This window comes from Lutjanus erythropterus, chromosome 6 (assembly GCF_056507025.1).
Source record: "Lutjanus erythropterus isolate fLutEry1 chromosome 6, fLutEry1.hap2, whole genome shotgun sequence".
Lineage (NCBI taxonomy): Eukaryota > Metazoa > Chordata > Actinopteri > Lutjaniformes > Lutjanidae > Lutjanus > Lutjanus erythropterus.
Genome location: NC_139322.1, coordinates 31,846,737 through 31,975,499, shown reverse-complemented (window position 1 = coordinate 31,975,499; position 128,763 = coordinate 31,846,737). Strand labels below are relative to the sequence as shown.

The window sequence follows — 128,763 nt, the reverse complement described above, 5'->3', positions numbered from 1 at the left end:
TGGGAAAAGTAATTTAATTAATTCTAACTACATCTATATACATATTATATTTTGTTCCTTAATTTAGACTAACTACATAGCATGATGCACCAGGGAAGCATAGAGCTAGAGTTTTAACACCAGTGCCTTTTCAATAGGTAGAAATACTGTGTGCTGTGTGGATAATAAAAAAAATCACAGTCCACTGCAAAAAAGCTTTGCATTCATCAACTACAACCAGATATGGCACTGTTTTCTCCAGTCCACACAACTGCACATTAATGCAACATTTCACATCTCAATCGATTTACAGTTTCAACTGAGATTTAACATAGACTTCTCAAAGGTTTTAATACTGATTATAGGTGAATGTGATAAAAGAAATACTGTGTGGCAAATAAATTCTAAAATAATACAAACACTAAACTGTTAACAAAAGTAATAACTGTCTCATAAATGATATAAATTCTAAAGATTTACACATGAAATTTCTCTTTCAAAATAAACACATTTGCTGCTGACCTCCCCACCCAGATATTTTTTTTGTTTTTGTTGTTTTTGCAGTTTAGGAATAAATATACAAACAATCACTTATGATTCTCTAGAAAATCATGACAACTTTGTAACCTGGCTGAACCTCTGACACCACCCTCAGGCCAAACTTGTTTTTTCATCCCTTCAATATTTGGGGGTAATGATCATTACATCCTCATGGCTGGAGACCTCTACTTTTGTTGTATGTGTGGATGAAGCATCATTGTTATCATGTTAATGCTTAATTTCTTAAATAGTTGTATTGTACAAAACTGTGAGGAGCAGAACAGACCTTTAAAGCCTGATATCAGACTGAACTGTCAGCTTGTTACACAGAGAAACAGCCAAACTGCGGGTGGATTTGAAGGTCTGGACGCAGGCTAAATTTTAAATGTATCATAAATCATATCATGCGTACATTTACTTTCTAAATTTCCTGCAACCCTTGATCAGTGGTGGAATTCAATGGTGCAAAATTGTTCAGTTGTTTTCTTGATTAATCAATAAAGAGTTGTTGGCCTATAAAATCTAAGAACATGGTGTTAAAAATGTGGATCAATATTTCCCACAGCTCAAGGTGACTTTCTCAAAGATATTCAGTTACAGTCACAGGAGTAAAGAAACAAGAACATTTTTAGTTTCATTTGAGAGACTGAAATCAGAGAATTTTGACTTTTTTCCATAAAAAATTACTCAAACTGATTTATTGATTATTAAATTAGTTGTTGATTGATAATTTATTAAGCAATTAATTGTTGCAGCTCTATTTAAGTCAGAAGTTCATACTTTCTTAGCCCACAGTGAACAGCAGCAGCAGCTTGTGTGATTGAGGAAGATAAAAGTATGATAAATAATGGTTTGTGGGATAAACTTTAAATTATTGATTAAGTGTGTTAATGATTAAATGATGTTTTACATACCTTTTATAAGTCATTTTGTTTACAAGTTAGAAGCTCGTACTTTCTTCACCCACAGTGAACACCAGCAGCTCGGGTGGTGGAGTAAAACAAAAGAGATATGAGGAGAGAAAAAAATAATGGTGAGTGACATGAAAAATACAAAACAATAATGATGCAATTGCAAAACAATTAACATCATACAGTTAAATATCAGGCCCCACACTATGTAAATAGCTGTAGTAGACATTTAACATGTACTTTAGTGGTGCTGAAGTATGCAACGTATTCTTATATAGAATAAAGTCCTGCACTGTCCTGTGCTCTTGGATCATTTTCATTTTGGAGTGGGAAAGAAAGAGGTGACTATACTGTACAGCCCTGTTTAATTAACACAATATGACCGGATCAGACACAGACAGGTGTTGCATAATAATCACTTACAAAGGAGCACTAACAATGTCCAGTGCTCTCCCTTTTTCCTGCCCAGAGGCTTTAAGAGTAGCTGAATCATCTGTATGCTGTTAAAACACTTTGGACTGAATACTGGCTACTGGTTAAATTGCCTCAGAGAAGTACCTTCAGCCTCAGAAGCACGGATGATTCCATCTTCATTTAATTTTCTCCAACTCTAATGTTTCCTCTGCACCTCCCGAAGGGACTCAAAGCACACTATTTGACATCTCATCCATCTTATCCATCTGACAAGTGTTTCTTTTCTTGACTTGATATTCCTGCCCCTTGCTGAGTCATTCTGTGATTACATTTTGCATTGAGGATGCACTACATGTTGTGTCTTCGTTTTTTGTAGGCACTGCAACACAGATAAAAATTTCTAGCTTGATCTTGGGGTCTAAATAAACCTCAAACTATCTTTTAAGTCTTTAGTCTAGGCATCCTCCTGTCTCCTGTAGGGGTTTGATGTGCCTTTTCCTCTCTTCCTCTGTAAACTCATGTCAACCATCAGCCATTATTGCAGCGCTCCTTGAAGTCAGGCAACACTTTTCTATAATCCTCTTTGATCTGGTTCTGTATTGTCATGTGCAGAGAAAACAATAAAGAGAGGAGGAAGATTTAATCGCTCATTGAAACCATGGTAACAGCAAAGTACACCCAAGGTGACATTACTATGCTGCTAAAATAATAAAAATATATCTGAACAAGACAAGTGGTAACTTGTTGCCCTAGCAACCACAAAAAGATAATCGATAACACCAAGAGCTGTGAACATAAACCGCTCTGTGCCGTGTCAGTTGCTGTCTTGTCTTTTTTTTTCACTATGGACTCCTTATGGCTCGTACCAAACATCTTTAGGCGTAATAACCATTAAGATGGCTCAGCTCTCTTTAAGTGGATCTATAATCTTAATGTTTTTGAAAAGATCACATGATTTGTTAGAAACTGTGGTTTCTACCTCTGTAGTATTTGTAAAGTACCCCAAAATCAAATCTGTATGATCATACTGAAATAAGACAGCTGATGAGACAAATTTGTAAGCATGCAGGATAAATATAAGGCAAATACATATAAACTTGTTGATAATGAGAACTGCATATTAATAATCATTATTCTGATAATGAAATTATATCCAATAAATATCAGCTAGATTATGTCAAAACACTTAATTTGACTTCTTATGCAAAATCCTCTATAAACACCAAAGCATATTTGTTAGGTTTCTTTTATGGGGAAGGAAAAATAAACGAACCTTTGAGGAGTCACAACTGCTCCTTGTTTTTGTTGTCATAGTGATGTCAGGTTTAGTTTGGTCAGATCTGAAAAATATTGAATGATCCATCATTGCTTACTACATCTTAGTCTTTCTTTCCCACACGCACTGCATAAACTACAGGTTATACAAACTTATTTCTAAAATACCAAATATGAAATGGTCTGTTAACTTAGTGGTACTGGTTATGAGAAGCAGGTAATTAACGGTTATAAGCTGAAGAAAAAAATCTGTAACGTCCATTCTTTCATATTTGAGTTTGCTTCACCACAATTACAAAAAAAGACCATAAAATGGGAATCATTGGGTTTAAAATCTCAAAATCCCTCATGAACGAGCCCTTAAGCAAGGCACTTACCACCTGTGCTGTGGTGGAGCTTCTCACTCAACAGCTGTAGAAGGCAGTGTTTGTGTTGACCAGCTGCAACTTGGAATATCAGTAATATAAAGACACATGGTGCTTAGCAATTGTCCCTATGATAAATACACTACGTTACTGAAAGTATGTGGCCACTTGAGCATTACACTGATATATGAACAGCTCATGCCAAAACGATGTATATTAATATGCTACCATCAGCCCCCTGAGAACACTTCCTACAAAACCAGGCTATAGTTTATTGGAACAAGAACAGCCTCCCAAAACTATTGCCAAAAGGTTGCAGGCACACTGGTGCCTGAAATATGATTGTATGCTGCAGCATTAAGATTTTCCTTAACTGGAACTAGGTAGATTTAGAAACCATGAAAAACAGCCACTGAATCATGTATGCCCTCTACTGGTGACTGGGAGGACCTGCAACACTTACAAAACATCTCAAACACCATCTCTGAAAGTGCACTGTATACATCAATGGAAAGCACTAATGTGTCATTGGCTTTTTTGGTTAGAAAATGAGGCTTTCCTTTTTCCTTTTTTCTGTTTTTGGATTTGACACCAATAGCTAGCTGCAGGAGACTCAAGACTACTCACTGGAAATATTTAGAAGAAAAAGCTGAGTTGTAAATGTAGGTTATAATACACATTTTAGTTGGCAAAATATATGTAGGGTGCACATTTTTGCAATTGGAGAATGTAAAAATTAGTTGGTTTAGAATTAGTTTAAACCAAGAAAAACAATAAATGAAAATTAGAATGTTAAAAAAAATATCCATTATTCATTTCCATATAATTTTTAGGAGCCACTGGAGACGGGGGAATTATTTAATGGTTTAAGTGTACACTATATTTAGAATATTTTAACAACTTTACATTGTTGTCAGACAGCCTTTTGTAAGGAGAAACTGCCATTAGATAGGCCAAATATCACTTTCTTTAAAACTACCAGACTCTTTTGGCAAAAACAGTAATTTTACTTTGCAGAACACAAGACATGCTCGTCTACTTTGGTGAAAGGTAATTTCGGATTCACCAAAGTCAAACAAGTTTTGTGCAGCGGCAGACAAGCAACTCCCACGTTCTGAGAGGTAAAATGGCTGTTTTGCCAGCTGAATGTTGTTGAGTGAGAGAGAAGGCAATATTTGGTGTATATAACAGCAGATTCCTTTTGAAAAAGGCTGTCTGACTATGGAAGTGCCTTATACAACCCCCTTTAAATAATCTGAAATCTTCCATCAGAGGCAGAGTGTGGGGAGTTAATTCAAATCAAATGATGTAGGCTAGACAGTGAGCTTTAAACGTTAAAGATAATTCATGGGCACTAATGAGTCATGGGCACTTATCAACCACAAATCAACACCCACAGACGTATTACAGCCGGTATGTTGTTTTTGTGCTGACAACCATGCTTTGACATGCTACTGTGTACACTGGGGATTTATAGCATAGTATGAAGTGAAGACTGCATTCTTTGTTCAGCTGTTTAAAAGAAGACCCTTTACCTAACACAAAACTGCTTTCGTACCTGTGAATCTTCTGTCCCTGCTCTAACATGACTGTCCTTATGTCTTCAACACTGCATTTCACTGCTTTGACCTGGAACAGAAATGTACATGTTAGAACCAGAGACACTGTACATAAAGCACATGTATCATGACAGGAGTCGAGGTTTTCATTTCTGTTTATTCAGTTACGCTGTCCAAACACAAAGGTTTATTTGTACATTCATTACCATTATGAACAGTATAAAACCTTCTGGACATGCACATCTGTATGAGTGAGTGTACATTATGTTATACTTGATTAGTGCTCTATTTACAATTCAATAAAACTGCTAAACATAGTACAAATATTACATGCAGTATACATTATGAACAAAACCAAACAGCGCTTCTTCACAATGCGTCACTTAAAAGATGTCATCCATCATTGGCCAGCAATGTCTTACATTCAAAACACTGCTCAAAAAGACTAACTGATAATCCAACAAACATTTCAAGTAAGTCCATCTATTGCAACAGTACTCTCCCTGGTCAAAAAGTCCAAAAGTAATCCATTGGGGGAAAGGATTCACACTCCACAACCATCCGATCCTATTTTAGAATCCACTGAATTATTAAAGGACTTTTACATAAAACCTTTTCCAACATTTAATATCACTCTTTGCAGTCTTCTGTGTGCGCAAAATAACGTCATTATGCATGTCATAACAGTGCATGGAACATGATGGGAGGAACCAAAATAGAAAAAATAGATTAAAAAATATTGAATTAGACAAAACAGCAGCAATGAAAAAACAACAACAACAACAGATGGTGAGTCTTAAGGTTTTGGATGTGATGTACCTTTTTCACCTGAGATTAGAGTTCTTTGTAAAAGAGCAGATGAGTGAGAGCAAGTGGCACTTGAGGCGGGTTCAGACTACACAGTATCACCCTGATTATAGCCTCATCACGGGTTCCACTTTAATGGGCGGGGAAGATTTGTCGTAGAGAGTGGCTTTTCAGAATCCCTTGTTTACTAGCCAGGAAATAAAAATACCAATTGCTTTGCTTCTCTATCACATTAATTTACTGGTGTCTTCTGAGACGACAGAAACAGCTTGCTGGAGCATTGGTTTTGGTTAATTACTGTGACCTGCTAAAGGATGTTGTAGGCGCTGTAAGAACACAGCTAGGACAATCAAAGCAAAGTTCTGCACTTTTCATGGGGATGTCCAGTCCGTGTTGATGGTAAAATGTAGTCAACTGATGCAATAAATTACTCTGTGGAACAGGCCATGTAGTCAGGTAGTTCTTCTTTTTTTTTTAATTGTTATTGAGCTTATATTTCTCTTTTAGACTGCTCGAAAAACAGTCTCTCTCTCACTCAGTTGTGGGATGGAGTACGGAGGCAAGCATTATAGATTGCTACACTATCACTGCAGTCTGGCAGGGTTCTCTTTTTTAAATGTGATGTGGCAGCTGGTGCAGGTGGTGAGAAATTAATGTGACATAGAAGTGAAGTAATCTTAATCTTTTCTTTCCTGGTTAGTCGACAAGGGGGTCCTTCAAAGCAACGCCTACGCCACCAGTTAATTCAAGCCATCATTTAAACTGGAACACAGATGTAGGGTGTCAGGTTCGGTCAGGGACGACATCAGCAGGTGTCAGGGTCAACAATTAATGGTTTTATTTCATGTAGTATCTCATAGTGGATGACCAACGCCACATCTCAGCAGCCTCACAATGTCCCCACAAAAAGACTAGCTTGTTAGGATTTTTTTGCCTTCCACAACAAATTCCATGACGTTTCAAACACTGATTAATAGGAGCACAGGATGCCCTTTTCATGCACAAATGTAAACATGGCGAAACAAAAGAGTAATGTTGGTGGTGGAAGGGTCACAGTCACCTTTTCTTTTTAGGCTTTTATTGGTCATTGTTTGTTTACACTGTTGTTCCTGGAAGTCTGCCATTTATCTTTATGCCTTTAATTTTTTGATAGGACTGCTGATGTGAGGACAGTAAAGTGAGAGATCTGAACCTATGGCTGCTGCTGAGGACTCACAACTTCAGCAAATGGGACGCATGCTCCCCCAACCACGGCAAGAATTGCCTAACCTGACACAGTGACCATCTTGACGGACAGAAATATCGTGTAGTCTTCACCCAGCTTTAGAAAGGCTTAAAGCACTGTGATTAATACTACCAGAATTCCATACAAACATATGTAAGTGACATATGTACAGAGCTGGGTACCATTTGAAGGTTTTTCATACTGGTGCCTATTCAATATCTGACTTTTGGTTAAAAAAAATTCCCAATACAGTATTTTTTTTACCTCACTTGGCTGAATATAATCACAATTTCCTGACAAAAATGCCTGATTTTTAGCAGAAAAAAATATATGCCAACATTCAATACAGACACCATTATGTCTGAACTCAGAGAGTATTGAGGTTTGATACCCAGCACTACAGTACATACAGCACATATTTTGACTTGTCCATCAAAATAAACCCGAACATAAACAAAGTTGATTGTTTTAAGTGTTGCAATGCGTTCAGCCAAATTGTACAGTGAAAGGCAACTACAAAAAGGAAAGATAGTGCTTCATTTAGTTTAAGCGAATTGGCCATTTCATCCAGTTCAGTCAAAAAGGCGACACCGTCATTGCAATGAAAGCAATTACACACTATCATTGACAGAGCAGCAGGACTCTAATCAGTATTAATGTTAAGGGTAGATTGTAACGCATGCACTACATCTAATGACTGAAATTTGTAGGGAAACTAAAAAGAGTTTGGTTTAGGGTCTAATGCTTATTTCTTCCCCAAGTAAAGCCAAGTAAAGCATCAATAATGGATGATATTACAGGCTATTTAAAAGCATTAATCTGCTAAAACAGATGCTACACTTGCTCAAAGTTGAAAGGCTATTTCAGGATTTTATATACCTCAAACACAGTCTTACATGTCTAAACAATGATTAGTGCAGAAAGCGATGCTTTCATTTAGTGGAGAGGCCAGATCGTACTGTACAGTGCAGTATGATGCCACCAACCACTGGTGCAAAAAACAAACAAAAAAACAAACAAAAAAACAATAAGCCACAACAAGGACTCTTCACACAGACTAATTCTTACCCACACTGAAGGGGAAGTACACTTCCACTAATGCAGACACAAAAGTCAATACCATTAAAAATGTCACCACTCAACTGAATAATTTAGTAACAATTGTTCCCACTTTCTCTAAAATGGAAAATAACACGGCACATGTTATTATGATATTAACACCAAACCTCAACTGGTACCATTCAAAAAAAGACTAACAATGTGCAAGTCTGCATGGAAGCCTCCACTCATTTCTACAGAGTGGAGAAAAGGCAAGTCTGTTGCATTTCCTGATAGGTTTTTTTTTTTTAATCTGAGTGACAACATTTAAAATAGGTGAAGCAAGATATCAGACAGACGAAACAGGCATGAGCATGTCATGTAACAGTGCAAGTGGTAAATATTCAGATATTCTTCATTCTCTCAAGCTAATGTACAACATGACAGTTCAGTGTAGAGGCATGTCCCCTTAAATGAACCAAAACTGAAATTCAGACGCACAGATAACAACCGCCAGTGATTATGCGTTGATACTGTACAAGCGCTGTACATTTGCACCACAGTTAGGGTTCAGCAGAATATCTTGAAACTGTTAGTAAGCAAGGAGTGGCTTTTATCTTCACACAGCTGTGTGAGTTGTGCGAGCAGAAGAGCATTACTGATTTATTTTGTATGCAAGGCAAGGAGTGTGAACTTTTCCATATCACAAGTAAGCAGCAACTGCTCCTTCATATATGGCTTTTTTGATGTATATCACTGGAGGCTGCTGGTCATGGATCCTTGTCCTGTTCAGCTTCTTCCAATGTACTAGATGTATTTGTTTTATCATTATACAGTCAAACAGTCTCCATCTGTTCACTGTAAGGTGAGTTTTAGGGCTGGGCTTTGTTTGAGTACTGATAGCTGGACTTTGATACTGGTTCTTAAAAAAATGCTTTTTTTCAAATACCAATTTCATAAAGTCCATTTAAAAGGGGCTGTTCACACCAAACTCAAAATTTTTTTCTCAGACCTGTAGTGCTATTTATCCATCTAGATTTTTTTGGTGTGAGCTGCAGATTTTTGTAGATCTCGGCCATAAAAATGTCTGGCTTCTCTCAAATATTATGAAAATAAATGGCACTCGGCTTGTGGTGCTCAATGCACCAAAAATGACATTTGAAAGTCCACAGCAATGTCTTTTTCCAAAAATAATGACCTGGTTACTCAAGATAATCCACAGACCCTGTTGTGAGTAGTTTCATGTAAAATCCATTTTCTTTATAGTAGAACAGAAAATAGTTCTGGCAGACTCTAAAGTAGTTGGGGTAGATTCTACTGCAGAAAGCAGAAACGCTGCATCTTACACCAAAAAATCTAGGTGGCTAATCAGCACTACAGGCCAGGTAAAAATATGTATTTTTGACTTTGGGGTGAACTGTCCCTTTAACAATAAGAAAATTACATTAGACATAACAGCAGAAAACGCTCTCGGCTTTGGCTCAAGGTTATCCATCTCACAGTGGCAAGGAGAGGATGCAACAGGGATTCCATACCCGTAGATGATGAGGTGAATGGACTCACCGACAAGCTAACAGGTTAGCTGGGTTGGCAAGCAGACAAGCAGCACAAAGCTCACTTAGTTACATGTGCAAATAAGTAGCTGGCGGTGAAAAAGAACAATGTTTACCTGCATTCCTCTACGCTGTGAAACATTAGACAGCCAATCAGCAGAATTATTAGATCTTGGTACAAGCATGCTCACTGACGCTGATGAGATTTACTTCTTAGGTATCAAATTTCTTTACCAGATTATAAGACAATTCTCCATACTCGATAGGATCAAAGCAATTCAGTCAGTACCCAGCCCTAGTGGATTCTCCTCTGAAGAAAACAATTTGACATTTACTTTGTTGAGACAAAATTCAGCAGGATATATTTAAAAGCATGACACATTTAAGACTGGTTTCAGTCTTCCCATAACACAACTACTGTTTTGTGCGTTGTACACATATCCACCATCATTTCCCACAGAGCCTTTCCCCCCTAGATGGAGAGAACAACATATCTCATCATGTGACACTAAACCTTTACTTGATTCAGCAAATTTGTTCTGCATTGCTGTTCAGAACAGCTAATAAAGGAATAATGAAGTATAATGTATCACCGGGACCAAATCAAATATGTTGTAGTGTTCTGTTGGGTCATTCATTTCATTTCATTTCAACTGAGAATGTCTTACTGTTGCATTACTGCTATGTGATGTGCCATATGCACTGCTACTTCTGCAGGACGTTTCTCTTGTTTCATCAGTATGCTGTAATACAACCACCAATGACCACATCTGATTGGTTCACCTCAGTCTTTCAGCTCTGAACAGTTTGTAGTGACTGTAATGCCAGAGTTAAAATCCATCTATCCTGGAGCTTTATCAGACTGTTTAACTGTCAGGCGGTCTCAGTTGCTACCCGCAGGTTAAGTGTTTGTATGCATGTATGTGTGTGTGTGCATGTGTGTGTCCGTCAGCACCAGGGTTCACGCTGGGCTCTGCCACGAGCCAGACTGTCAGCCCTCTGCCAGGCACTGTTCATCAGGGCGAGGGCCTCACTGCACCGCTTCTGCACAGACGGATCCAACATGTCTCTGTGGGGGAGGTCAACCTGTGTGTAGTGAGGACATACATGAGAGTTCAAATAAATGGACAGCCAGCGGATCTTAAATACTGGTACTTTGGGACAAACGCTATAATATTAATTATTTACAATATCCTCCCACCTGGAAAATGGCCTTCCATGTGATGTCTAACGCCTCCAGCAGTCGATCTCTCTCTTCACAGCCGCTGAAATACAAGATCCATGGAGGAAGGAACTGGGCTCGATCTGCTGCAAACTCCTACAGAAGGACAAAGTGGGTACTGTCTCATTCATCATTTACACCTACAGGCACAAAATAAAACTAATTTCCTTTAGTGCTGTGTATGTGTCACAGAGGGATGTAGGCAAAATTGAAGGTTAAATCATCATGTTAGTTTTTATATCTTTGTTTTGTATTTGTTATGTTTTTAGTGCAGTCTCAGAAAATATACTTGACTGTATCTTTTTTGTCCTTTTGCTGTTTGTCTGTTTTGGTTAGTTGTGTGTATGGCGGTGGAGAGAATGGATGGGGGATATGAGGAAACCCAGTGTAGTGCTGGTTATTATGCACTACTTGGAAAAAAGATGTTGAAAAAATGGAAACCTGATTTCTGAAGGTGCTGCTGATGATGATGTTCTGTTCAGTAATGTCATATCGGTCTCATCTGAGATTGTTCATTAAAGGGCTCCCATACATTTTCAAATATGTTGTAGTGACATTTCAAGAACCCATAAATAAACCATACACATATAATATATACATACATTCTGTTGTGACATCTGTAATTATTTTTTGGTTTATACCCAAACTTTATATTGTTCTTTTTAGTCATGTAATATTAAATGCACACTTATCTAATATTATTCAAACATATCGAATAGCCTGGAGATGAAACACGGGGAAAAAATGGAAACTTACATGATAGTAAACAAAACATTACACATCGATACATATTAGAGCTACCTTTACACACAACAAAATTCTATGACTTTTCCAAAACTCTGAAGCATTTTATTAATTCCATGTCTTTTCCTGTTCTGGAAAACAATATTTTGAAATTCTATGACTCTCCAGGTTTTCCATGACTGTGGGAACCCTGTCATTAATAGAAATTATTCAACTAAACCATCAGGTCTCAAAAATGAGGAGACACCTGACCCCATTTAGCTAAATGCTACTGATTCCCAATTACATCTATACAGCTTGTCTGGTATAAACTGAAGCATAATCTTGTATGTCTCATATGCTAATGATGGCTGGGCCCCTTTTTAGACTGGAAATACTGTATTTACATTAGAATATCATAGAGAAACCTGTGCTTTCTTACATTTTAAAATAAATAAATAATCTGCAAAATATCAAAACATTATAATTATATTTTTAATATAAAACGACATATTAGACTGACATGGACAGAAGTGAAATAATGGCCACTCACAATGACACAGTACTCCTTGTTAGCCTCCACGCTGACAGCAGTGACATCACAGATATCAACACTGCCGAGTGAACGAAAGAAGCTGGTCTGACAGTCCTGATGGCAGGTTAGCAGCTTCCTGTCCGTCACCACCAGGCAACATGGGATACATGGCGTTGGGGCCACACCCTGAGGGATGACCTGAAGGTAAGATGGTTATAGTTTAATTACACCTCTATAAACAGGGCTCATATGAATCCATGTTGACATTAAATATTATTTAAAACATTGAGATACAAGCACTATTAGAAATGTAAAACAAATGTTGGCTAAAAAACATGATGTATACAGTAGATATCTCCTTACCCCTTTTGAGACAGACTGGCAGAGCAGCTGCATCCAGTCGGCCATGTCCTGCTCATTGTTGGCGCTGAGCTCCAGCGGAGGACGCTCGGTCAGGATAACTTGGAAAGCGTGAGGTCGCTCAGTGCTATTTGAGCGCCGGCAGCCACCACAGTGCTCTCCCCTGATGAGAAATGAGTTTTCAGCTTTTTTTTTAAGTTTACTGCTATTGAACATTAAAGGCCTCCCACATTAACCATCTCCAGTATAATGGACCTTTGCACAGAAGACATTTTGACACCACGCAGCAAGAAAAGCACAGGAGTATATTATAAAATGAATAATGGCTGAATTCCATTTAGCTCAGATTCAGGGTCCTGGTATTTTGCATGTTGGCTCCTTGTCATAGCTTTATGGGATACTTAAGTGAAGGACACCATAGTTAATGTTAATATTAACACCTGTGCTTTTCCAACTATGGTGAGTCAGAATGTCTGGGAAAAAGGATTTTCAGCCAGTTAAAACTTACCCCATAGTGACTGACAGCAGAGGTGTCACATCTGTTCTTTCTGCATACAGGTACAGAACCCCATTGCTGCAAGAAAAGAGGACAAATATTTATAAATAATCAGAAGCAAAATGTGCACTTAGATCAGCCAACATGATGCCACAGATGTCACAAGTGTGCAGCTGGCATGCTAACTACAGGAATGTCCACTGTGCTTGAGAACTAAATGTTCAATTCACTGCCATCTGCCTTCTCCAGTGTTGTTTCCAAGAATTTGGCAGCACTTCCAACTGGGCTTACAACTGCAGACCACCTGTAACCCTGCCAGAGCAGGACCTTCACATCTGGTTTCTTAACCTGCAAGATTATCTGCAATCAACCACTCAGACAACTGATGCAACAGTTGGTTTAAACAACCAACTGTCACAAACTGTCTCAGGGAAGATCATCTGAGTGCTCACCGTCCTGAAGCATGCATTGATCTGTCATGAAACCAATGCCAATTACTCAATTATTTTAAACCAATTTGTCCTTAGTTTTTTAGGTTCTTAACCTTGCTTCTAAAAAAAGTGCAAAACCCCCCAGAACATTAACACATTAATTAAGGGTATTGCTGTTAGTACTTTTATTGTGAATTGCAAAAACCAGTCAGCCAATACTCTGTGTTTTATGTTAAAAATGATGTGCGTCTAGAGACATAGCAAGAAACCTGCTGGACAGAGTTCAGGTTTTCAATATGTCTGGTAACGACAGATGGTGAAAAGAGTGAAAAATCAAAGGAAATATAAGTCTGAATTTATGCCACAATTCCATTATTCAGTAGAGGTATGAAGAGTGAAGTAGTGAAGTAGGTACTGGGGTTTGTGTTAAATATGCAATTTACATATCTGGCACTCAACACTCAAAACAGTTTTGCAGGATTACAGTATGTTAGATGTCAGTCGTAAAAGTAATAAATTTTATAATGGGAAGTGACATAATTGGGTTAGGGTTAGTGAATCAGTGTGAATTATCAGTGAAATTGTGACAAAAAGAGACCTCCACCTTGTTAACAGACAGTGTGGGAATGTTAATGTCAGATGTACCGTGTGTTTAATGGAACACAGCCATTGTACTGTATATCTAAAGGAACATATTGACACAAGCTGAAAGGAATACTGACGTGTATGACATGTCCATACCTGAGGACAAGGTAGCAGCTTTTCCACAGCTCTTTGCCCAGGTATGTGGTTCCAGCCCGATACTGCAGAGTCCCTTCCTTGGTGCTGGAAGGTGCTCCAGACCTTGGTGTGCCACCCTGAGTCGACACTGTCATGTCCATGGGATCCTCCCAGTGGACCAGTGAATATAGGTGGATAGAAACTTCAGACACCTGGAGAAACAGTAGAACATTAGTTTACCATTGCTTTGAGAATCAGTCAAAGAGCAGTAAAATTGTTCTGCAATTACAGAAAAACCAAGATGTTACTGCTGCTTTGTAGTTCATGTAAACACAGAGGCTGCAAATGATACATTGACTTCTCATCCACCAGGAAGGTGAGACATTACTGAAATGACCGTAACAGTGTTTGTTTAGATTTGAACCATTTTCTGACACATACTTTAGCACAAATTGTGTTCTTCTCTACCTTTCAGGTAGCCATTTTTCTATCCAGATATAATATGAAAACTATCTTACAGAGACTTGAATTTGGTATTTAATCACAGTGAACATCATGTTTGATATTTTCTGGTCAATAATATGTTACCGTTGCATTGTTACACAGTTCAAAAAAGTCTGCACTGCATTACTATGTAATTTTAATATGTATACATAAACAGTTAAACATATTTTTGTGTAATTTTTAGAAAAGTAAAATGCTGTGCAGTTGTGATGTGATCTAAATTCTTGTGTTACAGATTTTCCCAAAAGGTTTTACAGGAACTTCTAGCACAGTTGAAGGCTGGAATATTCTGTGAAAAAACCCTTAAAGACCTGGCTAGAACAAGAGTTTGTACTTTAGTCTTATTACAAACTAATGATTAATGGTAATTACTTACAAGTGTGGTCAGACCTGTAATTGAGCGCTAATACAATGTGTTTAACATGCCTTTACCTCACACTGAGATTCCTGTGAGACAAACTTTGTGAGAGCCAGTTTTTCCATGGTAGCATCAGTCAGAACAGAGGGGTATGGAGGCTCACGGCAACCCTTCACCATGGCTGACTTGAGGACAGACAAGAACCACCTGTAAGAGAAGGATAGATTGAATAACGTCAAAGGAGAGACTCCGTTTTGTGTTCTGTATGGTATAAGTCAATATTCCTGGCACTTAAGACTGCAGATATACACATGAATTTTTCTTTGTCTTTGGAGGTGTGCATGCAGGCTCTTTGTACAGACAGAGAGAGAGAAAATTAATGCTGCATGTTTTGAGTAGCAATTCAGTCTTTGCATATGTGTACAGTCAGAGTATCAAGAAACCACTAAATATGGACACACTCACAAAGTCAGAGAGGCATCAGCTGTGTCCAGCAGAAATTTTCTTCGTCTGTTGGTGCAAACCACTGTCACTGTCTGCTGGTCAAGGCCCACCTGAAGAAAAACAGTATTAAAACTAAAATGTCAGACAAAAAATTAACTTTGATAGTTTTTACATCATGCTTGAGCTACATGGCTCAGAAACATCATGTCATTAACTCTACATGGATCACACTGAGGACCATGTAGACTGCAGCTCAATCCATGATGTGATACAGAGCTGCAATGATTAACTGATTATTAATCAGCAACAACGATTAATAGGTTAACTGAGAAAATAATCATTAGTTAAAGCCCTAATATGATAGTTGGGGCAATGGAGCATTGCACAACAAAAACAACTAACTGACAGATGTTTTGTAACATCAAGGAACTTTAGGAATTCATTAAACATGAAAGCGTTTAAAGAAACAAATGTATATATTACAACAGCAGCCCAAGCCACAATCGAATGAGAGTGTGTGTCAAACCCTTGCTGTGCAGTACACTTACTGAAAGATAGTCCAACTCATTGTAAGAAACAGCATCTTCTACTGTGTAGGGCTTCTCTGCTGCCCCTTTTGAAGAAAACAAAAGCACATGTTAATGTAATGTCTTATCTGCCCACAGAACAACTTTATTTAATTCTTCCCCACATCCCAGAAGGTTTGTGGGTCTAATGGGATATTACAATGGTAGAAATGCTTTTCTCTCCTTGCAAGGAATTCAAGAGATCAATGCTTATTTCCCCTGTATACAAAATATATTTTGACATCTAATGATAATATCAGTATGCCTCAACCAACAGTTCGTACTGTTCCACCCATTATAACCAAATAAAGCTGATGCATGCCTGTTTTTTTTGCCACTCACCCTTCCTAAGCAGGTAGATGTAACAGTCAGTCAGCAGCAGGTAAAGAGGCTGCAGATCTCCTTCCATGTGGCCTGTGCTCATTCTCAGCATCTACAGAGAAAAAGATAAATACTGTTAAGTGCCAGGAATCACCATATGCATCTTTCTCAAACTGTTCTGTTTGTTAGTGATGGGTTCTGGATAGCAGACTGGCAGACTGTAGCGCAGCATAGCTACAAATACAGCAGACAGAATATATAGGCAGTTATTATGTATATACAGTTTTAGCTTCATATCAATCAAGTGAATAAAGTGTTTGATGCAAATCGTGAACAGTTTTGTTTTAAACAAAAACAAGACACAAATTACTAAAGCCTGAGAAAAAAACATTTAGAAAGCAACTGGCAAACTGAGCCTTGCAACACTTCCACCAAGCAACTGTCTCTTAACCACTTCTGTGATGAGTCGAACAATACAAAGCTGGTTTACAAACATTTGAAAGAGAATGGAAGACAGTTAAATGAATTTCTGTTTCTGCCTTTTAAAATGCCATGACATCACTGTACTGCCTTACTTGTCTTACTTTTATCATTCAACCATCCTCTTCCTTGTCCTGCAAAGTTTATCTAAAACGTCTATCATGGCATACACAAAGTAAATTGAAAAAGGCTATTTGGAGACCACCAAAACCCCTGCTTATGAGTAAATGAAGCATAAACATATTATAGTCCTTTTTCCTCTTTCTGAAATTATTATTTGTGCATATTACACCATCAAAACTCTGCTATGGTGAAAAGGCAGTTTACATAAGTAGCTCACAGCAAACTATTTAAATTTACACAATTTCCATGTTCTAGCTTTACATGACATATAAAAACTGTATATCACCATTTTACTGGATTGTATCGACCAGATCTTTAGCAATGTAAGACAATTTTTGTCAGAGTTTTATTGATCAGAGTCAAAGTGAGGCCTCAAAAGGGAGATGCTTGAATTTTCTAACGGTTTGTATGTGGCATTGAATGCACCTGCTGCTGTGACTATGTCTTCAAATGGTTTGCATCAACTGAAATACAAGGATCTTACCTTTCCAAAGACATGTTGCATGAATACCTACTGTTGGCAGTTATGTGCTTAACAGTCTGTGGACCATGGTACTACTTTAACTGTCTAGGGGAGTTATTAATGCTACAGCTGAGCCATTAAACAAACACTTAGCACGTACAGTCACACTTTCTATAAAGACTAACCTCTCAAGATAAACAAAGTCTAATAAGTCCATCTGTCTTTACCTTGAAGAGCTGCTCCTCATTCTCTCTGAATACGTGAATCATGAGAAGCAGTAAGTGATTGTTGTCCACCCTGAAATATGAATAAACAACATTAGTAACTTTAAACAACAGTACAACGACAAACAATTTTTAAGAAACTCCTTACTTGAATTCTGCTGGATGAGAAATTTCAGATGGACTGAGCTTCTCCTCTTGCAGCTCTTCTGCTTCCTCAGCCGATGCATTCTTGTCTATTCCCTCTCCTCCTTCTGTGTCTTTCTCCCCGGTCTTCACGTCTGGTTCCTGTCCTGTAGCCGCTTTTGCCTCTCCTTCACCTTCAAGGCCACCTGAAAGAGTCTGCGACTGGCTATGCTCTGTAGAGTCATCGTGGCCACCACCCGAGGGAGAAGAGTCTGGACTGAAGGGGGTAAAGCAGCAAAGGTCTGCAGGCGCAGGAGAGGCCTGCAGGAAGTTGGGACTTGTGGCCAGAGGGGAGACAGACGTCTCTCCTGGAGCTCGGTCAGGTGGCTCGCCGCCTGAGTCCTCTCGAAAGGGCTGCTGTGACGGGGGCTCAGGGCCCTGGTTGCAGCCTTTGTTATTTTTCTCCTCCCCTTCCTCCAGGTGCTCCCACGGCTCTTCAGTATCCAGAGCACCATTGAGCCGGTCCATGACATCGCTGAGGGGTTGGCCCACAGAGTCCATGGAGGTGTCTGTCATCTCTGGGAGCCGTAGGAGGCCTTCTACTGCATCCTCATCTCCTTCCTCCACAGCCTCAGATCCCACCCTGCTCCTCCTCAACTCTGCTTCACCATCCAGCTCAATCACAGTGCAGTTTAACGAATCCACATCCTCCGAGGCCACGAGGCTGCTGTCCATTTCCATGTGCTCGGAGGAGAGAGAGTTATGGATGCTGCTGCTGGAATCTGTGGAGCCCTTCCCTCGTCGCTTCTTGGCTGGTTTCCTGCGTCTGGCCATCCTGGAGGACCAGAGTGGTTAGCTGTAGTTCCACCGTGCTAACACAATTTAATTGACACTTTCTCAGTCCTGCCTCTTTTCACTCTTTGCTCCAATAACAGTTGAGCAAGCTTGGTATGCAGCAGAATGTTGGTTAACTTTCTCCTGTCTGGTTTCCTGTACATATACTATGTTAGGTTAAAAGCTGTTGTTGAAGGCCCTGTAATAGTAACATATATACAGACACATGTTAAGTCAGCTAATGTTGGCAAAATGCTAGCTACTGGCTAACTAGTGATATAGATTAGCTAGCTAGTTAGTTAGCATTTTGCTAACATTAGCTATCAAACGTAACTAGGTAGCCAACTATTGCTTTAGATTAGCTAGCTAGTTAGCTCGCATTTTTCTTATATTAGCTACCAGATGTAACTATAAATTGCTTTTAAAGCCATACCACTACATCAGTCATCTGATATTATCAGCCCAATGTTGGCCTATCAAAGCCATATCAGTCTAGATCAATATGGGTGTATATGTTGTACAACATTCACCACTTTGAAAACTTTTTTTAATGTTGACCTAACATAATGCAGGTAGTTAGTAGTTAGGATTACCACATTTAAAACCACAGTTTTGCTGGGTACCAAGCTTCACCCACTTATTGGAGCCCAGAGTAAAAAGGGGGCAATGAACAGAGAGTGACTCTATAAACCAGAAACAGAAGCTGTAGCTACTGTACCTGATGACTTCCAACTCATTGCTGGCATTCTCCATGTCATCACCAATGATGATGCTATTGTGGCGGCTGGCCACATGAACCGGCGTGACATCAGCCGAGGTGTTGGTGGTGTTGGTATCCGAGTCCTCGTTGAAAGGGTTGTGTCTGGACTGTGTGGGGCTGTGTGGAGAAAGATGAGTCGCCACCTTCACCTTAACAGCACCGGCAGAAACTACCACTGTGTCGCTGATGACTGTCTGGGGATCAGAGCCACTGGACCGTGGGCAGCTGGCCTGGTCGGTCAGGTCACCCTCTGATGTGAAAATCAAACGCCACGAGTTAACGTAAAAAGTAGCAGTCATCCACATTTAGTTTTATATAAGAAAGACACTAAAGTTTTGGTAATGTCTCATCGGCACATAATCAGTGATTACAGAAATCAAAAATTTTGCAATAGAAAGTAATTTAGAATAGAGTTGTTTCTATTTTATGCAACTTCTGTTTGTTTTCATTGCCAACAGACAGTTGACCAATGAGACAATTTTACAAAAACTTAATGTATTTCTTCATGAGCTTTGCATACAAATAAGTGTTAGCGGCTGCAGTGCTGTTTGTAGTTCTTTGGCAGGGTCAGAGAGGCACAAAATGCGATGCAGGAGACATCAAGTAGGTACACAGGCAGCAGCTTTCTTTGCAGTGGCACAGGCCCAAGTCAAGCATTACGTCTGCAGATAGAGATGGGTCATATTGAACAAATATGTAAATTATATTTGCAGGAATCAGTGTTTTTGTAGGTACTGGGATTCAACATTAAATGACCAAACATAATTTCTTTTGCCAATTAAAATTTAGACCATGAAATGTCAACAATACGATGACAGCCATCTGCATATTCCACATGCACACAGGAGCTTACTACAAATTGTATACTTGTAGTAATACATAGCAATTTGCGCTCACACTGCAGTTGAGCTGAACCTAGACCAGTGCCACATACATGAAGAGAAGACATTACAAAATAAACACTAGACAAACAGATAACACAATGTAATGGAAACTGACTAGACAAAGTGAGTACCAGTTACATCAGGCATTTATCTTGCTGTGGTAAATAATAAGGCAGAGTGAGCATTAGGATCATTGCCCAGATGAGTAACACATGCAGAACATGGCAGATGACAGTTCCATGTACCCACCCTCCAACACTGAATTATCCAGTGAACCAAAGTGCTGTACTTCTTCCCAAACTTACCTGTCAATTTATTTTGTACCATGACACCTTGATCATTCACTTGTAAGATTAATTCATAAAATTATCATCACCAAAAAGCTTTGATATAAACGTGTGTGAACTGCCGCATTTTAGAGGAAATGAAAATACTAGCGTGTGGCAAAATAAGGTTATCAGTTCTATCAACTCTCATGTTTTACTGGTGGGTTTCGAGCGGGTAAATATGACGGATAATGGTCACCTTTGGATTTGTTCAGACTGCAGAGCTGTTAAGACAGACTGTTTGCACTGTTATTTGCAAGTCATTAGATTGGATTTGTGTGTCCAGACATCACCAGCCTATCTGCATTGATGGCTACAGTCACAACGTCGGCGTCAGTAACTACATACATTGGTGGAATGGCTTTCCAAGGTGAAAGCATGAGATACGTAGAGTGCCTGGACAGAAACCTCCTCCCAAAATGCCAGCAGACAACTTATTTTAGTATTTAGTATATTCTGCTCAGCATGTTGTTCTCAGTGCCCTCAATACTGCTTGGCTAGTGGTGGCTGCTCAGTCACTCTGTTGGGCAGTTCTTACAGTAACTTTAAAAACATGTTTTATTTTTACATTTCCATGCATAGTATTTAAGTTTCTTCTCCATGTCCCTCTAGTCTAAGAGACAATTAGTTCCTACCTGCCAGTGTTTAGGGGGGACAGGTATGAGTGTGGAGTCATGTGCAACAGTTTTGTTTACCCTGCTGTGAACCCCAAAGAGTGAAGTTGGGTATACCATGCTGCCGTTGTGGTGAAGATTAACAGGAGCATAAAGAAGAGTATACATATTACCAAGAAAAGAGGGTTACAGACTGGTGGCAGCGCTGTTTTTTTTCGTCTCTGGATTAATCGATTGATTAGTCGAGGTATTCAACTAGTTTATGCCTGCTCAGACTTATTGGACAACGGCTGGCTGCAGTCTACAGGTGCACTCTGGGAGGCTGCTTCAGTTTTACATGGATTTACATGGAACTTCACAGATGGTTGCCAAACTTCCTGCGGTCATTAGTGGATGAGGACAAGGAGTCCCTTGCTGATAATGACAACGCAACCAAGAAAAGCATCACCAAAGTTCTTGAACTTGTGTCGTGTTGAATCTTTAGATGTTCGCTTGTGTTGAACGGCTATTTTTCGTGATGTGGTATCAGGTGTGGGGTATCAGAGTAGTTTTAGCAGTACAAGCACAAGTACCTGAGGACAGTATCAGACCAATACCCGATACTGGTATCGGCACTGGTGGATCCCTAGTTCGAATATACCAAAAATCAAAGACCCGAAAACTGATTTGAGCTAGCAGTCTGAACAATGTCATAGATGTTTGTTTGTACACTAATAAAGTTATTGAAGTTATTGGCTTCCCTTTAATGTTCATCAAATCCAGTTATGCAGTAACATAGTTGTCATGTGCCACACAACTTTAGATCAAAACCCAGAACTCTACCAACTAAATCAATTCCCAAAAGCGAAAGCACCTTTATCTATGTCCCTTTGATTAGTGGTCTGTTGCACCAGGTAACTGTATTTCACATATCAACATGTCTAATTACTGGCTAGAGTATCCAGCATGCATTATAAAGCACAAACTGCAGGATGACCATGCCAGATAGGAGGGAGGGAGGGAAAGGCAGGAAGGGGAGGGGTTGACCAATGTCCCACCTTCCCAGTCTGCACTTGGCAATGACTGCAACACGGGGAAGATGTCACCGAAATCATAATCTAAAAAAAGGAGGGATAACATTCAATATTAGAAAGATGGAGAGGAGAGATTGAGACAATGGCACTAAAACAGAAAAATAACATGACATGGTAAATACAAAATAACAGAAGCAATGGGGAAAAAATAGAAAAAAGTGGGAACTAAAACAGGGAAATTGACACAGTATTTTGTGGAGAGCGATGGGGAAAGCATTCACTGAGTGCTGCAATTACCACAGTGAGAACATTCTGCAATCATGAGCATCCGCACGCCAAGTCATCCATTTGATAAAATGCACTTCGGCATTTGTGAGTCACGAGCGTCAGCAAGGATCAATCCAACTTCTGCTTCAACATGCCATTAGCTTGACTTCACTGTATGAATTTGTGCCAAAGCATATGACAGTGTACTTGGCACTCCAACGATCAAGTCATAAACCCAAAAATAAAAGCTGCCATTCAGCAAGAAAGTCACATCACAATTAGTCCATAACAACAATAATAATGTGTCCACATTAGAGACTTTCCAAGACACAGCAGCACAAAGAACTGAAAATAGATATTTGATGAGGAGTGAAACTGACTGGCCGAAGATGATTCAGACTTATAAGTCAGTACGGGTCAAAAGGACTGTAAAACCAGTTAGTCTGAAGAGCCAGCCACACCAAAAACAACTACTATAACAATAACTAAAAATCCACTGTTTTAAGAAAACATCACAACTACACTGACAGTGGAGATTGATACTGTTTGGATCACTTTCAGAACAATCTGATGCATGATAAAAACACTGGCAGCCAATCAAAATCCATAAAATAAATGATTATATAACATACTGTAATATTAGGCTGCAAATTACACATAAAAAAACATTTTTATTGAGACATATTGTCAAACGGTCTTAGGCGCTGATGGGGTGGTCAATGATGGATGAGTGTCATGATACCATCAATTTGTCCTCTCTAGACGCTAACACAGCTGGAGGACACAGCGCATGCTTGGCGTCACTCCTTACAGAACATCATTGTTCATTGTGGATGTCCACATCATTATCATTACAGTTACTGTTAGTTATCATTCTTGGTGTGAAGAATGGTGGTAAAGTGAAGCAAAGGATCAAATAAAACTGGAATTGGAGAAAACCAGTGCTGCTTCCAAGAGCTATCAAGGCTGATCTAGGTATATTTTACTGGATTGGTATCTGCTAAAATAAAGGCAATCAAAATCCCTGCATCAGTGAACTCTACTGTCCTTGTCCGCCTCGTCCTGCTAATGTTGCCGCACACTGCTCTCTTTAATGACAGCCAGCCCCAACACTGTAAGCATTTTACTCCATATGTGAGTTAAGTGTGCAAATGTGAAAAATGATTTGGTCACAAATGATTGTGTCTGACACCCATGTTGGCAAAACACACCTTTCTTAAGCTCTGACAGTAACAAATCTGTTCTCTCTCCTCTTTTAGCAAAGAGCAGCATACAGAACATTCAGCTTGCAGCTTCTCATTTTGAGCCGTCACTTTTGTCAGTCCAAAATTAAACTTGGCTGTTGTCACGTTTGTGATTGCACTCAGCCAAAGATTGAAAAAAAAAAAAAAAAAAACATCACTCTGTAACACCGCTGTACAACCAACAAGTGTCTCTGTAGTTCCAATAACTCTCACAGAGTGATGGGTCTTCTCTCGGGCTGATCATGTTGCATCAATTTTAATGTCCCCAGTTTCACCTTTATTGAAAAATTATATTAATAATTTAACACATCAATACATATTTAATCGATGTTTAGGGAAACAGAGGTATCGGATCTGACTCTGTATCAGCAGATACCCAATTTTTAAGGATGGGGATCAGGACATCCCTACTGCTGACCTTCACTGGAGGGGGCGATGGCGCTGTCATCCCACTCCAGATTGGTGGAGGTGAGTGATGTGAAGGAGTGCAGGGACAAGCTGTCTGAGCTGGGAAGCCTTTCCTCAAAGTCCAATAAGTTCTGAGGTTTGTAGTATTCTGGCATGTAGGGGGCCACGTCCAGATAGGGCACATCCTGAAAAAGCAGGACCCAACAGAAATGTTATGAACATGCTGTTAATATTCATGAGCTAAATTTCTTTTGATTTTGTAATGAAATTTCTACTAACCAGCTCCAGATCAAAGCGAATAAACTCAAGGCCAGAGACCAACGTGAGGAAGAGTGTGAGGTGGTCATGACTGCAAACCAGTGCGTTCCTAGAAAATCAGATGCCAGTCACACCACAAACACACTTGAGCAAATCAATTTGTTCTCCAGCATAAGAACAGACAGTATTCCTAAAATGCAACGTAACTTGTACTTGTTACATAGCAACTATTTAATCATTCTGATAAGATAACTTACTTGAAATAATACTTTTGCAGTAGTGGTTGGTTCTCCTGGAAGAGGCGTAGATAGCTCTCTAAAGAGCTCTCACTCAGTGCCAGATACAACCATGCTCGACCTACACAGAGAAGAGAGGAGTTATTTTCTATGCATATAACCCATTCAATGATGATCTTACACTTTCAATTCTTACAGAATGCCTTTATATCTACAGCATCAGATGTATATTGTCACTCTGCTTATTTTACCAGCTTTTCATATTAACTTTCATTCATATGTTTTGATCATGAGGACCTACCTAGCTATAAATGACATATATGATAACGAGATTGTTTTATTTTAAATATTAAAAGCTTTTAAGTTAAAATGAGTAATTGTGTAGAAGAAACAGCAGATTATGTTGAAAATCAAGTACTTTTCAAGTATAATCAAATTGAAGCACAGTCCTAATCTTGAGAAAATAACTTGCAAGACTTTGCACAACCCCTGTATTTTACCCCCAGAATACTATACGTGTGAATATGTTTGACTGCGTGACGTAGATGTCTTACTTCGACCAAGGTTAGTTGCTATGTGCTGAAGCTCATCTATCTGACGGACAGCCTCTCTCCTAGTGAAGTGAAGAACCAGGACCCAGTAGCCCAAAGAGATGTCCTGCAGCCTGCAAAGCAAAAAAAAAAAAAAAAAAGTCGATAATATCACATGCATGAGGCCAAAAGCAGGAAAGGGGATTAGAGCAATGGCACAAGACCTAAATTTTCACAGACATTTATACTGGGAAGTACCCTCGCCTCAATAATTCAACCTGATGCAAACTCAAAAAATGCACTACAGGCTGCATATGTGTTTATTTATATATGTAAATAAAAGTATATATTGCTTTATTATATATTGTTTTTATCCTGTTCAATTCTGAATTTAATGAATTATCTGTAATGTATGTGTATGTAGCATTCAGGAACTACAACCCTGATAGCTTGATTACAGCTCAAACCCATAACAGGATTCAAAGGGGATAAAAACATTCCTGTACAAAGACTGTTTAAATAATTTGCTTATGGTAATCAAGTAGTCCACTTACAGTGTTTATTTTTACATGAAAACATATGGAAACACTTTTTTAAAAATGTCTTTCCTCCCTTGCCTCTCAGCAGCCCATCTAATTATGATGCTTAATGCACATTGAAACAATGACATCAATGAAAAATATATGCTCCTCGAAGCTTATGACAAACTGTGAAAAATGAGCCAATGAGACGCAGCAAAACTTGGTGTTCCTCTGACTACCTTGTGTAGTACTCAAACAACGAGAAACAGCCCACTAGTGATGGAAACTAGAGCTGCATGATTTATTGTAAAAAAAAAAAAAAAAAAAAAAAAAAAAAAGGTGACGCAAGATGAATGTATAAGAGTGGAATAAATGTTTTTGATGAAATAAGAAAATAAGAATCTTGTGGGAGAATTGTAATCTCAATTCTTAGGGAGAAAAATTGTGATTTGCAGCACTAATGAAGACAGTAGCCAAAACACACGGGGAACGCTCATGTGGTTGAAGCTGCCCTCATCAAGTGGATTAATAATGCGAAATGAGGGGGAGGGCAGGAGAACTGGCAGTGTGCCTGGGGAGAACAATTTCAACATTTCCATAGGCTGGACTGACTGATTTAAAAAGAGAGAGAATATAGTTTTTAATTATTCTCACATAGCCAAACCTCCACAGCACTGTGTCAGAGAGGCTGCTGATGTAGCGTTAGAAACAGCTGTACCGTATTTTGAAAAAGTCTAACAGTAAAGCAGTGGACAGAGGAGATGACTATAAGATGTTTCCACTGTAGTTTGAGTCTAAAAGCTGCCAAACTGCCACACTGTGTGCTGTTACAGTTGACAAGGAGGGACGTGAGGCTTGTACATTTGCTGAAAATGCAAGAATAATAGGATTAAAAGGAATGTTTGCATAATGAATATAAAGAAATCAGATGACTATTTGCACTATGCACTTTTTCTCTTCCCAATGTGCAATTTTCTGAAGCCTCTTACCCATACAGCAGAGCGTGGTCAAGGTGCTCACAGAGGCGCTGCAGGACCCGGTCGTGATTGCGGATGGCTGGAGTCTCATCTTCACAGGCCGCAAAGTAACTCTGCAACTGTAGAGAGAGGGACATGGTTTCTCCACTGTTTAATTTGCTAGGGAAAAGGACATTTTTATTCCAATTCCAATTCCAAAGTTGCTGATACTATTTCTTTTGATGGTAAAATATGTTGGTGACTCTTAGATTTGCTCCACTTCAAAGCCAAAAAATTATATAATAATAATATAAGATGGTAACATTCACTAGCCATTTGGTCAGTGGGTAAAAACTATTACAACCTGAGTGACTGCATTTAAATGATCATGAAGGACCTTTTAATAAGGAAGTTTAGAACTGACTATCAGGAATTGTTTGATTGTCTGCACAAACATTTTCACCCAAAATGCAAAGGAATTGCATGTATTTTGGATAACAAAACACACATGGGCAGTTGAATCTTACGGAAAACAAGTGAGTAACTTAAATCAAATTACTCTCACATGTCCATCTGTAAGAAATGGGGATCAATAAAGTTCTCAGTTATGAACTAAAGAGCAAGATAAATTGCTCTTACCAGAAATACTGCTATGTGTCTTTAAATAGGGAGTGGTCAGGAAAATGAGGTATGAAAAAGGGTGAAAACAAGAGTCGATTTATGATGAGGAAAGGAAGTGAGGTAGGTGAGGAAAGAAAGCAGAAAAATAGAGATCTTTACTAAACAAACCTTTAAAATGATACCTAAGATGATATTTTTTAACAGTTGGGTTGGATTATTTAGGACCGGCTGGATACATTTGTCTGAATGATAATGTTTTATTATTTATATTGCACATAACTGACACCAGCCATGGTTTACAATTTGGTTGCATGTGCTATTTGTGCAAACATGTGGGGTACACAGTTGCCTCAACTCAGACATGCATCACATACATAACCAAGGATCCCTTAGTCAACAATCAACAATGCACTTCTACGCATTTTCGAACTATAATTTTGACAAGTTTGTATTAATCCATGTCAAGTTTAACAAACATTTGTTTTACAGAAATGTCAAATAATTATTTTGTGATCTTGCCTGAACACAATGGTTTGCAAAAGAGACAACAGCCTGACCCTGCTATACTGTAATGTTGTCTTATGACTGAACTCCAGCAGCCTCCCACTCAAGCTAATGTAAACTCTCCATCAGTGGTGACTATCACCTGCATCTTTCAGCTATTTACCACACAGTGATTCATGTATCTGCCTCAAATCTCAGTGTGAAAGACTTGGTTAATAACACAGTTGTTTCTAGTTTCTTACACTGCAGAAAAATTGATTTTATTGTCAGCAAAAAGAAATTCACACCACTGTCAAAATAAAGAATTACTGTTTGCTTGTGCATTCCTACTGCTCTATTACGGGGATTTCCTTTCCAGGAAGTTAGGGGAACCAGAGATTCCCTAAATGTGAAGGATTTGTAAGTTTATTTATTTTATAACCTGCTTTATGGCATTTTCTTAACTCTCCCATTATATGAAACAGTGGTCTTTCCCCTAGAAGGGGACGTGGCCTTGGCAACTGGGGCTTGATGACATATTGCCAGTCTGATGTATTATTGACCACGACTGTTCAGCCAATCTGACATGTTGAATCACTCTTGAGACGTTGGTGAAAGAGTTTCAAAAAGCATAAAAAACTGACCATTAAGAAACTTCCTTAATGCAAACAAGACAAGCGGTTGAGTTCTTCTGTGGCTGTAACAAATTTCTAGCCTGATGGTTAAGTCATTTCCTATTTTGGCTCTGTACTCCAGTACATTGGAAAGACACTCTGCCTTAAGGGTACTTATTGTGTTCACACCAATATGGAGTGAACACTAATGATCCCCAAAGTTTAACACAGTACAGCAGGACAATGATTCTCCAGTGCAACATACAGTTGAGAAGCAAGGAATTTAGTGCAAAGCAGTGGAATGTTCCTGACCTAAATCCTACTAAGAATGTGTTCTACTGCTGTGACTCCAGTGTGTGGTTACTCCTCGCTTGGTGAAAAATTAACATTTCTGTCCACCGAACAAATGGCTCGAGAATTCTAAAAATTTTTTACAAGCCACTCAATAGATTTCCATTGTATTTTGGCTGGTGAGTGAAGCAAATCTACCAGCCACTTGCATATATTACCAGCATTTGGCTGGGGGCTGGTGCTAATTTTGGCCCCTCACTCTTGTATAGCATTTTTACTGCAAGGCAAGAATCCCATGAAAAAAGCAGTAAGTGAAGCTGACTGCTGCACATGTCTGTTGGAGCATGACCAGGGAAGATACGAAGTGCGTTTTAATGCCTGTGGTTTGGAGACTTGAGCGAGGCATAAAATATGGTTGTACAAGACATGCAACCAAGTATTCTTGGTCTGTTGATATCTGAGGACTATGTATTAAAAGGGCTATGATTCTACATTGTTTATGCGATGCATTTATTTAATGAAGAAAGGTGCCACTGTTATCATCAAAGTCAAATTAAATGCACTGGTGTACAGAGCAAAAGCAACATAAACATCTGAATTAACTGCTAGGTATCTTATTGGATTGGAATAATTGGAAAAAAAAATCAATTTATCTACTTACATACACACAACTCAATGTAAGAGGCAGGTAGCTTTACTGAAATGTGCCAATTATTCATGCAGATCAGGGCTTGACATTAAAAATGGCCCAATGACCAAGAACCACAAAAAGACTTTGTGGTCACCAAACATTCTATGTAGGTGGCCTTATGTGGGTGCCAAGTGTTATCCCCATACTGTGAGCCTCGACCAACACGTTACAGTTCCACAAACATCTTGATTTCTTCGTCCCTTTCAGTTAAACATTCTACAAAAACAGTGAACAGTCCTCAGTTGGGCGATGGCTGACAGTCATCAACCACTGAGCCCTCTAACATTGTAACATTATGATTTAAAAGCCTTATTTATTTGAAGTAATGTGTCCTCTCAGAGTTGTCATAGATTCATTGCCTAAAATCTGTTTTAGAAATATGAGAGAAAATAAAAAAGAAGCTGTTGCTGCTGTTCATTGCACTACATCCCCACGTCCAGAAACGAAGACCCTTTTAAACAGAGCAGTGATATCATCGTCCATTGCGATGTTTCACTGTGGATATTGTCAAATGCCAATTCTGTAGACACCAGCCAGCCCTATTACAGATATGTCAGATGTTTAGTTTTGTTAAATTGTCTTTTCTGTGTTGTTTTTATTAAGTTTACTTTTTTTTGGCCACCAAAAATCTACTCTGGTAACCAGATTTAGGGGCTTGATGGCTCATGGGCTGCTACTTTAAAATATTAGCAGACAATGCTACTTATGTTTCATTACGTGGCCCACCAGCCTCTAATGACATGCAGTACCCTCTTGAACTTAATCCCAATAGTACTGAAACCACGAGGTGTGACCAGATCAAATGTAGGTCAAAGTAACTTTGAGTATTTTGACCTAAAGAAAAAGAATTCATATCCTGTGACTATTTCCACATGACTAAGCAATGTTTGTCAGAGGTAAACACTGAACACTGTCTTGTAAGCTGAAGGCATATCATTTCATAATCATTTTAACAGTCTTACAATAAAGAGATAAAAGGGTAATTAGACTAAAAACTTAGATACATGAGGATTAAGGAAGTAAGGCACAGTACTGGGCTCGCTGCATTAAAAACACCAAGATGGGGCTTTCTAATGCAATCATCTGATTATGGAGTTGAACTAGTAATTGGAAACAGAGACAGATGAGAGAGCGCAAGCTGAATAAAAACTCAAGTGTTTATGGAAAGTGAATGTACAAACATACAAGGAGAGGAGGAAGAAGATGCAATGTTGTCTATCAGGTTATGAGAAAGGCAGTTTCACAATACCAGGCAAACTTAGACCAAAAAATCATTAATGTTTCATAACTTAAATGGAAATTAGGAGCAAAGATCTATTAGGAAACCCTTATCTTGGAAATATGTGTCAGCGATATGGTTGCAGGTGTGTTTACAACACATGCTGCAGTGAGCAAACACAGAGGGGCTTGGTGCCACTATTGTTCACAATGGTCAAATACAGAAATTAGATCATGACAACCAAAAGCTAGAGGTGTGTAACATAAAGCTGAATTGAGAAATTGTGGGGAACAGTTCATATGTTGTTTGCTCACATCAGTAAGGGCAAGGCCCTTCACTGAAAGCGTGCTGGTGATGTCCCCCGACTTGAAAGTTACCCTCTTCGGCAGACAAAAGATGACCTAATGTTAATTCAAGCATGTTAAGACACAAAACAATTCAGTGACGATATTTAAGTGTGCTGACCAACCGGACAGGGCTTACCTTCTTCACAGACAGGGAGATGTTTTCCAATATGCGATCCTTCACTTTCAGTTGATCCATCACTGGTCTGTTGGCAGCTTACAGCAGACTGTCAGCTGACTCCTGAAGCAGCACAGCTCTTGTTTTGCTAAAGCTAACCGCCGCAGCTAGCTAGCTAACTAACATTATCTTTCCCTACAATGTAACTGGCTGCCAAACTAACGATACAGCTTTGTCTGTCAGTTGTATACATTGAATACGAGAGCACCGGTAGTCCACGGCTATCACATTAAAGCCTGGCAAGCAGCAAAACAAGGCAACCTCTGTCAACGGATCCAGGTACCCAAGTAATGTTAGCCTAGCTTCCCGTTAGCTGTAGCTGTTAGCCACTTGACTTTTTTCCAGCGGCTGGGGGTGGCTAGCAAGTTTTAGAGTCCAGCCATGGATAACTCTTAACTTAGTAGCAATTTTATTTATCATACTCTCTGTTTAATTACTCTGGCGAACTCCTAGCTATTAATTAACTTTCGCGTATTTGCCTATCTAGCTAATTACAACAAAGTTACGGGTGCTCAAGTTACTTTGTGTGCTAATAAACTAACTGTTCTAACGTTACTCCGACAGTCAGTGGATTACGTCACCATTAGCTTCAGTACGCCTTCTTAAGGCGTAGGAGGAGCCGAAGGGCGTTCAAAAGTTTGGCATTTAAGCGTTTTCTTGTCCGCCTTTCCATATAAACACAATAAATTGTAAAATACTACTGTATTTTGAACAATAGAATTAATTCTTGAATTCGGCGTGCATATTTTAACTTAACTCATAAATAAATAATATATAATAATAATAATTTTAATTGGTTCACACTGTCCATCTCATTCAGTGTATGCTTGCATGCACCAAGGAGAATATTGTATAAGAGGCTGGTCTTTCATTAAAGGAGCAGTTCATCCCAAAATCAAGAATACATATTTCACTCCTGGCCTGTAGTGCTTTAAATGCATCTAGATTCTTTTCGTGTGAGTTGACAGTTTGAGATATCAATGATAGTGTGTGTATATATATATATTGTGCATTCCTACACACACACACATACTGAGGCTTATGTAAATGGGCAGCTAGTTTATCAAAATTATTTGCCAAGTAATTTTGCATGATGCATGATCAGCTGCAAATCAGCTGCAGATATAAATGACTGTATTTGATGCAAATACTCTCCATACCAACAATGTCATTTTCAGGACAGTTCACCACTACAACCAAAAACACAGCATGAATAATTATTAAACTATTAAACACCATCTATTAGATATTAGGTCTATTAGGACCTAGCACAATTATGTTACAGGAAGGAGAGGAAGTTCTAGAGTGGAATGTCAATATTTTATTCAGATGATTCCAACTTTTTTTGGAAACACAAAGTCTTATCAAATACATATGAACAGTTGGCATATTCAGTGCATGTAGTTACCACAATAACCTTTCCTGACTGAGAAAAAAGGGGTCAAATTTGAATATGGTTTTCTTTCGTGTTCCAAGGTAAGTGCTCTACTTAGGAGATACTTTTATCAAATGTAAAGCAACTTTATACAAACGCTGACTGACTTCAGAACATTTACAGGCCTTTGAGTGATTTCAGAGTACAAAAACAAAAGAACAGAAAAACCCGACCACTGCATTACAGTCAACACGCCTTCTGGCCTCCACACCCCAATAACCAAAGAGAAACTGTATTTTTTCGACTTTTAGGACTGCAGTCCAAGTCCCTGTGTGAAGATTCAAGACATTCGTTTTCATCTCTTCACACCACCAGTTCAATTCTTTAATCTTGTTATCGGTTCCCTGTTGTTTCTCTGAATTAGTCTGACTTCTCCTTCTCTTTCATGTGCAGGAAGACGACGCTGAAGACAAAGAGTCCTGCCATCATGGAGAAGACACTGGCATAGTATGGGTAGGCAGAGGGGATGAAGCGCTCGTACTGAGTGTGCTGCAGGGGACGCACGGACACCTGTGATGAAGAAACAAGATAATGCAAGTTAGCACACCACACATTAGAAAAGTGGTCCTCAGATTTGTTTTCTTTCAAATTTGTAGCCTCTTAGAAGTTTTTCTTAACTGAAGCACCCCCCCCCCCCCCCCCCCCAAGCATGTAAATCCCATTAAAACATATTCTCTCTTTTTTCTCTCTGTTTTCAGATGCATTACTGTTACGTTTCAACCACAAATCCATTTTCTTTTCTTTTAATCTGTCATTCGATACAGCAACTGGCTTCCGCTCACGGTGAACATGATTCTGTTTGTTGCTTTCTAATGTGAAATTTTACAGCAATTCAGTTTTCAGCAGTTAAGGATTGCAATGAAAAGAGGAATACTGAATATAAAATGTAGCTTAACATTTACATTTTTTAAAAGTGAACTATTTTACTGTAATTAAGAATTATGCATGACTGGTATATTATATATAATTCTGTCTCTCTGTTGTTGTTTAATCCATTATAATTAAGGCGAACCATGTCCAAGTCACATTACTCAGAAAGTAAATACCCAGGTACTCCCTGGAAACAATGAATTTCACATATATTTCCATTAATAAATAAGAGTAAAGACTGTTTCCATGCATTGATATCTCTGTATAGCAACCATACCAGTTGCTTAAAATGAATTAAACATGATTAACTTGCCTGAGTGGAGGAGTAGAGATGTGTGTATCCCAGACGGTTGTAGTCCACCTTGAACTGGAAGACTCCATACACATCAGGCAACTTGAACTGGACGCTATATTTTCCTCCTAGAAGAATGACAATATTTATAGTGGATGCATTTAGATTATAACCATTAAAATGAATGAATTAGTATTGCATATGCTTTATAACCATAGCAACGTACCATTTTTCTTGAGATAAGTCCTGACAAAGGGGTCGATCCTCACAAATTCCAGCTGAATATCATCTCCGTCGAAGGGAACCCAGCGGCCCTCGGACAGCATCTCGATGACGATGCTGTACTCCTGCGGGGGGGAAATTTTAAACTCATTGGGATGTTGTAGATATACACAGCCCCTCACTCAAACTAAAACAAACGTCTTCAGTGCGATGACTGATCACACAAGTCACTGAAGCTTTAAACTCACCACAAGGTCGGTGATGGTGTATGCAGCAGGGGGAGTGGTCTCTCCAACAGGATGATGGGTAACAGCTCCCACCCTGAGGACTCCGGCCTCCTTGAACACCCAGCGAGACAGAGCCTCGGCCAGCTCCATGTTGCCCGTCTGCTCGTGCCTAACAAAGACCATGTAGAGCGCGTCAACCACAGGAGACTGATACTGAAGTTGTATGAAAATTAGAAAATAAATGTAGCCTGAAGAGAGTCGTCCAACTCTGATGGGATGCAGTTTGATTACAGATTTTACAGAACTGATTTGTCTTTAGGAGGATGAGAGTAAATTTACAGCCAATTAACAAGAAATATCAGCGATCAGCAGCCAACTAAAAAAAAAAAAAATAAATAAATAAAAAGTCATACAACATTTTGGCCAAATCTTCTATACCAACCATGACTGCACTAATAAATGCTTAATGGTCATTATAGTCCAATACATTACATGTTAACACACACATTAAATACCTTGATACTTCAAACACAATCTAAGACTACTTTCCTTTTATAATTTATTAATTAAATTGAGTTCAGCAGGCACAGAATATTTATTATAGTATTTAAGATGGTTGAGAAGTAACAGAACAGTTGTTCAAATGGCAAAAATAAATAATGAAAGTAACCAGTGTCACTCATGACAAGTCTGATTTTAGTAATTGGAAGCTGTAACGGGATCCATGAGACAGAAACAGGAGGGATGTGATGAACAGTGAGGATTACCTCTGGGAGCCGGGCGTGGCCTTCTGCACAGCAGAGTTGAAGAAAGCGTCGCTGAAGAAGTCCAGAGAGCCGCTGAAAACCACTCTGGCGTTGTTTCTGGCCTGAAGTCCGGCGATCAGCAGGGTGTTCTTGCCAACAGCATGGGGGTACTGGAGAGATAAACATATTTATGTTAAGCAGTGACAAAGCAAAATGTATTAAATCTAGAGATGCTTCCATCCGATACTCAGATGCCAGGAAAAAAAATATATAATCTGATACAATCGATTAGTGTCGTCAAAAATAGATACATATTGATTCTGTATATTCAAAACACAAACACCCCTGCCGCACCCACATAGCTCCACCTGCTCTCACTTATTCACAGTGTCGTCCTCTTCTAATCACTCATCTCATTTGCTTCAGTTGAATAATCATTTATCTTTTCAGAAAAAAATCATATTTTGTGCCTTCATTTTTTGTGTTTGACTATCACAGCTGCAGGCCTAAAGCGATTCTTCAATTTCCAACTGTAAAAAATATGTAGCGTACAGGCTGACTGAAAAACATGTTTTAATATGTCATCAACTAAAATGTGCGTCACAGCCTTCCTCCTGGGCCCTTTTGCTCTAAAGGTTGCTGATAGCTCGTCTTGAGTCTCAGAGGGCTCGCTATGAAAGCTAAATCCAAAAGAAGAGAAGTCTCTGAGGAAAATGGAGAGATCAAGGCAGATTTGTTTTTCCTTTTAGGGCCAAAAACAGCTCAAAAGGTTGCTCACACCTATCACATAAATGCTAAACAAAACTTTGAGCAACACGCCGTAAAGAGAGACGTGTCACAAGTAACATGTCACATGAACAATTTAAGTTAATCTTTTCTGTATAGTGGCAGTTCATAATTATCTCAGCAGGTCTAGACCCTTCTCTTTAATACAATTCTCATGAAGAACAACGACAGTAGCTAAAACCTGAGTGAGACCTGTAAGTAACACTGATCACGCCAGCTATGTGAAATTATTTTAAGATGGAGGTGCAATTTATGCAAATTTAGTTTTGAATGTTTGAATGGTGCTGACCAACGAAAAAATGACGCTAAAACTTGCATGTGGAAAAGTTAAAAATGAAGCATGTTGTGGGTTGTATATGTCTTCCTTAATGTGGGTACAATATTTGTTTCACAGTTTGAGCACGACGTTTTCAGTTGGCTAGGTTAAACAAAATGCATCCATACAGGTGTACCATTAACAGTTTAGTTTTTTAATAGAGAGAAAAAGGTGGTATTGGATTGTATCGGTACCAGCAGATACTAAAGGTCACAGTATCAGACATGGAGAGGTGGTATTGCGCATCCCTAATTAAATCTTGTGTATTTAATTTCTAATCCATAGAATATTAGTGACATCAATCAAGCTCAGAACAAAGGAGGATCATTATACGATGTGAAGATATTTTTCTGAATCAGCTTCTTTTTAATCAATAATCTCACGCAACTGTTATGTTCAATGATCTTACCTGAGAGATGGGTCTGTCAGGGAAAAAGGAGTAGGAAGTTGAAGAGCCGGTAAGGATGTCCAGGACAAGAGGGTTGTCTGGGTCTGCCACCATGCTGGCAGGGAGGAGGGAGGGGGGCATGTCAATTTAAATTCTGAATGCGTTGCATTTGCAGTGAGCAATGTAGATAATATCTAAACATTACTAAACAGGTGAGACATTAAGCATCAGCTGCTTACCCAACACCCTTGAACAGAACGGGTTTATTGGTGGGTTTGCCAACAATAGTTGGAGCTTTCAGCAGGTTCTCTGGATCAGCAACAATCAGGGTGTGCTGGAGACAAGAAAATCATGTGTTAACAACATACAGTGTCTTCCAATGACTGGACTGGTGACACAAACTGGATGTGTCTGTTGTCTGAACAGAACTCTAGTTTACCTCTCCGGGGTCAGACACGTCATAGTTGTGATGGTCAATAACAGCAGTCTTTTCCTCATCAAACTCGATGCCACACTCACTGCCCAGCTCCCTCAGAGGGTCCCCTGTGTAACAGTAGAAGAGCTGTAAGACAGGACAATATTGTGGTATTTTCTACAATACTGCAGCAAAAGCTGTTGGAAATCAACTGACCGATATCTGAACTGGCAGCAACCAGGACGTTGCCTCCACCATCGATGAAGGATGTAATGGTCTCCACATTGATGTTTCCTCCAAAGTCTGCAGATGACCAAGAAGAGATGAAGTTTTAAAGATTGTTTCAATAAGACAAACACAAGGCATGCAATTATTAACTTGATTTAAACTTTAGTGTGTGAAACTTACCCTCAACCGACGGTGAGAAGATGATTAAATGGTCATACAGGAACTGGCCATACTTGATCAGAGACAGAGAGGAATCATCAGCTGTCTTGAATGTGATGTCAAACCCACGATCTGGAAAGGACAGACACATTATCAGTGGCACTGAAATGCTGACACACTTTTCTTGAACAAGGTGGCAGCACTGCATTACACAATTCCCTATGTACAGTATTCATTCCTCTCATCGGGATGTTTCTCCTCCAAATATTATATTCAACAGCCCAAATTGGAACATGGGTTTCTTGCATTATATTATGTAACTGCAAGCAAATATTTGAACACAATAGCTGGAGAGGCATTGGCAAGCCAATTTACAGTATGTTAGCAAGTGTATTGTTAATTCAGGACGTGCAGGACTGAATGCTTGTTGAATATCACTGTTAAGTTCATTGTTAAATGTAAAGATTGTTTTAAATGATTAACTATTTGGTATGGCAGAAGTATGCCGAATTGAAGAGAGGAACCGTATCGATTCAATGCAGAATAAGTTAATGGTATTCTCCTTGCCTCGTAACGTTATTTATTCAGAAATACATTAAACTGCAAAAGACTTGCATTAAGTTTGGTGACAGACGGCGAACTTGCAGCCAAGCTAAAGAAATACAGTACTAATTAACTATTTGTAAGCGTATGCCGAAATGAGCGGCCTGATTTAACTAAACTAAACGCAGTGTACGTTAACATTGCGAAGCACTGACATTATAATTTAGACATACAATAGGCTGTTTGGCGAGACACAGTAAATATAATGCAGCTAAGATAACGTTAGCATTCTCGCTGTGCTGCACGAAACGCAAGTCTACAAGATCAAGTCCTACAGTTTCTATTTTTCATGTCAGAGAACTGCTTGTAATACAAATGAGTCTATAACAGTAAAAAACAGTGTATTTACGAATGTAAAAAAGCATGAATCTCGTAATGTTACTGACCTGCCAGACTGCGGAAGAAGATTGAATGGGTGTCTCTGATGTTGAGGTTGTCCAGCAGCACCAACGTTTTACCGTCAGCCAGAGCACAGTGCAACATGGACACTAAAGACAGGAAAAAAAGGACGTTGTTGTCCAAAAGTCTAAATCTCCTTTGGGTCATCGTCCCGCTCCGTTTTGTACACGATGATGAAGAACTGGACCGGTTCGTCTGCATGACTGATGTCGACGACGCCATTTTGCTGCAGAAGTCGACGTCAGCGTTAGCAGTCGACTTAACTTTGACCCCGAGATTCAGCCAATCAGAGAGAGGAACGCGTCGCACTGACTGCCTCTCAGCCAATAAGATGAGCGCTTTATTATAAGACTGACAACCACGGAAGAATGGATGCACATAAAAATATATTATAATTCATAAGTGATCTAGAGATTAAAACGGAAATCTCAGCCACATTTATTGAATAATCATAACTTAGAGCAGAACTGCAAACAATGTATTTTTTTCTGTGCATTATGACTTACTGCAATATTACACTTTCAATATCATGTGCACTATTACTGTTCAATGAAATGCACAAAATTACGCCCATTATCATGTGTACCATTACTTTTCATTTTATTTTTTCATGTGCAATGATTCAGTGGTTCCCAAACTGTGGCATGTCCCCCTTCAGAAGCCAAATAAAGTTCTAAGTCCCTCCACCCCACAATTGTTATCGATCATTAACAATAACAACATCACAACACTGGGCTTGTCAGACTGTGTGATGATTCTTTATTGATCGGTTGATTATTACCAACTGAGTCACAAAAATGTTGCTGCTATTTAATAAGACATTTAATAGAAATTTAATAATGAAACCATTGGTGACAGGGAACTGTCTACAAACCAACGTGACCAGTTTAATGCAGCTGTCTTGGTATGAATGTGAAACTCAGAATGGTTGACCAGTTTGTCATCACCACACGTATTCCTTTTTATCTTTTATCAGAGGTATTAAGACTTTTCAGAGGACACTAAGCAAATATACAAATATGATACATGCACAGCATTTACAATGTTTGCCAGTAGATGAATTCTTGACATCCCATTTCTGGAAAAAGGAGATCATAATTACCCCCTAATTTTATCTTTAGTACCGCCACACATTCAGGTAGATAATCTCTATATAATGTGCTTTTCAAGAAAATACTTCAACTAAGTACAATAAAATATTGTTGACTGTTTAAGTAAAATGTACATATCTCATCTGAGTGAAATGGAAAAATAACAGAGGTTTTTCTGTAAGTTATATTAGGTAAGACAGAGTTGTGATCTAAATGATTTATACAAAAGACAATGCATAGTCCTGCATTTCAGTCTAAAAATAAACAGCCTATACAATGTAGTATATCCATCTCTGAAAGAATTCTAAACAATATTTACCAAATCACCTAATTTCCTGCAATTATAACAGCCAAAACATGATTCATGACCACAAATTGTTAGATAAAGCTGTTTAAAAAGTGTTGTGTCTTATGAGTCTAGTTCATTTTTAACATCATGGCATGTTGAAACTCAGCAACTCACATAATTTCTGTCATTTCCTTCTCCTTCTGTTATATGTTTCATCCTCTCTTCACTATGCCTGACTCTCACATTCCATCTCTTCTTCTTTTTCCTCTTCTGCCTCTGCTGCAGCTTCATCTTTCCCGTCTGTGTGGAGCTCCGTGTGGCTTTCCACTTCTCCACCCTCCCTCCCCTCCTCTTGAACCACCCCTCCTGACTCTTCCTCTTGTTCTTGTGTCTCCCCCACCATCTCTCCCTCTCCCTCTGCCTCCCCCTCTCCGTCCTGGGCACGGAAGATCAGCTCTCCTTCCTGGATGACCTGCTCAGCGGTGGGTTGCCATGTTGTGGCGGAATCCCCCTCGGCGGCGGTGGCTGTGGTGTACTGGTAGAAGTCGGAATCTGCCTGAAACATGACCAGGGCCTGAGCTGTGTGGATGCGTACGTGCTGGGCGAGGGAGCTGGCGTCTAAGAATTTATCGCCACAGGAGTCACAGGCGTACAAGATCTGGGTGTTGGGATCTGGCAACAGAAGACAAACAAAGCTGACATTTCTCATACCATGTTCCCTTTAACATGACAGCATCTGTGTCTTTTATTCATCAGGTTTAGAATGAAATTAAACACTACAGTACAAAATATCATCCTTACATTTGACAACATTAAGGAAGTTATGATGGCAACTGTGCAATTCAAAACAAAGTGCACTTGTTGATTTTTATTTATTATATTTATTTTTTTTTATATTTTTTTTCACAGAGTCTAGCCAGTGAGCAGTTTTGGACAGGGTCAGTGACAAAAGGTATTTCAGCCAGCTAAAAAAAAGGTCCATCTACACACACACACAAAAAAAAAACAAAAAACAGTTTCAATCTAAATGTACGCTATATAAAATATTTTTCCAGCTTTCAGATAGTCTTTTCTGGCTGGAAACCACTGTTACATAAGCCATTCTCATTCTCTCCAAACCAACCAAACTCAATAGGCGAAATCAGTCATTTTACCTCGCCGAACACCACCACTGCCCCGATTGGTTAGTTAGTTTGTGTTATCGTGTGCCTTGGGGGAATCATAACTATCCTTTTAAAACAGTGAAGTCACACAATAACACACAAACAAACTAACAGATTTGAGGCAGCAGTAGATCAGTAACTCCCATGTTCTGTCATGTAAAATGACTGATTTTGCCAGTGGTTGGTTTGGAGAATGCAGTATTTGGCTTATGTAACAGTGGTTTTTCATCAGAAAAGGTTGTCTGATGGCAAAGTAAAGCAATTAAAATATAATAGGGTACACATAGACTGAAACTGATTTTTTAGGTGGACCCTGGCTAAAATACATTTTGCTGATGACCCTGTCCACAGCAGTACATTGCTTAACTTCTGAGCTAATACTCCTACCTCTTCTCCAAACTCGGGGAGTGCCGACCAGTACCTACTCTCGGTAATACATTGAGTGTGGATAAGTACCTCATATAACCATAAATCAAACAATCCAAACTATCCCTTTAAGTCAAGCACCACACCAATTTCTGCTCAGTGTGGAATAATGCTGTTGCACCAGACTCAGCTCTGAATTCAATTCCAATAAGGAATCCTTAATCCTCAACACAGCTTTGCTTTTAAAAGTAGTATTTTATATTCAACTCACAATCATGCAGTACAGAGATTCCTCACATAAGTTTTGATTTTTTTTTTTTTTATTTCTCTTAGCCCATATCTGATATCCCGTACTGCTCTGAGTGCCATTCTTGGGCCAGACCCTGTTTCTAGTTTCTTTTTTTTTTTTTACTAGTGCTATAATACTATTAGGATACGGATGTAATCTATACTGTATAGTGAGTTCCTTCCACTCTCACCTGCTTCTTGCACTTTCTCTACTGCCTTGGTGATTTCAGCTTTCAAAGCCTCCGTCTCATCTGCAGACACTGAAGCAGCCACTGGAACCACTGCAAACACACACGACACGAGTTAAAAAAAAAAACAAGCACCCATCACTAACTGTGAGCTCTTTCATCCTTAATGTGTCTTTTATTATCTGCAGAGGTTCAGGCTGCTATCTGCAGAATTGGATATTGACATTTCCCCTACAAGTCACTGAACTCGGCTTTGATGATGCTGTCTGACCTGTCAGCTGAGCTACAGCACTGGCTGCCAGGGCCTCGGTTGCCAGGGTGACGATGTCATCTGTGGTGACAGTGACTATGTTGATCTCATCAGGCGTGGACGCCCCCATGCACCCATCGCCCCCCTCGTCCGCGCTGCCCCCGGATACCACGAGCCGCTTCATGCCGGCCTTGCCGTGGTGGACGGTCTTGACGTGGGAGCGCAGATTGTCCACCCGGTTGAACCCTCGGCCGCATTTGTCACACAAGAAAGGCTTCTCCCCTGAGAGAGCAGGACGGAGAGGAGAAAATGAATCAACTGAAGATTAAAGACTAAAAGCAGTGAGCTCAGCTAGATGTAGTGAAATAGCATCAAAGACTTTAAGGTCATCTCTTTATTTATTTCATTACTGCAAAGCCTCATAATCATCTGACAGTAATTCTGTCCTCACCTGTGTGAATGATAATGTGCTTTGACAGGTCTCCCACATTAACAAATGCCTTGTCGCACATGTGGCACTTGTGCGGCCGGACATTATCGTGATGTCGAATGTGATTGGCCAGTTGACTGGACTGCACAAACCTGTCCAGAGAGATATAAGATAAATCCTTCAGCTGGATTCCTACATTCAGCCTTGTGTTTCTGTAAATGGAGTCTGGTGGCTTTGGCAAGATTGATAACTTGTCTGTTTCTGGCTAAAGAAAAAGAATTAATCTTCAGTCTTTAAAGAGATAGTTTGGATTTTCTGAAGTGTGGTTGTTTGAGGTACAACAGCAAGTGTATTACCTACAGTAGATGGCTGTCAGCATGTCCCCAGTTTAGAGATGCAGAGAGGAGCACCAGCGCGGAAGCTAAGCAATATACTGCTGTGAACAGGGTCAGCAACAGCAAAAGGTCCACCAAAAAAAGAAAAAAAACTGTTTACAGTATCCATTTAAGTCTATGTTATATTTATAATATTTTCACTGGTTTACTAAGCTGTCGAAGCTGATGTCATGTAAGCCAAACATCGCTCTCTCCAATCCAACCAAAATGTCAAAATCAGTCATTTTACGTTCACAGAACACAGGAGTTGCTGGTCTACTGCTACCTTACTCTGTAATATTTTTTGTGTTACTGTGTGACTTCTATGTTTTAAAATGAGAGTTTGGATTAACCAAAGTCTCACAATAACACAGACAAACTAACAAATCAAGGTAGCCATACACCTGCAACTCTTGTGTTCCGTACAGTAAAATTATTGATTTCGCTTGTGGAGTTCGGTTGATTTGGAGAAAGCAATATTTGGCTTGTATAACGTCAGTTTTACGTCAGAAATCGCTGTCTAACAGCTACGTGAAAACATTAGAAATGCAACATAGACTTAAACTGAAACCGATTTTTAAGGAGGACCTTTTATAAGTGGCTAAACTATGTTTTCTTACTGTATACTGCTTAGTTTCTGTGCTGCTACTCCTGTCTGTCGCTCCAAACTAACCACTCTTAAAATAATCCAAACCATCTCTTTTAAGAGTCAGCTCACAAAAATTACAGAAGACAAAACTACATATTTTTTTTTACTTAATGAAAAAAGTGCTTTCTGTTACAGCACTGACTTATCTGCTTGCTGACCTTTTGCCACAGCGATCACACACGTAGGGCTTCTCTCCAGTGTGCTGGCGGACATGAGCGATGAGTGAGCTGGCCTGGGTGAAGGCCTTGCCACAGATAAGACAGACACAGGGCTTCTCTCCTGTAAAACATTAAGTATGATCTCAACATGGTGGGATGTAGATGATATCTGTGTGAGGTTTCAGACAGAAAAAATCGGAATACGCTGCCTTCACATTCCACTGTGCGTCTGAATGTCATGGACTACCTGTGTGGATGCGCTCATGCCGCTGCAGAGCTCCAGGGTCACTGAAAGCTCTTTGACAGTGTGCACAGATGTACGGTTTCTCCCCACTGTGAACCCGCAGGTGTCTCTTCAAATTTCCTAAACAGCAGATACCATCACACAAAGGTTAGGCCACGTGACTCAAAGCAAAGACACAACTACACAACCTCCTTTAGAGAGTGTGTTCTAGGTGACTGTATGCAATATGTAGATTAACACAAAATCATAAAAATATCACTGGCAAAACACGTAAAGAAAACTTCTGGTCCTCTATACTATCTTCTCACCTGAAGTGGTGAACTGTTTGCCACATTCTTTGCACTTGAGAGGCCCGTCTGTGATGTGGATTTTTAAGTGAGCCTTCAGATTTCCCACCTAAACAAAACATCAAGTGACGAGTTAACACACTTAATATAATAATTATATATAAGGTTTTTGAGGTTTTCTACAATCAAAGATAACATTTTTATGAAACACTTTTTTTCACACATCAAGTATTGTTTTACTAACTGGACACTTACAGGTATAATAACACTTAAACCAACAGAATCAATTTTTAATAAAGGTTTTTGATTAAAAAGACACTCATTTCATTATTGTAACATTCTGGCAATATATTATTTGTTGAGGTTGGAGAATTACAGAAACTTCAAATATGCTTGTTTTATCTATAAGGCTTTGCATCACCTTGCTGCCCCTTCTATTTGGTTTTTAAAATTTTTTTTTTTAGTTTTTTTATTTTAACTTAAAGCAATATAACAACACAGGTCCAATTCACATATGCATCATTTGATATGTCCCCACCCTTCCCAGCACCTCTTTCCCACCTTTATCTATCCGACTGTGTTGAGAATTAACAGGTTACATTGGTAGTTTATGTGAAAAATATGAAAGTAGGAAAGGAAGAGCAAAATCAGTTAATATAAAAAAAATCAACAATAAAAAAACATAAACTAAAAAAGGAACAGAACAAAAACCAACCAAACAAACAAAAAAGAAAAAAACAAAACAAAGCCCACATACAACATGTTTATCTATTTTAACTCTCAATTCCTCTCTTCTTACAGTCCTTCTGTCTATCCCATCTCTCTTCTACCACAACAAATTCATCTCTTAAATAACCATTTCAATAAAGTTCATAAATGCGGCACCTCCTTTAAATGTATTTCTTAAATTGAGTGCAATGGCACCGGACCCACCACTAGAGGGGGCTGTGCCACATAGGTGCACCACATTTGGATCACATCTCAAACAATGGCTTAAAGGAAATGTGAGCTACAATCACTCGTAACTTCACTTCACAATGTATCTCGTCTTTTTCACCTGTTTATTGTTTAGTTGTATTTGTACATTGTCACTTGTAATGTCTTGTTCTTGTTACCTGCCTAGAGACTAATGATGTAAATCGGCATTCTTGCTAAAATCTGGCATGTTTGCATCTCCTATTTTTATAATGATGTTCATTTACATGTTAAAGAAACACATTTTCAAAAAGTTATGGTATATTTTAATATTTCAATGTTACAATATGTTTTATAAAGAAAAAAGAAAAGAAACGCTAAACCTCGGCAAACATGTTGTTACCTGGTTGAAGCGTTTGTCGCAGTGTGGGCACTTGTTGCCCTTCTCTGTGTCGTGTGTCTCCAAATGTCGCATCTTGGCGGTGGGGTCAGAGAAGGCCTTCTCGCAGTAGTCGCAGTGGTACGGCTTCTCACCGCTGTGCACCAGCTGGTGGCGCTTCAGGTTGCCAGAAGTGGTGAAGAGCTTGCCGCACACTTCGCAGCTGTACCGTGCCTCGCCCGTGTGGCGTTTGCGGTGCAGGTTGAGCAGGCTGATCTGGCGGTAGCTCTTTCCACAGGTGGAGCAGCAGTATGGCTTCAACGGGCTAGGAGGCAAGGAGATGATCAAATTAAAAGGACAGTGCAGATTATCTGATGTAAGGGTTATGTGAGGTATTCGTTGATGGTCAGTGTATTAGCTACAGTAGATGGCCGTCAGCATGTCCCTGGTTTAGAGAAACAGAGAGGAGTACCAGCTCGAAACCAAGCAATGTACTGCTGTGAACAAGGTCAGCAACAAATGGTATTTTAGCAATTTAAAAAAGGCCTACTGAAATAATCAATATCAGTCTAAGTGTGCAATATATTTAGAATATTTCCACTACTTTAATTTGTTGTCAAACAGCCTTTTCTGACACACACACAAATAAACTAACAGACTGAGGCAGCAGCAAACCAGCAACCCCCAGGTTCTGTTAGGTAAAAATACTGATTTTGCTTATGGAGTTTAGTCGGTTAAGGGGGAGTGATATTTGGTTTGTATACCAGCGGTTTCCTGTCAGAAAAGTCTGTCTGACGGCAAGGTAAAGCTGTAAAAATATTCTCAACATAGACTGAAATTGATTTTTTCAGAAGGACCTTTTTAAGTGGCTTTGCTGATGACCCTGTGCACAGTAGTACATGGCTTATCTTCCGTCATCATACTCTTCTCTACCTCTCCACACTGAGGGAATACTGTAGATAATACAGACTATAGATAAGTATGTCATTCCACTTCAAATAATCCAAATAATCCCTTTAAGACACAAGACTACCAGAGCTCAGTAGGCAGTTGTACGTAAAATGGAGAGTAGGGAAACTAAATGTGTGTATTTCACCTGTGTGTTTTCTCGTGGGCTTTACAGGCTGCAGGGTCAGAGAAGGCCTTGTTGCAGTCCCGACAGCTAAACGGCTTCTCTCCTGTGTGAATACGCATGTGCCTTTTGAAGTTACCGGTGTGGGTGAATTTCTTCCCACAGTCCTGGAGAGAAGAAAATTCAGCATGAAGAGTGGGCAGACAAAACCTTTTAAAGCAGTGATTTGTTTGCAACTGTAACCAACAATCACACAAAACTCCCTGCATCACGGAGATTTGCATAAAAGACTCCAGCAACACCAACATTACCACATTTGATGCAGATGTGAGCTTTAATGCCTCTGCAGAATGTATCAGCCGAACAGCTCGGTGTGCCGGAGGCTGTCTGTTACTACTGTGACAGTGACGAGCAGAGCTATTCCACAGCTTGGAGCAAGAAGTTGATGATATTCACTTTCATGCACGAGCTATAAACAGCATTACTTCTGACAAAATGTGAAGATGAAAGTAAAGAAGTGACTTTATTCTTCCCTCCTGCAGCCTGGCTGATATTTCTCACCTCACATTTGTGTGTCACCGAGCTGTAAGGCTTCGACTCGGATCGGCTGCTCATTGACGTCGATGCTGTTTGTCTGCCCTCTCCTTCGCTGCACGAATCGACTCCTCCCACCTGCTGGATTACCTCGCCGTCTTCCTCCCCAGCCCCCTCTTCAAAATCGTCGGCTTCCCCATCATCGGCCTCCACTAAGATGTCCTCCTCCTGCCCTCCGGTCACTTCTGCCGGCTCCGTCGCCTTCTTCCCAGCTTTAGTCTTTGATGTTCCTTCATCCTCTGAGTCATTGTCTGCGAGGGCGACAGCAAAGCTCTTTAAACTGACACACTGTCTGGAGTCTTGACTGAAAATGGCAATTGATAAAAGTGTCTGTAGGCTTCAGAAAGCCACTTTTAAAACTGTTAAGCTGAGCTGCACCAACAAGGGCTCATTTTTAAACCCAATTAAACCATAGCCCCTTTTTACACAGAGATCCTAGAATATCGACACAATGAAGGCTCGGCTCTACAGCACCTTTGTATTTTCACGCTGCACCAACCAGCGCCGGCATAAAGCTGCCCAAGTGTGTTATTTTATACAGAGCTGTCGTTGTGGAATCAAAACAGCTCACACAACAGCTCACCAGTCAACAGGTGATTCTGCTCATCTGCTCTTTTCTAATCACACACAGAGCTGATAATCTCATGAATTTATTACAGAAAGCTTTCTATGTGTTGAACTAGAAAGATCCCCTGTGTAATGATCTGTAGGGAGGGATTTCTCTCCTCCTGCCTGTGTGTGTGTGTCTGCTTAGTGCACACAGTGCTGGATGGAGTGTCCTCTTGTCTCTCTCTCTCTCTCTCTCTGCTTAAACACAGCTGACAAATATGTGGAATAATTCGGCAATTTGAAGAATGCAGTCACAAATGGCAGTGAACACATAACTCTGCAGCATTGTGTCCCACACTGACAGCTCTCCCTTTTACACAGTTACCACCTGTGCTGATGGGTAAGAGGCAGAAGGAAAATGACCCCCCATTACGCCTCGGTAACTTTTACATGGTGAGGTGGAGTAAAGTCACAACATTCCCACTTTGAACAGGCTGGGAAAGGGGGACTAATGGTTTAACTTCAAATTATGTTGCACCAAACTTTTTAACTAGCTGACAAATAAGAAATATTAAATTTAAACCTTTAAAGTTTAATATTTTTTTTCACCAAACCTAGATTAAATTTAATTCTGTTGCACCAAAACTTTAAACTCCAGTTTATATCCAGTGGTGATTTTAAAACTTACAGGTTTAACTTTTAAAATCGCTGCCTTTTTGAGACAAGTTCCTTGAAGGTAGTTCAGGGACAGACTCACCCAACTGAGTTTTATGATGGAGGAGAAATTGGAGCTTCTTTGCAGAGTCATCAAGAGTAGGCTAACTAAGCCAACAAACTTTGTAGCTAGCTAGCAACAATGTAAGCTTTTAACTCTTAAGCCATCTAGCAAATAATATAACATTTTGTTAAATTTAAACTAGCAATATAACATTTCATTAAGAAATACAGAACACCGGCGCGGTGGTGCAGTGGTTAGCACTGCCGCCTCACAGCAAGAAGGTCCTGAGTTCGATCCCACACCTTGCTGGGGCAGGGCCTTTCTGTGTTCTCTCCACAGTGCAAAGACATGCATGCTAGGTTAATTAGTGACTCTAATTTGCCCGTAAGTGTGAATGTGAGTGTGAGTGGTTGCCTGTCTATGTGTCAGCCCTGCAATGAACTGGCAACCTGTCCAGGGTGAACCCCGCCTCTCGCCCAATGTCAGCTGGGATAGACTCCAGCAGCCCACGACCCTTACGGAATAAGGAGTTACAGAAAATGAATGAATACAGAACACCAGAAAGGATTTTCCCTCCAATTTTTTACTTACTGAGTCCCGATGGCACACAAAATTATTTTCTATTTGTTTATTTTTATTTTAGTAAGCAAGCACCTCAATTGCATTGCAATTACATTTACATTACATCAATAAATTTGGATTCACCAAACTAAAATTTGTGTTTGAGCTCTAGATTTACTCATTTTAAACCTTATTTCTAACTAATCTTACCAGATTACACTAATCTTAGTTGGTGCAACCCTGTCTAAGCCTGTCACTGAGACCTGGAATTCAAAGAAAGACTAAAAGAGGAACTTTTTTTTTTTTTTTAAATATGTCACATTCTTGACTGGAATATGTTCCTTTAAGAAGATATTCAACAAATTCCACAACCAGTGCAAAGCTTAAAATAGAAGGCTGCTCACCAGGTGGGAAGTTTCGTCGAGGAGGTTTTCTGATTCTTCTCCCTCGAGAGCTCATGTAGGACGAGCTGCCAGCAGATTTCAACTGTGATTCTGTACACAAAAACAGGGAATGTTTCTTTTTATTTAATTTTATATTATTATTTACTTAACTTTAATGCATCATGTGGATCATAAACACTTTTGGTTCCTAAATGTTTGGACACATGCCATGTGGACAGACTATAAGACATTCTATAAATATGTACTCACTGGGCGTGTAGTCAGTGTCAGAGGGGTCGTCCTGAAATCCAGGCACATCTTGTGCAGCACTTTCTTCCTCCTTCTTTACAGCCATCTTCTGTTGAGCAGAAAGAGAGGTGGTTTTGGGGGGTCGTCCTCGCCCTGAGTGGGTTTTGGCAGGGCTGGGCTCAGCAACAGTCTGTTGTGTTTCAGCAGAGACGTCTTCCTTTAAATTTTCCTGATTTTGTGTGGGCTCCTTATCTTCTGTGGGGGTGTTAGCAGGGCTCTCCTCTGCTTGTGATGCTGCTTCTGCCAGGTCGCTTTCCAGTTCCTCCCTCTGCTCTCCGTTATCTGTTTTTTCCTCTGTTTTGTTTCAGAAAAAAATGGAAAAGTTTATATCTTTTGATAAAATGTGGTTTCAATTTTATGCTACTTTATACTTCTACTCCACTACAGTAATCTGACAGCTGTAGTTACTGTTTACTTTTCAGGTGAAGATTTTATATAAAAGTTAAAAAGGTTAAATCCGTGGTTACCAACCTTTTTGACCTATAATCCTTTACAAAAAAAACACCATAACTAGTTGTGAGTCCTCGTCACATATCTGAGTTAGTTGCTGATACTTTCCCACTAAAAGTGTCACATTATTTTATTTAAAGAAGTAACATTAATATTAACTTATGTATAATCAGATTCATCTTGTGACCCTTTGGATGGCCCTGACTCCTCAGGTTGAGAACCACTGGACTAAACCACATAACCCGACTGTAAATAAAGAAGGTAAGCTTCTTCTCAAGTGGCTACAACCGTAAAAAACACAGCTTACACAGTGATGCATTAATATTAACATGTTAATATACAGGGTGTCCATAAAGTCTCTTTACAATTTAACAAATTTATTACAAAAGCAAATGAATAGACAAATCTGTGGAAATTATTACAAAATGAAAAGTAGGTATTAAAGTTTTTTTGCCTCATTTAATACACCTCTATATGGACACCATTAGTTGCACAAAGCACATTAAGACAGTACTCGATTTCTTACCATGTTCACTGTAGCACAGCCTCATCAATAGAGGCGAAGGCATCAGTGATCTTTTGCTTCATGTGTGAAGCATGAATGTGATTAAAAACTTTGATAACCACTGAGCACATAGAACAAATCTGATTAACATATCTCATCAACTGATTTTGTAATAATTTTTTTAAATTGTAAAGAGACTTTGTGGACACCCTGTATAATTATACGCCAGTCAATGACCTGCAGAATCTGATTTTCTGTAGAAACAGCAAATTCAGTTTTGATCTTTATAACTTTTATCTAGTAATATAATACGGATGCAGAACATCACTACAACATTTTTATAGTGTGGTATTGGTACCTTAGGATCTGATATTGAATGAGATATAACAACAGTCTATTGATATAAATGCCTGAACATGCATGTGAGGTATGTTATTTGTAATCACTGCTACCAACTATGAACAGAGTCTAAATATTTAATCATGACCAGTGCACATGTATAAAACTTTGTGCCATGGAAAGTGATCATTTAGGTTAAACTTAATTCAAGATAAAGTGATGTTGTTGACTTCAGCCCTCTACAAAAGCAACAAGGGGTTGATCTGGTAGAGCATTTGTAAAACTGAGGACACAAATTATTACATTTGTGACTTAATAACATAATTTAAAAGGTACAGACATGAAAATGTAAACTGGATTGATTCATTAATTACACAAAACAACAATATTGAGTATTTACTGCAGCCATACATTGAAAAATCCAACAGAGCTATGTAAAGACCAGACTCACCGACAGCAAAATCCAGAGTTATGAGGGACGGAGCTGGATTTGCCATTGACTGGTACGCAGAGCAGGCGTTTACAATTTCTTGCATCTTAAGAAAGTTAGCAACAGACAGCACGTCTTCGACATTCTGAGGACTTAAACTCAGCTTGGCTGTGTACATAAACTCCAGGACCTGCCCCAAACCTACAACGATAATCAACAACACAACAGGTCTGGTTATAGAGCAATGACGCTAACCTGGTGGGATACATTTAATATTATTTAAAATGTCAGGTTAGAACACTGGAAGATGTAAATGACAAAAATTAATTCAATACATGAAGTGAAATTCTGCATAAATATATGTCCACAGGCTGAAGGGAACCCACCTGCTGCATTACTGATGTCCAGATGCACCACATCTTTCTGATCCAAGAAGAGGGTGCGGAAGTAGACGCTGCAGGCCGCCAGCACAGCTTTGTGGGCCTTGAAGTCCACCCCGTCCACAACAAAGGTGCAGTCACACAGCAGGCCCTGCTTGCGCTGGCGGTTAAGCTGCTCCAGAACCTTCCCACTGTGCCACGGGAACTCCATCGTCCTGAAGGCTCGAGGATGGTGGAAGAGGCAGGTGGGCAGAGGGTCTGTGGATGGACGGCAAGCAAGAAGCCACATGTGACATATGAGGACAGGCTGATAGTCGGCTTGACCCACAAATCTGTTTGTCTGCTATTCACTGGCCTTTTATGACACACTACCAATCAGTTGGTGTTGTTCAGCTCTGATGTGACCGTGTCTGGTTGTTGAGCACAGTAAATCGTATTAATTATTTAGTTAATTACAAGTACCACTGGTGTTATACAGATCTCCACAAAAATCACACCATAATCATTTTTATGTTTTTCACCGAAAATAAGAATAACAATGCAAAAAAAAAAAAAAAAAAAAAAAAAATCCTTCAAATATAGAAAATCATTTCCCAATTACAGTCGGTCAATCAGTAAATATAAGTGCAATTGGATATATATATACATTTTAAATTGTTCATTCCTAATCTGCAGTGTTTTTTTTAATCCATCTTGATTCTTTTGTTGTAAATTGCAGAGTTTTGGAGGTATCAGCCATAGAGATGTCTGCTCTCCCTGGAATATAATGATACTAGATGGCACTCAGCTTGTGGTGCTCAAAGCACAACAGTCACATGTATTTGATTACCACATTTGAGGGACTGTTGCAAAAATAGTGCCTACATATTCTTTAATCTGTGCAAAGAACATTAGCCAAGCTCTAGACAAAAAATAAACAAACAAGCTAAGTTACATAATTTGACAGAATATGTCTGGTTTGTCTTGTATTATTAGTGACTGGCAGTGGCGTCTGCATTCATGGGTGTTGATATCAGGCTTTTTTGACGACATGATACCGTTACAAAATACCCGAGACAGATTTCAACCCAAACCTGAGTTATAACTATGAATCAGGCAGTCATTCAAAATAAAGCGAGCTAATATAACGCTAACTCAACCACGACAGGCGAAACAAACCAGAATGGCAGTATATTTTCGCTTAAGCTGATGTCCTGTTAGTAACTAGATACAAAACACCAGAATTTTAAACGCCATGAAAGATATTCTGTGATAGAAAAATTTGCTTCTCCAAAAGTTTTGACAGCGTGGTTTGACAGTGCAGCACATCGATTACAATTCCTCCATCCTTGCAGCTTTGTTATCAGGGATTAATTTAGCGTGCCTTGACATGTATGTAGTGAAGGGACAAGATGGCGGACCAACGAGTCAGGCCCGTCTTCATCCCCTGTTGTTGTTACAGCTCGCTCGCTAATTTCGCTTTCTGAAAGCGCCATTTTAACACTAACTTACTCCTGAATTACCTCCTCGTTGTCGCTTCCTCACTCCGGGTTCAAACCGCGGGACCGGTCGGTGTTTCGTAGTGTTTAACTCAGTTAAGAAAAACAAACCCAATCGAGTTTTTCGGTGATCGATCTTGCCCCGCTAACTTCATCCACCACCATCTTCCTCTCTCTGATCGATTGATAGGGACCGGCCGGATGTATCGTGGGAGCATGCGCAGTGTGGACACGTGCTGTGCCGGTGAAGAGCGCGTGGTGGCGCAATAGGCTCGAGCTCAGATGAATACTCATGCTTTATGGTAGTAATATTTAATTTCAATCTTGAAAGAAGAGTCAGTATTAATGGAATATGTGTGTTTTGCAATAAAGAAACTGACAGTATCTGTCATTTATTTTCTTAATGCACATGTCTAAAATTATTTAGGTTAGATATAGAATATTTTTTGAGAGGTTCAGTTATTCATTTTGGAAAAAGAGACATAAGATTTTTTTTATGAAAATAATTATATTGATTGGAAATAACTGTTTATTTTGAACCTTTTTATTTTATATGGAAAATGTTACATTCACAAATGCAAACAGGCTAAAAAAAAGAAACCGTACATACAACAGCAGATGTTTTTTTCCCCCAGCAGCTACATAAACAGGAGGGAAAACACAGCACAATAGCAGCACCCTGATCCTGTTTTAGTATCACTGGTAACACCTGCATTAACACCACTATTTCATTTCAAAATGGCTGATCTGAAGAAGCCCTGTTCAAATTAGAGCAGATACTACAGTCTGTTGAAACATTACATAGATTGAAGAATAATAAAGATAACAAATTTGTGACGCCTTTAATTTTTTTTAATGTCTCTATTGCTTGCTACATGCTACTCCTATGTATATAAAAATTTTTATTAAACCAGTTTACATATAGCTGATAGTATAGTCATTGATAAACCCACTCAAAGTGCATTAATCCCTTTTGGCTGTCTGAAATTGTAATTTCTTTAGTGCACTATACAGTACTAAGTCATATACAACTAATGTGAATTATGTATGTTTGAAGAAGAGTGATGCACTATCACCTTCAAAGCTCCCTCTAAGGGAGCATTCATATCAAGGCTACATACAATGCAACACTATATATCATGCTGTAGGCTGAATGTGGTTTTAATCATGTGGCCTTTCTCAAAGGGAAGCACACCAACAAGCAAAGGCCACAGTCTGTGGCGAACATATAGCCACATAACAAGGGCTGCTAAATTATTTTTGCTTGAATAGTGCCTTTGAAATTCTTTTCTTCTGAAAGCAGGACAGACATCTCATAAATACCACCACTGACAAAAGAGTGAACAGAAGCACCTTCTGTCCTCTGTACAGAAACTGAATGCCACTGTGATTTGTATTGATTTTGAGGGTGGGTTTTTTTCCTGCGGCGTTCACTGTTTACCTGCCTTGGTGTCTATTTATTATATATAATGTGGATATATTGTGAAGAAAACAACCTTTAACAGCTTTCAAAATGGATTAATTTGTTAGCATGTTAAATAAAGACAGTAACAGACAATTCTGGCTCTGCTCTAAAAAGAATACATGGTGGACATGGCCAGGATTTAATATGGAGGTTATGTCCTACAAAGAAGAGGACAGCTACTAAAACCAGCTCTCTTCCCAAACTCCCGGCCCACACGGTTAATAAATACATTTGTCAATATGTCAATCAAAAGACTTACACATTGCCAGATGTTTATTGTCAAAGCAGGATAATTTTATTCACACAAATAATAATATACAATAAATTATTATTAACGTGGCAATTATCAATTCCAGAGGCAATTCTTCATTTTTAGACCTGTGTTAGAGGACAGGAGTGAACCTGATTGTGTGTGTGTGTGTGTGTGTGTGTGTGTGTGTGTGTGTGTGTGTGTGTGTGTGTGTGTGTCTTTGTCCAAATTCTGGACATGTCCGTGCGTCTGTATCTCAATATATTATGTGCAGGTATGACCTATTGCTGTGGTGTATAGTGAACTAACTCAGAATATAAATGAGCAGCAACAGGCACTGTTGCAGTCATGGAGCGAGGACGCGGCATGTTTTATAGAGCACAGTGCCAGCTCTCTGAGAGTGTAAGGTAGAATGGTTTCAGTGAAAACAGGAAATAGAGGAAGTAGCGTAAAAACAAAAAGGTGGTTTGTGATGACAAAGTGGGTCCCTCTCTAGATCTTGATCTCGGTGCGGAAGGTCTGTACAAGCTCGTGTTTGGCTGGGTGTCGCCGTGCCTTGACTGTTAGGGTCCCCTCAGCGCCCAGTGATGATGTCACCGAGGTGGGGTCAACATCCTCAGGTAGTTGACACTTGTGTGTGAAAGTGTTCATCACCGAACCATCCTGAGCCAGCTGTCAAAGACAGAAAGGAAGTGGTGACTTGATGTATTGTGACTAAAAAATACATGCTCTTATTCATCTACTGCTATTTAGACAGCTATTGAGAGGTATGTGACAAGGTTATTGTGGGAAGACTGACATTGTTTTAACAACTCTAAGCAGCAGGAAATTTGTTGATTTGTAACAGGGGAGATGGACCCGGTTCATTTAATTCACCCAGGAATAGCAAACTGACTCATGAACAGCTCTCTCAGTTCTGTATATTTAAATATTTCCTCATAGTTATATAGTTTAGAGAATATTATAGATCCTAGATGAAACTGACAGAAGGGCAGGAGAAAAAGTCCTGTAAGCTGTCCTTAGATATGCTGTGTGCTAGGTTTGTCTATGTTGACAAGAGAACCGCATTTTGAGGTTAAAAGATTTTGCTGGGGGAACCGTAAAAGTGACACATATATATAAACCTATGTACACCTTAAGTTGTGACTGTATAGTTAAGTCTTGATGTGCATTAGCTGGCTAGTTAGCAAGCTCATCATGTCACTGGGTTGTGAAATGGGCCTTTATTTACATTTTCCCAGGCAAAGCTAAGGTGAGTAGCCAGTTAAAAAGAAGCAGGGGGAGATTTGTATTTATATTATTTTATTTTTGAGATATTATTTTGTGGTTATTATGGTGGGGCCTTTAAAGTCAACAAAATACAGAAGTTCTTTGTAGTAGCTTTATGTCACCATAGCAGCATCATTGAATCATTTTCAAAATGGGGTTTTCTTTTCAACATAGATGACCATAAATGCATGAAATATCTAAATACAGAAAAGAAGAAAGTTGACTGAGGCTCTACTGGATACCACAGTTGCTCAACTGTTATTGGAGCAGAGAGCGAAAAGGGGCAGGACCTAGGGAGGGTCAATTACAAATCTGTCTGCAATTTCAGCACCACTGATGGCACTATGGATTTATCACTACACAGCCCAGTCAGACTACTGATTTTTCAGAGCCATGGTCGAGGCCATAGATTCTCAGGTCTAACCTCAGTAAGATGGAAGATCAGTGAGTCAGACTAACATATTCAACTAAACAACCCCTCTGCCCCTGCACTCTCTCTGCTAAAGGATGGCAGATTTGCAAGGTAAACAATTCCAAATCAAAAAGAAGTCTGCCCACCTTTTCTGCATGAACTTCAATCTGGTTGTTGGATGTAGTGACGATGACGTCCTCAGGGGAGAAGTCTCGCACATCAACTGTAAACTGGTATGAATCCCCAAGAGCCTTGATATTTCCAGCTCCACCTAAACCCACAACGAGGTGAGAAAATGTGTTAGACCACAGGAGAAAACATGTATATCTATATTTCTCTGTGCCAGTTCATTTTCACTGAATTTTCATTCATGGTACTTGCTAAAGAGGGCAAAGTCTGATAACTGTATGCTGGTGATAATTACAATACGTGCAGGTGGTGTTTCATTTGGCATTGGGTGCACACATGTTTTAGTCTCTCTTTGAAAGATTTTCAGTTATTTTCATTTTGCTGTTCTATTACTTTACCATTCTGCTGTGTGATATAGAATCCATGCTAAATTCAGGTTAATTATTTTCTGTTTCACTGAGTCTTTCCATAAAATGGTCATTAACATACAAGTTGACTACTCCTCATTCTTTGTCTTCTCAAAAGCAGCAGAGATTTTTAGGTTCCTCAAGAGGCTAAGCTGGAACAGACTCTGTGTATTTTCAATTTTGAAACACAAATCAGTGACTTTTTTGTGAAAATCTGTTTAAAAACTTTTAAAACATTTAGTTTAGGCTAAATAGGCTAAAGACACTGAAAAACACTGAAGATATTTTGACATGTCATATGAGGAAAATCACAGATTTAAAAAGTTAAATTCATTATGGCTTAGTTCCTTTTCACTCCCTCAGTTTCAGGGTCCACATGTTCATGCCGGCTCGTCGTCACATTGTCATCACTTAGTGGGACATTTGAATACAACAGTGCCACAGTGTTATTACCAACACCCATGCTTTTGATGAGTCAAATGTTTGTTGTTAAAAAGACATTTGACAATGTGAAAGTGGCTTTTAATATCAGACTAGTAATGTAAATAGAAACCAGTAATCATGTGCAGGTCAAACAGAGTCAGGATCCTGCTGTTGTGTATGCTAACTGCCTGAAAAGGCTCTGCTACAACAGAACAGAACCTAAATTAGTATAATTGTGTTTACCCTACTATTTTATATCAATCCAGCTGCTGTGAAAAAGGTCTATTGCACAGCAAAAATGTCATAAAACATGCTGTGTTACTCACAGTTTTTATTTATTCTCATCAGTGAAAACACTATGATGTTGCTCTTACATTCATATTCCATATGTCTTTCTCTGGTCTATTGAACAGAAAAGTGACTTTTTAAGCTATGACAGATTTGGACTTTGACAAAATGTGGACAAACACCCTTTAAAATGAAAAGAGTATGAAAGCAATAACCAACATTAACAACAACCCGTTTTTAACTTTCCTCAAATGACCAGTTTTAATTAGACTTAAGTATTAAAATGAATGGCATACTGTTGACTGTGGCACTACTGTTTTTTTTTTATTCTGGATTTTTTTGAGTTTGTGTTGGTAAATATCTGTAAGAAATATGAACGTAAGGCTTATACCCACAGTCTACATCGCGAGTCAGACCAGCAATGATGTGATTTCAGCATTTGTTACCACCAAGAATTTCTTTTTCTTCTTTTTGTACCTTTTGTTTATAAAAACTTCATGCCATTATTTTTGGGCTTTGTGCACTTTTAGAGCTGCATTCATAGATTTCCATATTTTTTTTGTTGGCCACTTGAGGCATAAAGTTGTAAATGTGTAATGGGGAAAAGGCGTCCAATACTCACTATTATTTTAGCTCTCATTTTTTATCTGCATTAACTTCTGAGAATGATATTGGGGTCACTAGCTTAGTAGATGATGACGTTCTTCCCCATTTTGTTGAGTACTTTACTTGCTCTTTAGTGTTGGGCAGGTACGAATACATTTATTGTCATTTCACTATAAAGAGCTACCTGCTACAGCTGAAAAATAAAAGTGATGAGAGCAGAGTTTGGAGGGTGTAAAACCAAAACAGTTGAGTAAAAGAAGCCAGAAAACACAAACTGAGGGGAACTGTCATTATGAGCAACACTTTATATTACACACTGTCTTTTGATACTTTGCAAATATAAGAAATATTTGTTTTAAAGCTTTACAGCTGGGGTAGGCAGCATTTTTTTTTTGCTGGCATTGAGCAAAAGTTTCACAATAACCTTTATGCATAATTCAAGTCTGACAGAAAACTAGACTTCTGCTCCTACTTTTGGTTCTGTTTTTCAGGCTTTAGAAAATCTAGCCTGTGATGGGAGATTTTGGCCAATCACAGGTCAGTGAATGAGACAAAAACAATCAGCCATCTTAGAGCCACCAATCCAAAATGACGGTAATTTGATGACCGGAGAATGAGACTCAACTATCTTTCTCCGGAATTGCCTACCATAGTTTTAATGATCTGTTTGGGGAAACGAGTTGATGGCAGCAGCAAACAGCAACAGGATAGAGAAGAGAAACGTGATAATCCTGCAGTCTGAGGCATTGTCCTGTGTGTCCCCAGTGAGTCCGGTAACACATGACCTCAGACACATGTCACTGGACTGGAAATGAGAGTGATATTAGCTCTGACTTCACATATACAGCTTCGTTTGATGGTGTGACATCATTCCAACTGTGTGTGTTGGTGTGTACACTGGTCACCGGGTAACCATCTGGTCATTCCTTATGCAGCCGTCATTCCAGATACTCAGTGTGTGAAGTCACACTGCTGGCAGTCTGTCCAGCATTCCCCGGCTTGCTTGCGTGCATGTATGTGTGTGTACGTGTGTGTGTGTCTTGCTTTCTCATTAGCTGCACCCAGTCGTATCCTGTGCTGCACCTATGGGATACCAAGCATGGATCCAGAACAATTCTGCTCTGCCCCTGACAGATGGACCAAATGGACTCAGTGGAGTCCATTTAAAGTTCAGATGTCACACGTTCATGGTCTGCGTTCGCCAGCAGTGAACTGACAGAACAGTTCATACTGGCTGCACACGTTACTGAGCTGGAAGTTGAAGCAGACGCTGTAAAGGGAAATGTCTCCTGACCTTAAAGGGAAAGTTCAGATTATTTGCAGTGGGGTTGTATGTGGTCCTTATCAGTAGTCAGTGTATTATCTACAGTAGATGGCGGTCAGCATGCCCTTCAGTTTGGGGAAACAGAGGAATACCAGCACAGAAGCTAAGCACTATTCTGCTGTGGACAGGGTCAGCAACAAAACATATTTCAGCCACTTAAAAAAAGGTCCACCCAAAAAGAAACAATATCAGTTTAAGAGTATGCTATATTAAGAATATTTTCACAGCTTTGCCTTACCGTCAGTCAACTTTTTCAGACTGGAAACCACCTTTATGTAAGGCTAATAGTGCTCTCTCCAGAGCAACCAGACTCCATAAGGACAAACAGCAATTTTACCACACAGAACACAGGAGTTGTTGGTCTACCACTGCCTTGATCTGTTAGTTTGTTTAACAAGTTCAGTCTGAACTAACATTACACCCTAACACTGAAGTAACACAATAATGCAAACAAACTAACTGATCAAAGCTGCAGGAGACCAGTTCTGTGTGGTAAAATTATAGTTTTTCTTAATGGAATCTGGTTGCTTTGGAAAGAGTGACATTTCAAATCAAATCAGTGGTCTGCTGTCATTAAAAACAGTCTGACGACGAGGTAAAGCAGTTAACATATTCTAATTACAGCGTACATTTAAGCTGATACTGACTTTTTAGGAAGGACTTTTTTAATGTGGCCAAAATAGGCTATGTTTAATTGTTGAACCTGTCTACAGCAGTACATTGCTTAGCTTCCATACTCTGTGCCTACCACCATCTACTATAGGCAATACACTCACTATGTAAAAGAACCTCCTACAACCCCACTTCAAATAATCCAAACTATCCCTTTCATGTGTATTTCAAACACACAATGTGTGAAACTTGGGTAGAGAAAGCCAAAATAGTGCCTCAGTTTCTACAAAAATGCAGCTCTAACTTATTTTTCACTTCATTTAGTCCAAAAAAACAACACCATGGTTATGATCTTGCTTAGAGACACATTTGTCCACACATCAACCACACCAAAGTCCTTTTGCCTTTTGAACTCAGTCCTGTCTGTTGTCTTCCTCCTCTGAACTGTCACCTCGGACATGTTTTATGGAGAAAAACACCACACGAACAAATCCTTTCCAAGTACAGACATAAATCTACTTTACAGTCAAACCTGTTACTTCAACTTGCTGCTGCTATCACTTTTAAATCACTTTTGTATACAAAATGAGTTACAGAGACTTGAAACCGCTTCCAACTTACTGGAAAAGCCCAAGGCGTCGCTCCCGGGCCTCATGAAGGAGCCAAAGTCTTCAGCGAACAGTCCCCGGCTCTTCTCCATGTATGGGTTACCAGAGGACGAAGATGAGGAGGAAGAGGTCTGGTGGAAACTACGCTCCGATCGATAGGCAGAGGAGTTGGTCACACTCATGGATGGCTGAGAGTGCTGGGTAAGGCAGAGGAGGAGAGTGAAGGGAGGGAAGAGGGAGGCGGAGAGAGTTGATTCTGCTTCTTGTAGCTGCTCTGGGAATCTTCCAGAGGCTTAAAAATGCAAGAAATAATACACACAACTCTTTTGTCTCCCTTTTTTCCTTTTCTTTCTATTAGTTTTTTCTTGTCAGGTAAGATTATTTTCCCCTCACCCTTGCCCCTTATATACTGTATGGTCCCATGTGTGGTTGGACGGCATGCACGTGTGTCACAGCTCATTGGAAAAGGGTAATAGTGTTCTATATTTATCATGAGACGCACCGAGCGATGGAGTGAAGGGACTGTGGTTGGAAAAGTTCTGGGCATTGAAGGCCCCGAGGTTAAGAGCATGAGAGAGAGTGGGATTTGACAGAGAGAGAACAGGGGGTGAGGGGGGCAACAGTTGTCATTACAGACACACTATCCCTGAAATAGTTTGCCTCCACTCTCTTTAATGCTCCCTGCTCTCTATTGCTCCATCTGTCTCACTGTCAAAATGAAAATTATTATTATTACTATTTCAAAAGACTTTTGAGTTTGAGTTGAACTCAAACTATTAAAGGAACAATATGTGGCATTTTCCTTTAAAACAACAACAACAACAACAACAAAACAATGTATACACTCAAACACATAGTCCTTCTCAATCATCACCTGTGAGAAGTGTGTGATGGTGGCTGTAGAGACCCTGCCCTCTGCCTGTATTTCTCATTATCTTGCTGTGCTCGGGATGCTTTACCAACCCAAAATTTCAGTTGTATGTCATGGGAATGAGACACAACAAGACAAAATAAATCTAAACAACAAAGCTATGTCTACAAAAAGCTCAGACTAATCCTGCTGATTTTACCTTGGGAAAAAGCTTTACTGACTAACAATGTTTTGTTGAGATAATTTACTTCTCTTATTTGGATACATTTGAATCTTTTAGTTTTTGAAACCCCCAAAATTTGTATTGCAAAAATTGTTGAGTAACCATGAGTACCATGAATGAGCAACCATTTAATTTTCAAGCAACTAATAATGACAAATCAGGCTCACAGCTGTGAACAATATTTAATTTTTCTGGGACGTTTCTAAAATTAAAGTTTATCAAAAGAAGAAAAGCTTTGTTATCTCAACTAAAAACAACAGGTTGGAAAAACTAAAAATTAGTTTATTTCAAAACTTTGGAGTTTGATTTAAAACTCAAAACTCCATGCACTTGCCTTGAAATTCTGAGTTTTTTCAACTAATCAAAAGAAGAAAAGTGAATTATCTTAACAAAAGATTATAGGTCAGCAAAATTTTTGTTTCTTTCATAACTTAAAAGTTTAAGTTGATTCAAAACTACAAAATCTGGTAAATGCAGTTGCCTTACAATATGACTCAAAGTAGATTTTTGAGTTTTGAGTCCAAATCAAACTCTTAAGTTATGAAACATTTTATCAATTAATAATGTGTTGTGGAGATAAATTACTTTTGTTCTCCAGTTAAGCTTGAATCCTTGATTTTTAGAAATACCCAACATTTGTATCTCAGAGAATGTCGATTAAAGTCACTGAAGTGGAAGTGAATAATAGTTAATAATTTAATATTTTCATTTGCAACCATTTAATTTTCCAGCACCTAAATCAAATTCACAGTTCACTGTGAGCAGTATTTGAAATATTTGTTTTGTTTGGTTTCTAAAACTCAAAGATTCAAGTTTATGCAAAGAGATAAAGTAAATTCTCAGCAAAAACATTATAGGTCAGCAAAACTCTTTTTTGTTTATTTTATACCACTAAAATTTAGCAAAAGCAGTCGCCTTGAAATCATGAGTTGTCTCAGCTTTTCTTTTTCTTGAGCTTTTTGCTTTCCTCTGTCCTGAAACTGGATCCTCACATGGTTCTGCCATTAAATGACACAGTGTTCGATGTTTTCACAGCGTGGTTTCATCTCATTAGAGAGATTTTTGGCCCCATTTTCAACGTTTAGTCATCTGTTTATAAAATGAATATGTTAAACATCGGAACACACAGCATTAACACTAAATGATTCACTGGTGTTCTCTCCCGCTGGGCTGGATGGAGAGAATAAAATGTAGTGAAAAGTGAAAAAGGGGCCCAGCCTCTTATCTCAGAGGATAAGTTGAGAGCAAAACAAAGATGGAAAGAATGTGCTTGAAAACAAAGCCGTCAGCGGGAGCAGGGGACTTAGTAGCGACATTGCTTTGTGGCTATTAATATCTGCATGGAGAGCACAGCCCATCATGATTAGAAAACACTCACTGCTCTCCTCTCCAGTCACTGCTGCTGACAGCTAATCCATTAAAATCCATTTATGGGCTCATTGACATTACGTATTTGACTTCTGCCTCGCCTGTTCAGTAATGACCTGAATATGACACATCAGCACATCACTGCTTTGTTGGCTGACACCACAGCCTCAATCCCGAACATCAAATATCTGCCATCAGACATCCTGAGACTGAAATTCAAGGCAGTCCCCTGCTGAAATGAATCTTAAAGGTTGCCATCTTTTGTTTTGAAGCTGTGTTTCAAAGGTTACCCAGCACTACAGATGACACCACACGGTGATATGTGCTTCCAGTCTTATCAGTACAGAGCTCAGAGCCCCCTGCTGAAGGTCTAAATCCAGCCCAGCAATTCACCACCTCCCTGCCAGGAAGCCCAGAGGGCCTCCTACCCTTCCCAGTAACAGCAGTAATACTGTTAGTTTGTTCTGGACTTCGTTCAAATTGACCAGACATTGCTCATTGCTCCTCTAAAGAAGCTGTCATCGAGACAAAAGCTGGAGGTGGTCTGCAAAACGTGCTATATGTCAGTGATGTTGATCATTTTGTTTATTAATTTCTCGATCATGTTTTTTGGTTTTGTTTTGACACAAGAAAAGCCAAAGTGATCAATTTTTTAAAATCTTGGTTTTCAAAGTTTTCTTTTTATTGTGCAAGGAAATGAAAGGTTCTTGTAAAATCCAAATCATTGGTTCCCAACCTGAGGGTCGTGACCCCAGAAGGGTCGCACGATACGTTCAATGGCTCACAGGATGGAAGTTTCCATGAAACAGCTACCGGAGTGCGTATTGCTTACACATATTGCGTGTTTCTTATAAAAATAGGCAGCTAGTAAGGGACTTGTCACAGACATTGATTGATGTGCAGCTAAAGCGGTCAAACACGGCCGGACTGGGACCAAAACAGCCTTCGAGACCAATGGAGGACAGTTTGACGATAGTTAATAGGCTACAGTACCAAGGTGGGTTTCTTGATGGCTTTGGATCCTGGAACCCTGGTGTTGAGTCATCGCTAACTGAGCTACCGGCAGTTAGCTATCTTTCCATCCGGAGACTCCATAGACAACCTTGTTACCATAATCTCTGAGGCTGAGTTCGTCCTGGTGTCCAGTATACAGTCAAAAGCAAAACATACTTCCTATAGTGGTGGGGGCAGTATAGCAGTGAAACCAATAGTTAAAGTGACAAATAAGTTCTGCAAATCAAAAGAACTGGAAATTACATTTGTTGTTAATTATGCAGTGAATAGAATGTCACAACATATTTAAGGGCCACATTGACCACCATCAACAGTGTTCCTGCCACTTTTGCCTCTTTCTCTTAACACTTCCTCTAAACTTTTGACTCTTCTTCTCCTTCTTTGTGGTAACTAATGACTCCAAGCAGCGCCCTATAGTGGAAATATTGTTTAACATTAATGCCAGTACAAAGGACATACTTTTTCCAGCTTCATTTCATCGGCACTGGTGTTGGTATCAAACCCTGATGAGAATAACAGAGGGGTGTGTGTGCAGGGAAGCTTTGAGTGAGGGAAGAATGGGATGAACACCAATGGATGAGAATACAAGAGCTGGACAAAGATGAAAGGGTGTCAAGTGGAGGCGTGATAGGAGAGACACACTGAGATAATGGAGATGGAAAAGGATGAGACACTTTGAAACTGGGACATTTATGTGTCTCAGCCTAAATAATCAGCAAAGACAGAACAACACTGTCACAGTCTGAAATTAAGGAGATTAAAAGTTCAAGTTTGGGTTATGAATCAAGGTGGGTCACTAATGAACTGGTTCAGTTAAATGCATTTAAATGGACAGATGATGGATTTTTTTTCTTTTCTGAAATGCACTTACACAAGTCTAGAATCGCTAATTCATTAAACTCATGAATAAATGGATGCAGAAGTTTATATAAGTGATAATTTAAAAGGTGCCTTTGTTGCAGCTGCCATGTGAATGGTTGAATAATTACACATAAAAATAGAATAATTTCTCACCCATAATAACAAAAAGATGTGTTTCTGATATATGCAATTATATCATAAATAAATATTGTAGAGACAGCAGGCTTGTTCATGTCCTCACACTTTATAATCTCTTAATTTCTGTTTGGTTGTTGGAATGTGAAGATGAAGCTCTTATAATAATGGATGATAACACCTTCATAACTTCAAAGAAATGAATGGTCTTATTTCCAGTACAATCACCACCTTGAGACGTTCAAATAGGTCAAGGTGAAGGGAGATTCACGTAAACACTGTCATCTTGTGAGGTTAGAAACCAGTTCTGCAAAAAAGTTCAGCACCAACAATGGAGTCAAAATTTTAAAAAAGAGAGAGAAACATGTGAATCATCAATAAATAAATGAGATGAAATATTACTTAATAATATCAAGAAGAAAGCCTGAGACACAGGAATTATACAAATCACAAGAGAGTGGGAAAAACAATCTGATCCAATAATCTCACCAGTCTCACCAGTGACATTGAGTCACCTCTACATGTACTGTATGTGTTTGTGTGTGCATTCCTATCTGCCTACACAGACCAACACTGACGCACACACACACACACACACACATACACACACAGAGTCTCAGCTGTTACATAATGTTGCAGACAGAGGGACCAATCCCTCAGTGACAGACTGCGGCTGAGCTGGAAGGTCGCCTCACAGCTGCTAACTTATTTTCATCACTTCAGCTTGTAAGCCAATGCAGTTAAACAGGTATTCATGAACAACAAACACTGGGGGTCGCATTTAATTTGAATACAAATATTAACATTTAGTATACTTGTTTTCAAGTGCTTTGCTTTGAAAAATATGTTGCTGTCAGATGATAGTTTTATGTCATGTTTGTCTCTAAACTAATCATTTAGCCACTATTTGGAGAAAAATATTAGGTAAAAGTTTTTCTTTAAAGGTGCATTCATGCTTAATGGCCACATGGGGGCAGCAGAACAAGCTGAACGCTATACAACTTTCATATTATTACCTCATAAAGCTGCCAAGCTACACATCCAGCAGATATAAAGCAACATTAGCGCTCATTTGGAGTTTTTGCTGTCCATGTGATGAATGCTGTTTTCTAGTCTCTAACTAAGCTGTTTTGTATTGGGCTCGTAGCAGACAGTGGGTTTGATGAAAATTGAGTTAGTGGTCAGAAAACCAAAGTAATTGATGATGTCCTTGGAGACTGCTGAGCCCAGTTCTGATTCTCTTGCTCACTCACCCGACTGCGGTGCCCTTTTGCGGCCCACTGGGTCAGTACTGCAGCAGGCCTGAAAGACTCCTCCCCCTGACGGTCAAAAGTTCCTGTGATAGCGGTGACACACTGACACTCACCCAGAAGACTCAGCTAGCTGACTGGACTGAGCTAACTAGCTACAGTAGTTGGCATTTAGCGGCTGTTCATCAGAACACTCTGTAAATCAGAAGGCAAACCAGAAAACATTTTCTCCATATTAAATCAATATGATCCACTTTTACTCAACTCAGTGACATAGTTGGTAAACAGGCATTCAAGGAACAGGTACAAGTCAGTGTACCATCAAAATTATTTTGATGCTGTTTTTAAGATGAAAATAATGTTGCTTTGAAGAGGCTAGTCATTTCAGCCTTTGCCACATTAAAAAGTATTAGTGCAGCTTTAAGATATCCATAAATTTCTATGCTTGTAATGTCAAGTAAAATTTTGAGTCTGGCACAGTTTTTATATAAATCTTTGCTGATATAATTATGACTAATGACTGTGGCCTATAGTTCTATCAAAACAGAAAATGATTTTCTACCTCAGCTATTAGTCTTGCTGGTTCACATATTACAAGACTAAATGTACAAATTAAGTATAGCAACATCTTCAACTCATTGGGATGACATAGCACTTAATTTTTTCTAAAAAGCAAATCAATATTTTAGAGCTCGGTTAAATGTATAATGTAAAGTCTATTGCCCTCGTCTCCCTCTAAGATCAATAAAATATTTTTCTGAGAACACTTCAGATGAACATCTCATCTAATATTAGTTTAATACACATTTCATATGGATCTTGCCCTGCTCTGAAGGAAACTTACAGATTCTTTTGAATACAAAAAGATATGTTTGATAAAATATTGTATTTATTTGCAAACATATTCATATTCAGTTTGGGGATTTGGAAACTGCGTTGCATAATTTGATTTTCCCATTATTTGCCTGACGGAGAAACTTCTCAAGCAACGATGATTGTTTATGAGAGTAAAATAACCTCTCTGGCTCTCTGGTCGCCTCAGTGTGCTGTTCCCATAGCAACACGTTTTTATACTCAGAAAATCAGTCAGTATGTGTGTACATTTCCATGATGTGTATGTGTGTGTGTGTGTGTGTGTGTGTGTGTGTGTGTGTGTGTGTGTGTGTGTGTGTGTGTGTGTGTGTGTGACTCACAGCATGCAGATTTCAAATCCCTATAATAACACAAGTGCTAATTAAAAGGCTTGAGGGGAGGTGGAACTTAGAAAAATAAACATTAACTAAGGGCCAATTTTAAGTCTGTGTATGTCTGTGTGTGTGTGTGTGTGTGTGTGTGTGTTCCATGATCTGACCAATGATTTCCCTGACCTTGAGAAGGTCACTTGATTTCCTACAAACTGTCAGACATTTAGGATTCAGATGAGGGTCTTTGAAGCCAATCATAGACATAAAGAAGGTCATCACAATGACATGTGTTCATATTTGTCTGAGCTGTAAAGTGGTAATCCCACTAAAGAGTGTTCTCATGGTAATGATAGAGGACAGACAAGCAGAAATAAAACTTTTACAGGACCAGTCTGTAGGATTTAGGAGCTTCAAGCGGTGAGCTTGCAGTCATCTCACTCTCCCTTTCCAAGCATGCAGGACAGGGGTGTCACACTCAATTTCATCCCAGGACACATCAGCATTACGGTTGTAAATGTAATACTGTATAAATGTATCTATTTGTTATCATATTATAAAATTGCCTCTGTATTCAACTGTTCCTGGTTTTAGTAATAACTTAATCATTAATAAGTAGCTCCGAAAGCAAAAGTCAAGGAAAAATCATGGCAAGCTGACATTTAAGTGCACAACGACTATCTTAAAAAATAAAAAAAACAAAGTAATATAACTAATAAAGTACAATCTGATATGTAAATTTGCTTAAAAATGAAATGACAGCAATTACTGCTACTACAATTGGCATTACTAGCTACAACCACTTGTCTAGAGTGCCACTGTTGGAAACGACTATATGAAATTGAGATGGTATCAAGCGTATACTGGCATCTAGTGGTTAGACAAATACATTGTGTGGATAACCAAATTGGGATTCATTTTTGGACATGTAGAATAGCACAGAATTGTATAGTCTGAATTATATTATTTACAAGCTCTTGCAGGCCGTATAAAATGAGACAGGTGGTGTGGGAGAACCTACGATGGCTGTGAAAGTCATAGATTACTGTAAAAAACATGGCGGTGCAACATGGTGGTCTCCAAGAAAGAGGACCCACTCCCTCTGCAGATACTGAAAATACAATAATTCTTATTTTCAGGTGATTATATACCAAAGACAACAAACTTGTGAATATTATATTCCATTTCTGCCATATTCTACCAATAAGTCTCTGTAAATTTTACACATTGGACCTTTAATTCATCGCCTTGTTTCTAAAAATTGTTGAATTATTCTACAAATGTGTAACTTTGCCCCAAAGTTCCATTAAAATATCAAAATTTAAGGCATTCTGCTCACACTACAAAGACAGTACTTATAGATGCATGGTCTGCAAAATCTATAAACCACAATCCACACTTTGCAGCTGGAGGCTCTGACTGTTTCAAGGTTCAGCTAGGCAGGAGCTTCTCATCTGTTTTCATTTCAGTGACTTTCCTGTCCTCAGTCTCTTTAAAGTTTTTTATATCTTTCTGCAAGAAAGAACCTTGTAATAATTAAAAAATGGTGATAAACACCAAAATATCATTCAGCATTCAAGTTCCTTCTTGACCTTGGAAATTGCTTGACAATATGTATCTACAATATATCTGCCAGATCTATCAGATAAATTATTATAATCACCAGTAGTGCCTGTTGTTATAGCTCATGTTTACATTTATGGGATTATATGTGGCTGGAACAGGTATTATGAGATTAATTATTTTCTGCAGTACGGTTGATAATATCACCAAAAACCTATTAAAAAGCTGAGTAGCGTGAAAACATCTCTGCCTCTCACACTGCATTCCTGCAATCAAAGAGACAGATGAAGGGCACCTACCAATGTTCCCCCAAAGAGTTAATATTAGCTACCCTGTGAACCATGACTGCCTCCATTACTTCTGTGCTAATACCTTAACAGAGGTCAGTGGTGGTAACAACACACCTGTACACACACACACACATAACCATAAGGACAGATGCACCCAGGAGGTAAGTCTACCTGTCTTCTATTTGTATTTTGCAGTGTATAGCATTAACAGCCTGCATCAGTGCATTCATATTATCATTGTTTAGTCTCAGGCTGGGTTCCACCAACAAGGATTCATTTTTAAGCCTAATTAAATCATGGTTTAACTTTAAATTATGTTGCACCAAACTTTAAAACAAGCTTTTAATTATAACAATCAAATTACTACCTCTATTTACACCTCAGGTTAGATGTTTAGATTCAATTTTTAATTCTGCTGCATCAAAGTTTTAAATTCAAATTTAAAATGTGATCTGTTATTAGACTTTAATCTTAGACTTGAGGAGGTTCATCTTCTTAAAGCCTTTTAAAGATAGATTGAGCAAAAATAATTCATGTTGAGTCTCAGTCAGAGGCTCCTCAAAGAAAGTTAAGACACCCAGCTGAGTTTTATGATCCATCTCTTCTTTGATTCAAGTTGATTCATGAAAACAGTCTGCCTGTGCTGTTGTCTGTTTTTTTTTTTTTTATCTTTCTATTATTTGCCAAATTGCTCCATTAATTCACTCCATTCAGCCAACAAGTTTTTCTCAAAGAGGTAGAAAGTTTATCTGCTGAAACATCATGATTAGGCTAACAAAGCTAACTATTTTTTTTTTAGCTAGCAGTGTAACATTATGTTAACTTTTTTAGGTAGCTAGCACACAATGTAATGTAAAGAATAGGACACCACCCTTTATAAACCCTTTTACAGTCAACGTCATCAAAAAGCTGCACATGCATTTTGGCAACAGAAGTAGTGGTCTCCTCCTGTCATCCAGATGAGTTGTCAAGCTGAGAAGACTGAATTAAACATTTTACCAGCACCAAAATTACAAAAATGTTTGTTTGTTAAGTATATGATACTTCAGATTTGATACTCTTTGATACTACAACCGGTGGCGTCTACGGCTACAAGCTATTAAATGTATTGACTGGACTGAGGACGAGATCAAAACTGCTTGTGTGTGCAGCGGTCCACTGACAAGCTGTTGTGGTCCGCCATGTTTCCGTTGCCAAGATGCGCACACAGCTTTATCATTGTTTACAAACTGTAAAAACTAACTTGGTCCTGACAGCACTTAATTTTACATCTGGATTTACTTATAAACCTTTAAACCTAGATTTGCAAAACTCTGAACAGAACTAATCATAGATTAAATTCTTGGTGCAATCCTGTGTCAGTGTTTGTTTCAGACTGTATTAATTACACAATAACACAAACATTTCAAGACAAAATGAAGAGCCTGGACGAGACTACTGGGAGTCACGCCATCAGACAGAACAACAACTGGGAGCGAGAAAATCAGTCTGACACATCCCATAATAAGAGCCTGCTCCTTGCTGATCCGGTGAAACCATGCCGACAGACCCGTGCAGTTGTCAAAGGTCAGACTGAAGGGGGAAATCATTAGCGTGTGATCAATACTGTTCAAGACATCATAGATGTCAGAATCTGCAACATGCATGTAATGTCTTGCATGAACTTGTTTGACCTTAAGAAGTCAGAGATTATAGTTAAATTCAAGGACAATGCAATCAATGTGCTACAATATTTGATGCCATTAAAATATATTTTCTGTAATAAGAATAACTGAGAGACAGATTGTGACTGTTTTCTTCAATACTGATAGACTGTTAGAGATTTATCAATTATAATTATCCATTCCTACATAAGTATGATCTCTTTCATACTCAGCGCATATGCTATAATTTCATATTTCATATACTTATCAGTTTTTCTGTATCCTATTATTACTTGCATCTGACCCCATTTTAAATGGAGATTGTTGAATTCTTACTGTCCTTTTCCACCACATGAATTTAAACAACCTGTAGCCTGGGGGTTAGCATAACTGAAACCTTTGAAGAACCTTGTGAGGCAACAAATTCCATGTAATGTTTTTAAAGAAGGCAATATTAGAACCAGCTATTTCATTTTTTGGTGAGTGAAGTAAGCAGCTGTGGGATAGACACCAACGGAGGAAGTATGGTTCTGCTGATATTGCTTAGAAATTGTATTGTCCACTATTTCGCTTCTAACTTTTGACTCCTGCTCCCTCTAAATGACCTCCTCTCCCCAAATATGCATTGTTACACATATGAGAATGTGTGATCATTTAAATTAGGTCTCATGGAAAACATGAACTCAATAAATAGTTCCATCTGTTAAAACTGCACAGGCACAGTTCCTGTGGACAGCAATACTTTGGAAGTTTCTTTTTAAAAAAAAGCACAAATAAAAAAAGAAACAGAAAACAATGATATGAATGCATGAAAAACAAATTGACTGACAAAGTTGTGAAAAACTGGAATGATGGAATAAAGCACCTGTGAGATTAATTTTACTTTTGGGGTCTGTGGTGCCGGTACGATTAACGTTAAAGTACAGACTGACCTAAGTGTGGTTACTGGTTTTGTGTCTGTTGTAGTCGTCCTTGTTGGATCTCATCCCAAAACAGAGAATAGTGGAAACTAAAGCAGAATTTGTGAGAATGGCTGCATGTTTTCTTATCTGTTGTTAAATTCTTGCAGTGGAAAATTTCTATTAGAAGGGATGGGTCAGCAGCTGCAGGCTCTGTATTTTAATATCAGCTCTAACCCAAAAAATGTGTCTCTGTTAAAAAAAAAAAATTGTCTATGTTCAGACAATCTCTAAATTGTATTTCATTTCACATTTTCTGGCCTCACAGAAGACACAAATTAAATTTCAGGAAGGCTAACCCACATGTTTGTGTCCACAGAGTGGCTGTTGAAGCTGAGGTGTTGTTTGGGAGCAGTGTGTGGGATGGAGTGGTATGGCTACGCTGCTCTGGGCATTTTGACTGCCATTCTCAGCTTCCTCATGGACCTCAGTGTAACAAAGCTGCTGAGAGGTACAAACACGCGTGTGCGCACACACACACACACACACACAGACACACATATTTACAGGACACAATCTAAGTGAGGACATGGATGATGAATGTTTGTGTCTCGCTCCACTTGTAGCTCACCAGTGGCTTTATATGAAGCTGGAGGGCAACAGTCTGCTGCAGTTCTTCTGCTGGACTCTTTACCCAGCATGCCTCTGTGCTGTCGCATCATTGTTCTCCCACAACATCTGTCCCTTCTCCACAGGTCTGTCTGGTAACATTTATAATAGGCTATACCAGAAAAAGTTTTAGTTTTGACTAGTTTTGACATAGTCATTTTTTAATGGTCCAGCTATTCAGAAGGCGAAAGTAAAGTTACTGTAATGATTTAAAGATCTCGTCCTCTGTAAATCTGTTTTTTTTTTTTTTTTTGTTTATATCCCCTTAACTGTCTGACCTCGACTAAACTGACTTTTAATTTATTTTTCAACTTTTCACATGGCAAAAAAAAAAAAAAGTTACAAGCTAGCAGCTAAATAGTCAGATACTTCCCTCAAGAACTGGTGGAGACCAAAACAGAGCTAAAGGAAGAGTGAATGTTGGACTCACCTTTGTCAAGTGGACACAAACTCGACTCCAAATTAACACTATACTGCTGCTGAGTGTGTAGATCGACTACTAAAACGTTTGCTAAAACTTAAAGATGATAATGTGTCAGTGGTGCGCCCCCAAGTGGCTACAAAATCAGTTATTGCAGAGTTAAGTATTAGGTTATTGCTGCTGAATGTAGACTTAATATTTACCTCATGGTTTTTAGATTTAAAGCTATAATATGTAATATTTCTGCATTAAAATGTCTAATAATGCTATACATATTTTTAGATATTTAATTGAATTGTGTGCTTACATTATCCAAAATGTTACAAACGATTTTCAAACCCAGAAAAATCTGTAATTTGTTCCAGGTAACAATGCAGTTGCTAGTTACTTTGACTTCTGGGAAAACATGGGGTACATTAAATCCATCAGCGAGTGAGGGAGGACGTAGGCAAATGCAACTAAATGTGAATAAAAATTTCATATACCTCATCCATTAACGTTATTTTTGCCTGAGTCATGTCAGATATATTTTCATCAGCTATGGTGATGATCTAATGCCACTTTGACTTCATTAAACGACATCTTTTGTTATTGTTTTAATGTGAGACAGACACTTAGCAGCAGAATTGACATATGTTGCATTTAAAATCGTGCAAGTAGCAACAAGTGCTAGCCAGCTGGTTTAAATGGAACAGCTGAAGTGAAAATATAAATGACATGGTTTCATTCACTTTCATGGTTATTCATTTTTGTGGAATTTATAGGCTACAGCTATAAGCTAGATCTTGAACAAACAAGATCAGATAGGCTTTCTATCTCACATGACTAGACTGTAATTTGATAGCACATCACAGTATCCTCCAGTGGGTTTCCATCTTCAGTGCTGCACAAGTATACTTGATAAAGAACAGAGCCTGCTGTACTTGGTATATCTTGACTTTTCCTTGGTTTCTTTTGGTTTCTTAAGAAACATATTTCTTTCTTATCTAAAGTAAATGGCATTGAGAAAAAGTCATGTGTGATTATATCTTTGAAATTCAGTGAGTGTGTAAGGGAGACGTACAGCATGAAAAGTCAACTATGATTTTATCTGTCTCAGAAAATCTTTCAAGTCCAGGAGGCAGGTACCTCTATGCTGTTTTCTTGAATGTTGCTGCTGGTGTTGAAGGCTGAGCAGGAGGCAGCTTGGTGATGCGATGTGATATGAATGAAAAAAGCGTAGGTCTGGCTCATTCACCCTTACCCTTCCTGCTCCAAGCACCCTGTCTTTAACAGGACATTACCTCCCTGCCCCGAGTCAGCTTCACGGTCATGTTTATGGCCTCCTAAAAGTATTTGCACACACCACTGCTTAGCATCCTGCTGACACTCCTCTCTTACCACCAAAGAAAAAAGCTCAGATGAAACTTTAAAGGGGAAATGTGTTTGATTTATGTGACCAAGTTCCCAAAAAAACCCATCCTCAAATCTAGCAACACAGAGTGTAGTTATGATGACATAACTCTACTAATCAGAAATTAAGTAATGCTTCATTTCCAACTTGTCTGTTTTGTGCCACCAGTCCTTAAAATCCCATAGTCCTTGTCATCACCTTCTATTTGTTCATTCTGAAATCATGTTCACTGAGAACAGTTTTTTAGGTAACTTCTTGTTTGCTTTATTAATTTCAAATGACTTGTCTGGTTGCTTCACTTCTCTTCAGGCTCGGGGATACCAGAGGTGAGAACGATGCTGGCTGGTATTGAAATGTCTCATTACTTGTCTCTCACCAATATGTTTACCAAGTTCCTGGGCCTTATCTGTACTCTGGCAGCCGGCAGCACTGTTTTCTTGGGCAAAGTGGTGAGAGATGTCTCAGTATACCTGTTTGTCATTCCAAATGTGCAGCTACTCTGTAAAAAAGCTTGGTGTCTGCTTCATTAGGAGTAATGTGAACAATTCTCTATATTTGTCAAAGGGTCCGTTTGTGCATCTGTCCACCATGGCTGCAGCCTACCTGAGCAAGCTCTGCACTCTTATACAACCAAATAAGAAGGTAAAGCCACAGGTAAGAGTTTACCCACTTTACCCACATTTCTAGATGTACAGTTATTTAAAACCTTTTACCTAAAGGTAAAAACTAAATCCAGTAGCTGTGCCAGTCAATATTTTATATTAACAGCAGATCAAATGACTGTGTCAGGTGTTGTTCATGGTGACAAACCCAGAGTATCATCAGCAGACTCTGAAGCCTTTTAGCCTCTTTTAGTTCATTGTTTTGGTTTTTCAGCCCATAAACTCTGCTCCCGTCAACCTTGTTTTCAGCTGTCAAAGCCCACCATACACAATCTGTCCAGCGCCAGTCTGCAGACAGACAAAGTTACCAACTAGCTGGTGAACAGAGTGGAGCATTTAGCAGTTAAAGAGCCAGATATTTCCTCCAGGACATGGTGTGTAGACCAAAACAGAGCTAAAAGAGAATTAATATTGAACACGGTGACATACAACATGCAAGTATAACCAAGTTATTGTTTTATAAGTCACAACTAAAGGCTCATTAATGCTCCCTATATGGACAAAAAGACCCATATATTTTAAACAATGTAACCATCACTGCCACATACTTGCATGTGTCATTTACGTTGGCATTGATGTTAAGCAATACTTCCTCTTAGAGGACGCCACTCAGAGTCAACTCCGAAGAAGAGTCAAAAGATTCTGACAACAGCAAAGATGGTGATGCCGGAGGAGGCTGTAATAATGTACCTCTAGAGAAAGAGGGAAGGTGAAGTGGAGGCAGTGTTGTAAGTGGAGGTTTTTTCTCTTCCTTTTTGACGACTGTCATTTACATTACTGTTAGATTTTTATAACTTCTCCATCATGTCCTGTGGTCGTGTCTCACTCTAACTGTTGGCTACACAGCTACACTGCCCCCACAACTACCAGAGGTACTGCTCCATTCAGTTTGTATCCATAAGCTGCAGAAAACATGTAGACCATGTCCATATAGCATAAATGAGACTTAAGTCTGAAATTTTTGCACTCAAGTGCCAAGTCAAGACTGACAACTTCCAAGTCAAGTCTCAAGTCCTACATTTGAGTTTAAGTGCTAAAGCCATAATGCCATTTTAACAACAGAGCCCAGACTTATCATTCTTTGTGCAACTTCAAATACTGAACAGAGTTGGAAGTTGTTTGACTGTAAATACTGCAATTTGTTTTTTGTTGACCAACTTATATTGTTCTACATTCATTGTATGTAAATTAAATTACCTTTGGTATATTTCTTTCCATCTGAAGCTTGACAGGAGCTTAGCGATGTTCTTTATGGTTCTCTAATGTATCTTTATTGGATGCTGTCAGAGTGGTTCAAAGAAATTTCTGGCGAAACAAGTGTCAACTTACTGGAATGAATAGCATGAATGTTAGTTGATTCAGGAAATTAAGGGAAATGAATTGATTTGTCCAAGTCAAGTCATGAGTAAGTCCAAGTCACATTGCAAATCTATTTCTTTTTTTTATTTTTTCAAGTCTAAAAGCATCAAATTTATGACTTGGGTATCACTTGAGTCCAAGTCATGTGACTTGAGTCCACACCTCTGATAACTTGACTCCAAATTAATGCTAATGTGGAAATAGCAGTTTGACCAAATAACTTGGCAATCAGCATTATGCGGTTGAAAAGCCAGTAGGCCTTGACTCAAGATTACTGTCGTTTCTTCACTCAGTTATATTTTGTTCACTGTTGCTGTGCAACAATTCAGTCAGTCATGGAGAAAGAGCCAAGAACAATGTGCAGATTATACTACTCATTGTTGAGATTTCTTTCGTCAAAATGTTAATGTTGCTTCATGTTTGCCGGATGTGTAAATAGGGAACTGTCATAAAACCTTCACTATAACAACTTTATAAGGGGATAATGTCAGATGACTCCAAGTGGCCAAATGGGAATGAATGAACAAATGAATGAAGCTGTAAGGACAAGCAAATGTTTCTGGATTTTACAAAATGCACTTATTTATATACTTAATATAGGAAGGTGTAGCCTGCCAGAATATTGCTAAATGTCGCCGTGAAACTGCCAGTTAAATATTGTTTTATATCTTCATAACGAATTCTAGTCAGAATATTAGTTCAGACACTGGAGAAACAGACTTGTGTAAAAAAGGAAGTTACGGCCCTAGGTGGAACGATATCAATTAAAAAAATCATTATCCATGTTTTTGTTACTTGCTGTAGAATATGAAAAGACATGATACAGCACTTTAGAGGATATTTCTCTTTCAGGAGAAAGCTGCTGGAGGAATGATGGTTGTAGCCGCTGCAGTCGGGGTGGCCAGCTGCTTCGGAGCTCCCGTCAGCGGTGAGAGGGCCAGTAAAGATTCAGCGTTAGGAATCCATGATTTTTATTCAGCAGCTTGCTGCTATATCTGTCCTCCTCTCAGTTGTCTGGTTAATGCCACCTTTGATTTCTCTTATACATGCTTCATATATTTGCTCTTCCCTTTTATCTGCCCTCACTCCTCTGCTCCTCCATCACGTTTATGTTCATCCTTTTCTCTGACCTTCTTCCTTCTTTGATCATTTCTCCAGCTCATGTTTTCATCCTCACCGCGCTGTTTATTTTATTTTTGTAGTCTTTTTAGGCGTCTCAGGTGTAATCTCTACACACTCACACTGTAAGATAAATTAAAAATGTCATTATTATGATTCTACATAAAACATGAAACTTACAATTACGACTTGAAATAGATGGATATTTGTACATTTGCTTTAGCCACGTGTGCAGGCAAAATAATTATTTTTGCAGTTTTCTGAGAGTTATGCTTTTTATAGTCGAGAACACCTTTTGCTGTTTTTTTTGCTGTGTGTCCAAAGTCAACTCGTCACGCTGATCTGCATGTTTTTCTGTTGTTCCTTTGTCCCCTGCCCCTCCTCTGCTCCTGTAGGTGTGTTGTTCAGTGTGGAGGTGATGTCATCTCACTTTGCCTTGAGGCATTATTTCCCATGTTTCTTCTCAGCCGCCTGCGGGGCGTTGACCTTCGGCCTGTTCTCAGTGTGGAGTGGAGACAGAGGTAATGGAGGCCCTGAGCCGCACTCGCCCCCTCATGGTCAAGAGGGGAAAGGATCACATTACAGTCACGGACACCTTGACCTGAGAAAAAGAGCCTACGAACCCAATAACATGATAAGAGCTAAGATTTTATTGGAGAAGTATGGCTTCATGCTCCATCTCTGGTCAAAAGTGAAACCCCCTTTATGCATTCTTTTGGTTTTATACTACAGCAAACTGTAAAAAAAATAAAATAAAATAAAATAGCAATTTAAATAAATATAACAAGTTTTATTTTTTGAAGTTACTTAAACTCAAATTTTCTAGTATTCATTTTCAGAGTACTTCAGAACTTATCAACGTGAGTTCTTCTAATTGACATGAAATGAGTTGAATGAATGTTCAATCAATCAACTCATTAAAATAGGTTTCTAAAGAATGATTATCTGCATGTTAACAGACATCCCAGCAGGCATTGTTTCAGTGTTTAAACTCACCTGAGGCCTTTTTAAATATATTTTAAAGAAAACATATATCATGAGTATTAAATACTGTATATAAGTATACATCTGTGTATTCAGTCTCTACCTTGTTACACTTTGGTTTGTTCAACAGTTTGACTGAAGAGTTGCTGGTTCAGCTAAATATCTTAAGCTTATTGAACACGTTTTCATACGTACAACTGAATTCGTATCAGGTTTATTTGACTAAACAAGTTTATTTGCTTTGAATCATTACAAAATTACCTCAACTTTTTAAATGCAATCAACTCAATGTTTTCAGGCTTTTAACTTAACTTTTTTAAGTTAAGACAAACTGTTTTTTTTCAGTGTATACAGTTACACCTATATTTTAGAAATTGTGTGCTTCCAAATTTGTAACCAGGTGACAAACTATAGTGAAAAGCCCCCCAAGTAAACTGGGAGCTGCTACTGTATGTTAACATTACAGGCAACACAGCTACAAAATGGCCAAACTTCACCAGCTACATTGTTACTTAGTACTGACAAAAGTTGCCTGATGCTTTGTCGCTGGTAGTCTGAACAAACCATTATAGCAGCATATGAGTGCATTTGGAATTAAATATTCACACACCACCACATATAATGTTTGGGTGTCCACATACTTTTGGCCATATAGTGTATGTGCTGAAATGAACAAACAACCATAACAATTTGTAAAAGGTCTGATGTGATGTTTTATTTAGTAAATGTGTTTTCCAATAAGCATGGTCATATTAAAATGCTATTTTTTTTAATTGAGTTTGGTTTAAGCATTTCTCTCTGTCTCTCTGTTGAGGCAGACTGACACAATTCATTAAAAAAAAAAAAAAGTAAATGTAATACTTGAGGTTTAACTACCTGTCATGACAGTGACTGGGAACATTGGTTAAATTAGCAGGAACATTTAACCTGACAGACTGTAAGTTTCAATAAAAACCCAATGCAATAAAGAGAGAGCAGATTAGATTTTGAAAGGCTGTGGGAGAAATTGGAGGGATGACTCCAATTTGTTTTGTGTCCACAGAGACTCTTCAGGCTTTGTTCAAAACTAATTTCCCCACTGCTTTACCTTTCTACCCACTGGAGATTGTGCTGTTTGCTTTTCTGGGGTAAGTTTTGACAGCATCTGCATAGTCAAACATGTCCTCAAACATGTCTGTGTCAGACAAATCAAAGCTGAGATTTGGTATTCATATTCATGTCAGTCACAAAGAAAAGTCTTTGACCAGTTCTGTTGTGTTTTCCTTCTATTCTTATTAGCATACAGCAATTTTCTGTTATACTAGTCATTTCCTGGCCTCCAACGCTTCATTAGACGTCATTAGACTTCACCCCAAGTCAAGTCTAATGACGTCTGATAGTCCATCACTGTGTGGGTTCAAATGAACCCCTTGTTTTTCTTGTCTGAGTCAGCTCTCTGTCCTGAAACAGACTGCTGTGTGGAGCGGTGAGCTGCTGTTATCTCTTCTGCCATCGCTGGATCCTGCAATTCACCAAAACACACCCGATGTTCAGCAAGATGCTGACGACAGAGTGAGAGTCTTTACAATGTGAAAGCCAGATTGTGATGCAGCGATGAGTCATCTGCTGTGTAGACAGATTTACGTAGATCTTGGGTGGAGCATTATTTCAAACAGATGGGCCAATATCCTGAAACATAGTGTGTTTCTCTAAGGATAATCCATTTTACCATACTGTTATGCAACTACGAACAACTTTAATAATAGATTACGTGTGACACAAAATATGATAAATGACTATGCAGCGTCTCTGAAGTCACATTTATTGGTACAGACCCTATTAATCGTCTTTATTCTCCTGAAATTATTAGAAAATCGGTTTCTAATTTAACAAATGTCTTTGTAAGCAGAAGCAGATCTAAGTATTATAAAATGTGTAAACCTTATCTGAAAAAGAGCAGAGCAGGTCGACTGCTCATGTTTATTCTGATGAGGTCACAGAGAACAGCAGTCAGCCTGTTAAAACTTATTTAAATTTCAGCTGCAAAGTTAAAATGAGCCATATTACAACAATACTGTCTGTCTGTGTATGTGTATATATCTCTTTACAGGAAGGGTCTGTACTCAGGCATGGTAGCCTTCCTCCTGGCATCTCTGACGTTTCCCCACTCTGCTGGTCAATATATGGCTTCTAAGGTGGGAATAAACAAAACCTAAAGGCTCAGTCCATATTTTTTTGTGGATTTAAATACATAATGAATAAGTTGGAGCTATATTACATATAGGATATTTTATGTGTTCTTATTGATAACAAATCCCACAGAAAGTTGAAAACAAACAATGCAATGTATTTTGAAGTATCACGTGAGAAAAGGTTGATGGAGAATTTCACAAAGAGAGTTTTTACGCTTCCTTGATTTGCCTTTTTTGAAAAATAGGTAATACGCTTGATGTGAGATGGAAGCACTTTTTCCAGATAACATTCAACTCATGTGACTGATCAGCTGTTTCTGCTCAATGATCCCATGGCTTTCCAAATACATTATTTGGAAATTTTATTATAATATTATTGCATTTCTATGCAAAACAGATGGTTTGACATATCTTTTTTTTCTGTTTTTTCAATAACCCCGGTTAAATGCACAGGGAGGACAGTATTTTGTAAAGTGATATTCATAGACAGACAGCTTGTCGATGAATATTAGACCAGAAAATACAACATTTGCCAGATTGAATGTGACCTGGTGGTCTGAACCACGCCCACTTCTGGCCTTCTATCGAAATACAAATACAGACAGTGACACTTTTCTTGGTTGAACAGATACAGATACAAATAATGACATCTCTGTGCACCTCTATTACCTTCTAAACAATGGCATTGTCATTGTGAGCATGTGCATAATATCAGTCTTGTCGTATGTTTCTATATTTGTCATATGAAGCCTCTTCATATGACAAATACAGAGAAATGTCAGCCTTGTCCTTCAGTGTCCACGCTTTGTTCTGTTCTACTTCTTGATGTGATCAGACAGCAGTCTGAATGGCAGCACTCTCTTTCACAGTACACCATGAAGCAGCTCCTCACCTCTTTACTGGACAGCAGGCAGTGGAGCTCTCAGTCCCACAATGCCTCTGTCGAGCCTTTGCTGGAGTGGAGCTCATCAGGTCCTGCCTACCTCTCTTTGTCCATCTTCCTGCTCATGAAGGTACAAAAACGAACAGGCCAATTATAAGGAGTCTTTTATCTCCACACCGATAACCATCAGGAATTATAACAAGGGACCAGGTTCAGCCACCCACTCGTCTTATTCCCCTGGGTCACAGTGACTCATAATGATCATACAGTAATTGACATTTTCATAGCAGAGTAAGTGAGCTAAAGACTGACACGGGGCTACGCTGAAACATCTTGTTATGCTGGATGACTCGTAGCAACGCTGCAGGTGGAAGGACAGATTTTTAGCAGTTATAGAGATCTCAGCAGCTGGCCGAGTAATAGGCGGGTCACTGGTATCGATCAAAAATCCCATCAGCCGCCCACATATCTATTATTTGTACTCCAAGCAGAGAGAAAACCCCACTCGCTGTTGCACAAAAAATAACATCATATGTGGACATTTTTTTCTTGAGAACAGTTTCTTATACCAGTCAAAGTAAAGCAATGCATGAATCTCTGAGAAATTCACTTCTCTAGGACCCACTCAATGAGATCTACTTAGGACGACAGTTTTTCTCACAATACCACATGCAAATGTGACATGTAAATGGGCATGATTCAGTATTTATTTGTGTAAAATTGGTTTGAGAGCACTGCACACAGATTGACAGTGACTCATCTGGCGTGCTGCATGTGCTGGTAGAGCTGTTGTGGCTCTTCAGATGCAGAGATTTGACAGTCTGTGTGTCTGTTGTTGGTTCTGAGATGTGGATGTTGGTCCTCGCCTGCACGCTGCCTCTGCCAGCTGGATACTTCATGCCAGTGTTTGTCTACGGTGAGTGACGGGGCAGGACTTATGCAAGTTTGTTTTGCAGAATACAAGTTTGGATTTGAGTATGAGTAATTTGTCTTGCTGCATCCTCTCAACAGAATGTGAAAACACTGGAGTAAACCAAAATATACATTTCTGTTTTCTAGGAGCAGCTTTGGGCCGTTTGCTTGGAGAAGGAGTAGCTTTAGTGTCGTTCACTGGACTGACTTCAAGCCTGCAGTGGGCTTCTGTAAATCCTGGGGGCTACGCACTTGCTGGTAGAAAAAAATAGATCAATAGCTCATTGGAGCTAATATGTTGTTGCCTGTACTTGCTGTGTTTTTATCTTTTTTTCATATACTTGAAGTTATATTAAAGGGATAGTTTGGATTATTGGATGTAGGGTTGTATGAGGTATTTATTGACACTCAGTGTATTAGTTACAGTACCAGCACAGAAGCTAAGCAATGTACTGCTGTGGACATGGTCAGCAACAAACAGTATTTCAGCAACTTCAAAAAGGGTACACTATGTTTAGAATATTTTCACAATTTACCTTGCCATCTGACAGCCTTTTCTGACAGAAAACTACTGTTTTAAGAGTCAAATATCACTCTCTTCAAAACAAACCAAACTCCATAGGCAAAATCAGTCATTTTACCTTGCAGGACACAAGAGCTGCTGTTCCACTGCTGCCTCAGTCTGTTATCTTGGTTGTGTTATTGGTGAATCCAAACTCTTTTTAAAACCCCAAAGTCACACAGTAGCACAAACAAACTAATGGAACAAGGCAGTCATAGATCAGCGGCTCCTGTGATCTGTGCGTTAAAATTACTGATTTCACCTATAGAGTTTGGTTGGTTTGGAGAGAGTGCTATTTGACTTCTATAATGGTGTTTTTCCGTCAGAAAAGGCTGTCTGATGGTAAAGTTAAGCCGTGAAAATGTTCTAAATATAGCATACACTTAAAGTAATATTGTTGTTTTTTAGATGGACGTTTTATAAGTGCCTAAAATACATTTTGCTGCTGACCCTGTCCACAGTAGTATATTGCTTAGCTTTCATGCCGGTGCCCCTATCTGCTTCTCCAAACCTGGGATGCACTGGCCACCATACTGTCAGTAATACACTGACTATTGACAGTTACGTCATACAACCACACTTGAAATACTCTGAACTATCCCTTTAAGTTTTTGTAGGCTACTTCCTTTTTTTTAACTCCAAATCTGCAATAAGCTAATTTTTATATTAATGTACATCTGTAAGTTTGATCATTTTTATGTAAAATTATCCAGGAAAATTGTTCAATGTTTCATATCAGGATGTAAAAACTCTATGAAACAGAATCATGTGTGATGTTACTTTGGGCTCCCTCTTCTAAATTGTTGCAATAGACTGAACTTGGGTTCAGAGTTGACAGTGCTGATCAACAATAATGATATAGATCAAACTGCATCATGTCAGGGGTGGACATAAGTTACTGGCTTGTACTACATGTTTGATAAAATACTGATAGACTGATATAGTTCAAAACAACCTGAGTTCTAACTATAGTCTTGCTCAATATGGCCTCTGCCTTGTAGGTGCAGCAGCCTTCTCCGGGGCCGTGACACACACCTTATCTCCGGCTCTCCTGGCTGTAGAGTTAACTGGTCAGTTCAGCCATGCTGTACCCATCCTCCTCGCCACTCTGCTGGCCAATGCTGTGGCTCGCTCTGGACGCCGCCCATCTTTCTATGATGCTCTCTCAATCAGCAAGAGGCTCCCACACCTGCCCTCACTGATGAAGGCGTGCCCCGGGTAAGTAAAGGCACATACAAGTGTCAGACTGATCAAAGGAGTACATCAGCTTTTGTGATGATTGTCTCTGTGGTCAGCTCTTAAATAATGTGAACACAGACATCAAAATTTTCCAATGTAAACTCTGACTAACTGCTCCATACTGCTGTAACACTTTGTAACAGTAATGAGCTCTGTGGAGCATATATGCTAATAAGACTTTAGCATACACTGTTTGAAGTGATTAAAGGTTATTAACATTTTTTTGAAGTATGAAGCCAGCTTTTTGTTCAGACTGTTTCAAAAAATGTTGTGTGGATGCTATTAAATCTGTTAGATATTGTCTCCAGAGCTTTCTAAAGACACAGATTATTCCCTGACATTTAATTTAGTTCCAGCAATCTGTCAGAAGGACCAGATGTCCGGTTTATATCAGGATAAATATGATCAAATTCCTGTTACCATCTGAGATGGATGTTAACTTGCCATACCTGTACACATGTTAAGATGCTAACATCCCAAAGATTACAGACCTGTAGAAAACACTGGTACATAACATGCTTGGTATAACATTGGGATAACATGCTAACTGCATGTTAAAATATTATCAGAAGCATTTGATTTATGCTGAGACCTCTGTAAAATGAGCCACATCTGAGAGCACAGAGCGTGCAAAAGATTACAGCATTTGGATTGAAAGACATCTGAATTAAAATGTCAAAAATGTAAACATGTTATATATTGTAGTGAACTGTGTGCTTACATTATCCCAAATGTAGAGAAATTCGGAATTTATTTAAGGTAGCGCATCGTCTCCTGTTAGCAGTTTCTAGTTAATTGCTAGTTAATACAGGACTCATCCAGTTACGTTGGACTCCTGTCACATAGATTTCCATCAGCATGAGACATGGAACACATAGAGCTGCAATAATCTATTGTTAATCGTTAATTTTAATTGTTAATTAATCTTCATTTATTGTGATTTTTTCTTAATTGTTTTGAGTCATTTGAGTCATTTTTTACTTTTAAAAAAGGCTAAATTAACATATTTCTGGTTCTTAAATGTTAATATTTATTTATTTATTTATTATTATTTTTTTTATACTCGTCATTGACAATAAACTAAATATCTTTGAGTTGTGGACAAAACAACATTTGACATTTGAGGAAGCAGTGATCAACATTTTTCAATATTTTATGGACATTTTATGGACCAAATAAGTAATTGATTAATAGAAAAATGGTTGACAGACTGAAAAAATGGAAATGATCAAGACTGTGATAGGATTAATGAATCGATTCATTGTTTTGAGACACTTTTTAAGTAAAAAAAAAAAAGTAAAAACTCTTTGATTCCAGCTTCTTAAATGTGAATATTTTCTGGTTTCTTTACTCCTCTCTGACAGTAAACTGTTTTGAACATGTCATCTTGAGCTTTGATCAACACTTTTCACCTTTTTCTGACATTTCATGGACCAAACAACTAATCAATTAATTGAGAGAATAATGGACCAACTGATCATTGATGAAAATAGTAATTTGTTGCAGCCCTAAAAACACTATATTAGGGTAAATATCATTATATTTTATATTGAGATTATCAAAAAGTATTGGAAAGTAATTAAATTACACTTTAATATTATGATGCTTTGATTACATTACTGACAACATTTTTAACAGATAATTATTGACTTTATCGGTATAAAATTTAATTCTACTTAACAGTGTCATCAAACTACATCTTGTTATTGTTTTCCTATTGTTTTTTCTTATTGTTATTGTTCTCCCCAGCAACAGAATTACATATTGTGTGTTTAAGTAACATTTAATTTCTTCCAGCAAATCCCAGCGTAAACTTTACATTTTTTGATCCATTAGGACATTAGAAGGTTACTCTGCACGCCTTCTTCTGTTATACTATTCCCTTAACTGGCTGTCAGTGACCCATGACTCACACACTGCAGGCCCAATTGAAATTTTCACAATGGAATAACCGATATAAAGACTGTTTAACCTTGTGGGCTGAAATGTCTTGTGCTACTTGATGCTCACTCACAGAACACAGCAGGTAGAAAGATGGATTCTGTGATTGCTATCAGCCGGAAATCTCAGCAGCCTGCCAACTAATGGCTGAGTCACCGGTATTGATCAAGAACCCCATGGACCGCCCACGTATCTGTTATTCTCAATTCCTGCTCTGAGGGAGCAAAACCTTACTTAGCGATGCAGAAGAAAATAGCATTATATGTGGCAGATTCTGGTACCTGTTAGAGTAAATCATCCTTAATGCATTAAGCTCTGGGAGAAATGTACTTTTTGCGGAGAGTACATCTGCTGAAAGACTGACTCACATGGACCATGTTTTTTTTTTTTCCATTGCCACATGTGAATGTGAAAATGTAAATGAACAAGGCCACGTACTCACTCACAACATTTTATCTACCCAAGAATGCTGTTTATCGGTGTGGTCTTTGTCATGTAGGCCACAATTTCACAATTTATAATGAAAACATCTTCCACCATCTCTCAACACAACCACACAGGTTAATAATCTGTTGGTGTCACTGATGAGGTATCAAAGAGAGGCGGTGGCATTTTGAATTGTGATCATTTTTCTCACCAGGCGTTCAGCTATGTGTAAACAGTTCTTGAAAGCACTGATTAAAGATATAAATAGCTGACTCGTTCATTTTGTAGCTGCAGGTCTAAATGTAGAGAGTAGTGAGAAAGCTGAAAAATACAATCTAGATGTAAAATGTCAAGGAAAATATTTGTCCATACTGCCTTGATGCTAGCAGTCAGCAGCCCCACTGAGGTTTTTTTCCTCCCCCATCTGTCTCCCGCCCAGACTGGATTTCAACCCCTAATAATATGTTTGGATAGAAATCAAGCCGCCATCACTGACAGCTCCTTGTCGACAGCATTCAGGCTGAGACGGCTTCATCTGTTCCTCTGACAAACTCACTCAATGCATTGTTCACCAAGACACCTAAAAATGTTTTTCCATGGTCTCATTGGACAAACAAAAAGTTTCAGCGCTGCTTTCAATGTCAACACAGTGGATGTGTTGACAGCAGGAGCTCCTGATGTCTGCTAATGGAGGCAAACAGTTACGGTTAGGTACTTTAGCAACAAGTAAGCTATCTGTACATCAGGAAACTCTGTAATCAAATCACTGAAAGTTGAAGCTGAGCACCTGGAGGACATCAGAGGGTAAACCAGAAAATATTTCCTCCCAAAACATGATCCAGTTTCACCCAAATCAATGAATAAAGTTATAAACTTGTGTTTTTGTACATTGAGGCCCCCAGTAATACTCCAGTCTCTTCTGGTGAACGGACGTCTTGTCCTTCCAGCCTCTGCTGCATCATAAGCAAGAAATGGTTTCACTGGACACAAATTCTGAATGTTCCAGGAAAACACAAACTCTAAAACAGAGTTAAAAAGAAATACAGTAACCAACAAAATGTCTTTTTCTGTCATTATTGGGCCAGATACTAGCATATAGGTGATGTATAGCGCAAAGCATATTTGATGAAAAACACTTAAACAACATTTCTGGCTTCACGGGAACTTTAATGACAGTTTCTTTTTTTCCAAGTGTGAAATGTTTCATCTCTGTTGCAGGCTTCCCTCCACATCAATCGGACAGGTTCTGGGAGCGAAATCAGTGCAGCTTCAGAAAGCAGCAGGGCCGACGGAGGTTCAGCAGGCTGTCAGCACCAGCAGTGAAGCACAAATCCCTGTGGTGGACTCGCATGGTGAGCGGACAATCATATTTGAAAGTGTTTTTACCCCAGGCTTCTGGCTAAGGAGTCATATTTTGTCTAAATCTTCTTAGAAAAATTAAAATATATTTTAGGATCCAGAATATTGGCTGAAAGCAGCTGGATCCTTAAGAAATCGTCAGATTCATGCTGGTCAAACATATATTTATGACTCTGCATGGAACCCCTGAAAGGAACAGATGAAAATAATGAGAGAAATGATGAAAAATTGTAACTGTTCTGAGAGCTGTGGCAATTCAGTGGTGTGAAAGTGCCCCAATAAGGAGCTGACAAGTGTGAGAAAATAGTCAAACGGCCAGCTGAGCCTTTCAGTAGCAATCACATGGATGAAATTTCATGTTTGCAAACGACTAACAGCCCACTTGAGAGCTGCACCAACTCTGAACTGTACTGTAGCACCGACTGTGGCAAAGAAAATTGATTTCCTCTCCTGTGTTCTGTTGAAGAGTCGCAGGTTTTACTGGGGTTTGTTCTCCGGTCCGAGCTGCTGATGTTCCTGCGTCGCAGTAAGACTGAGGTAAACGGCTGGATGGAGTCAGACAGGCAGCTGCAGGGTTCAGCAGAAAGTAGAGGAGTGAACTGATGCTGTTTAAAAGGCAGGTCGTGTCTTTACAATCCGTTCGACATTGACTGAATGTAAAACAGTTTCAAAAAGGAGGATGGGAGCAGGATGTACGGACAAGACAGGCTGCTGACGTAAAAGCTCATGTTATGACAACTCATCCCTTTTAAAGCAGTATCTAGTAATAGAAAAACACTCGATAAGAGTAGAGCTGCTTATCAAAAATTGTTTTAGAAAACAGATTTCTGGGCAAATGTAAAGTCCAAGGATGTACTAGAGAAAGTATCAAAGCTGTTTTCAATTTCTCAATAATACTTAATGCTAAACAACATGACAAGCAAACACACGACAGAAAATACAATGTGAATATGTTTGTTCTGTGCAGACTCTGGATAAACATCTGGAAGAGGTCTGCTGCATTTACCCGACCTCGGTCCTGTTATCACCTCATAACACCGTTCAAGAGGTAGACAGTATAGCTGAATTTAAAGGAATAGTTCAATACTCTTATCCACTTTCTTTTCCCTAAGACTTAGATGAGAAAATTGTTAATCCTGTCATGTGTGTTAGGATGTTTAATCAGTTACTTTAATACTTTAATTTCCAGTAAATGTACTATTTTGTGAAACCTTCCTCAAGCTTTAAATGTTCAGTGTGTGAGAATATGTAAATATGATCATTGTGTTTTCATTACTTTAGAATGAGGTATTTATATCTACAGAGGCTGCGGGTCCTCTTCATGTAGGTTACCATGTTGCACTGTCATGTTTCTACAGGAGCCCAGAACGGACAAACCAAACGCTGGCTCTAGATATGGCCTTTCTTGTTATGTGTAAGTTTCATAGCCACCATAGGGTCTCCTAAATGCTTGGGAGGGAAAGGTGAGGTGAGGTGTGTGCAATCTCCAAGCTCACTGCTAGATACCCCTAAATCCTACACACTGATCTTTAAACTACAGAGGTAAAGCTGGGCGGTGATTAGCCTAGCTTAGCATAAACACCGGAAGTAGGGGGAAACAACTCCCCTGGCTCTCTCTGAAAAACATTTAAATACTCTTAACATAATATGTAAATCGCACGAAGGGGAGAGTGAGGGGAAAGTGTTTGCAATCTGAAAGGTCACTGCTAGATGGCACTAAATCCTACGCACTGGTCCTTTAAAGTGTCTATAGATGATATTTGTTTGATAACCATTTATCAGTGTGGGAGGTATCACTCGTAGTGATGACTCTTGAGCACAGTCTAGCCAAGCCGTACTATTCTTTGGTGTTTAAGCTCACAAATTTACTCATTTGGTTCACTCTCATTGCTCTTATAGCATCGTTTCCAGGCCGCAGCAGGCAGCAATTTTCAGCATAAAAGCTCTAAAAACCCTACTGTTCACTACCTACTCAGCACCAAACAGCAGTTAGCAACCAGCTGGTGAACATAGTGGGGCATTTAGCAGATGACGAGCTACCAGATATTCCCCTCAGGAGTTGGTAGAGACCAAAAACTGAGCTAAAAGAGAGTGAACACTAGACACAAACAACACTAAATGAAAGACAATGTTGCTCCATAACTCCATACTGGACGTGTAAATAAGCAGGTTTAATGACATGTGACTTGTATCAATCTTCTCATCTAACTCTTAGAAATAAATTGAATAAATATATTTACCAAAGTGATGAGAAATTGTTAAAAAAAAAGAAAAGAAAATGTGTTACTCCCCACAGGCTCACAGTCTCCTGAGTCTGGTTGGAGGTCAGACCTTGTTTGTGGCAGACAGGGGCAGGCTGGTCGGACTCATCTCGTGGTCAGAGGTAATAAGTGTTTGCATTATAAAATGTGTGTTTACACTACGCAGCCCTCACAGATATAATTGTTAATATTTTCTTAATGACGCACACTGCTTGATTCTGTTACATTCCTCTGTGGGGGTTTGTCTCTGTCTGTATCCACTTTGCAAACAAGACCGTGTCCCTGTCTGGATCTGTTAACATTATGCAGGAAGTAGGAGGCAAAATGGCTACTTATGTATTCAAAGCAGTCTCTTTCTCTCCTTCCCTCCCTATTTCTTTCTTTCTCCTCCAGATGAAGAGAATACTAGAAGACTTGGCCAAAGAAATCTAACCAACATGAAACAAGCACATCCTCTGACCTGTTTGTTAAGCAAACGTGAATCCATCTCTGTCTGATTAACTGTACACAAACCTGCTTCATTTCCCAAGTGTGACAATATTTGCACACCAACAAAACTGCCATTAGCCGGAGGCTTTTATGATAAACATTTATCAGAGCTTATTGTCTTGCCTTTTATTGTAATTAGCAAGATCTCGTCCACTGAGGGGATTACAAACTATCTCATTCACTGATCTGCACTTTGTGTCACAGCATTATTAAAAATGTGTCTTCCCAGAATCATACCCAATGGGGACGGAAACAAAAGCCTGTAAAACAGTTTGTACACCAATTAACACAATGTAACCCTGCTGCTGTGTTTCTCCCACTAAACCACACTTCTCCATGAGTATCCAATTAGTACGTATTGCTTCAAAGCAAACTACAAACATTGACTTTTGACCCTTTTTTGGCTTCCTTTAGATTTATTTCAGTGCGCTATGAAAATCATGTTGCAGACAACTGAGACGTCCTTGAGTTAAGTTGTTTGGCTCACTTAGCTTCAGTATTTCACACTATAATTTCCCTTAGGAATTGTATTTAAAGGTGCTGCAGCGTCTCAAATGGAGCAGTTAAAGCTGTTATGTGTTGGATTTTGTCATTTCTGGCTTTTTGGCCCCCCCAGTGGTAACATCAAAAAAGACACTGTGACAGCAATGCTTGCCTCTCCATCCTCCTGAGAACAACACATAAACATGCCATCAGAATTATATGCACTAAAATTCTACTCAGAGTGGCTTTAAACTGGCAAAAGACAAGTTTGTTTGCTTTAACAAGCTCAGTGAGTCCTGTTGATTGCTCAGTGTAATGGCTATAGAATAATGACACCATTGGTATTTAGATTGTTTCCCTGTAAGTCTGATTTCCACTATGCAAGCGAACACAGTGACATCACTATGTTGAAAGGTTGAAAAGTTGTCTGTTTCCACTTTAATGAAGTATGTTAAGTGATTTCTCTGGGGCTGACCTCTGATAGTCGACGACTCGAATCACGAGTCAGAGCCCTCGAAGTCATCTGAGATTCTTCCAGTTTTTGTTTTTCCTTTGTTAGTTGGTGCAATTATTAAAAAATAAGCTCAGGACGGCATGCACTGTTGGTTGACTGATGAGAGAGGGTGAAAGCAGTAGTTGGTAAACAAGTTTCAGTTCTTGACAGAGCAATGTAACAGCATGACAGACTGTAAACTTTACAAATCAAGTCTTAAAATCACCACGCGGACCGTGCAGCGCAGGTGATCCTGGACAGCAGCTGCAGCCTCGTGTCAGAAGCTCTGCAGGCCCACTGATTTCATAACTGAACTATGACACGCACTTTTGATTTACCTGACATCAGATATTTTCACATCACAGATGATGAAGAAAGGCTTTAACATGCAAGAGTTGCCTTGGTAACGGGGTTCCTGCTCAGCTTAATCAACTCTTGATTGCAGTCCAAATTATTGTAAGAGCTTTTCTGGTGTGATTGTTAACTCAGAAAAACTGAAGCACAAAATAAACATTATAAATCAAAATAAAATGTTAGAATAACTTGTGTTGTTACATGAACCAGCCAACATAAAACATACAAAAGGAAAGTCTGAAGTACAAATATGGCAAAATGACAGATGAAATTAACTATCCACATGATTGTCTTTGTCTGAAAAAAAAAATCTTATTTTCTTTGGTTTGGCCATCAATTATATTGTTTATTATAACATTATACTCTTTAGATCTTGGAACGCCATGACATCACTATGCTAGACTTAACAAAAAGCCATGTATTAAAGAAGTGGAATTCTCTTTTGAGGAATTCTTTGATAAATCATATTTAAGTATAACGAGATGATAACTTTGTGCAACTTATTCTCCATGGAATTTCAAAGTCATTAAAAAAAAAAAAAAAAAGATTTTGTGTTGATTCAGCCATTCTGGAAAATGTGTGTTATTCCACCAGGAGCGCCGCAACATGTTTCAGGAGCGTCCCAGAAGAGGCTCCGCCCACAGCAGGAAGTCAGACAGGAACAGAATAGAGCATCTGGTCAATTTTCACAATTAAACTCTCTATGTAGACTCCTGATCATAAAAACAGACGAAAGAAAGAAACCATTTTACTACATAGCCTACTTAACCGTGGTGAAGGCACAAAAATAGAAACAAATGAAACAAAATCTGAGCAAGTCAGCAAAATCAGGCAGGCGAAACCCTCCACTACTGAAACTCTCACGGTGGATTATGATGTTGTGTGGAGGATGAAATAAAGCCACGTCACAGATGCAGCATCAGTCATGTCTGTTAGAATCAAGACGCACCAGGACACTGTAGGACTCTAATCCTGTCTCACTGCTGAAGTGCAGCTCCAGTCCCTGATTAGCTGCTGATTTCCTGTTGTCCTCAGACTGTATTGATTTTTAGAAATCAATCATTCTGCCTTTATACACCTACTGTATTTCTGGCATCGAAAGCTTTTAGACCAAGAAGACACAACACTATAATAACTTGCAGCTTTTCAGAGTGTAAGTGTCCAGTTTGACACTGTCATGTGTCACTTGTCCACTCAGTCACATTTTCTTCGCAGAGCAAAGCTGCTACAGCTGCTGTCAATCTCTACACCTCGAATCAGCTGACTGTTCTGCTCAAGGGTTTTGTTTCATGATAGATGTGAACAAACTCGCTGTGCACAGTCTTTTGTTCTGTTTTCTTTTTCACATTGATTGAATACCAGAGTTACGCTGAGGTAACAAAAGGGGAAACAGGCACAGCGCAGCTTGTTAAAAAAAACACCATGACAACACCTCCATTCTCCAACCATCTCTCACTCTCAAACACACAGCTGACATACATGTGAAATACACAACACACGCACAGCGACAGGTTCCACCCTTCTTTCTGTCTGTTTCTCTAGGCTCCCCTGCACCCGTCGCTCTCAGGCAGAAAAGTGTGAATAAAAGCTAATCATAGATGAGACTCAGACAGATAATTGGTTCTTCACAACAGACCTCTTCTTTTCTCTAGATTCAGATGATAAATCTCAAAGAGGACACATTTTCAATTTCTCTCAAGACGTTTCCTCTACTCAGGCTGTCTTCACATAACCAAATTCATGCGCTCAGTTCATCAGTGTGAAAGAAAGCAGGATCAAAAACAGAACTGGACAAACTTATTCAGCACATACAGTATATTAAAACGGATGTTTTATAACAAGATATTTACACTAGCATCATTTGACTCTTCACAGTTCGGTTCTACATCAATATCAAAGAGTTTAATGTACAGTGAATAAAAAAAATAAATGTAACATGGGAACTATGTACATTCACAAAAGTAGATGCCTCAACCTGGGAGAAATACAATGTGTATCTGAAGATCAGACCTTAAACCTTTTCAGAGGAGCCATTTGAGGAATTGTCTCTTGAGATGTCTCACAGATGTCTGCCTGTATTTTTTTTTTTATCAGTCATTGCTGGTGGTTGAGGCTCAAGTCCTCTCAGGGAGGCTCATTTTACAGATTGCCATCAGGATTGCTGGCTTGTTCTCCTGTTAAGCCTAGTTATAAAAAACGTCATCCTCTGATAGCGAGCTGCTGTCTACGTGTCTGACAGCAGCCTCTGCAGTCGCAGCGCTCCTGTCCTCGAAGGGCTGATCTCTGTCCTGCTGAGCGGTGGACGTCTGGGAAACGGAGTCTACCGTCGGCTGAGGGACCAGCTGGGCCACCCTGCTGTCGCCGTAAGCCTGGGCGTGGATGCTGTACAGGTGCTGCGGGACGCTGACGCTCCCACCGTCCAGCAGGAATTGAGACAAGAAGTGGCTTTGTGCAGCTGAGGAGGGATAATGACAGGATCAGTTGAAATGGCTGAAAACGCTGCAAATACAATTGAAATGACACAAAGACAATCAGTGACAGCTGAGTTCTCTCAGGTTGTAGAGCTGGTAGAAGCTGTGGCTCTTCACTGGTTTGTTATAGAAACACTGCAGATGCACTCAGTGGTTGAACTGGATAAAAAAAAGGTGCTATAGTTTGAACCATCTGCTGCCTGGCACGTAGCTTTACATGACTGTAAACCACATCTGAAAGCTATTTCTCTATGACAATACATGCAAATTCATCAAGGGAAAAAGTGCAAAGACATTATTTTACACACTGGATCTTTAAGACAACCATAATGTTTGGGACTTCTTGTTTTTTATTTTGAGTCAGGCTCTTCCATTTGATGTTCTGTTGTCCATTACAAGATACCAGGGCACATTAAAATAAGACATTTTATTTTTGGTGTCATTGCACAAATGCTGCGTAATGTCCCTAATGAATGATTAGTGCAGGGGTTTGCAACCTGAGGCTCCAGAGCCACATGCGGCTCTTTAGTTCCTCTCCAGTGGCTCCCTGTGACTTTGGCAAAAAATGATATGAAAATGAATAACATTATATTTTTTTTAAATGTTTTTCATGTTTCATTGTTGTAGGTCTATAAAAAAGTCACGACAGCTCAAAATTTCAAGCCAACATACTACATACATAGTGCATCAGCTTTGATCAAGTCAAATCCTTTATTTTTGAAAAAGTTTTACCAACTACTGATCTGTTGTTGAGGTAATTTATTTTTCTTCTTTAGATAAATTTGAATATTTGAATTTTAGAAACCCCAAAATGTTGTATTTAAAAAATATATAGTGTAAACCATTTTTTAAGGCAACAAAATAGTAACAAATCAGGTTCACAGTTAACTGTGACCCAATTTTGAAAAACAGTTTCTCTAACTTTAACTTTTACTATAAATTTATCTAAGTAAGAATAGTAAATTATCTCAACTAAAGGTCATTAGAAAGTTTGTAAAACTTTGAGTTGGGCACAAAATTCAAAAATCTATTGCAGTATGTTTTGCACCAAATTTCAAAAAGTGTTAACATTTCATCAACTAAAATATCAAAGACTGTGTCTATGGCTCGGGGTCTTTTCCTATAAATTGTGACGGTGGCTCGTCTTCTGTCCTTTTTTGCCTTCCCTTCCCTTGGATTAGTGTAACACAGCATAGGTGTGCAAATTCATCGTAACTGACCCTGATGAGAACCTGTGTTGGTCATTTTAGCTCTTTTTGCCATGTAAAATAAAGACATTTTAATTTTGTACAAACCTTACAGTGTACCCTGCATTACTTTTGATGGAGACTTACATTTTTTATATTAAATTAAATTAAATAAATCAAATTAATTAAATAAAGACTTTCAGATTAAAATAAGCCAAATCAAGACCGAGACTCTTCCAGCAGAAATGCCTCACAGCCTTGTTGTCTTTTGGTTCACTTGTATTCAGACACAACTGATCTGCAAAGTTTGCAGCACAATAAAAGACAAATTTTAGACATGTGATCCTTTTATGTGATCAAACCTTGCAAGCTGGTGGACGGCTGCTCTAAGCTGTCGTTCATGGACCACACATTCATGGCTGCCTCAGCCAGGGCAAACTGCTCTGCCACACCTGTGAAACAAAAAGCACACAAAATCATTTTATGTTTCTTTTCACAGAAATCGATCCCCTGCTGTTTTTCACCCAGTCCACCACTGTCACAAACAAAGGGAAATCGAATAAGTGAACTTGATTTGAGTGACTGTCATGGGATGTCCTAAAGGCTATTGATTTTTTGTACAACAAGCCGGTCGAACAAAAACAATGCCCAGAGGGATCTGAGCATCATTTCATCTCCGCTCTCCATCTCTCTTGAATTGAATTCATCCTCCTGTCTCACCTGCAGCGAAGCGAGCTTCCTTGATCTCGTCCGTCATTTGGGAGTAGAACTGTTCATCTTCCTGCAGCTCGGCCCCCATGCCCCCCCAGCCTCCGCCTCCTTTACCCCAGGCCCCGCTCCAGCCTCCCCTGGCCTCGCTGCCTCCGCCCCAACCCTTCCACTCAATCAGGTGAGCGACCCGCCCCTGGGCCATCGCCGTCGGCTGGGTGATATGCTCCTTTATCGTGGCCACCAGACCTAAATCAGGGCAGGAGAAGGAGAGATACATCTTGATAAAGTGGATTAGATGAAAGGTGGCGAGGCTGAAAAGACGGGGTAAATGTGGTAGCAGAGGACAGAAGGAGATCATTTGAGGAAAAGATACAATGACAGGCCAAGATAAATGCTGTAAAGTAGGTGATAGAAAGGAAGAGGAAGGCAAATAAATGCCACAGTTAGGGACAGGGACATGAAATGAAAACAGAAGACACATAAAGGGAAAGGTGAAATGAGATTGTTATACTTTAGAAGAAATTCTACATTCGGACTTTGAAGGTGAGCATTTACTCCTGATTAGCGTGAAAGAGGCATTTCTGCTGCTGCTTTCTGATTTAGAGCTCCATTGAAAACAAATTGCAGAAGATTGAAAATGAGAGTATTGCAGCACCCAGGGTGATTTTGAAGAAAATTGTACATTTTCATGTTTATTACTGGCATCACTTCTATGGCAGTGTTCTTATGAACAGAACAGAAAATCTAATGAAAGATCATGTTACAGCTTGATGAAAAACAAGAAATGATTACTTTTTTACAATTTACAAATATTGAAATGTCTGCTTATTGATTAAAAACACAACACGAAACAACTTTCTTCTTATATTGGTTTATCTAGAGACGTGATTAAAGCATGTCTTAAAGTCTTTTGGGGGAAAAGTCACAATTATTCCTGAGGAAATAACATCAGCTGCTCTGTCTCCTAGAAATTACATTTGTATATTACAAAATTGTTTTCATAATTATGTTGTGGTGACAACTTAATTCCTGCCTGGATGATGTTTTGAGACATTTCTTTGAGTGAATAAAACAATTCATTTTTGTAACACTCTGGAGTCGAATGGAGGTGGTTGGGGTGGATGGCGGTCGTATGAAATGCAGTCCTGTTACACCAGCGTCCAGCGTTTGTATCCAGACAAAAGCACTTTGATTAAGGTAAAGAAATATCATGATTTTGGTTAGGTTCAGGCAGCAAAAGCACTTTGGTTACAATTTTGGCTAAATGGTAATAAAAATTATGCCTCAAGTCACTTTTGATATTTGAATAATGCTGTGGACACTAGTATGACTGGATAGTGTATTGCATGATTGCCTATTTAATAAATGAAGGAAGTTGACCAAGGTTCGTCTGGGTACCAGGCTTCTTCAGCTGCTACTGGACCACAAAGCAAAAAAGGGCAGAAGGAATCAATTAAGCCAGTTTCAGATTTTTCATCACTGCAGTTAATGGATTTGAGCTTCGATCTGTTAAGCAATTTGTTTCACATTTCTGCATTTCAGCCTCTGGCTATAATCTTGCGTATTTACATGTAAATGTTCATCAATATGCACTGTCACTATTTCAAATAAATAGATAAATAAACAAAGCTGTCAGCATTCACACTGCATTTTCTACAGGAAATGCAATTTTCTAGTTGTGGCTTCAGTTTGACTCAAATCCAAGCCTCACATTTGTTGCTTGTGCCAAATGGACTCTTGTCAAGTAGTATCTAATGGAGGTGCTGTGTCTCTGTATCTCTACAATAATATGTTATTCATTACCAGTACAATCACTGGGCAAAACTACAAAGAAGCCTTCATTTATTTTAATCACAGGAGACAAGGGTAGAGAGGTCCAGGGAAAAACTGAAGTGAAAGTGACAGCAACCAAGGTCATATTGCAGGACAGTAAATTAAAGAGATGTGAAAGGACATAAAAGGGAAAGGTTGAAAAGACAAAAAGGAACGAGAAACAGAACAAGGAGGAAAGGTTAAAGCAAGAGGTAAAAAAAGGGGGCAGAACAACATCAAGATGAGGAAGGGTGGAGAACAGGGTAACAAGCTTTGATGAGAAAAACAAGCAGCAGAAGTGGAGAAATGGATACACTGAAATAAGAGAAGGGAGCCAGGAGAGTTGGCAGCCTGCACTAATTGAAAATCCAGAAAAACATCACGACATGTTATTTTCATTTGAGCTCAACACCTAGAGACTCTTGTTTGTTGTGCACTAACACCCACTGCTGTCTCACCCCGTTCACACTGCGACGACACTGTTAGGAGGCTGACTGTCGACGGGGAGGGAGCTATGTTTGCATCTATTTAAGCTATGTGCAAACAGCAGGAAAATCCCATTTGTTTTTCAAATTGGATATTTTGGGCTGTCTGTCCACACTGCAAAGTGAAAAGGACCAAATCATATTAGGTTGACATAGTATCCTGGAGGATGAAAGACGCTGCCAGCTCCTGAGGAGGCTGAAAAACACCGTTTTCTTTGCAGGCCTGATGGTGCTATTATGTTGGATTTTTTTTATAGAAAAACTGAAAAAAAATGTCTGTAGGCTGTAGCATATAGATTAAACCTGCATTAAATGATTTCTGGTCCACCTAGGACTCAAGTTCTAAATACAACACTGACATGTTATCACCAAGGGTGAAAGTAGGCCGGTATGGTACGGTAATCCATATCACTAAAGGATTCCTTCGTACCTGGAAGAGGGGACAGCAGCTGCCTGCCAAAACCCAGGGGTGGGTCTGTCAGTGGGGACAATAAATACGTCCAGGCTGAAGCTACAGTGGGGGGATGTGCATGCTCATGAAAGTTTTGTTCATGGTAAGTGAACCAAATGAAACTTCTCATCATTGTTATCTGTCTCTTCTTCCGTTGCTGTTGCTACACAGTTTTAGAGACACACAATGTCTTTATAACCATAGTAACAGCTGTCGGTCTCCTACCTGTGGCGCACAGTGTGAGGGGGGACGGTGAGAGCCTGCTCTGCTTCCAAAGGCATGCTGACTAAGATTACAGCATACATGGGAATAAATGACAAAATAATAGATGTGTGCGTTTTTCTCTTTCCCTCTGATGATCTGAATATCTCACTAGATTTGTCACTATAGTTGTTTAATTCACATATTAAATTTTAAAGAGACCCATGGTGATAGGTATGTAGTGGACCAAACCACTGTGAGCCATTTTAGAGGGTAGGGACACAATCTTTCAAAACTTAAAAATGCATTGTTTTTCATCTATAACTAGCAAAGATGCTTTGTCGCAATATTGACTAGACACTGATGGTGGTCAGTGGACAGTGGTTATATCTTAATTTTCTGACCAAAATTCTTGCTTGCATACAACAACCATCACAATCACATTTCCAAGACAACATAAACAACAGTTAGATTTCTTATGAGTTGAGCTTCTAAATTAAATCTAATTTCCACTTCTGTTGCAGCTGACTGCCTGATATTCAATGCTGTGGGGATTTTGCAGGCAGCTGTTTCTTGCAAGAGGAGATACAAAATATGTCGTAATGGGTTTGTGTAATGCAACATGCAACTTTGATACTGTAAATCTAGCATAATAATGGTGTGGGTGAGCATCTTTGCTTCGCAAACACACTTTCCAGAGTCTGGAAGGGAATTATTGTTCCTGCACTTTAAATTTCCTCATGAACATACCAACACCAGTGTTTTACTTTGATGGAGAAAATACTTATACTGTATGTGTACATTAAAATGGAAGATAAGTCTAAGAGACATTTTGAGACATTTTACATTTTATGATCATCTCTTCTCCCTATTTATGTGACCCATATGAGAGACTTGTGAGACTTGTAAATGGTACTATTTTTAATTAATTTAGTTGTGATTTTTTGGCCAATTTCAAACAAAACAAATTGTTATGATTTTCAAACTTTTGCCAGCATTCACAAATTATTCTGTAAAACTTACACCATTTAAATAAGTTTACAATATATAATATTCTTTCTGCGCCGTACAGGCATTTAAAAAAAATGAATGCATGTGTTCAAGGATGCATGAAGCTGGGGGCCGTATGAGAACCGCATGAAACTATGAAGGTTGTAATAATAGTACCAGCAAAAACTTTAATCTACTTTCACCCCTGGTTATCACCGTATGAAGCTGATAAGGCAAACTTGTTAACAGTTAGACTTGTGATAACAGCCGCCTATTAACACATCCAGCAGATACAGAGCATCATCAGCATTCAGTCAGCGTCGTGTTTCTGGCCACCTGGTTAATATTCTCCATGAACTCCAGAGGGAAATGAAAACTCTTTAGCTTCTGTGTCTGCAAATGAGGCTGATGAGAGCAGTGAGACCAAAGAGTCAGATCATATTTCACCGTTAGCTGAATTTGACGAGCAACAGCTCACATATTAGGGACATGATCCATTTCAATATAAATATATTCATTATATCAGTCTTAAAGTAGGTTCAGTGAAAAGTATTTTCAAGAAAGTAGTAGTCCTCACTGGGTCACCAACATTCTGACATGTAAACTGAACTAATATGCAGCCATGGCCAACATTTCTGAGTCAACAAGCCTGTCAATGCCTCACCTGAGTTTACTTGATTGCTGTGAGAAATAATTGGATTTCAGACTTGTTTGTCATGTTGCTACAGTAAACAGAGTTACAACTTTAATAAAGCAACCAGGAAGAAGTCACTTCATAAAAATAGACATTTATTGCATTATGTGAAGCATGACTCCCTGCTGATTGTTGTGAGAAAACAGAGCAGATGAACAGACAGATGAACAAACAAGGGGCGTTAAAACCCATAGGAGCTGCAGTCAGAGCTTTTGTTATTTAAAAGCCAATGTGGGATTCATTCTAGAAAAATAACATTTAATCACATCCTAAAGGAGGTAAAATTTATAAGTGTTGTAATTTGGTAAGCAACCGGTGTCGATTTCAAGCAGCGGAGAGAAACAATAAGAAAACCCCAAAGGAAATCAGCTGCAGTGGTGACTGTGGTGAAACAATTAATAATTAATTAACAATTAGGATCTGAACGTGGAATTTTTACGGATGACGATTATCAGGGTGTCAGGCATATGATGCAGCCTTTAGATCAGTCATTTCCAAAGACTGGATCTGGTGGGTCAAAGGAGATTTTATTTGGGTCCACAAATAGATAAAAGACTATGATGGACATTCTTCAAATTTAAGATTTATATCTGCAGTACACCTCTTATAAAGCATTTAAAACAGGTCTATTATTTTACTGAGGGAAAAAATAATTAATTCCATCTAAATGCACTTATAATATGTCATTCCCGATAAGAAGAAATAAAACAGTGAGACTGCCTGTTCACTCAACCTATATGAATTTATTTCTAATTTCTAAAGTTTTAACGTATGCATAAGTTTGCAGTAAAGCATAAAGATAACATACGGTGATGCAGAAATGGCATTAAAAATGGTCAGGAATGTTGATTTATGTAGAAACTTTTTAAAAAGTGGGTCCCCAGGAAAAAAAGTTTTAGAAACCCTGATTTAAATGACCTTTAGACAATATTAAAGACGGGTGTCTACAGAAGAGTCCAGAGCCATGCAGATTTGTCAGGTGGGGAGGCAACACCCTGATTTTGAATATGGATTTTTCTTGTTAATCTGTCACAGTATTTTAACTCACACCAAAAATATCTGGATGGATGAATAGCATGAACTGTCCCTTTAAGTGGGTAAGCTATATTGTTTATCATGTTCATCGACTTAGCTAACATTTGCTAATGAACAGGAAACAAAAAGCCAGTTTGTTAGATCAAAGATGAAACAGACAAAAGGGCAGGACTGAGACAAAAATGGCCCAATTACAAATCTGTGTGCTCCTTCAGCACCACAGACAGAAACATGGATTTATCAATAAAACTAACATATTCAACTGAACAACCACTTTGCTCCCGCACTCTCTGGGATGGAGAGGGAGGATGGCACATTAACAACATTTTGGTAATTTTCCTAACAAGGAAGATGGCGGGGATGTCATTAGTTCTGCAGGTATTTGGTCATAAATCAAAGGCTGGACAAATTGAAATTATGACCTGTTAGAATTCATCCTGGTGCGGAAATGAATATCTGTATCACATTTCGTAGCAATTATCCTACAGCTGTTTAGACACTTTACTCAACGCTACAAATGTCAACCTGCTGCTGGTGCTGAAGGAAAAGTTAGCGGAGCACCAGCTCATCAGGCTCCATCCTCTGGGATCCATGAAATTGTGTATGAAAAAGTGTTGGGCTGACAGACCAGCATTGCCATCCCTGGAGCCACACCGCTAACATGGTTAAACACAATAGCAAAATGAAAAAGTTATTGTTCAACAGCTGCTCAGCAGATTGCCATTATATTTACTGCTGATATATGTGGTCCCCGGAGCATGAATGCTAATAGTTTTGGTGAGCCTCTGACCTTTTGAGCAAATTCATCCTCCCTAGCGGATTCTTAACGTACAACTCCATCTGTGTTCTTTTCTGAGTTTTTCAAATGGAAACTTCCACTCAGCCATTAGCAAGAAACGATGACATTGGCTGATGCCCTCCTCTCTCTCAACCTAGGGTGTTTATATCTGTCAGCATCATCATTCATATGTCACATCATGTGGGGAAAAGTTTTTTAGAAATGATAGGAAAAATATCTGTTTGATGCTAAAACATACATACTTAGAATAAAAAAATTTGACTGTTCTAATTTGAATCCATGAGGAAGCCAGAGAATGACATGAAAACCTAAGAAAAAGTCTCTGTGAATTTCATTCTTTTATATGAACTTTATTCCCACTACAAGGTTGTAATTTTAACAAAACTGTCATGAACTCGTTTGTTTGGTCTAACACTATTACATCTGTGGTACCTAATGAACATTTCAGTTTCTAGGTGCTGCTAGCCGCTGGCCTTTAGCCAGCTACTGTTAATAAAATCACATCAGCCTCACAGATCCATCAAACAGCATCATGCAAGAAGAATAAAAGCAGCTATAATCATATTCTTTTGATTATATTCATACAATAATATTTGTGAGTGATTGGTTGTCAGCTGAACTTACTTTTCCAGTTTAAGTGATGACTGTAAATGCTAAAAAGCCTTTTTTTTTTTAAAGGGCTGATTCTGTCACCCCCAAAGCAGGTGTCAGCCTCTCAGCTGTCTGCCTGAATGTCTGTATTTGTCTAACATATTCATAATTATACTGTCAGGGTCATTAGGGGCTTTCACTGGGGAAAGTTCAGCAAGGCATAACACATTAAGTCAGATAATTAACATCCCGCAGAAGGAGGGAAGCAGTTGAGATGAGGCAGCCAGACGCAGGATCGGGGAAAGGCGATGAAAAAGAGAAAGAGACACCGACATAAAGAGGAGAGGAAGCTAGACTCAAAAGTAGAGGATAAAATCAAATGTGTGTCTGCTTGTCTGAGTGTGTACTCATGTCTGGCTGGGTGCATTGCTGCGACAGCATGTGTGAGAGAAAAAGAGCACGAAGGAGGAGGGAAATTACATTACTAACCTCCCATGGTTACTAATGCAATTTCCCGGCTATGCTTGATTCATAATGAAACAACATGAACTAGACCTGCTTGTGTTTGTGTGTGTCCGTCTCACCCATCAAAGAAGAGGTAGCCAGCTCGCCGATGCTATAGCCGCTGGTTTTATCTGTGACGCTGCCATTGGAAGGATTCTGGCCATCCTGCATAATATGGTGCACAAGAAGAGGGAGAATGTCACATCTTTATCACTGACGTGAGGTGAAAATATTGTGTTTCCAGTGGGAACTAAGAAAATAGCTTCATTTTAGCTTGTCAGCACAGTTATGGGATTTCCTGTGTGTTTTGAATTGGCTTCATCAGCCGAAAAAAGAGATTTTTTTCATCTCACAGAGGAGCAGGTAATACTTTGTGTGCCATTTTTAGCCCTTCAAAACACCAGAGCATGAGGTTTCCACTCAAAAACAACAGATACACACACAAGCACATTAGCACACTTCTTCCTCTGGCAATCACATCTAGTCTGTGATGACTCAATCCACACATTTCCTGCTTTTTTCCTCCCAAGGAAAAATGGTGATAATGACAATAACAGCCGGTATTTATGGAAATGCTGCAGCATGCACACGCAGACTGAATGAGCTACGATCAAAGAGAGTATTTTAAACTCAAACCTATTTACACCAAAGTAGCTGCAATCAGTATGAAAAAGAGAACTGCACTTTAGATGGATTTCTCTTGGCTCAGTGTTCTCCATCTTTCGAATATGTTGCAAGCTAAACAGGATTACAAGTAAGTTGCTGCATGCTTAGAGCATTGGGCATGGTTCCAATTCAAACTGATGGAAACCAGTCCAAAGTGAGTTTTACAGATAATAAAGTTCTACATAAAAATCTGTATAAAATGAGCAAAGTGGGAAAACCGAGCGTTCCCTTGGGCAAATTAATGCTGTTTCTGTTTTTCACATCACCAGACTGCTGCTTCACTGCCAAATGTGTGGTCAATGTAAAAACCAAGGCGATCTTTTGAATTCATTGGTCCTTTGTAGTCTGAGAAACTGCTCTTTTTCCAAAACAAAATAAACTACTCTTTACTAAATGTTTTACAATCATTATTTAATATCATTAAATCTGAAAATGTATCATTCAATGATAGCAAGACTTTGTTTGGCAATTAACATTAATTTTATTTGTAATGATTGAAAAAGTATGCATGTATAAAAGTGCTTATAAAATGACTGGGTGTGAATGTAATTCAGCCACTGCTCATAAAATAGGGGTGAAAATGAGCATGGTACATATCCAAACACATCTTACTGAAATGTCCCAATTTTTCAGTAGCAGTAAAACCTCCATGTTGCTTTTGCTCACAGCTGTCCAGCTAGCTAACAACACTACAGTTAGCTAGACATCAACATGTTAAATAACTCATTTAACAATAAATGTTTTGTATTTAAGTTAGTTCACCCTAACTCCACTTACTGTAAAGAACTGTTGCACAACCAAAGATACTGTCTGAATTCCTGGGTCCTTCCATCTGAGTAACTTCTCTTTTACTAATTAATGTTAACCAGTGTTACCAATTAATTTACTAATTAATGTTTTTACATTGTTTGGCAGACTAAGATTTTGTTTTTTCATTTGTAATGCTTTAAAACATAGCTAAAGCTATATATATGTATATATAAATATATGGAGAGAGAGAGAGAGGGAGAGAGAGAGAGAGAGAGAGAGAGATGTTTGAGAATTTGTAAAGTATACTGGTGACATTCATGTTGATACGTAAAATACACAAATATAGAGAAAGCCTCTATTAATAATCTTAGTTAGAAGCAGGAAGTGTCACTCCAGACGCCTGCATGGAGAATGTGATGAAGCCTGGCTGTAGAGCAGACTCGAACATGTAATGTGTGAAAGAGATATTAACCATAAAATGGAGCTGATCTTCATGCATACAGCCACAATTATCTCACAGTGCAATAAACATATCATAGGCAGATAATTAGCTGAATTACAAGCTAAATCTAAGCCTTGCTCTGGATCATTCTGAAGTGAGATAGTAATGTGGTCTATTAAAACCCTCCATTAAACATTATGCCTGTTTAGCTCTTACTCAATTAGCAGCACTGTGCTGACAAACACTTAAAAGGTCAGTCCACCCAAATCACAGAAAAACACATTTTTATAGGCCTACTTATCTCTAATGGTATTAAGACTGCTGACAGTTTGTGTTTTATTTTCCCAGATTTCATCCCCTACGCTATAATTTAGATGAAAAGAACGTAATTTAAAGAAGAACTCTGGATAATCCACAGAGCACAGCATGAACGGCTTTTATAGCGACTATTTTTTGTTCCAGTGAAAACACTATAAAATCCAACACGTTACATTCAATCAACCTGACCTATGAGAGTTAGACACACTGAAATTTTTGTTTTATTGCTATGTTGATAACATATTTAGAAACTGACAAATTTTAGAATCAACTGTATGAGGTATGGTGCAGGATAGATGCAGGTACATGGGTTAAAAAGGAGAGAGATTTAAGAATTATTCTTCAATATGCCCTTTATCTTTAAATAATTTATTTATTTATAGTATTTTTAAGTGAAAAATTGTATGTACATAGTAAAGTCTAAAAAAGGGAGTTTGGATATGTAGCTGTACAGTTGTGGTGATAAAGCATCTTAAAATTTGTCATTTTATGGTAAATTCTATTTTGTTCTTTCAGTGAATTCTTCAAAACAACTTTAATGTTTTAAAAAACGTTTAAGACACAAGAAAATGTTTGATGGATATATGAACAGGGGCGTTTCCAGACTTTTGTGACTGGGGTGGCAAAAGTGGGACTTACGGGTTGGCATAAAGTATGTGCACACTCACGCATGTATACGTATGCACACAAATACACACACACACACACACGTCAGCTTAATTTACATCTCTCATATTTACTTTAATTACTAACATGAAAGTATCAGACAATTTCTTATATTCCTTTTTAAAATCTGTATTTAAAGATAAATAAGCCTACCAATCACAATACAGCAGAGTAACAACACATGAATTTTATATAAAGCTTCCATATTGTAAGTCCTCAAAAATATATTCTACCCCCATTCTACCTCTATCCTCAGCATTTCACCCTGAAAATAAATGTATTTTTATGATTCATTATTAATTTACCCATTTGTTGTCTAGTAATGCCGCTGTATGTGGATCTCTAATCCAGTAAAAAGACAATTAAAAAAGAAAAGGCCAAAAACCTTCAAGACAAAAGTGAGGACTTATACTCACCTTGACAGAGGATGGCTGACTCTCCTCAGTCTGGTCCTGCAGTACTGTCATGGGATGGTGGAGCTCTGAGGGGGAGTCACACACATGAGCACCTGTGTTAGAGTCATCCTGTGTGTGTGTGTGGGGGGGGGGGGGGTTCTTTTGTTTGTGTCAACGTGTGTATATAATGTTTCTAGGCAGGGGTCATGGTCCTATAAAGCCAAACCTCAGTTGTCCTTCCTGGCCAGAGGTCAAACAAGGCTCATATATAATGGATGAGAGACAGAGAGAATCCTCATACAGTCATTTAACCACTGAGCCTCTCTGCATATTTACTTTATAATTGATGGTGATGAGATTCACATGAATGACAAGAGGAAATGAAGTGCAGTTCTGAGCGATGGACGATTAACATTATTTGAAAGGTCAGCAGACATACACACACATTTACACACACTAATATACACACAGGAATACAAACACACACTTGGGGTTTCCCCTGGGAGGTGTCTTCAAGACAATTGGCTGTCGCTATAGAAACGCTACAGCAACAGGAGGCGAGTGATACCCTTCCATTTACTTAAGCCACACTCACCATCACACACACACACACACACACACACACACACACACACACACACACACACACACACTCTGGTGTACAGAGCTGGTCTCTGGCCTCATCAGATGCTATTAACAGGTCAAGAAACCCATCATGATTCCTGAACCAACCCAGCGTCCTTGTAGGGTTAAATCCCACCCTGACTCACTCTGTTTCTCTCTATCACTAACACACACACACACACACACACACACACACACACACACACACACACACACACACACACACACACACACACACGTTCACACTCCCACTGTTTTCTTATCTGTTTGCCTCACATCTGCCTTCCCTCTTTCTTCCCAGCTTGAAACGCTGCACTCAATACCATCCTCCACCTTGTTAACAACTGAACAATAGCAGACTTTGTCTCACAAAACACTGTCAGACTGCATCACAGATACAGGCTGGAGGCAATGTGATGTGATGTCACAGACGCCATGTACTGACAAAATAACAAGTAGATTGGAGGTATCACAGAAAGCTGGTACACCACGAAATCCACTTTTTTCCCCCTTTTATTAGATTTGATTTGGCAGCACTAATTAGAACTTGTGAACTATAGTACAAAATATTGTCTACTTGCTACTACGGTGACCAGATTCATACAACCCAAGGGTTTCTGTAGTACAGTGTGGGATATGTTACCAATGCTGGGAGGCAGTCTAAAATTCTGATATGAAAAAATAAACATTTCTATTCTGCCACTTTGCTTGTAACATCTTTAAGCTTTGGTTTCTGGTTTCCCTGTTGGCTGTAGTAGCACCTGACCTGCAGTAGTTTGACAAGGGCCAATCAAAACTAGCTTGTTAACTGGCTAGCTAGCTACAGTAGATTGCCCAAGCTAGTTTGTTTGCTACTTTAACTACCAAGCTCTCTGCTGTAGGGGTTAGCATACCATTGCCCAAATGATATACTTTTGATACTGAGATCAAAATGATGTGTTTTAATACCTCACATGGAAGAATATAAAATGTTTACCTCAAAAATAATATCTCATTAAACATTTTGTGAAAAATACCAAGATTTTGACTTTGATCTTTACTAGCTAGCGAGCTTCCACTTTCTAGCCTTGCTAATGTAACTAGCAACCTATCTGCTGTAGAGCTTAACATACTGTTGCCAAAATGATATGTTCTTTTGGCACAGAGATCAAAATTATATTTTTTTAATACCTCACATGGAAGAATATAAAATGTGACCCTCAAAAATAATATCTCAAAAAACAACAAAGAAATTGATTATATTTATGCTACATGCTAGCTAGCTAGTTACTATGTAGCCTTGCTACTATAACTAGCTACATATCTGCTGTAGGGCTTAACATACTGTTGTCAAAATGGTATGTTTTTGGTACAGAGATCAAAATAATGTTTTTTAATGATGGGTTCAAATGGGGTTGTGTTTACTGTGTTTATGAGAAGAGTCTTTAAGCCCGTCCCCCCATGTGGTGTTCATGACATCCTGAACTGGAATTTATCTGTAAGCTTCAAGTTCACGACATGTACACAACCTACTATATCAAAATTACATTTGAGTTTGGCATATTAATTTACATGTGTCATGTGAAATCTTTCCCTCAAAAACAGTGTCATCAAACAGCTATCTTTATGTTATGTACTAGCTAGCTGTTTATGTACCTACTTTATCTGGGGCTTAGTATGGCTTAAATGTTTGAAATTTCTCAGTGCTAATTCAATATATACTTTTGTATCCAGATCAAACATGTTTTTGATATGTCACATGAAAGAGTAGCAATCTGACCTGGATTTTTTTGTTGGTACATGACAAGTTTAGACACTCAGTTCTACAAACACATTTCAAGTTTGATACTCAGTCTTCTATTCTTCAGTATCTTCTTCCTAAGAGGCCCCGCTGCAAACCAAGTCATCATCACTTTATCCAGACAAACACTACCTTATTTCCACCTAAAGCTGTGGCACAGAGCAAATTTGAGGGAGAAAATTGCAACCCCGGTCACATCTCCAAGTCACGACAAGTTGGATATGAGCTCTGGATGGAGCTGTCATATCCTAAAGCCATAGTTGTCCTCCGCTGATCCTCACAATCCTTCTCATCAACCTCCAGCCCCCCAGTCTCCTTTCTAAAGCAATCCCCACGGATTCACACAGATCAAGAATAGCTGTGAAAGGGCAGATGAAAATAAGTTTTCCGGTGGACGCTTTCATGGCAGAATTTGTCTATTTTCATGCTAATCACTCCTGTGATGCATTCATATAATACATGTGATTCAGGTGGTTTTACACCCCATCATTCTCTCGAATCCTCAGGGATGTCTAAACTGGATTCCCTCACACACACAGCTATCCCTCGAAAGCATGATGTAACTTTCTGAAACAGTTCTGCTCCTTTAATGTTTGCTGGCTACAGGTCGATCCAACCATCAAACAGACGCACAGACAAACAGGTGGACTTTGCACTGACCTTTGTGACCTTTGCAGAGGCAGGCACCCATGGTCTCAGGAGGACGGCCGGGCGGTTATCTGTTCACCATGGTGGCTGGAGGATGAGGAGCAGGTGAGAGGGGGAAAGAAAGAAGGGAGCAAGGAAGGTAGGGAAGGAAAAAAGGCAGACGTATGAGAGGAGCAGAGAGAAGTGAGGAACTGAGGCAGGGGGAAAGTAAGAGAGCAGATGCCAGCTGATGCATTGGCTGACTTCTCTGTATAGGAAGAGAGAGAGGTGAGAGAGAGACACAGACAAAGTATGGGGAGGGGGGCAGAGAGAAAGAGAGAGAGAATCGGGGAGAAAACATGACTGCCTGTTTGCTGACGATTTTAAATCCCCTCCCCTCTATTTCTTCTCATCTCCTCCCACTCTGTTCTTCTTCTCCAGACCACTATAGCCTATATGGAAGATTCTCACTGTGAATGGAGGATTTGATGACAGAGCTAGGTTTATATCCTGAATATCTGTATTCTGTGTTAATATATATAAACATTTCATTACCTTGCTTTATAGTCAACAATAATCTCCATGTTCAATACAGGGCTGTCAACATATCATATTTTCACTACACAATTAGTGTGGCACACAATGCACAATAATGATACTATCATGATATCTACAGAAAATTTTAAAATAATAATAATAATAATTCTACTACCAAATTCATCTTTGTTTTTTTATTGTTTTATTGTGCATTTAATCTCTTTTTTGGCTGATGGATTACGCTCAAAATATGAGTGTAGGGTGGCGGAGACAAAGTCTGTAACCATAACTGTAAAAAAAAAAAAGAAAGAAAAAAGTAGCCTACAAAAAGTGCATAGTTACTCATAATGGATAGTGAAAAGGCAGCCAGTTGAAAAGAAAAGAAAACATTCACAAGGGCATACAGGCACTGGATTATTGTGAATTCATCATTTTTAAAACTAGTACATATTTTGTTGATTTTGGAGGCCCCCATGGAAATGACAAAATACTACATCAAAAATACAATTATCCAGATAAAAATCTCTCCTTCTCTCTAAATTCCCTTCACACAGACAGAATAAAATCTGACCTGGAATTTTTTGGAATTTATTTTTGGTAGCCTATGTGGCAGCAAACACATTTTAAGTGTGATACCCAGCCAATCTTGCACGATCACGCACCATTGGGATTACTTTAAAAGTAAAAAGTGAAAGTAGAGGAGCAGCAGAGTGTTTTATTTTCAGGTTTCAAAAGAAAGGTTCTTCTCATTCACTGTAGCATGTAGATGAGATAAACAAGTAAAATCTGACAAGTGTTGTTTTTGATATTTGTGGTGTTCATCAAACAGATTTTGGTGTGTATTATGATTTATATGATGGTCCTGTGGATTCTTGAATTTCCCTGATTTTCACTGACTAACATGGGCCTATGGACTTGATAACATACAAATGCACACCTTTTTTATGACTGTGATAGCTCTGTCACACACACACACACACACACACACACACACACACACATGCACCTGTAATGGAACAATCTGACACAACGTTCCTTGTTGTCCCTGTTTGTCTTTCTGGTGCGAATGTAACCAGGACTTTGTTGACACCACCTGCTTGAACAGTGCCCTTGCCTCCCCTTGTGGGGAAAAGCCTGTTGCCGTGGCAACCATGCCATGATTTTTAAAGCTTTTCTCTCAACTAATTGTCCATAGGAAGGAAGCAAAGAAACATGATAATTGTCACTGACATTAACATTCAAAGAAGTCTCTGCTCAGTAGGAAGGAGCTGTGTCGTGGGTTGATTAAGGTTAATTTTATCTTTTATTCACCCTGGTGATTACTTTTAATTCAAGTACTTGTCTATACTAACGCCACAGGAAAGTCCTCCAGGGGTAGGGCAGTCAAGAACAAGAGGTTCAAAAATGAACAAAACAAAAATAAGTGCTAAAAGCACAGTGAGCCCTAAGCTCCACACATTTTGACTTTAAGAACTCAAGAATAACACTACAGACCATACATATTTCCACCATATTTTAAGATTTTGTCAAGTCCACCTGCATGGGAATTTCTGTTGGCTGATATGCCCGAGCTTACATCAGCTGGAATACCTTTCCAGGGGTCATTAATTGTGTTTCAAGCTGATTTTAGAGGATTCTGAGAGTCCATGGGATTCTGGGCGTGGTTCCTTGCGGGTCTTATCAGCAGCTGAATGAACCCCTAAAACCTCATCAGAAAATTACAGAATTCCCTCAAGAAATCCATGAACCTCTGGGACCCCTTGAAAACAGCCTGAAAAAAGACCCAAACTTTGTCAAGGAACACTTTGTCAAGGAACACTAAAACAAAGTGAAGAACTGAGCCCCCCATAAAGGAACCTTGGACAATGGACAAAAACAGGAACCTACTCCAAGAACCTTGGGATGTCTTAACTATCAAATGACCCTGGAACCTCTCTTATGACCACTGGAATGCCCTTTGGGAATACTGGAAAATGTTCAATCACACACAAAAACCCCAAGAAAGCTTTCCACCTATCCCACTGGGATATTCCTAACGATCGATGGACTCCAGGGAGCACTCCGAAAAAACCTTTTAAAAAAGACTAAAACTTCATCAAGGAACACTAAAACACACTGAAGCACCCCTTGAGTAACTTCAAGAAACAGGGCACTGGAGCCCCACTGAAGATACATCGGAAACCAGACATATGAACAGGAACCCAATTCAAGAACTGTGGGAAGTCTTGACCCTGGAAAAGCATCAAGTGACCTTGGAGCCTCTGTTAGTACCCCTGGAATGCCCCTAGGGAATGCTGGAAAATGTTCAAACAATAAAATCCTGTAAGAAGCTCAATGAACCTTGTTACCCCTGCAAGGCACTGTGAAATCCAGCTGGAATATTCCTAATCATTGATGGACCCCAGGGAGCCATTGATAACACGTAGAAAAACCTTTTTAAAAAGGACCCAGACTTCATTAAGGAACACTAAAACAAGCACCCCTCGAGCAACTTCAAGAATGTCCACAATAAAGGAACCCTGGACAACATACAAAAAACAGGAACCCACTTCAAGAACTTTGGGAAATCTTGACCTTGGAAAACCATCAAGTGACTCCAGAATCCCCCCCCCCCCACCCCCACCCCCCCATCATTGAATTGATGTCATGCTGGAAAATTCTTAATGATCTCTGGATCCTTTTCAAAGACTCTTCTAGTCCCCTGATATTGAGAAGCACTCCTCATCAGGACGGAGGAGAGGAGAATGCTGGTTAGGAGCAGTCTGACCTCTTGTGGTAAAAAGGCAAAGGTGCAACAGTTATACTGTCACACATCTTAGGCAGGATATCTTGGAAAGCAGTGTCACAGCTTTGCACAAGTGTTTTCTGTACATGTATTATAAATGTATTATTAAAACAAACAAGACACATACATGGAGGGTCTGTGAGTGCAGAGGAAAAGTGGTCCATCAATAATTCAATCCACCAGGAAAAAGTAATCTCTAATCCCCCAATGATCGGTTCCTGCTTCTCATCTTGCACGTCAGACAATATAAAATCTAATAAGTTGGGTGTACGCAAAAAATATGCAAACCCATTGCCTCAAAAAAACTAAGTAAAGCTGAGATTTTAAATTAAAAATAACTTGTTTATTTTGAGTCCTCAATACTTAAAGTAATTTGTTAATTGTGAGTGCACACTAGTTAGACTAACTTGTGTATTTTAAGTTCACAAAAGTTAGACTGACTTGTTTGTTTGTGTGCAAAACAAATATCAATACTTTATGTATCTATAAATACACGATACTCTTTGTTGACAGTACTGGACATATAACCAGCTACATAAGGTAATACTGTGAACTGAACACCCTTCATCCCTAACCCTCCACCCAGGTTCTCATCAGATCCACACCAATGTAGTCGCTGACTGTTTTTTCTCGTTTTGAACCTTGAGTTTGTCAAAAGGTGAGGAATTTACATAAAACGTTCAAAGTCCCGGGTTGTACATTTTTATCCTTGTTAGTCACGTTGCAGCAGTAAGATCACATGTTGTTAGCGATATAATGGATAAGCTAAGTTATCCCTAACTATCAAGGACATAAACCTGGCGTTGAATTCCTACAAGACAGCATAAAATTATTTACTCATCAAATCAGTGTAGCAAACACAAGAATCACAGTAACGCTGACAAGAATGGACACTGCTGTTGAAACGACATCCACCCACAGTCGGGCGTGTCCAGGCATCTTTAAGAGTAAGGTAATGCGCCAAGAGAGAGTGATCTGTAAAAAGATCTGAAAAAAAGCAGTGCCACACAGAGGCAGAGAAAGCACCAGTCTCTTTGTTTAAAAGATGTCCACGGAAAATGTTTAAAAACTAATAAACAACACAGACCATCCATGTGTATTATAATGCCTTAGAAAAAGTGCCATGATATTCACAATAACTTTCTATTATTAGGCTGTGAAATAAAGGGACAAAAGTAGATACCAAATCTCTCTGATTAGTTAGTGAACTGATCATTTTAGTCACACTTAGTTTAGTTTATGATGAAACATGATAATTTAAGAGTTCTTACAGTATTTTGCAGACAAGATTTTTAATTTGTTAATAACACTATTGCCTACATTTAGGCCTACTTAAATATAAAATTTTCCCATGAAATGTGGTGGAGTAGGCTACAAGTAGAAAGTGACAAACACATAACACACTGAAAAAAATGATTATGGGAGGATGTAAATGTAACACTATCAAGATTATGTTATTATTATTATTTTCATTCAGAAAAAATTATGTTTTTATCTCTACTTTAAAAAATGCAGTCCCGGACTTAATCTGCATTTGTTTAAAATACAAGAAATTGTGCATGTCAAAATATTCTCAATATAGCATCACAATGGTCTTAAGTCCTTTCTGACCAACCTGCTTGGAGGAGCATGTCAAAGTCTAAAACATGTTGCTAGTTGGTGGTGCTACAGCTATTGTGGTATATTGTCATGTAGATGAGTTCACAAACGTGAAGTTTGGTGCAGAGCAAACCATTTATTCTAAAGTTGTTACAAGACCGTTACATTTCACCACTGAAAAAAGCATAACATCTAAGTACTTGGTTTGTTTAAGTGAACCCAACTCAAGTACACTGAGTTTGGCAGCTTTTTCAACCTCAAAGTACAAGTAACTTATTTAAAATGAGTGTTAATAACAAATTGATAAAAACTGAGTTAGGTGAACTCAATATTTGTAATTATACTTGATGTTAGTATTTACAGTGCAGAAAAGTCAGTTCCTTGGCTGTCAAGTATTCACATCTCCCTCAACCTGTCTCCACCTCAGCTGTTGTGCAACCATTTTTAACACAGTGTGCGTCTAACTGCCTATAAAACTGGTTTTCTTATGTTCTACATGTGCGACTGAATTTCTAGCCTGTTAAGATGTCCCATCACACTAAATGAATCTTGAATTTGATTAGATGAGAATGTGGGTTTTTGTCCAGCAGTTGAAGAGAGCAAAGGGAGCAGAAGGAATATTTATTGTCTACATACTCACACACACACAGTGATGCTCCTCGCTGGGAAGCCACAGACATTCAGCAACAATCATTTCTGCGGTCCCTCGAGGCAAAGAGGGAGCTGGATGCATTTCAACTCTGGATTTTCAAATCCATGTCATTTATATGCACATAATACATGAAAACAGTGCTTTCATTTGACTGTCAAGTTATGATGAAATATGAGTGTGATTACTCTGATTTTCTAAATGCAAAAAAGTGATAATTCTGCTTCTGGGTAAATGCAACCTCTCGTCTTTGCAGTCTGCGTCAATGTGGGAATTTCCCACTCTGATATAAGTAAAATATGATGGAAAACAACTTACTTGGAGGTATTTTAAACCTCTGTCAAGGTCAAGCTGACAGACCACCGTGCTGTTTATAGACCTACACTGCTTCACATTTGCACAGTTCCACATTTCACACTTGGAGCTGCCCAGCACAGTCCTCCACCATCAGCTCCTCAAGGAGAATAAGGTTTTATATGAAAACTCTACATGGTTTGGCTGCAGTAACTCTACTTGAGGTTGTAGGATCACATGCAACAACAAAATCAGCCCAGATGAGGCGCTGATGAAGGCTTGTTTGGCAAATGGCAAAAGCCTTTTGGGAAACTGAGATCAGTGAGCTTGGAGAGCTGCTATTCTGGTTCATATCCAAAGTAGCCACCTCATAATGAAAGCAAATAACAGTCATAACACTATAATTTAAATCTTACAAAAAGCTTATTGTTAACTGAAAGCAGAAAGCAGAATTTAACCACTGTTACTGTGTTGAAGTTGCTCATATAATTTTAACGAAAGGACCAGTGTTTAGGATTTAGTGGCAGTACAGCTTATTTGAAGAAAAATCAACATGAGAAGAACAACTTAAAATGACAGAAACCATCTTTAGAAAAAAATTATTTGATGTGTGCAACCAGCCACCAGGGGGCAGTGAAGAGGCCTTGCGTTTCATTTTTGGGGAGCTCTAATGTTGTCAATCTCTACTTTAATGTTGCAAATGACATCTTTCTCCTTTTCCAAGCATGTAGGAGAAAATAGGGTGGCGATGATACTTGTGAGAAACGCGAAAGGCAGCATCCAGAGCCAGTGTTTGATTTGTCCGTTCTGGGAAAAGCCACACCCACTGTAGATATAAACAGCTCATTCTAAAGTAACTAAAACACAACAATTCCTATTTTCAGATGATTATATACACTTATATACACTGGACCTTTAAATTCAAACGTCAAAATTCAAGATTTAAACAAGCTTGAACATCCACAGATGGTTCTTCCGCTTGTATTTTAGGTGGATTGGTTGATTCAATCATGTGACTGAATGATGACTGATTTATAGACCTTTTTCGCAGCAGAGCTTGTCATAGCAGGAAAAGCACAAGTGTAATTGACAACATTACTCAATACCTGCTCCAGGGATCAATAAAGTATTTCTAATTTTGATTCTGATTAAAATCCCCTGCATTCCATTAAGGTGAGCTGGTTTCAGGCTCCTGGTTCTGTGCCTGCTGGCTCAGAGCCGTGGCTTACTGCAACACCTGATGGAAGTGAATCATCATTAACGTTAAATTTGTGTTGTTTTGTTTTTTACTCATATGGCAGGTCACATCATGTCTGCTGTGAAGAAAGTCTGTTCTTGTTGACCTGTGTGATCATGTTTGAATTTAACCAATCCTTTTATTTGAACTTGACAGGATTTTTTTTTTTTAGATGTTTAGGTCAGAATTTGCCTATGGTCTATGTGAACTTGTTTACTCTAAAAAGATAAATATGTCAAATCATGTTGAAAAATTATAATTTACTGGGAAAAAACACATAAATTCAGATAGATGTTTGCAAAGCAAATTAACTTTTCAAGATAAGGTAAAAGATAAACTTGTTAGGCTCAGATGGCGTCCAGCGTGTATGGTGAGGAGTACCAAGATAACTGTGTCTTGCCTACAGTCAATCATGGTGGTGGTAATGCTGCCCGGCACTGGGGAGCTGCAGTTTATTGAGGGAAACATGAATTCCAACATGTACTGTGACATTCTGAAGCAGAGCATGATCCCCTCCCTTCGGAAGCTGGACTGCATGGCAGTTTTCTGATAGTGACCCCAAACACACCTCCACCGTGTGGCCAAGCATGTCTCCAGACCTGAACCCAACTGAGAACCTGTGGGGCATCCTGAAGCGTAAGGTGGAGGAGCGCAAGGTGTCTAACATCCAGCAGCTCCGTGATATCATCATGGAGGAGTGGAAGAGGATTCCAGTAACAACCTGTGCAGCTCTGGTGAATTCCATGTCCAAGAGGATTAAGGCAGCGCTAGATAACATGGTGCTCACACAAAGTATTGACACTTTGGGCAGAATTTGGACATGTTCACTGTGAGGTGTACTTACTTGTGTTGCCAGCTGTTTAGACAATAATGGCTGTGTGTTGAGTTATTTTCAGAGGACAGTAAATCTATACTGCTATACAAACTGTACACTGACTACTCTTAAGTTACATTCAAGTTTCATTTCTATAGTATTGTCCCTTGAGAAGATATAATAAAATGGTTGCTGAAATGTGAAGGGTGTACTCACTTTTGTGACATACTGTAAATAGCATTGATGTTAGTTGATTCAGGAAATGAATTGAAATGAATTGATTTGTGGATTCACATAGTTTAAATAAATTCCCCTTGTATTGTAAGTGGATTAGATGCTCCGATCATGTGACTGAACGCTGACTCAACAGAAGCCTGAAAAATTCCATTCAGAGCTTGCCATAGCAGAGAAAGCACAGGTGCAATTGATCACATTACCCATTTACCCCCAGGGGATCAATAAAGTATTTCTGATTATGGCTGTGATTAAAAACGACTGCATTCCATTAAGGTGAGCTACTTCCAGGCTCCTGTTAGTGTGCATGCTGGCGCACAACCATGGCTTACCAGCACACTTGATGGAACTGAGTCATCGTTAACGTTAAATTAGTTTTTCCTGCTATGGCAAGTCAGACTGTGTCTCTTCGTTCCAACTCTCTGCTTAACAGATAGAAATGACAATGGCAGAGGTGGGAACAAGTCATTGTTTTGCAAGTCAGAATTAAGTCTCAAGTCTTTGCACTCAAGTTCCTAGTCACGACAGGCAAGTCTTGAGTCTTGAAGCCTGAAATAAATTACAGTGTAAGTGACTTTCCAGCTTCATTGATTTACAAAGTTCCTCAGCTGTTAAGCTAACATTAATTAAGTATTAGCTTGCTAGTTATGTTAATATTAGCCTCCACTTACCGTTCCTCGTGCAACTTCAAATGTCAAACAAAGCTGGAAGTTGTTCATCTCCATCTGTAATTTCAACGTGAATGAAATCATCTTCTTTTTTTTCCAGCTGCTCAGTATTCTAACATTGGTTCTTCATGGTTCTGTCCTGCAACTTGATCCCGATTGGTTCAGCCAAAGTGGATCTGGGAATAGTGGGGAATTAAGTGTTGACTAGCTGGGAATGAAGAGTCTTAATGTTAGTTGATTTAGGAAATGAAGGAAAATGAATTGATTTGTGGTACACTTTTCAAATAACATACTTTTAAATCTTTAGGGTTGGATGAAGGTGCCAAGTGTTTTCGAGTCATTGGTGTTAAAGTCCAAGTTGAGTTACAAGTCTTGATTTGATTTTGTCAAGTCCAGTCTAAAGTCATCAAATTTATGACTTAAGTAGTCTATGACTCAAGTCTGCACCTCCGGAGAATGGTTTCAGTCTCCTCAACAAACTTTTGGAGATGAAGTCAAGAACTGTATGCTGTAAAATGTTGAAGAGTACCTCAGTTTCTACTTTTTCTTACCTTCTTTAGTTTGATCTCCATTTTAGAATTTATGAGGTCAACGCCTGTGAAAAAGGTCACCTTTTTTTTTATACAAATTGTTTCATACAGATAATATAGGCTGTTTGTATTAGTTGTTGCCAGCGTCCTGTCTGGACCATAATGTGCTTGTCATGATCTTATCTTCAAACTGCAGGATTTGATATGGTTTTCTTTTCTGAAGTATTCTGGAGTCATTACAAGATCTACATTCATAAGTGGACAGAGAAAACTGTATGGAGCTCCTTGTTCTTGTGCTGGCTTTGAAAACATGCAAGTCCCGAATCAAGTCCCAGGTCAATTTTACTTAGCTGTTATGCTAACGTTAGCTAAGAATTAGATTGCTAACTATGTTAATATTAGCCTTGATTAACTGTTCTTTGCGCAACTTAAAATGTCAAAAGAAGTTGGAGAAGTCATGTCTCCTTCTGGAACTTCGGCCTACACATTTTGCATTATGGAATTCATTTTTTTTTTTTTTTGATGACCATATAGTCTTTCATGAACATCCATGAACAAAATTATCTTTGGTATCATTTTTTTCAATTGCAGCTCAGTTATGTAATGTTCACACACAGTTCTTTATTGTTCACACCTGCAACTTGATTAGATGCTGTTGGACTGGTTCAAACAAGGTGTATCTAGGGAATTAAGTTTCAACTTGCTGAGTGAGTAGTGTTAATGTTAACTGGGCCAAGGAAATTAAGGCAAATAAATTTGTGTCACACTTTGTAAATAACGTACTTTTTTAATCTTTAGGCTTGGGGGAAGGTAGTGAGAATTTTCAGGTCATGAGGCTCAAGTCTAAGTGAACTCATGAGTCACTGGTGTTAAAGTCCAAGTTGAGTTGTAAGTCTTTTTTGATTTTGTTAACTCTGAAGTCTGAAGTCATCAAATTTATGACTCGAGTCATGGATGTTGAAGGGTGCCTCTACAACAGAGGAATAAAAATGTTTCTTTCCTATTCATTGATCCCCATTCTCTGACTTCGCCTGTGAAAAAAGCTTTTTTTTTTTTTTATACAAATTGTTTCATACAGATAATATATGCTATAGTTTGAGGTTGTGGCCGGCATCCTGTCTGGACCATAACGTGCTTGTCATGATCTTATCTTCAACCTGCAGGATTTGATATGGTTTTCTTTGCTGATGTATTCTGGAGGCATTACAAGATCTACATTTCACTGTTTCATGTCAGTCAGAAGTGAGCAGAGGAAACCTGTATGAAGCTCCTTGTTCTTTGCTGGCTTTCACTTTTGCTTTTCTTTGCAGAGCTCAAAGACCACACGTGCCAAGCACAACATGAAGAATGCTGGGAAATATCTCACCGAAACAACGTCCAACATGCCTAACCATATGAGACTATGTGAGAGGAAGTGTGAGGGACTTTCTGTGGCTTGCCTGCACATGTGGATGGTGACTGGAAGTCCCGGTTCCATTTGTCTCAATAACTAAGTAATCACAGTTGAATGTATTGTGTGTTATGGCCTCGTTCTGCCAGAACTCCCACTGTGTCAGGCACAATGAAACCATAATATTAGCTCTAGAATCACATGATAGACGGAGCATGTTGAAAACCACTGTCTGCAGATTGACCGCTCTTCCCTCCCTTTCCTGCCACTTCTGATCTCTTCTTCTCATTTTCTGTGTTTGGCCACAGAAGCACCGAAATAGCCGGCTTTTGGCTAACACATATTTTGATGACACCAACCTAAATGGCTGCAAAAATAAGCATGAGTAAATGTGGAGGACTTTTGCCGGCTAATGGCTCTGGTTACCTGGCCTGCAGCAAAGTTGGCAAGGTCTCTCAAGGCTACACCAACAGGAAATTGCATTAATCCAGAGCTGGGCTGAAGTAATTCACTCCCTTCTTTATTCAAGGCTTTGCCAGAGTTTCAGCGGACCACCTCTGCCGTCCTGGTAGTGAAGAATAGTGGAGGAGTGGGAGGCCTCAGGGCCTGACTGAAGCCTCCCCTCCATGTGCTCCCTAATTGGTTTAATGACTGTAATTATCTGCTGGGGTGCATGTTGTGCATGGGGACGATTAATGGCCTCCAAAACATATGCAGACAGGCGGAAATTAAGAGAGGGGCGCACTGAGATGCAGAATAGCTCTGCAGAAAGAGAGAGACACATCCTGCTGGGTAAGAGAAATAGAATAATGACAGCGCCTTGGTGTTTTATTCTTTTTTATGGGAGTTTTGTTGTTGTTAAAACGTTACATTTTGCCTTGATTCTGTTTTTGATACCAAAAAAACATTTAATGAGACCCTGAGATGTGATCTCAGGCATATATATGGACCAACACAGGACATACCACCCATACAGTTAAAAGGTAAAAGTGAAGTTCACGGTGGTGTAGAAAACATCCATATAGAGGAAACTACCACAGTGGCTGAATGAGTTGAGTTACAGTACCACCAGTGTCCTCTAGATGGTGGTTCCAAAAGATCTCTCTAAAGATTTCCATATAAAAATGTTAACGTTTCAGTTGACGTACAAATAATAGAGAATAGGCAAAAACAGGGAAAATTTCACTCTAAAGCTGTAACTGGTATTCTTTTCAGTGTGAATTATTCTGCCACCTATTTTTCTATTAATTAAATTATTGTTTGGTCAACAACATCTCATAAAATTGTGATAAAAATCCAGATTTCTTAAAGTCAAAAGTCACATTTTCTAATTGATAGTTTTGTTAAACCAAAAGTCCAGACCCCAAAGATATTGATTTTATTATCACATAAGACCAAGAAATAAAGCAATTGCTCATTTTTTTCCTAAAAAAAAAGCTTAAAAAATAGATCAGTTATCAAAATAGTTTTCTGCCGATTAACCATTCGATTAATTGAGTAATTGTTTCAGCTGTTCTTCACTAAATGTCCTGTTGGTTGTGATTTTGAGAATCATTGCTTCATTTAAGTGTAACTTCACCCACAGGTCTGAGCCTAACTCCAACCACTGCATAATTTTACTAAAAAATACTAAAAAAAAAAAAAAAAAGAAAAGAAAGAAAGAAAGAAAGAAAGAAAGAAAGAAAGAAAGAAAGAAAGAAAGAAAGAAAAAAGAAAAAAGTGAGCAAAATATAAATTTCATGATGTAGATTAGTAACAACCAGTCAACTCTTTGTTAGCACTTGAAAATTCAGGATAATTTAAAACAGCACATGGCGTGTTCAGCCATTTTTAAAGCATGAAATGCATATTTTTATAAACTTAATAAGGAATGTCAGTATTAACACCACCGTTATGTTTCATCACAGAAGTCATATCATTTACTTTACGTATCAAAAACATGTTAAAGTGTATTTTAGGAAGGTATATGTTTACCATCACATGTAAGCTCTATACCAGGGCTATTCAACTTCAATACCAAGTGGGCCAAATAGGAAAATCACTGGGGGTTCGTGGGCCACACAGAATATTTGTCAACTAATGGCTAAAAATAACTCTTATGTTAGTAGATATATAAACTAGTGACACATATTCCTTTTCTTTCACTTTAATGCTTTTACATACGGACCTTTTTAACCAAGGTCCCTAACCCTCTATAAATAAAACGAGCCATGATTTGTCTTGTAGTGCCTCTTCACATTGTATTCTTTCATGACAGATATACATTCGTTGCACAGTAAACAGACTGGTTTATTACTCGTCGCAGCAGGTAAAGTAAATAAATATTTGTCCGTCCACTCGCCCTGGAACTGCCGATTTTCAAAATCAACTTTCCGTCTCTTGGGTTTTGAGAGCGACATGTTGCAACACAACGTTAGCTTAGCTAACCAGACTTTACCTCTCTCATCTGCGAGCCCTGAGCGCAAGTGCAGAGTGAGCGTGGCAGCCAATTGCAGCACACCCCTGTCCAGCATATAGGTGCATGGTGTGACGTAACATTGATGTAGATCTATCCAAGTCAGATTAGAACCATTGAGCCTGAACAGCTCAGGTAAGCTCAGAGATGTAGGCTACCTTTATTTTATTTTATCACATGTATGACACACATGTAATCGTGATTTACCAGCAGTCTTGCGGGCCATAGAAAAATTCAAAAGGGCCGTATCCGGCCCAGGGGCCGCTAGTTGAATAGGCCTGCTCTATACACTGTGCATATACTCAATTTATCAATAGATGCATATAAACCACATGTATGTTATAACTGCTTATTTATTTCAACATTCTTTTTTACTGCCATAATTCATTGTTTGTATAGCACAGAACCAGACCACAATCCTGTTTATACAGCACCAGTGTGACCTGCATATACTGTAAAAATATGTTTTATTTTTATGCCTACGTACCTGAACATAATAGCTATATGTTTACGTTTGCTTATCTTTGTTTGGCCCTGCTGTCTGTGTTTAACTTCAATCTTCCTGTACCTTTGTTTTTAGCTCTGTGAGTAAGTCTTTTAAAAGCTTCAGACAACCCAAGTCAAATTCCTTGTATGTGTCAACATACTTGGCCAGTAGTTGACTCTGATGTTTTTGGGATATGTTTACTGAAATGACAGGCGTCTTGGCCTATCAGAGTGGCGGCCTCTCAGCCAGCTCTTCTGGTCAACCCACTCAGGCTTCCTCCCCTTTAATCAAATGTGGATTTTCTGGCTCCAGTAGTTTACAACAATGGCAGAGAGCAGTAAACTCAAATGCGCACTTGAAAACATTCCATTGGAAATCTCACACTTAAAGATATGTTTTTGTAAAATGGATGTCCTTGTAAAAAAAAAAGAAAGAATAAACTAAATAATAAGAGCACATAATATCCACCATCCTGGGGCTCATTCTGGACCTTATAGTATATTAGTTATAGTTATATTTTATGGGTCTTGGTTTGATTTGTGTCCCCCTTAAACACACTGCAAGATGCTCTTCTTAACCTTAAATTAGTGTGAATTAAACACAGTCTTGTCTCAAGATCCAAATATATACATACAATAACTTGCATATCTTTAACTCTGAACAGAAATGGAATGATCACAGAATATCTTGACTTGGTTGATTTCATGCATACTTACATTTAAATGTCCCATGGAAAATCCTTTTGGTAAACACTGATAAAAGCTTGTCATTTTGTACAGAATCAGCTTCCCACATGCAGAAATGAGATTGTTGAAGCAGTTCTAGATTCTGCTTCCACTTCTACTATTCAGATTTTAGGTTCATGAATTGAGATAATTACAATCAATTAATTTTATATCTTAAGATTGGCAGTGGAGTGTAATCAAGCACTGTGCCTTAGTACAAATTCAATGTACTTTACAAGGCAAACTTGTACTTTTACTCCACATCTCAGAGGCAAAAAAGTAGTAAAAAGAACAATAGACTTCTTTTATATTTCATCTACATTTTCATCCACCACCTAAAATGTGAACGTTGTGTGATGAATATTAAATGTTTATCTATGGGTTGAGAATATTATCCTACTTCTTAAGCTAAGTAAAGTATTTAAAAACGTTTTTGTCAGCAAAGGTTTGAATACTTTAACTTATAGTAATTTTCTTATATATACTCTTGTATATTGTACTACGTCTGTACCTGTTTTTGAACCTGTTTTTACATCTTGTGTTCACCATATGTGTTGTCAGAATGTTTACTTCACTCTTACTAAATGTTGCATCATTCTTTCTTTTTGTTTTGCACCAGAGATCAGGAGAAACATAAATTCATTCCTTTGTACTACACTGCATACAGATGGATGACTATATGCCTTATGTTAAAGGTTTGTAACATTTATAGGGATTCATTGTCAGAATATGGCAGAAATTGAATATAATATTCAGAATATTCATAATATGGTATTATAATATTCATAACCGCCTTTAGATTATCCTACATGCTTGGAAGGGGATGGTGAGGCGAGTGTACAACCTCACCACTAGATGCCACCAAATCCTACACAGTGATCTTTTAAAGAATGTGAATTCCTTTGCTACTGCGTGCATGAAATCTTTGTCAATTTAGGATGGTAATTGATTGAGTAACAACTGTTTTTGATGTTACTGTTGTGGTTTTTTCTTTTTTCTTTTTTTGTATTGTTACACTCTTTGCTTAAATTTTCAAGTAAAATGTCCCTTTATACCTGTTGAATTCTGACAAAAGACATATTTTCATAATTTACTGTATGCATACATAATTAATTACATATACAATTATATAATTCATTCTGCTATAGTAATGCTAAGGATAGTCAAGAACTAAACTGCTTTGTGCAATGAATTAATTTAGAGAGCTAAGTCTATTTCTGTGGAACTGGCCCCTGTAGTCTTATCTCATGTCTCCATGTGACTGTTCATAGTAAGAGCACATACTGTATGTTCAGATAATCTACCGTGTCTGAAAAAAGTTGAACAAAATTTGCAATGAAATTGAGTAAAATATGTTATTAAGACTAAATTCTATCATTTCCTAAAGGTCAGAAATCTCTACACATTTCTCCATCGGTATGCAACTGAAATAGAAACTACGTGACTTTGATCATGGTTTTAGGTTTGGTGTGGTAGAATCAGATGGGTACCTCTGGGTAGGCTTTATAATTCTCTCTCGACAAAAGCCTCTTGAAAACTGCAGGAGCCAGTAAAGCGTTTGGAACAGCAGCACCGTCTGAGACGTTTATGTGCTCTTGTAAAGAAGCAGATCGGTGAGAATTTTTATGTGCTGAGTGACATCAGCGGTGTCATTAGCAGGAATATGGAGTGAATTAGGCCGGCCAGCGTTTCAAAATATACAAAGAGCCTGCAGCAGGACGAGGCTTATGTCAACAGCGGCTTGTGTTTCTGCTCTCCACTCCCCCTCGTGTCGCCTCGTGCTGACATCAAACAGAGCTCAGCAGCACAGTTTGGAAAATGCTCAACGCTGGTAATGATTATTTGCTCCTCACTATCCTTATAAAGGAGTCCATTAAAGCATAATTCCAGGAGCTTGGATTGTTTTAACATGGCTTAAACCTGAAGAGGAGCTTTGGCAGCGCTCAGAGTGTAATTTTTGATGAGGACATATAAAATCTTTGAGTTGAGAATGCAGTGAAAATAAGAAAATTGAGGGTCTTGCAGGAGATTTTAGGGAACAGAATAATCTGCAAAAGCCCTGGAGCGCTGGTGAGAGAAAGAGCAGCGGAAAGACGCAGGAAGACCAATATAGACAGAAATTGGAGGATGTGTTTTCTGGTCAGGAACCCATTGCTAAAATTAGCGAGGATGTAAATTCCTCAGCGTTGCCGGTTTTCGAGTCGGCGCATGACACTGAGAGCTGCCAGCAGAACATAAAACAAAAAAAGATGGAAGGGCGGTGGTATAGGGAGAGGTCATACATGAACAGTGCCATGGTAATGTTTTCCTTCTTCCTTATTTCTTTTCAAATTGACCTTCGCCCTGAGAACAAAGACATCTAACAAGCCACAAGAAGGAGGGGAAAAGCTCTGAAAGCGAAAGCCGCGGCCCCCACACACAACAAGTCCACGGGGGGAGGCTCAGGCCCTGGACGCCAAGCCTTCAACACAATCACCACACATGCTATTGTGGCCTGCAGTAAAGCCCTGGTATGGCTCAAATCTCCAGCTATAACCCCCTCCACCACCACCACCCCCACCCGCACCACCAGGCCTCGATCCTCTCTTCTCCCCCCACTGCTCTTTCTCTGTCTCTCCATGCATCCCTGTCATTTACAGTCCTAATGACAAGACACAAACTTCCACACATTCAACCCCCGCAGAGCGAGGATAAGCACATTACAGCCGACGACAGCAACATAAACCAAACTCCTCCAGCAGTCAGTGTGGACGCACTCAGACGTGGATTTGCATAAATCCAAACAGTACAGTCAGCAGCAGCTAAACGGTGTGGCTCCGCTCCTCTTTTTCCATCGTGGAGAAAAAAACATCCACCACGCTGTGAGACACTGAGGGAACGGATGGATGGAGATGGAAAATAGAGAAAGACTTTCTCAGTTTACAGCCGCCAAACAAAGCTACGACTATGTCTACGCTCTCAGAAAAAAAGTGCTAATTAGAACCATATATGGTTCTTTTTTCCTCCTGATCGAACCTTTTATAAAGATTCTGCTTTGATACTTTCAAAGGGTTCTAAATTAAGGGTTATACCTTGAACCATCTGTGAAAACTTCACCCTAGAACCCCTTATAAGAAGAAGTTCTATAAAGAATCCTTGGTTTAATGGTTACACTTATAATCCTGTAAACAAAAGAACCATGTACAGTTCTTCCACTTGTACTCATAGGAGAACCGTTTTGGTTCCTAGTAGAGCCTTTCATAAAAATTCCATTTTGCACTCTTTCAGAGGCTTAGGGCTACCTAGAACCCACTATAGAAGGTTATACCTAGAAAGGTTCCAACTGGGCCCCTTATAAGAGGATCTACAGAGAACCTTTCTATGGTGTAATGGTTCCACCCACAAACCTGCAAACAAAAGAACCATTTATAGTTCTTTGGCTTGTCAACACTTTTTCATTCGTATTAGAATGTTTCATAAAGATTCAACGTGGAACCCTTTCAGAGAATCCTCCTCAGAACCAAATATTAAGAGATCTACTTAGAACCATCTGTGAAAGGTTCCCCCCAGCACCGCTTCTAAGAGGTTCTACAAATAACCTTTCTATGGTGTAGTGGTTCCACCCAAGACTCTATCTGGGGGTTCCATCCAGAACCTTTCCACCTTCTGAGAGTGCTAACAAGAACTCATTCAGGGGGGTTCTACTGAGAACTCATTTCCAAGGGCTTCAGCTAGAATCCACTCAGGGTGTTCTACCAAGAACCCTTTTAGTTTCCAAGGTTTTCATGTAGAACCCACTCAGGAGGACCTAAAAATATATTTCATAAGGGTTTCACCTATAACCCTCTTGTCTTTCTTTTATACAATAGGGTTCTCTGCGGAACCCTATTGTATATTACAGATGAGACATAAGAAGATTGAAGCCCAGAGGCTG

General features: G+C 38.9%; 6 protein-coding genes across 8 annotated transcripts; 1 reads left to right on the top strand and 5 right to left on the bottom strand.

The window, feature by feature from the left end:
- Positions 1 to 9,813: 9,813 nt before the first annotated feature.
- plekhm2 (pleckstrin homology domain containing, family M (with RUN domain) member 2) lies at positions 9,814 to 31,616 on the bottom strand. 3 transcript variants are annotated; one of them, XM_084721654.1, is made up of 20 exons: positions 31,013 to 31,616; positions 26,644 to 26,750; positions 25,158 to 25,267; positions 24,625 to 24,724; positions 24,389 to 24,476; positions 24,120 to 24,294; positions 22,215 to 22,274; positions 19,312 to 19,603; positions 17,785 to 18,594; positions 17,640 to 17,709; positions 16,368 to 16,458; positions 16,008 to 16,072; positions 15,481 to 15,569; positions 15,090 to 15,222; positions 14,175 to 14,365; positions 13,015 to 13,080; positions 12,510 to 12,669; positions 12,165 to 12,344; positions 10,868 to 10,984; positions 9,814 to 10,752 (listed from the first exon to the last, which is right to left on the bottom strand). In XM_084721654.1, exons 1-20 carry the CDS (start codon positions 31,070 to 31,072, stop codon positions 10,615 to 10,617), a joined length of 3,102 nt encoding a protein of 1,033 aa, XP_084577780.1. In that variant the 5' UTR covers positions 31,073 to 31,616; the 3' UTR covers positions 9,814 to 10,614. The 3 variants fall into 3 exon arrangements, with proteins under 3 accessions (XP_084577780.1, XP_084577781.1, XP_084577782.1); XM_084721655.1 differs by lacking the exon at positions 22,215 to 22,274; XM_084721656.1 differs by lacking the exons at positions 24,120 to 24,294; positions 24,389 to 24,476; positions 24,625 to 24,724; ... (1 more) ...; positions 26,644 to 26,750; positions 31,013 to 31,616 and adding an exon at positions 22,488 to 23,381.
- A 733-nt stretch (positions 31,617 to 32,349) lies between these two features.
- On the bottom strand, positions 32,350 to 38,384 carry ddost (dolichyl-diphosphooligosaccharide--protein glycosyltransferase subunit (non-catalytic)). The gene is made up of 11 exons (XM_084721653.1): positions 38,125 to 38,384; positions 37,157 to 37,267; positions 36,965 to 37,051; positions 36,773 to 36,876; positions 36,573 to 36,667; positions 36,355 to 36,448; positions 34,865 to 35,013; positions 34,119 to 34,266; positions 33,875 to 33,995; positions 33,670 to 33,776; positions 32,350 to 32,996 (listed from the first exon to the last, which is right to left on the bottom strand). The coding sequence occupies exons 1-11, from the start codon at positions 38,357 to 38,359 to the stop codon at positions 32,847 to 32,849; spliced, it is 1,401 nt and encodes a 466-aa protein (XP_084577779.1). The 5' UTR covers positions 38,360 to 38,384; the 3' UTR covers positions 32,350 to 32,846.
- A 489-nt stretch (positions 38,385 to 38,873) lies between these two features.
- On the bottom strand, positions 38,874 to 52,005 carry zbtb17 (zinc finger and BTB domain containing 17). Its single transcript, XM_084721652.1, has 14 exons — positions 51,505 to 52,005; positions 51,140 to 51,319; positions 49,356 to 49,688; positions 49,107 to 49,196; positions 46,842 to 47,125; positions 46,305 to 46,447; positions 45,233 to 45,533; positions 43,936 to 44,023; positions 43,631 to 43,747; positions 43,384 to 43,504; positions 42,224 to 42,354; positions 41,794 to 42,054; positions 41,526 to 41,615; positions 38,874 to 40,189 (listed from the first exon to the last, which is right to left on the bottom strand). Exons 1-14 carry the CDS (start codon positions 51,785 to 51,787, stop codon positions 39,744 to 39,746), a joined length of 2,868 nt encoding a protein of 955 aa, XP_084577778.1. The 5' UTR covers positions 51,788 to 52,005; the 3' UTR covers positions 38,874 to 39,743.
- A 2,708-nt stretch (positions 52,006 to 54,713) lies between these two features.
- On the bottom strand, positions 54,714 to 61,175 carry hspb7 (heat shock protein family B (small) member 7). The gene is made up of 3 exons (XM_084721651.1): positions 60,783 to 61,175; positions 56,519 to 56,643; positions 54,714 to 55,363 (listed from the first exon to the last, which is right to left on the bottom strand). The coding sequence occupies exons 1-3, from the start codon at positions 60,949 to 60,951 to the stop codon at positions 55,184 to 55,186; spliced, it is 474 nt and encodes a 157-aa protein (XP_084577777.1). The 5' UTR covers positions 60,952 to 61,175; the 3' UTR covers positions 54,714 to 55,183.
- A 9,742-nt stretch (positions 61,176 to 70,917) lies between these two features.
- On the top strand, positions 70,918 to 90,945 carry clcnk (chloride voltage-gated channel K). The gene is made up of 19 exons (XM_084720049.1): positions 70,918 to 71,091; positions 72,447 to 72,578; positions 72,694 to 72,822; positions 74,860 to 74,999; positions 75,115 to 75,192; positions 77,424 to 77,499; positions 78,086 to 78,211; positions 79,717 to 79,801; positions 80,124 to 80,225; positions 80,764 to 80,848; positions 81,715 to 81,858; positions 82,575 to 82,644; positions 82,788 to 82,898; positions 84,204 to 84,420; positions 88,027 to 88,160; positions 88,634 to 88,704; positions 89,135 to 89,215; positions 90,464 to 90,550; positions 90,822 to 90,945. Exons 1-19 carry the CDS (start codon positions 70,941 to 70,943, stop codon positions 90,858 to 90,860), a joined length of 2,058 nt encoding a protein of 685 aa, XP_084576175.1. The 5' UTR covers positions 70,918 to 70,940; the 3' UTR covers positions 90,861 to 90,945.
- Positions 90,946 to 94,293: 3,348 nt separating this feature from the next.
- On the bottom strand, positions 94,294 to 110,744 carry fam131c (family with sequence similarity 131 member C). Its single transcript, XM_084720048.1, has 6 exons — positions 110,480 to 110,744; positions 107,437 to 107,501; positions 104,259 to 104,343; positions 96,626 to 96,862; positions 96,268 to 96,357; positions 94,294 to 94,702 (listed from the first exon to the last, which is right to left on the bottom strand). Exons 1-6 carry the CDS (start codon positions 110,508 to 110,510, stop codon positions 94,431 to 94,433), a joined length of 780 nt encoding a protein of 259 aa, XP_084576174.1. The 5' UTR covers positions 110,511 to 110,744; the 3' UTR covers positions 94,294 to 94,430.
- Between the last annotated feature and the right edge of the window lie 18,019 nt (positions 110,745 to 128,763).

What these genes read in the sequence shown, in the direction of transcription:
- plekhm2 (XM_084721654.1), bottom strand. Translation starts at nt 31,072, where the DNA reads ATGGATCAACTGAAAGTGAAGGATCGCATATTGGAAAACATCTCCCTG. An exon ending in CATCTACCTGCTTAGGAAGG is followed by an intron (nt 16,073 to 16,367) that starts GTGAGTGGCAAA and finishes TTTCTTCAAAAG; the next exon opens with GGGCAGCAGAGAAGCCCTAC. An exon ending in CACAGGAATCTCAGTGTGAG is followed by an intron (nt 14,366 to 15,089) that starts GTAAAGGCATGT and finishes CTGTTTCTCCAG; the next exon opens with GTGTCTGAAGTTTCTATCCA.
- ddost (XM_084721653.1), bottom strand. Translation starts at nt 38,359, where the DNA reads ATGGCGTCGTCGACATCAGTCATGCAGACGAACCGGTCCAGTTCTTCA. An exon ending in GTTCTGTTCAAGGGTGTTGG is followed by an intron (nt 36,449 to 36,572) that starts GTAAGCAGCTGA and finishes CCTCCCTGCCAG; the next exon opens with CATGGTGGCAGACCCAGACA. An exon ending in ACACCATCACCGACCTTGTG is followed by an intron (nt 33,996 to 34,118) that starts GTGAGTTTAAAG and finishes TCCCCCCCGCAG; the next exon opens with GAGTACAGCATCGTCATCGA.
- zbtb17 (XM_084721652.1), bottom strand. Translation starts at nt 51,787, where the DNA reads ATGTGGCTTCTTGCTTGCCGTCCATCCACAGACCCTCTGCCCACCTGC. An exon ending in GGACATCAGTAATGCAGCAG is followed by an intron (nt 51,320 to 51,504) that starts GTGGGTTCCCTT and finishes TTATCGTTGTAG; the next exon opens with GTTTGGGGCAGGTCCTGGAG. An exon ending in GCGACAAACGCTTCAACCAG is followed by an intron (nt 44,024 to 45,232) that starts GTAACAACATGT and finishes TGTTTTGTTTAG; the next exon opens with GTGGGAAATCTGAAGGCTCA.
- hspb7 (XM_084721651.1), bottom strand. Translation starts at nt 60,951, where the DNA reads ATGAGTGTGACCAACTCCTCTGCCTATCGATCGGAGCGTAGTTTCCAC. An exon ending in CGACGCCTTGGGCTTTTCCA is followed by an intron (nt 56,644 to 60,782) that starts GTAAGTTGGAAG and finishes TTGTGGGTTTAG; the next exon opens with GTGGAGCTGGAAATATCAAG. An exon ending in TTGAAGTTCATGCAGAAAAG is followed by an intron (nt 55,364 to 56,518) that starts GTGGGCAGACTT and finishes TGTCTTTGACAG; the next exon opens with CTGGCTCAGGATGGTTCGGT.
- clcnk (XM_084720049.1), top strand. Translation starts at nt 70,941, where the DNA reads ATGAAGAGCCTGGACGAGACTACTGGGAGTCACGCCATCAGACAGAAC. An exon ending in GTGCTGTTTGCTTTTCTGGG is followed by an intron (nt 79,802 to 80,123) that starts GTAAGTTTTGAC and finishes GTCCTGAAACAG; the next exon opens with ACTGCTGTGTGGAGCGGTGA. An exon ending in GTCAATATATGGCTTCTAAG is followed by an intron (nt 80,849 to 81,714) that starts GTGGGAATAAAC and finishes TCTCTTTCACAG; the next exon opens with TACACCATGAAGCAGCTCCT.
- fam131c (XM_084720048.1), bottom strand. Translation starts at nt 110,510, where the DNA reads ATGGGTGCCTGCCTCTGCAAAGGTCACAAAG. An exon ending in GTCAGCCATCCTCTGTCAAG is followed by an intron (nt 104,344 to 107,436) that starts GTGAGTATAAGT and finishes CATATTATGCAG; the next exon opens with GATGGCCAGAATCCTTCCAA. An exon ending in GGAAGCTCGCTTCGCTGCAG is followed by an intron (nt 96,358 to 96,625) that starts GTGAGACAGGAG and finishes TTTGTTTCACAG; the next exon opens with GTGTGGCAGAGCAGTTTGCC.